Source organism: Excalfactoria chinensis, chromosome 9 (genome assembly GCF_039878825.1).
Source record: "Excalfactoria chinensis isolate bCotChi1 chromosome 9, bCotChi1.hap2, whole genome shotgun sequence".
Lineage (NCBI taxonomy): Eukaryota > Metazoa > Chordata > Aves > Galliformes > Phasianidae > Excalfactoria > Excalfactoria chinensis.
The window spans coordinates 4,099,442-4,243,620 of record NC_092833.1 but is presented as its reverse complement, the minus strand read 5'-3'; the positions used below and the strand labels follow the sequence as shown (position 1 = coordinate 4,243,620).

Here is a 144,179-nt window from a genome sequence, read left to right as displayed (position 1 = left end):
AGCAGGGAAACAGGAGCTGAGGAAGAGGGAGGGTGTGAAAGAGGAGAGGAGCTACGTGTGATTATAAGGCTGTCATAAAGAGAACTTTTTCTAAGGGAACTTGCTCAATTTTATGGTAGTCATAATGAAAAGTGAAGTCACATTAACAATATCCAGTCTGCTCTGATGAATTAAAAGCACACTCAGCTGTATTTGTTAATATATATTATATGTTCTGTCATGGCCTGAGCTGCTGATTGACCACCTGGTGAGGGGGTGGCTGGCCCAGGAAGCACAGGTGCAGCAATTTACCTATGCTCCCATGTGACAAAGAGGGCCCAGGATCCAGCCCTCCCTGGGCTCATTTAAGGGCTGGCCTCTGAAGGGAGAACATCTTCTGGACAAAGGCTGCTTCTTGAGGAGTGTTTTGTGGCCAGAGACCCTCATTGCCAGTTGGGTGAGTCGACTTTTTCCTATATACAATTTATGATATATATGATTAATTTCCCTAATGATGCATTTCCTGGTATCACGAAGAACTTATAAGAAACAGTTTTGCTGCTTCTGAGGACTAATGACTAATTATTGAAGCAAAAAATAAGCTAAGAATGTGCAGTCTGTTGTGTGTTAAAGAGTTCAGAACACGGACAAGGGCGCTGAGAAGTCCCTGGATGTGACCTGAGATGCAGGGCAGATGTTCATAATGCATTGCATATGTCCCTCCACATACATCTGATTTGGGGTTGGCAGTCTGTGTGCTATTTCATTGGATTTGTATATTTAAAAAGACCCAGCTCTTTCCTGACTGAAGATGAAGAGATTACATTTTATCTTTGTTTTAATTGGACACGAATAAAGCAGTTTTCTGACAAAGCCAACAATCCAAACATTTTTCTTTCTATTACCTCTCAGAGAACAAATATTTTTAAGGCTTCAGAGGGCTCTGCAAGCCAAGGGTCAGAACTGGGAAACCAGAAAAGGTGGGAGATAGAGGGGGAAATTGTGGTGAAGAAGAATGGCAGAGCACTGGCTGGGGAACACAATAATAGATTTTATTGCTTTCTGGGTAGGATGAAGGGGCTGTGCCCTTGGCTGGTGTTAATTGGCCTAACTTCACTAAACCTGGTAAAGCATTGATCCGCTGCAGCTGTAATCCTCAAGTTAAATCCCAGCCCCACTGGGAGTTGCCTTCAAAGTGGTGAGATTTCAACCTGCCTGTTTTGTTATCCAACTGCCTAGCGAAGCTCTTAGCAGCAAGGAGCTCAGCTCAGCACCACTCCCCTGCAGGAGGCATGGCTTCAGACTGCTTTATCAACCAGAGGTTTGGAGCTAGCTTTCTGGAAAATGGACACAAACCTTTTGGATAAGACTGTCCCATTTTGGTAATCTATATTTTTCTAAGGGTATTATCCCAACGTACAAAACTGCCAACTTTTCTAATCCCAGCCAGGTGGAAGCTTCAGGTTTTTACTTCATTCCTAATAACAGCTTTGAGACGATGAAGAGTCTTGTTCCATGCAGTCATGGCAGACCACTGAGCTACTGCTAAGCAAACACAGGAGCATGTGCATCAATCTCATTTTTACCACGTGGCATGTGTGGAAAGCAAGCATCGATCCTTACTTATCACAGGGTAGGTTCACAAAAAGCAAATGCTGCAAGTCATGAAATGTGCTGGCTGATTCTTTTGGGTCTGATGAGATCTACTGGTAGCAATGAGGACAAGAACAACCCCAAGCTGGAATAAATCTCCACCTGGTCGAGTCAATCTCATGGTGATTTCAGAACTGAAATCTCAGAGCCTCCATGGGGCAGGCCATGCAAATTCCTAAAGAACAGGGTCAGCTCCTATTTTTCCTTCCGTTACTTTTTAAGTTCAGAACTGTGGAACCATTGAAAGCTGTGTTTAGGTTTGTTTTAGTGGTTTCAAACACTGTCTCCTCTTTTATTTAACTATATGGAGGTGTAAATTATGTATACAGAATATTGACACACTCCTGATGATCTTATTTATGTGTGGTGAATTTAAGATACTGAATTCAACCTCCCTTAGGAGTAAACTGGGCTTCCTCGGGTTATAAATGAAATAGTGTAAGAAACATCAAAATCCCACTGTCAACACTGTGTGTACGCACAAAGCCAAGACAAGCTCCCCTCGCAGCACAGCAAACATCTGAGCACCAGGTTTGGGAAGTAGAAAAGGAGGGGCAGCGCATGAAGCTCAAAGATGAGGAGGTTCACAGTGAGGACCACTTTGATTGTTTTGAGGATTCTTCTGGGAACTTTTTTAATGTTTTGTTATTTAAAAGAGCTCATCTGGGGGAGAAAAAACTTTTTTTTAGTCTCTGTAAGTGCTGTTGTCAGAATAGGTTCCTTCTGGGGATGGCCTGTTCAGAAGTTGAGCAGTAGTAGTTGGGAAGGCTTGCTTTTCTTCTCAACAAGCCAGAAGAGTCTGACTGCTATGTCAGGATTGTGGTGTTTTAAAGACTTCCATAAGGCAATGTGGTTTTATTCTGCTTTCTTCAGTTTTCTCTCTCTGCTGGTGAGTCTCTTTTCCCTGAAATTCTTGCTTTCTGCAACCGTGGGCTGCTCAGTTTCACCTTTAGTTTCTGTTTTATTCCCCTTTATCTCCTGTAATGGCACTGTAACTGAATTTTTATTCCATGGTCAGGCTGCTGGCAGTGGTGATCTGAGAGCTGTAGTATTTCATTCCAGTTGTTTTCTGTAATTGTACACCAAATACAGCCTGTCTTTTTATTCTATGATAAATGTTCAGGAGTTCACAGCCATCGTTGTCTAACAGCTCGCTATAGACTTCATGATGTTGGCGGTGTTCCTGCAGCAGCGCTGCTCACAGAGCAGAGGGATGGCAGAGCTCGTCTCTCCATTTTCCAGCCCCAGCCATGCCAGGTGGGCAGGATATGGGCTGGAGCAGCTTCTGGCAGAAAAGTAGGGCAAATAGTTACTGTGGGGAAAGCTTGGCTGGGCTTGTGTTTTGGGGGTCTACTTTCCTTTTGGTCAGCTTGACGTGAGAGCGTGTTTACTCTGTCAAGCCACATCTTAAAGTTCTCAGATGAGTAATTGGTTGTGAGGGTTGCTTGGTGGTTGTTGTTTTATGTTTGGCTATTTAAAAACTTTTTTTTTTTTTAAGTAGCCAAAGTGATGTGTTTGGACTCAGTGTCTTTTAGCTTCACTTATGTTGTCGAAGTCACAGCAAACCTTAGGTTGTGGGTAGGTGGGCTGAGCGCATCCAGTTTCAGTTAGGAATTGCTAGCGAAGGGCACTGTGGGGAGGCTGGCTGTGTAACAGCAGTGTCTGTGCATCAGATGAACAGGAGGGCTGAAGAGGGAGATCCCTTCCTTGAGACACAATGTCAGTTCTCTCCCTTTTCTGTCATTCTGCTGATCTGCCTCTGTCCTTGGGGCTAGATGCAGTCTAGTAGCTGCTTAGGGTCTTCTTGCTGTAATTTAACATATGTTAACATCACAGCTCCTGACAGCGAATGTAGACAACTGTAGACATTACGAACAGCTACAAGGCACAGTTCAACTACAGATGCAAAGAGTGGAAGCCATCCAATATTGAATTGCTAAAGACTTTCAGAAGAATGAGCAAAGAGTTGAGAGGCTGTCACAGGAGAATAGCTGGGCACATTGATGCTTCCCACAGCTCTCCTATTAGTTGGATCTTGAGAAATAGATCATCAAATGCTGTGAAGGCTGTGGCAGCTATCAGTGCTAGTAAATAGCTGAATCCCTCTTAATTTGGGCCAGCTTAAGGGAGCTGGAGAATTCCATCACATCATGCCGTGGCTTTGTGCTGCACAGACACTCCATAAATCCACAGAAGTCTCTCCTTATCTGGATTGCAACATAGTTATTAAACAAATTTGTAAGTCCATTTCATATCCTTTTTAATACTTTGATAACTGCTCAATATAAGGCTTAATAAAATCTGAATGCTCCAAAATTGCTCTTAGAACTGAAAATATGACTACATCAAAAGACTTTACAAGGGCAGGATTTTAATGGCTGAATAATACGCTGAAACGGAGCAGTAATTTCTTCTCGAATGCTGGGATGAATTATTTATGCTTTGACAACATTATATGTCTCTAAAGCAGCTTTTAGTTATTTGCCTATTTGAGGACACAGCTGATCCTGCTGCCCGCTCTTGTAATTACATTAACCTCTTGACACTACATGACAAGCTTTTCCTGTGAACTGCGATCAATAGCCCATAACTGCTACCTATTTAATAGGGCCATGGTTACACTTCGGTTCAGATATAATTAGCTCTTTTCCCCCTTCCTCTTTTAACATGGCATGGAAAAAGCCCCATGTTGTTTAAATTAGAAAAATAATAATAATAAATGCACACAGCAAAATAAAGGCTGTTAGGGAAAAGAATAAAAGCATTCAGATCACTGAATGGGCGAGTAATGTGTTCCCTCAGCCTCTGTTCAGAAATGTACAGCCCTTCCATTAGTCCACATCTGCATTTCAATGGAGCTGGAAGCCTCATAGTGTATGAGGACTTGTAGGAATCAATTACAGAAGTGTTGGTACAGGTGGGCAAGGCTGTGACCTGATGCAGTTGAAGCTCACATTCCTAACGAGATAAACTAGGTTCATTTCCTCTCTGTTTTTGCCCAGCTTTACTATAAGCATAGCACTTTGTTGTGTGCCCCTTGAGCTACTTTTGTTTCAGAGATGTATTTAGATGAGTACGTGGAGCCCTGGAAATGAAAAGGTTTGACAAATTGCATTAATGCTTTTAAATGAGCAGTACTTTCTTGCAGCTGATCTTTTGCTGTTTGGCCTGTGCTGTAGACTACCTGAACACTCTGGCAAATGTCGTGTGAAAGATGAAGGTTGATCTTAGATGTGCTGCAACAGAAATTCCCCATCCAGTAGCACGTAAAACAGTTTTCAAACGCTGTATGTGTAGATGTGTAAGCTAAGTTATGTAATGGATGTGTTTATATTAGCTACTGCAAATACCTCTTTGCAATTTTGAGTGTTACATTGAAAAATGGAGATTTTGGAATTGAGCAGAGTTTGTTGGTTTTATTTATTTTGTTTTTTGCTTGGGGGGATTAAGTACTTGATGCTCATTTTAAAAGGAGAGGAGGAACACTGCTAATTAAGTTCTTAATATTTTCTAAATGGGCTGTTTGCAAGAGATGGGTTTTGAGTTTAAAAAAAAAAAAAGAAAGAGATCAAGTCAGTGATGCTCTTTCCGTCTCTGGGACTTCAAACCAGGTCTGCACCAAGTACAACTGATGCCTCGATAGCATTACAAAAGAACATGAACGATGGAAGAACCCAGATGGCTTCTCTCACTAGAAATGTGCCTTTATAAATCCTTGACTTCAGGTTGATTCCCTGCATGATTTCTGAATTCACTGTGTTAGATGCTTAAATTCACTCTCTAGTCATGCTCTCCCTTCACAGAAGTTATAAGAAAGTTTTCTGTTCCTTGTCTTCAGGGACAGAAAAGTCTTTTATGAGTGTATCTGTTATGACACTTCTCTGAAGTGCATAAATTGCAGATTCTACTTTCACCTTGTAAGTGGTGATTCTCTAAAGAAAATACATTCACTTTTAGTAAAAAATAGTAGGCTTTATGTGCGTTTTTATGCTTGTGTAGGTTGCTCTGAAAGTAATGCCTCCGAATTATTTCCATGGATACTGTGGTTCTATGCAAAGAGCACAATAACACTTTCTGAAAGAGCAAATTCTCTACAAAACACTGTTTTTCAACACTGTCACCATCATTAGCTGTGTATTTTCACCAGGGATGAACAGGAGTCTGCATGCTACGTGCATAAAATCCTGCAGCAGTGGAAATGACTGCAGTTGTTGTCATCACTGCTGAAACACTCGACCCACAGCCTTACTGTGTCCATTTCTGCTGTTGGGTCTCCAGAAACATTCAGTGAGAGATGATGAATGTCACTGAGTGATATTTTATGCATGGAGAAATTCAGTGACACACCATTGCTTCACATGCACGTCCATGTCAGACTGCCCCTCTGCTGCCATCTGTCACATGGCAACAAAATGCAATTGAGTTCTGGTGTGATGGTTCAGGCCATACTGCGATACCACCAACATCCACTTCTGATGTCATGGGACAGTTATAAAACAGGAGGCATTACTTTTGGAGCAGCCCTTGTATATGGTGTTAGGAACTGTAGTTGTTGCAGAGGTTGTAGAAGGACTCATAGACCTGACAATACTCACATTGAAACAGAAATTCAACTGCTTTGTGACACTGATTTTCCAGAGGTGGGGCGAGGCCTGAAGATAAACAACATGTATTTCCAGGAAGGTTTACCTTTGCTTAGTAAATATTTAATTTCCTATTTCAGGGCTATAACAAGCCACAGGTTTACTCTGCCCAAGAATATTCATAATGGAATGTTAGATATGCAAGCATATTTCTGCTATGAGCACTTCCTTATCAGTGTGGACAGTCAGTATCTGCATAGAGTTTTTTTTTTCTTTCCCCAGGATTGCTGGATTAACAGAATTTCTAATACCATTCTAAATTAGAGTAATAATGCTATTTGAGATGGTAACTGGGTGCTCCTGGGGATAAGCACTGAAATAATCAACCATTAGGGATGGGTTCCAAGTACTGAAATGCCTCCCATTTCTCTCAAGAGACAGGAGACAAGAAAGAAGAGCTGAATTAGCAGTTAATAATACAGTAATGAGTTGGAAGTTTGAAGTTTATAATGATTCATAATTATTCTAAGAAACCAGTTTGTCAAATCATGAGTTCAAGACTAACTTGTTTTCCTGCATGCTGACTATTGCCACTTGCTGTAGCTGTGAGGTGTTGCCCTGTCTTTCAGCAGGGCTTAATTTTTTGAGGTGTTTTCTTCCTTCCTGCAGTAAACAGTAAGTTTGGGCTTCCTGCTCTTCTTCCTCCTTGAATTAGAGGAGGCCAGTCAGGTATATTTGGTGACAGCACAGTCTTGTTGATCCCTGTGGCTGACAAGGGTTTGTTAAAACAAGTTCTTTTAAAACTACAGTCCTGAGTAAAATGAAAAATAATCTGCCTCCCTGCAGAAAGGAGGCACCTTTTGATGACGTCTAGGAATGTCAGAGTTGGTCCAAAGTGAGTCTCTTGTAGCCTTTACAGTCTTGAGAAGAGCTAATGAGCATGTAGGAAAGAGATGGAGGGGAAGATCCTGGGGGAAGGGCAGGGAAAGGTGGAGGAAAAGGGCTGGTTACCAGAGCAGCACCTGGGCATGGGGCAGGAGTGCACACTGCAGCTGCAGGATGGAGCTGTCTACGTGAGAGACTGACATTTGGGAGTGCACTGAGCAAAAGAAGTCATTTAGCAACTTACTTTCATTCGCAGTTAGCAACCCATTGCTCCCCAGGTAAAAACAATAGTTTTCTTCCTGTTCCTATAGGTTAGTTGTATTAGGATGTCAGGAGATCTCTGTCTTATTTCAGCATGTAGGTGACAGTTCTGCAAAATGTATACCCACCTGTAAATAGAAGGGGGAATGTTTTATAACTCCCAATTTACAAAGCAGGGGCTGAGGCACACTGGGAGGTGGATCTTTTAATAAAGGTCACCAGAACAATATGTGACAAAGCTGGGAACAGAAGTCAGATCGTTAGATTCATGAACCCCCGTTCCTTAAATACAAGGATATATTTCCTTCTTCGTTTTTACTGTTTGAAATAGGCTGAGAAACCCTTTTGAGTGTGGATTTGTTTAATGGTATTACAAGATTAACAGGAGTCATCTGGCAGGAGTTTTCACTAGGAAGTCATGTTACTATGTATTTATTTAATACAAGATAACCTTTCATTTTCCTGCCAGGGCATATTTTATTGCAGAGATACTAAGCTGACTGAATTTGCAACTTGCACAAGTGGTATGGTATCTGAAGTTAAAGAGCAGACCGCTTGCTATATTTATAACTTAATAGGAAAAGGAATTTCAGTTTGTAATTAAAAATGAAAAAAAAAAATCATCAGCTTGTTCTCATGGAAGTGAAAGAAGTCTGCATTAGAAAATGCATAGCATAGCTAAAGAATTTCTGCACCTGCTTGTTTTCTCGCACAGCCCTGTGATTAATCTATATGTTATCAGCTGGGCCCCCGAGCAAGCATTTCCTGCACTCTGTATTGCACAGTGCAAGACAAGTCCTAGAAGGGTTGAGAGCTGCTACGGATTTCCTGGGCTTTTCTTCTTGCTTCTGTTACTGGCAGGTTGTGGATTGTTATGAACAGGGTGTTCCTCATCCTGCCAGGCCTTTTCCTAAAAGCTGTGCCAATTTGACCTCGCAGTAGGGTATGTTGATCTCTTAAGGCTGAATGAGAGAAGAATTTGGTTTGGGAGTGAGAATGTGGCTTTGATTACCATCTTCAAGGAGATCTGGCACCTTCATCTGACATGGGGAAGGAGAAATGAAAATCAAACCTGGAATGACCTGAATGGCAATGCAAAGCACTCCCAGTAGGAGAGCAAGGCAGAAAATTGCAGGACATTTAGTGAACATATGCATAACCCCATTAAAGTTGATGTTACTCTAGCTCAGCTATTTTTTTCCAGAGGATGCTGGTTCATTCCTTTCTCAGTTGGAGTTTGGGCACTTTCTGAAAGCAACAAAGTCTTTTGAGTGTTTCACTGATGTAGCTCTGGAAGTCATAGGAAAAAAAATCTCCCCTTCTTGTATCGCAATGCATCCATTTGCCTATACATTATTTAACAATGGTCACCTAAGAAAGTCTTATCTCTTATCCCCTTTGAGGTAAAATGGGAATAGTATTATATTACAAATTATAGTATCTGTAATGGTTTGGGAGATGTTTGCCATATCCAGTGTCCATTTTAAACAGGGGAGGAGAACAAGAGTAATATGATCAATCTATCCATACGCCTGGACTCAGGATACATCCAGGCTGCTTCTATTGAAAGAAAAGTCTTGAAGTTATTCAGCAGTTTTCACCCAAATTTGTTTTTCTATTGCGTTGTTTCAAAAGGGATTTGTTACCTAAAAACAGAATTTCAACTGCAGCAAGCAAGCTGCGAAGTCTGCTGGCTTGATGAGGTACAAAGAGTGTAGGTGCCCCAAAGAGAAGGCGTTTGGAAGTCTAGGCCCTGTGTTTTCATTCACAGTGCAGATTTTTCCTTTATATCTAAGGCTGGAAAGGGTTGCTGTGCTTGGCTGGACATCTCCTGTGGTTAGAAAGCTCCTTGCAGGACTGCTTGTCCAGACTTCTAGTGAGCTTTTCCTCCCATCTGTTTCAACTTCCCCTCTTCATCCAAATAAAGTCAGTCAAATTATTTTTCTCCAACTTTATCCTCACGTAGTTTTTCTCCCTTGATTGTTGTCCAATGCCATGTAACCCAGCTTAACCTCACCCAAAAGATGGCAAGCGAATTTGCAGAAACCATATATTTCCAACATCTATTTTTCTCTTTTTCTCAGTATTTGGATGCAGTCTCCGATTACTTTAAAGCTCATTCATATTTTAAAATGATTTGACTAAATGTTTTATGAATTTTACTTGCACTTAACTATTTCCATATTCAGCAGGTCCCTATCAGGCTGTTTGTTCACTTTGCATTCAGTCCTGCAGTTAGGGGAATTGACTTCCACACAGCTCTGCATGGATCTACAGCACAGATTACCACAAAGAGGGCAGTCTTATATTTAATCTATAACTGGGTGAATGTTATCAGACTCCAGTCAGAATGATCATGTAGAGAAAGTTCAGAGCTCAATTATTCAAAGAAAATCTTATAAGACTTGATTTCAATGGTTTGTGTAGAAAGTGAAGGTACCACAGATGCAAATATGACCAGAGTATCTTTGTGTTTAAATTTGAATGAATTTTCCCATGGGACTTCTTTATTTCTTGGATGCTTTTTACATTACCCACCCTGCTCCAGCCTGGCCTACGGATGAATAGTGCCAGCTGTTTTTTCCCTACATTAGCTACCCTTAGTCTGTTATGATCACATCTTGGGTTCTTGGTATCTCTGAATGTGGCCTCTTTAACTTGTGTTTAGGGCAGAGAATTTACCATGAAGATCTTGGTGACCTGACAAATCCTAATAGCAGAGACTTAAAGTGGACTTGGAGGACTGCTGTATAGAGGTAAGTGTACAGTGTCTTTGTAAATATATGTGCTTAGTAAGATAGCAGCTAAGGAAGATATGAAAGCAAAATAATGTAACTGATAGCTATAGAAGGCAAACAAGGATTCAGTCACTTCACAGGACATATAATTTGAAGCAGAAAAATGAAAATAAAAAGGAAAACTGATTTGAATGTTAGGAAAGATCTTCTGGACTGGTTTTAAGCTTTCAAATGATATCCAAAGTGAGGTTCTAAGGGACTCTTAAAAATTGATTTGATAGATATTAATTAAAGAACCAATAAACCTACAATAGACTGCAATCTTTTATTTCCTGGAGGGATTGCCCTAATGATCTCAGCAGTATTTTTTTGGCTCTACCACCTCTGGCTTGTTCAGGCTGAAGAAGAAAAGCTTTAGCAATGTCTCCAGTGCAGCTTCCCATCAGTAAAAAATGCCAGGTCAAGCAGCTCTGTAGGGACTGACAGGAAAAGGAAGAGACAAGAGGCATCTGGAGGGGAGGAAAAAAAAGCTGATGTACAAATGTAGTGCTTCTCCATGATCTGCATTAAGGGACAAGAGCACAGCAGAGACAGCAGGGTCTGTGGGACTGCCCCCAGTCGCTGAGGCAGCATCCACTGGCAGCCCCTCCTGCCAGGGCAGGGCAGTGACCGGCAGGGATGAGCAGGAGAATCAGGAGAATTGAACTCTGCCTTTGGCAAAAATGAGAGAGTTTGTTCTACCCTGGAGAATGAAAGCTGAGGGAGGAGTTTCCTGTCAGGAAGGTGATGGTGGAGGTGAGGCTGCAGGCAGGCCACATCTGGAGGCCCATGCCTGAGATGTGGCACAGGCTGGGTGATGAGAAGCCCAGATGTTCCCACAGCAGCTTGTTCTCTCCCGCATACTGGGCTGTAATGGGCCATGGCTGAAGCTCTTTTGTTTTGGGGTTAACGAGCACAATATTCTTTTCTTTTTTTTTTTCTTTTTTTTTTTTTTTTAGTTTTAGGTTTTTTGGGGGGGTGGGAAGTGTTTCCCTCAAAAATCAAATGCCTTTTCAGAAGGCACTGACCAAGCTGCTGAGAGGATGTGAAATGCAAAGGAAGGGTAAGAGGCAATTTCACTTGCACAAAGCATCCACCTTCCTGCATCTGCCTCTTTATTTATTTGGAAATAATTTCATTTCACTCAATAATGGCCATTTGGGAGGTCAAGTTAATGCCACAAAACTGTTTTGACTCATAGGGAGATCACAGCAGCCCAACAGCAAAACAAAGAGTTGTACATGAGAGCGAGAGGGATTCAGCACATTGCTTGGGCGCTATCTCAGTCTAACAGGGTGCTTCTCTTCCCTGATTTGGGGTATTTTTGCTGAGTACAGGTTCATTTGTCCCTCACGCCCCTCTGGGCCTGTAGCACTCACAATGCACAGAAAAATTGCAGCTTACTGTTTGATTAGCATTATAGTTATCCACTTAAATTTCCTCCATTCCTTATGCTTTATTTATTGCATCTCTACTAGTGTGCAGGTAACTTGAATGTCGTACTGTTGTACTAGACTTTCAGGTAAGTGGATGAATAATACAGAAATGTTTTTGTGAATGCAACACCTTTTTTTGCTATGCGATTATTTTCTGAGAGATTGATTCCCATTGATACCACTTTCCCTGCTAATCACATTGGCAAGTGTTAGGAGGTGTGATGAGAAAGCTTTTAAATGTGTGAGTTCCAATTGATGATGAAGAACTGTAGTGGAAATGCTTTTGAGATAATGCAGTGATAGATCAGCAGTACTACATGGTAACTTTCCTGACCAGGCAGCAACTAATTAATGTTACCTGTACAATGAGAAATGACTTTCCACAGCAAGTGATAACAATCAACCCATAACATTAAATGGAAGAATTCTGGGAAACTGCCAAACAAGAGAAGATCACACCCTCTACGGTTATTCTGCAACAGAAAAAATTAAATTTCTCAGACAAATGACCTTTGTGAGTTATTCATCTAATCTTCATCAGAGTAAATGCTGTAGTTTTCCTCTCTTGATATTCCCCTCAAGACATTTGCTTTGTTTTTCCCTGCCTGATTGCTATATTCCTTTAGAGGATATTTATTGTTGGGCTACAGCCTCTGTTATTTCCTTTGCTGCCTGAGCTTACTTGGAACTCTGTGCCTCAGACGTGCAATAAAGCCCAGTAGCAAAGGAAACAACGCTGCAGTTAACCTCCTTAATGCTGATAATAAATAAGCACTAATAAGATATGTACCAGGGTAGCAATTGTCCTGACAAAATCGTATGCACTGGTTTTAAGTAAGTGGTAGCTGGTGGCATCGTGCTTTCGGTAAGGAGCCCAAGTAGGCACTGTATTTCCTGGGTAATTCATGTCAGATTTGCGAGGAAGCTCAGTTGCTGTGAAGACATTTAGTCCAAATGTCCCAGTTTTCATAAATTCTTGACACCAAGGAGAACCCTTTGTTTTCACAGGTGCTTATCTGAGATCCAGGCTGTTTCTTTAAAAATATTACCCCCTAGCCAGGGGTGCTGAGAATTCTTGGAAATCTGGCCTCTTTCTGCTCCCCCTGAGTTAGAACTGCTTTTCACTGGATAAAAGCCAGCTCAACCGAGAATTTTGCTTTCCAGTAGCCACTGAGACTCTTGATTGAACATGGTAACTGCTATCAATTTATGCCCCTGCAGACAGAATAGCTCTCTTCGTCTCAGTCATACTGACAAGCTATCATGACCAACTCCATGGCAAATATACATACTCTGGAACTGAAGGGGAGGTTTTCTTCCTTGCAAAGCAATTTTTCAGGGTAGCTAGTAACATGCTTTTTCCTGATGTAGATCTGCTTCCTATATCTTCTAAACAAACTGTATGCCCCTCATGCACCCAAATGCATTAAACTATTTCATAGCTTAGGAACAGCTTATAGCAACTCATGTTGTAACTAAATATCAATACCTACCCCCAAAAAGAAATGACGCTACTGAATAACCAGGAGATGCTTTAAAGTCTAAATAGTAATTAGAGAATAATAGTTTATTGAAAGGCAACAACAATAAACAAACACCCAAGAGGGTATGATTTGTGAATTGTAACTAAGTCCAAGTGTGCCAATTTATTATGGTTTGGAAGCAGAAACACAGACTAGTAAGCCTTGTTTCATGATCACAATCCTTGTGTTTTTTACTCCATGGTTCACCTGACTCATGCTGTGTTACTAAAGACAGAAACAGACAAGAATAGCGATACCAGAAAATGGTTATGTTTTATCTCTGTTATGCTGCTGGTGAATTGAGATAGCATGGTTTTAAATTGTAGAGGAAGTTTGCTGTGAAGTGCACAAGTCTTTGGTTTGTGGAGCTTGTCATATTTTCATCATTATGTGGCCGCAAAAAAAAGAAAAAAAAAAAAATATCTGTTCCTGTTTTGTGAGAAATATATGTAGCAATTTTACATGAGGATTTAATTACTGCCAGTGAATAGTGGTCGGGTGCTATGCAGTACCAATGGATTTTTATCTATATCTGTTTATGTCTATGAAGTGTAAATGACAAATAGGATCACTGTTTAACTGTGACTTTAGTAACAGAGGCTGTTTGCGGAAGAACTATGTGGTGAGAGAGTTCAAATGTTGGGCAATGCTCAAAGGATTTGATTTCAGAGTTGCTCTCAGAGCGATGTCGTTTGTTTCTTCTGGAGCTCCACATCAGAATGCAGCTCACTAAGAAATCTGCGTAAGCCATGAGAGAATCTCTGATATGAACCTCGAGTGTATCTGAGATGCTGGGAAACTTCTGAGTAGTTGCAGTTACTGTTGCTCTGCTTTTTTTTAAAGCGCTGATCACCGGGAGCTCTCAGTATTCTGGCTGAGATGTAGTTTTGTTGCAAGGCATGATTTTTAAGTTTTAATCATCATCTGTTATTTGTGAAACATCTTCTTAGACATCTATATTACTGCGAAGACGCGACCTGTTTTTTATGCTGCCCAAGAGGTAGGCTACCTCACTCATCTAGGAATATCAATGCATAAATATGACTGATGGCATTTAATAGGATGAATTTCTCTGGTAATTAGAGTGAAGGGCAACACCTGAGGCTGCAGTAAGGCCAGCTTTGGCTCCCTCTGTTTTCTCCTAAAGCTTATGCTGTTCTGATTTTTTTGAATGCCTGGTTTCTTTGTTCTATGTGAAAAATGAGCCTTTGCCCACATCTGATGACTTTCCTCATTTGCACAGTCCATGAATTCTGTAAACTCTTCATCCTTGTCAATTGTGTCAGCCCTGGAGAAATAACCCAGAGCAGGCTTGAATTCTTACACGAGGTGCATCTTTGAGCAGCAGTGTGGGGATTGTTACAGGCATACAGGTAGGGGTTGTTATAGATGTCAGTGAAGTTCCAGTTTGTCCTGGGGAAGCTTTTTATTGTGGGTCTCTTGCTCTATTCACACCCTTTTTGTAGAGTATTTGCATGAGCAGGAAAGAGCTCAGCTGGTAGTGGCAGGCCTGGGAATTTGTGGGGAAACTCTTCAGAGCTTACATATGGGACATTATATATGGAAATCATAATATTATTATAGCTTATAAAAACACTTATATTAGGGTGGCACCCACTTGTTCTGCTCTACATTTATGTATGCAAATCAGTGACAGAGCATTTGCAGTTTGCAACTGAGAAACATTATTTTCTCTTTTAATCTGAGTTTGTTTTCATTTCCTGCAATGACCAACCTGTGGCAAAAGTTCAGACTGTGGTATTTGAATGTAGTTTTAAGCACCTTCAGTATTTTTTAGCAATACTGACATGCCTGCACTGGCAAACAGACGTAGTCTGGACTCCCTTTATACCGACAGAATAGAGCGTTTGCCAGTTTCTTTTGTATGGTTCTGGGTTAGAAACAGCCCATAGCCCTAGGGATATCTTACCTTGCATTTGTACAGCTTTTCTCAGCACAGAAAACTAGAACTCCAGCAGATGCTTTTATGCTGGCAAAAGCTTAATGCGCCAGCCTCTATTTTCTTTAAAAATTCTTGGATTTCAGCAAACATTCGTCCAGCCCTCTCCCTTGCTTTTGGCTGCTAATGCATAGCAGAAGGTCTGGTGATGGATTGGTTTGTCTAGGTGCTTGTTACACTCTGACATGCAGTAGGGTATGCAAGGCTAATGCCATGAGTTTCAGAGAGACTGGGAAATCCTCCTTCAGCTTTCTCCTGAGCCCTAGGAACTCATTTCACATCTCATTCATTAGACAAACTAGCTGATCTGAAGGCAGAATACAGAACACTCCAGATTACTCTGATGCAAAAGTTGAGTCAACTGTTCCCCCAAGGAGTGCTGATAACTCAACCTTTAAACCTCAAAGAAAAACCTGATTCTGAGGGTCCAGTTTATGATGGCTTGAAAACGAATGTCAGGTAGTGTTTGTGAAGAAGTGTAAGCTAAAGAAAGCAAGCATTTTCTTAGTGTGAGATGGCAGGCCTGCCTCTCACCTGTAATCTCTGAAGATTACCGGCTCCTACCACACTCTCAGAACTGACAATGCGCTGTTCATAGTGTACTGGCCTGAGGGAGATTCATGAAAACTCACATTTCTACTCGAGGTATATAATTTCATTGCTTTGACACAAGCAGTTTTTCCAATAGCAACTAATGATTTGTTGCCGTGTCTCAAATAAGTGACAATTTGTTTTCTCTCTCACTCTGTTGGGCCTGTTACTATCAATTCTAATATAAGTTTCGAGTCACATACATGTACGCTGTAAGGAAGAAAGGGATGGGCTCTTTAGCAGGCTCTTGTGATAGGACAAGGAGAAATGTTTTCAAACTGAAACGGGGTGATTTAGACTGGATGTAAGAAAAAAGTTTGTTATGTTAATAGTAGTGAAGTACTGGTACAGGCTGCACAGAGAGGTGGTGGATGCTCCCTCCCTGGAGACATTTAAGGCCAGGCTGCACCAGGCTCTGAGCACCTGATGGAGCTGTAGGCGTCCCTGTTTGTTGCAGGGCAGTTAGACTAGATGGCCTTTAAGTGCCCCTTCCAACTCAAATGATTTTGTTGTTTGAAATTAACTAGGTATTTCCTTGCATGAGGATGTTTGCTGAAGTGATGTTCAGTATAAACACCCTCAATTCTGATCGTTAGACAAAATGTGAAGCAGTGTTCAATTCAAATTTGACTGGAAATTTTTCAGTTGCATGCTTTCCTGCTTGATCTCCAGAACATGGCTTGAGGATTAATTAAGGTTTTTAGTTTCTGAAGTAAGAGAAGATCTTTGTGAATATCTATTTGACATCACATTGATATTGCCCCACAAAGTGGCAATCTTGCCATTAAAACTACCATTCCTGTTTCAGTGATACTGCATCTGGAAGGGTTGCTACATAAGGGGATATATTGGAATATGTATAAGGGAATATATATGCAAATGTAAAGAATTCAAAGACTTAAGTGACCAAGAAACTAAACCATTCTTTGCTAATCTCTTCTAATGACTTAATTAGCTTTCCTATTTAAAAATACACATTTTAGTTCTAGTCTAAATTAAATGAATTACTAGTTTCTAGCTCTTGCATTTCACCATTTTGGTTTTTTTCTGCTGTTATTACCAATGACTTCTTTCCCCCCCCTGTGAATACTAGAGTGGGTATTTCTATGCATGCTTCAAACTTCTACCTGTTGATCTATTCTGCAAACACTGTTTTGACTGAAGAAGTACCATTCCCAGGGAGCAAAGTCGCTGTAAGGCAGGTGGGGATCCAGGTGCAGAGAGTTTAGTGACACTGAAGATAAGTCTGAAACAGCCTGGAGCCAAAGCAGACCTTGCTTTCGCCCAAATCATTTTGGTCTTTTTCCAGCATAGCAATTTTTTTTACAGATGAGCTTATGGCCTATGAGAGTTCTTTCAGTATCCGTAACAATACAGGTTTAGGGAAATGCCAGCAGTAATAAATTTTAGTGTGTTCTCTAAACGGGCCAAGCTATCCCATTGATTTTAATAGCTCTTTTGCCTGAGTAATTGTTGTGTGAGCAGGTCATGATTGAAATGGCCTAATCCCCATTTACAGGAAATGTGTATGAAATAGAATAGAAATATCCAGAAAATGCAGCCAAGTGATCATTGTGTGTGAGGTAAAAAAGGTTCAAGTATGGTAGAAAGCAATTTCAGATTTAAGGACAAAGCTATTGACTGAATTCTTTGCCTGTCCTGTTTGTTGTCTTTCACCATGGTACCTGCTTCTCATTACAGATCTTTATTTTCTTGTCACATTCTTTCAGGGATGTGGAAGCCAAATGTTGATTCTTGCCTATTTTTATTATTGAGTTGGTAAAAAATAGTTACACAAATTGCTAATTACACTAACAAAAACAATAAAAACATGAAATCAGAGCCAAAAACCAGCCAAGCGTAGTAGTCCCTTTAATACCACCCGCAGTCCTTCTTCTCTCCAACAGACTAAACAAGTGAGGCTTAAAAAGTGTGATAGGGCAATTTTTTTCCACTTTGCTCCCTTGTGTTGCTCGGAACCTCCTTAAAGCCTTATGTTCTGTGTGGGTTTTTCTTTTGTTTGCATTTGAACCATTGTTTGCATAGAACAGTCTAAAGCTCTTCAACACAGTGTCAAAACATCATGGGCAACACCAATGTATGTGCCTAGTATTCAGCAGCTTCATCTTGCGCTTGCAGTATGTAGAAATGCTGGTAAAAATTCTAGGCTGCTGATATGCATAAACAGAGGTGTAATGTGGATACTTTGGTGTGTAACCTATGTGTGCACTTGAAGGAGGGAGGAGGGATAGAAGTGCAATAGAGGGAGATGGGCAGGTGCTTCAGAAAGGGTGGAGATGATCCTGTAAATGGAGTAACCTTGCCTGATCATCCAGAGAGAACAAATTCTCCAGAGGCCAAAGGATCGCTGTGTCTACAAAGGTCCAATAAAGGGGAAGGCTGGCCTACTCACAGTGTCACCACAGCTGTAATTTTCAAGCCATAATAAAACCTTGTTATGTTATTAATTCAGCTGCTCTGGTTGCTGTAGAGTACTGCCATTAATTCATCTTTTTACTCACTAATATATTATTTTCTACAGGGATTCATTGTTTTAACCCTCAAAGTGAATTAGCCTGTGGCATATTTCAAAGGTTTCTGCCCAATTAAATCAGTCCAAGGACACTCACATTGCATCAGAGCCACTAGCATTACATTAGCAAAGATAAAAACCCCAGTCAAGAGGGTAGGATATCTTTAATGGGACTTTATCACTGAGACTGAAGTTATATATGCAAGAAGCAAAATGTGCTTGGCTATTTCTACAGAGATCATGCTCTCTAAAATTGCCTTAAAATGCGCAATCACTAACAGCAGTATTTGTCACACTCATTGCTCATTAGCTTAGGCCAGAAAACTATTTCAGAATAGATGCTGGTCTGCCACAGAAAATATATGAAGCAGTAATATGTGACTAAAAATGATCATTGAACTGTGTTGTAGGGATTTGTTTTTTACAATTCTGGTTTATAAAAGTTTTCTAGCTAAAATGAAAAGAGCAGTGCTGGCAGAATGGGGAAAAAGCAATGTGGGGTGGATGTGACAGGAAGAGTAGCTGAGCTGAGCAGCTTTGTTGGACCTGAGCTTGCCTGGCATCGTAATACTGCGTTCTGCAGAAATAGCACCTGTATAGTTCATACTTTTCCATTATCTACCTTATCCAGGCTTCTTCTTACCTTGGATTACGGAGAGCTCCCTATGTACAGTCCTGCCATTAAATTTGTCTGTTCCCTGAGCAGCAGGCTGGAAAGATAGCAAATAGATGTAGCCATCCTAGAACAGATGCTCTTCTTTTCTCTTGGTGGAGAAAGCACATCTGCATGTTTTTGCTTATTATTTGAAGAAACTGGGATGGGGGAAGATGTCAGTTCTGTACACCTATGCTGCTTCAATATCTGCCCCAAAATTCATAGCATGCTGGTCTCTCGGTCTCCTCCAGCTCAAGTACTGGTGGTGGTTTGTGCAGAATCCCACCTACTCTTACTGGCACACTGTTTTACAATTAAGAATAACATTTGTTTTCTTGACATCAGTACCTGTTTTTATGTTGCTGCTGTTTATAAGGATCAGATGCTGCTTGGCTGCAGAGTTCAGTGGTAACAGAAAACAACAATGCAGAACATAAAGACAAGACAGATTTTTACTAGGTCTTATACCACACTAGGGAAGGCATTTAAAACACAAATAGACAATGCGTAGCACACGCCCTATTAAGCTTTTACAGGGCATTATTCCACTCGAGGGAGGCTTGTGGTGTGAAAGGAGGGAAAAACAGCATAGGACACAGAGAGCAAGACAGATCTTTATAGGGAATTATCCCACACCAGGGAGGCTGCTATTGTGAACAGAGGAAAGAAAAACAAGGCAGGAGATAAAGATGAATGATTTTTACTGGCTTTAATGTTTGTCCCTGTGTGATCTAAAGCAAAACTGATAGCACTGGGTGAAGAATGCGCACTGAAAAGCTCATCCTAAGATCTCATTCTGTTTTCCTGTTTGCTAATGGTGAGGGTTGAACTTGGCAATTTTTTTTTACCCACAGAAGTTGTTCCATGAGTATTTTTGCCTCTATCTATAGAATAAAATAACCAGGAAGGTACTAGTAAATGTACTGAGAACAGTTCTTTTCTCAATGGAGTTTTTTCAAATCCTGTGATGTAGCCCTGTACAGAAAAAAATGAAGACCTGTGGGATTTTGCTTTATTATGTATTTATTTTTAATAAAAGGAATTAAAGGAGAATAAAATAGTAACTAAGTTAGGATCAAAATAGGGAAATAGTTTCAGGCAAAAGGAAGCTCTGTTTCAAAATGCTGCTTTTGGTGTCCTCTCAAAATGAAAAGGTTTATTTTCATGACACAAACTATTTTATTTTAATCTTGAATGTTTGTTTTTATTAGTGAAAATCCTTCAAGCTGCAGTTTTTATTTCGAGTCATTCTGAGTTAATTTCATTTTAAAATTTCCTTCTTCAGAAACCAATTGCAAGTATGTAATTCTTGGAGTGCCGACACAAGCAAGGGCTCGCTTCTTACAGAGTGTGATCCTACGATTTACCACTATAAGTACTTTGTATGGATTTTAGTCTGATATCTGGCATGAATTCTTTAAATATCTGGGCATTAATAAAGCTTCTGTGCCCTCTGTATGTTCAGTAGTGTCTAATATGGAGGTACAGTGATGTGGCCCATCTCAGAATGAGGTCTCAATCATCCCTCTTTTCTTAATTTGATGGAAATCTGTAGATGCTTTTGTGAGCTACCTTTCTGCTATGACTAAATTAGTTGAAAGAACATGACTGTTCTTCAAGAGACAGCAGAGAAGAGAGCATATTCTTGTAGTACTTTTCTCCTGCTGCAAACCAGATTAAGGTTGAGTCAACTTTGCTTGGTAGCACACCTGTGCTCTGCTCTCCAGTGGTCCATAATGTGATCTGAGGAGAGATGCAGGTGTCTCAGGAGACTTGAAAGGAAACAAAACCTAATCCTGGCAACTGGGGTCACTGATCCACTGCCAAGATACCTAGCCTGTGTGCCTTTCTAGCAGCTGCTGCATCCTCTTTTATGCATATAGATCTTATACCTATGAAGCAGGAGTCTTTGCTTGCTGTGTGCCATGCAGTGGTGTGCAACCATATCACTGATTAGAAGGTGCAATGATTCTGTCAGAAAGAAGGTGACATAAGCTGCTTGTATGATATTGTAGGGAAGAAGGCAGGTGTTTTATTTTATTTATTTATAAACATGGTCTGCTGGTGATAGGACAAGGGGGAGTGATTTTAAACTAAAAGAGAGGAGACTTAGGTAAGATTTGGAGCAAATTTTTAAGGCATGGGCACAGGTTGCCCAAAGAAGCTGTGGATGCCACATGCCTGGATGCACTCAGGTCCAGGTGGGATGGGGCTCTGGGCAGCTGATCTGGTGTCTGGCCAGCCTTGACACAGTAGTGGGGTTGGAACTAGATTGTCTGTAAGTTCCCTTCCATACCAAGCCGTTCTGTTATATCGTAGATAATGTGAATGTTTTAATAGACTGTAGCATTTAATAGGCTACTACATTCCCATGAGTCAACAGTTTAGAACACAACAGCAGAACCACATCATCCCTAAATCCAGCCATGTAAAATTCATTGTTAAATTTTTGCTATTAAGTCTAACAAATATGTGCAATGTCATGGCTGATAAACTAGAAGGCTTTTTCTATAGGAAGGGCAATTGCAAACCAAAAGGAAACCCAGAAAACATTCAGTGGCTAGGGAAAGAACAGTTGCTAAGATCCAGGTGCTTTGGCTGGAACAGAATCTTCACATGTGGTTGCTGTTTTCTAAGACTTGTGTGATTCTCTGATTATTTTATTTATTATTTTTTTCTTGAGTTCTGAAGGACAAAATCCTCAAACCACAATAAGAGTACCTTGAACAGTCTGATTATAGGGGCAAGCTGGAATACACTGCAAGTAGAAATGAGCAAAGAACTACGTTTCACTACTTATTTCTGTTAACATAGCATACCTCTGCCCAAGTGTTTGTATGCTACCGATCAGTGCTAATGCACATATTTCACTTGTTCTGCTCAAAATGTATCTTGTTTGCCTTGTTGTATTTCTTTCCCTCCTGTGTTCCGTTCAAGGATTCCAGGAAGATGGTGCATAATCTGCTTTCTGTTTTACTGGTCCTTACAACTTTCTAAAGTGGGCTAATCCTAAGCAGGTCATCGAAAAAGAGAAGATGCCATTGTCCTAGCTACGAAAATTAGGGGAAACTGGGAACTTCATCTTGCATTATACCTTTTAAGTGGTGCAATTTAAGCTTTGTCAGGAGTTTTTCTGGGGTTAAATCCTAGAGACTGTTGCTGACAAAGAGCAGCTTTCCTTAGCCATGCCTGGCACTGCTCAGCGCCTGGTGAGGACAATTAGAGCATTCCCACCTGGCTCAGAGGTGCTGTAGGGCAGAGCCTGCCTCTGACACACCTGAACTTAAGAGTTGTTTTGCAAATTCTAGAATGGTACGCAGTGAATTGATTGTACTGCTTTCTCCTAACTGCCCTGTTAGTGACTTCCAAATGTTAATAGATATTTGCCAGATCTTGAAACTGAGTAAGTTGCAGAATCATAGGGGTTGGGAGGGATTCTTAGAGATACTGTAGTCTGACCCAGCCCCTCTGCTAAAGAGGGTTCCCTAGAGTAAGCTACACAGGGAAGGTGTCCAAAAGGGTTTTGAGTATCTCCAGAGAAGGAGGCTCCACAGCCTCTTTGGGCGGCCTCTTCTAGTGCTCTATAATTCTCAAAGTAACGTTTCCTCACCTATGAACTTCCTATATTCCACTTTGTGACCGTTGTTCCATCACTAAGCACTGCTGAAAAGAGCCTGCCCTGTCCTCTTGACACCTGTCCTTTGGACCTCCAGAGATCATTGAGTGCAAGCCCCCTGCCAAAGCGGGCTTCCCACACCAGGTCACACAGCTTGGTGTCCAGGCAGGTCTTGAATATCTCCAGAGAAGGAGACTCCACAACCCCCTGGGCAGCCTGTTCCAGTGCTCTGTTACCCTCACCGTAAAGTTGTTCATGTGCACATTTGTGCAGAACTTCCTATACTCTGGTTTCTGGTCGTTTCCCCTTGTTCTGTCTCCACATGCTGCTGAAAAGAGTCTGGCCTCACCACTTTGCCCCCCACAGCTTAGATATTAATAGACCTGGATCAGATCGGGTCCCCTCTCAGTCTTCAGAGTCCCAGATCTATCAGCCTTTCCTCATAAGGGAGGTTATTTAGGCCTCTCATCCTCTGTTTGTCCTTCTGCTGGACTCTGTATATTCCCCATCTTTCTTGAACTGCAGAGCCCAGAACTGCACACACTGCTCTAGATGTGACCTCCCCAAGGTCAGGGTTTTTCTGAGAGCATCAGACTTGATGCTTGATTACACTGTGATGGTGGGCGAATGCAGTAATTATTCAGCTTGGTAAAATGGAGCTAAAAGCTGTTCCCTGTACTTCTTAACAGGTGTTATTCATGACCACAGCAGATTCTGTATGTGCCTGTGGTTTTAATTAGCAAATTCTAGATTGAGACTTCTGTGTTCTCATTGTGGAGATTTGAGAGAAAGGAAAGAAGTCATTTTAACAATGGGATAATCCACTTCTACTTTGCAGTTTGTAGCCTACTTAGTGTTTACACATTTTTCCTAGTAGTGACTACAGTCTTTTTCTGCTCTGCATTTATTCTCACAATTTTACTTTTCCAGACTTGCAAGTAAAAATCTCTAAATAGTAAATGAACACCTGAAGATAACCTACAGGCAAAGAGGAACATGACAAGGCTGTGTGCACCCTCCCTTCATTCAATCCTCCCCTGGATTTTATAGAGATCCGCATCCTCTGTATAGCACCATCAGTGCATTTGCTTTAGCAAAAGGTCTGCGAGCTGAAGGCAGGAGGCTATCTGATATTTCTTTTCACTTCCAGAATTCTGTGCTTACTGCTATCAATTACAAGGTTTTTGTAAATGATAGGGATGATGAACTCGGAGGAGCTGCAGTATATTTTAAACATTTATATAGGGACAATAAGGAGTTTGTGAAAATCTACTCTAGGAAGTCTCAGAGACGTTTCCAGATAATTAAAGCAATGTGTGGAAACATGAAGTCAGCACTGTTAGGGTTTTTTAAAACAAACTAGTAATTTAGGAACAAATTATAGGAGCACATTAAATTAACTGTTATTAGATGAGGAAATGTTAAGATTATTAAGATAATAAAAAACGATTAGTGCAGGTTTTTTTGTCTATAATGGAGTCTTTCATAGAAAACCTATTATATTGGACAGGCTGCAAATATTTGGGGTAATTTCAGGTATGAGCCAAAGCTTAAGGGTCTTGAGCTTTTTTGCTGCAGGAGCAGCATGCTTTATGAACAATGTACTCTTTGAAACACATTGTCAAACTAGGATTGAAGAAGTGGTTGCCCCAAGAGGATTTCAGGCAGTGGATAAAAAGTGTGTCTACCAGGTTTATATCCTCTGGGAATAAATTGTGGCAGCTTGAAACAAAGAAAAGTTATATATATATATATAAAATTCTTTTATCTGCTCACACTAAGTTGAAAACAACTTGTCTTGTGTGGCCATGTTATAAATGTGATGAATTTTCTGAAGAAGGTTATTGCCCCTGATTTTCTTTTCTATAAGCAGTAAATTAGAAGTATTTCCATTGGCACTTTCCAGTCAATGCCTCAGCAAAGGAGAACATGTAATGTTTACAGTGACTGATGGAATCGATCTCTAATATCAAGGTAGTACCTTTTCATAGCTGTACCAGGCTTCACAGATAGCTTGTATTCTCGTATCATTTTAATTTTCCTCCTGCAACTGTGATTAAATAATTAGAAGTTTATCACCACTTTAGGCAGAAATTACACAAGCTCAATAATGTATTGGTTATAAGTTTAGGATATCAGGCACCCTCGTGATCCTTGAATCAGATCTATTTGGGTTCTTCCCGGGCCCTTATCTGAGTCAGTCACCACTATTGATTCTTTTTGGTTAGTATGCTGCTGTGACCAAACTTCTTCTTTTTTTTTTTAGATTAGCATCAAGCTGGAGCCAATTAAGTTGACCTTCATAGCAATTGTTTCCCATCTGGTAGTCTATTCAAATGATCTCTCTTCATTTATTAATACCAGTTCTTCACATGACAAATTTTTGTCCTTCAGAATGACTTCCAGCCCACAAAGCATTGCCCTAAATTTGACTGGGCTTTTCCGTGTGATAGATTATCGAGCTTATCAAATTGTCTGCCAGTTGTTATGTCAGGTGCATTTCTATACCATATCTCACCTACCTGTTCTTAAAAGTAAGCCCCTTTTTCAAAGAGGAAAATTTCAATTCCCACACAGTATCTTTCTGCTGTTTTTATTGTTGTTATTGTATTCCCTGGACTAGAGATTGTCATTTTGAAATACTATCTTTGAAAAGAGTATAAACAATATCTGTTTTTTTCCAGACTCTCATGTGTTTTGTATATATTAGGAAAGTCAGGGCTCCAAGTGCACCAATGGGCTTTAAGTGTTCTGAATGGCCTCACCTGGGAGCTCCACCTGTTCTGCTGCTTATATAAGCAGGAGCCTCATTAAAGTTCACACCTGGGCCTGAACTGAAAGGGCAAAGTATAGAGGTGATAGCAGTAGTGCTGCTTTCTTTGGGGGAAAGAAGGGGAGCAAGTCTGGTCCTTGGTAAGTCTGGGGGAACCTAAGCACTAGCTTGGGAGCAGGTACAGCTTGTAATGGAGCATGGGCCCAACTGCAGAGCTGGGATATATATGAACCTCCTTGATGTATGGGCTGAAGATGTGGTGGATGTTAGGTCCTGGGTGGGACTGGCTGGGGTAGGTAGTGCCTGTTGCTGTACTGAGGGTGCTGTAACTGTATGCAAATAAAATGCATACAGCTCTGTGGGGCTTTGTTTGCTGAAAGTGGTATCTCAACATGAGCCTTAAGTGTAATCCAAGTAGGGATGCTTCTGGTTTCTGTGGTACCCAGCTTTCAGTTGTGTTGTGTTTATTAATTTACTTAAACTTTCTTTTCAGCCCAATTGCTTTCAGTAATGAATATGATAGTTAAGGTAGACCTTATTTCATCAAGCTTTATCTTGAATCTGGGAAAAATTGGTGCAAAATCATTAATGAATCTTTTGTTTTACTTAGAAAGTGAGCTAAGTTCTCCTGTATGCACTAGTCAGATGTCCACCTTTGAGAAAACCAGTTCTGAGCTTTGTTCTTGTAACAAAGCCTGAAATGAGGCCAAGGCTCTTGGAGTTTGTTTCACTGCTGACATCTTGCAGCGCCCCATTACATATCTGTGGATAGAATATCTATAGTAGTCATTAACACGTGCTCGTTACAGTCTGCCATCTGTAGTGGTGACAAAATGAGCTACATTATTGCCTTGAAATGCTGTGATCTCAAAACAATTTTGTCCTGTGTTTTCCTCAATGCGTGTGTGAAGCAGTCAGGAAAATAAGCTCTGCGAGGAACTTTTCTTTGCATGCTTTGTCTCATTCTTATTGTTTGTTCCAGATCTTTCTGTGGCTTTTAAGTTCCCCTCCAGATTAATTTAAGGAGGTGTGCTTATCCTCCTATCATTTAATTTAATTAATTTATTTATTTATTTTAACTTGACCACCGATTACAGTTTTTATTGCCATGCTTCTTTAAAGCGGTTGCCTAGACCTTGAGTGAAGGGTGTACGGTGCCCCTTTGGGCCAGCAGCGCTCAGAAGAGAAAATACACTGAAAGCCTCTGCTCAGACACAAAACAATGTGTTTCTTCAGGAAGGGAAAAGATATGAAAGGAGGCTAGGATAAGGACACAGACAGCTTCTGAGCATGAAAAGGTAACCTGATCTTGTAAGATTATGGAAGGTTAGTGTTCTGTCAAGGAACAGAGAATTCCTTTTGGGAGAGTAAAAGCAATGGATTAAGTTCAGTGGTACCTGTCTCTGGTTGTGCATGGTGATGTTTTTCATGCTCTGATTAATAGGAAAACTATACTAAGACAACAATCAGAAAACTTCATTCTGAAGTTTAATGTGTTTCCTAGCAATGCAAGCCTCATAACATCTCAGATAGCTCAGGAAAGTTTACATCCCTGCTAGGCTGGGAGAGTTTATTATTTTTCTGTAGTTTTATGAAGGAGTTTTAAATACAAAATTCTTCCAAAACCAGAAATCTTCACCAGATGTATTGATGTCTCGGCCTCTAATGCTTCTCCTGTTTTTCCTTTCTTTCCTGGGGGGGAAAAAAAGAAAAAGACAGAAAAAAAAAGTTGCTCCTATTTGTTACTTTAGGATTGAAATACTCATTTGCATCCTTCTGCTGTGCTGTCTGACTTCCCTTTTCTCCAAGGTGTCTCCCAGTGCTGGCACTGCTGCTGCTTTTCCTGAAAATCCTTTTGGGTTTGGCTGCCTTGCTACAATTTTTGCTTTAGGGCTGACAGTCTGACCCCTAGCAATAAGTTCAAAACATGAACTCATTGATGGTGCTGTGATAGATTGTATAAATTATCTTGCTGGAGTTACATAGGAATGGGCTAAACTTTGTATTGCCACAACCAGAAATTGGTCCTTTCTAATATCTTTGCTAAGGCATATCAAATTATACCATGTTATTGTCATCGCAAGTGACCCTGTTCACTCCTGCTGCTACTTTTTCACGTATAAATTTTAAGAGCTCATATGTTAGTTCTTCAAACTTTTTCTCAGTGAAAATTAAAGCATTTTCTATTGCTATCCTTTGGATGCTCTAAACTCTGCACTGTGTTGTCCTCCTTGGCTTAACAGTCATGAGCTACAGGGAACAGATTCTACATATACACTTTATAACTCCATTACTTCTTATGTCCCCCTCCCTTAAGTTCTGGTAAACCTTGTTGAGAGATGTGTTTGGAAGGTATGTCGATGAAGGAAGGATGCAAAGTCAATGGGTAGGAAGATTAAATGGTACCTACTTTTTACTATAATTGTATCATATATTAATACTATAATTGTATTGTATGTTAATTAATATAACCTAGGCCTCACTGGAGAATATGTCAAGATCTTAATGTAGTGGATGCACCATCACCACAGAGATGTTAACTTGATAAGGTTGACTTTTATTCATTACTATATTTATTATATATCTGAAATTTAAGGAACACTTTCACTGGTTCATAGAACAACAAGAGGTACCTTTCTTGGTGAGCTTGCTTCTCTCTGTTGAACACAAGCAGTGTTTTCAGAAATGAGAGACATTAGAAGGGATATGCAAGATTCAAAGCTAGTTCTGATGCAGCTTTACGCAGTAGAGAGACAAGAGTATGTCTTACCTGGTTGTGGGGAAAGCACTGCAAACTCATTAAAATGGCAGAGCCAAGACAGTCTTCTAAGCTTCAAGCTAAGCTGAATATGGAGCTTCTGTTAGAAGCACAAAGAGCCAGCACCATACAGAAGTGTGGGGTACCCCCAGGCAAGCTGGTAACTGGATCCACTAGCTTGTACTTAAGTCTGGATAATCTGTGATCAATCACACACTTTAAAACTTGTCTCTTGATTGAATTGGAATGCCATTAAACCTGTCTCATCTTGAATCTAAAGACAACTAATGGTTGAACTGTTACAGGAGGAGCTAATAGTTGCATGTATTTGTCTTAAAAATCTATGCTGTTAATCCATCAGTCTGTCTCAGTAACTTTGAAATTTCACATTCTCAGCCAGGTTGGACAGACTGATATTAGTTTCAAAGGTGTTGTGCATATTGGTGGCTCAGCAGAGGCCAGGTGCACATCCCCCCTTAAAGGAGAACAATTGTAATTTGGCATCTTACCCTTTCCAGAAAACAATGGTAAGCTGGGAAGTCATCACAAATGTAACTTGGGTTTGACAGCAGCAATTGTTGATCTCTTGGTTTAAAAAGTTCTCCGTAATTCCTTTGGTTTATAGGGCTTACATGGCTCTGGGGACTGAGAGGGCAGGAATGGCATGGAGAGGGCATGGGGGAGAGAAAGAGTTGCTAAAGGTTGTAGGATGCAGCTGAGTAGAGAAGTCACTTTATTATGTCTATAAGATAATGTTCTTTGTTTCTTTTTAATGAGAGTTTAAAAAAAACAAACACAAAAAACTACCTAAAAAATTCTTATAACCTTGAAATGGTCTGATGCAATCTAAGAAGAAAATAATACACTGCGAATGTACTGAACAGTAACATCTTTAGCAGCTAAGTCTGAGCTTGAATAGAATAAGTTGCAGTAAAACCTGAAAGGAAGGATTAAATTGAGGATTACAGTATATAATTGAGATGAGATTGACATTCCTTCCTAAATTGGATATTACAAGTGTGAAAACTGCTTATGGGAGCTATTGATGGGAGCTCTTAGCCTGCTATAAATACAAGTGTACAACAGAATACTTTTCAGTACAATGGTGAATGGTCCTAGCTGTGACAGGGCACTTTAAGTTACCATAACTACTTAGCATGCCTGGAAAGCAAAGCTCTGGGGTTGTCTTTTCTTGTAAGATTGTATTGTGGCTGGTACCTTTTATGCCTTTTATGTAAAACCAGATTTTTGCCTGTTTGATTCATTTCTTTGTTATAAGAAGTTATAAAATGATGGTAAAGAAAATGGGTATCTAGAGAGGCTAAGATGGTATCTGCCATTGTTCACAGACTTTTTGCAGCTGGGAGAACCTTTGGCTGGGTTCAGGGATGCACAATGCAGGAAACTGCTGTATTCATGAACCTGTTGAACTGTAATTTCTCCTTTAGTGACAGAGCCATTTTTAACTCCTGCCCACAGAATAAAGGGTTTCTAGACCTGCACCCCATATGTAACTCTCCTATCTGTCAAAAAGCAGGAGGATGATGGTAAAGGAGCAGGTAAGCTCCTCCTGGGTGTTTCTTGAGGAGACATGAGTCCTGACATGCAAAGGGACACTGAACTCTTGCCTCTTACATGGACCCGGTAAATGCTTTGGATGAGTTACGCAGTCTCTGTATCCTAGGTGGTACACTAGGGGCTGTGCCACTGCTTTACTTCAGTGGTGTGGTGGAGGTAACTGTATTAAGGGTTGCTGGATGCTCAGATGCTCTGATGCTGTTTATTAATAGCCTAGATAATCAGTACATCTTAGCTGCTTCTTGGGAAAGTTGGTGCAAAAGTTAAGAAGCAGCTTTTAGACATCTAATGATTTCATATAGGAGAGTTTTCTTTGTATGACAGCATGGATAACATCATCTAAAAGAAAGGGTAGGGAACTGGACTGCCATCATAGCGTATAGACTGGGTTAACTATGTGTTCTGTTGTGATCACTCATGTAGCAAATCAAAACCGGGTGCACTGGATAAAACTATACAGAGGAATAAAGAAAACATCAATGAAGCTGAAACATTGTTTCTGACTAACAGAATAGAATGTTTGTGCAGAGGTAAATTGTATAAAACAGAGAAAGCTAGAAACATCTTTGTTTAAGCTACAACACTATTATCATACTTTAAAGAAATATTTGAAGCAGGTTTTTTTTGTTTGCTAGTTCTAGCCCAGTGGATATTTAAAAGAGTGATAGATGAAGAAACCCACTTGTTGCAAGTCCCCAGGCTAACAGAAGAGAGTAGGGAATATAGTTCAGACAAAGACTCTACATGCCAGTTCTGTCATTTAGATTATTAATGTGCTGTGTTTGGTCCCTGTGGAGAGCTTAAGCTGAGCCAGAGACAGGATGTGCATCCAGTGAACATTTCCTACGATACTGGATTCATAAAGTTTTTTAAATAGTCTTGAAAGTTAACTCCCCTCCTCCCTTTATCTGTCTTCCTTCCAGAGGTGCCCCCAAATGTTTGATTTGCCTTGAATTTGTTCCAACACCAGTCACTGAATGTTTTACTTGTGCTGAAAGAAGAAAGGTCTTTCTGAAGAGGAAAAGGTAGAGGCAAACATGAATTATCAGAGCCATTTCTGGTTAGAGATTTGTGGATTGTTTAGGAGTTTGTTTTAAAGAAAGAAAGGGAAAATGTACATTTAAATGGGGTAAACCCAGGAGTGATTTATCCTATTAAATTCACTCTTTGGTGTTTTATTTTCTAATCTTCTTTCCTTGCAATCAACCATCTGAATTCAACCTTCTTTTGCTAGGACAAGCTTTTAATATCTCCAGACTTCAACTTATGCTTAAATGAACTTGTATAATGCTAACAAATCCAGTTTACCCTCTGGTTTGGAGTAATAAAACTGTGGTTGCTGTGACCTTTTGGAAAACCTGAGTGGATGTCACCTGATGAGTTTAAAGTGTAACTTGAATTTGCTATGGAGCTTGGTGAGGTCTGAGCAAGCCATAGCCAGAGGATGGAGGGAAGTAAGATGTGGTAGGGACATAAGACTGATGGGACCTTTCAGAATCATAGAATATCTGGAGATGGAAGGGATACACAAGGGTTGTCACACAGGACCACTCATAAGCCAAACCATGTTTCTGAGAGTGTTCTCCAAACATTTTTAGGATTATCAGCTTGGCTGTGATCACTGTGCTGGGGAGGCTGCTCAGAGCCCAGCAACCCTCTACTGAAGAACCTTTTCCTAATACCCAGCCTGACTCTTCCCTGATGTAGGTTCGTACAGTTTCTTCATCCTATTGCTGTTGCAAGACAGATCAGTGTCTTTATCTTCCTTGCAGCCACAACCTGAAATTAAACTATGTCCAATGAAAATATTGCTCCAAAACCATGAGCAAAGTCTGTGTTTTTTTGGTGTGGCGGTGAACTCTCCTTCCAGTTTGGAACATTCTACTTACTGAAGTTGGTTGTTTCAAATTGGCACCTCCCTGCTTTGGCTCACCTGGGGAGGTAGGGCTTATTCTGCAGCCCTCCTCAGAGAGAAACATGGTAGTCATTCTTTATCATCAGCACTAAGTAATGTTTTATAACTGGGGAAATAAGTAATTTATTAAAATGAAAATAGAGAGTGGGGAGAAATAGAGGGTGCTTAAGGTACAGAGGATATAGTTATCCAAGCTGGAACGTGGCCAGGATACTTAGATTAATTTCCACATTCTTTCACAATATTGCTTGGGATCAGTAATGAGAACAAATGACCATTTATGTCTAGGTTTGTCTCTCTCAGCCTATATAGGAGGTGAACAAAGAATCCATATTGTGCATGGGCTCCAGAGTTTTTACTGTATTTGGAACATTTCAGTTCAGGTCTCTAAACAAAGACCTGGCTATTCAAAAGTGTTTGCAGCGCTGATAAAACTATTACTACTAACTGGTAAAAGTTAGTAATGGGGCTGCTCATTAGTCAACACTGCCTCTTTCTGTATATTAAATGAAGAATGTTTTTCAAGTAACAGGAAAGACCTAACAGTGTCTAATTACAGAGAGTAGTTGGTAACTATGTCACTTTTATTTTAATGGCACAATCAATTTTATAGATGAAAGTTTGAATTAAAACTTAAGGAAACTGTAGTTTTAGGCAGACAGCCAAAGCTTGAATTACTGTACTTAGTAACCTGAGAAAAAAATAATTTATAGAGGTTTACACATGTCTGTATTTTTTAAAAGGAGCTCTTGATTGCTTTTGTTTCTATGTCTCTTTTGAAATATTGACTAGAAATCAGATGACAAATAATAATAAACTAGATGGCTCGAACTCAAGTGGCCCACACTGGGAACACGTGTGAATCGTCCTAACAAAATTATCTTAATCAGGCCTGTGGCTGGATTTTGGAATGCACCTATCATGGCTTCATGTGGTAGAAACAATTCAGAAGTGTCTCTTAAGAATGATGTTTAGATTTTTCTTGTGTTTATTCTGAAGCTATTTACATTTTTTTTCATATTTATTCTAAAGATATACTTTTTCCCCTGCTAATGAGTTCATTTAGACAGAACAGTGTTTTGAAAAGTTCCTGCTCTCTCACTGAAACTGTAGATGGGAAAAACTCTGAACTGACCCCAATCTCTGAACTCTGAACATTGTACTTGGGGAAAAAAAAAAAAAGTATTTTACCAGATTTTTGTGTCAAGAGCGGTGAAGGAGCATCTGAGGGGAATATCAAATAATACTGGAGCTGGTCATGTCTCGTAACTCAGGATCAGCTTATCTTGTTGAACTAAAAGTTGTTTGTTTGGTTTTGGTGGGGATTGGTGGTTGTTAAGGAAACTCGTCTTCAAAAACCTAAATACCTTAGTTCTCTATAAAGATTAGTTTATTTTTGATGTTGTGCAGTTAAAATTCTTTTTACTCAAAATCTGTTGAGGAGTAGCTCTTATGTGGATACTGCAAGAAACGAATTAAATGTTTTGAACTCAAGTTTTTCTAGAAAGTATGTATTGATAGAGCACATGCAGGACTGAATGGAGATGGTTATTTCCTTTCTGTGCCCTGATTCATCTGGCTTCCTACCTAAACAAAGGGTCACTCTGTCTTCCAGGTTCCACAAAATGTTCAATTTAACCAGCCAAAAAAACTGAGGATTTCTAGCTTCTCCCTCTGGTCAAACCAGTTGGTGGTACTCAAGTTTGACCACTCTTAATGTTGCAGGGACACAAAGGTCTTCCTACATATTTTATAGTACTCATACAGTATAATTGTAGTGGCTGAAGGGCTAATACATCTTTAATACACATGCTATTGTGTCCCTGGTAGTCTAGTATTATTTTAGATCTACTAGTAAATGATTTTTAAATATATTCCAAGTTTGCAAGTTGAATTGCGAAAGGGAAGACTTTCTGGTAACAGCTGGAAATCCCTAATTATAGTTCATGGGTTACACAGTCAGCTGGTAAAAAATTAAATCTGTAAATAGGCCCTGAAAGGCAAGAACTCCACATCTGTAGTTGAATTCTGAATGCTACAAAACCTAGAAGGGAATGGGTGAATATCTCTGATGTTATCTTTCAGTATACCAAGGGATGAAAACATCCATCCCTTGCAGGATAAGGAAGGGATGGATTAGGTTAGTATTTATTAAATCATGGGAGGTCATTAGTTGTCTGAAAAGTGAAAGTATTCTAAGTTCTTATGTAAAACTACATAGTTATCTGCTGATTTCTTGCCATGGATAAATTAAGACAAGCTTCCATTTAAGATGAGGTCTTTCAATAAACCCACCTGTCTTTTTTGCACTTATTTTATGTGGGCTGAAATATTGTTGTGCCAAAAGATGGGCCAGAATCCAGAGTGATTGCTGGTGGGAGTGAAGATATCTCTGTTCTCTGATTCCCACAGTACTTTGGATGTCATACACTTAATTTGAACTTAAAGGTGGTCTGGGAGCTGATTTCTCAGTCAGGATTGCTGGAGGACTGGCACTGCAAGCACTTGGGTTGGGAAGTGTGAATAGGGAATCACGTTTTTAGTGTAAGGCAATAATTCAGCATCCCATTTGTTGAGTCCTTGACCCGGAGTAGAAGTAAACTGGTAGCTGATTAGTAATCTCTTGAGCTCTCTAGCTTCTCAAACCACACTTAATTAAAGTAATGAGAATGGTTAAAATTTTAAGAGTTATGAATAATTTCCCAAAGCAATTATATTTCTTCTCAGGGCTTTCAGTTTTATACAGTTTAAGGAGGCTTACTTAGATTTCTCAGCAGTTTTCATTGGTAGATAGATATATAAATATATAGAGCCAAGTGATATAATTGTACCCCTCAGTGACAATTAAAATGGCTTAACTTAACAAGCTGCCATGGAGATACACCCACCAGTTTGAGCTCCATGGCTGAAAGTCTTTTTGCTTTTGTATGAGAACTCTGGTTGGATAGAAAAAATTCAGCTATTCACTTATACAGTTAACACAATTTAAACCAAATAGACCAATCAGAAGAGATTTAATTCAGCTGTGCTTTTTGCACACCAGCCTTACTAATGTTAGCCAGTCTGAGTGTCCTGAGGCATTAGTAGATGCAATGTCTGATAGAGGATTGTTTTTCTGATTTTTTTTCTCTCCCAGAACATATAAGTCTTATTTCTGTGTAACCATTTTAGTTAGCATCTTCACATTATCTTTATATCTGGCACTTAGACTGAGATTAAACCACGTTCTTATTTTCTTTGCAATTTTGGGGAAGGCTGTTCATTCTTGTCTGAAGAATCTGACCTTGTTTAATGAGGCTGAGATATCATGTGCTCCATCCGGACTCCTGATCTTTCCTATGTCGTTGTAAAAGCCCACTGATTACAGGGGAGCCTAATGTGCTTAAAACTTCTCAAACTGAAGCAGTACGTATGCCTCTAAAATAATGCATCCAACAAAAGAAACACCCCCAAATTAAAACTACATATGGAAATAGTTTCCTTTTCTGGGTGAAGTTGCTTCTACGCAGAGGACACATACAAGGTCTGTTCACTGCTGTTGTCTGTAATGTGCTTGTGTGCAGTGTGTCTTTGCTACTCTGTCCCCAAAAATAATTGCAATACTTCTATCTCTTTCCATTATTGGGTCTGTGTCTTTGAAGACATCATACTTTTCCTTTGTTTTGCGTGTGCCCTTAATGATTGCTGATTGTTGTAGGAAATGTGGCAGCTGGTTTGGCTAAATGGGATCAATAATAAGGCAAAAATCCCCATGTTCCTTGATCCTGATATGGGGAAGAACTTAGCTGGCTTGGGGACAGCTTCGGAGATGTCTTCACCAATTGGGGTGTGCTGACAGAAGTTTCTGGTGTGTATAGTGACTCAAGAGCCCTGTTGACAGCTAGACTGTTCAAAGAATAATTTCCTCCTCATTGCATGGAGGGTTTTGCTTCATATGCACCTCTCTGTTGTGCATGCTTGTCACAGCATTCTAGCTGGACTAAAGTGACAAAGAACGAGCTCAGGGAACATGGCAGGAGAAAAGTATAATCACAGTACCTAATCTTGTTAGTGCCAATGATTGTTAACCTCTCTACACTCCTCATAGGGTGAATGGGAATGTGATGCACATCTAGTGTAGGTAATATGAATATCTGAATTTAATAGGTGTGTACCATTTTGTCTGTCTCCTTATTCTTTGGGATGTCTTGTGCTTGTATAGACTTCACATGGGTCCAGTGGGCCAAGCCTCTGGTTACCATTCTCATTTTCCCAGTCATTTTCCCAGTTAAACCTGTACTAGTGGAAGATTATAATCATCCTGAATGACAGTTTCCGAAAGGGGAGAAAGAGCTTACTGCTGTCTTGAACTGTGCATAAAAGAAATGCATCAATAGAGAATGAGGTGCTATTGTTTAGGGGAGGGAGAGCAACAAAAATTAAAACAAAACCCAACATTCCTTCCCCTCCTCCTAAGAAATAAACTGTACAGACCAACAGTACTAAGTGTTTATCTTGTTCTGTCAGTCAGCTTCATGTTTGCCCTTTTACTTATACAAATCCTGCTTTATGAAACTGGACAAAAGTCAGTGTTTTCAACTCATGGAAGTTTTCATTGTTTATTGTTTCCAAGTCTTGTGGCCAAGTTACAAACCAGGTGTATAACCATTCCAATCAGGATATACTAAGTTACCTGACACTCATGGTAATCAGTGCTTCAGTTCTACGTGTTTTTAGCTGTTCTTAATGCAAATTATCTATACATATATTATATATATACACAACTTATTTCTTCTCTAGATATGGAACTTCCTATACGTACTTGTACTAGAATGGAAATTCATTATGTTTGTTGTGGTCAGATATGGTTCTCAATACTGAAGTATGCCTTACTGCATGCAGTCCCTTTGCTGAAACTGATTTCGTTGCTACTAGGGATTTAGAGAGTGATCAAGAGGAATGAGAGAGAAATGACAATTATTGTACCATGAAGTAGTGCCTTATTATAGGACAAATGTACATAACCACATAGCAAGAACAGGTATGTCAGGTGAAAGCACACAGGAAATTTTTGTAAGGGAGAGCGGAAACACTTTTGTGAATGGAATTTATTAGCCTCTGCATAACTGGCTTTAAATCCCTCTAATTTACAGCTGTAAAACAAGTTTACAAGTGGAGGTACTGAAGACTTACAGTTCCAGTGCAGCCTCTTGCAGGACACCGCTCATGACTGGCCTCCACCTATATGTAGTCATTGACAACAGCCCCCTGCATACAATCAGTCCACCTATTACTTATTTGCCTACTAGTCCAGCTTTCAAATGCATATCTCTCCAACTTAAATAGGAGAATGTGATGTGGAGTCATGTCAGAGGCCTTGCAGAAGTCCAGGTAGATCAGTTGTCCTTCCTTTATCTACCAGTGTCATTGCTCCATTACAGAATGGATCACATCCTCATCTTGTGTGGTTTCTTCCTGGAGGATCTGCTCCATTATCTTCCCAGGCACAGATATGAGAGTTACTGCCCTGTACTTACCCAGGTCTTCCTTTCTTCCATTCTTGAATATGGGAGTGATGTTTCCCTTTTTTCTAGTCACCAGGGACTTTGCCTGACAGCTGTGATTTTTAAATATGATGGAGGAGAAAAACAATGTCAATATCTATTTCCTCTTTTATTTTTAATGTGTAAGATTGGAGGTCAGAAGACTTGATGAACAGATTAGCTCCGAGACCATCCCATTCTGTGGTCAGAAATACTGGGTGCTTCATGGAGAAAGATGGCCCCTTGTGGGGGTGTGATTCAGCCTACTGCAATCTGAGTTGCCATCTGTAGTTGACACCTCAAAGTGCTGAAGGTGCTGAAGATTATTAGGTCTTTACTTTGTTAGATTCAGATTAATCCCTCTTTGTTTCAGGCACCTATGTGCTAGCATAATGCTTGCTGCCAGAGTCTTGCTCTTGTTTATATAGTTTATTAAGTTCTTCTACATTGCAAACAATGAATTTGTACTGTATAACTCTTAGGACATAGAACAGAGTTTCTCCTAATCTACTGTACTGTGTTTGAGTTCAAAATCAGCCACCTGGCATTTGGGTTAAGCGTGCTGACAAGCTACACGTTGTGCTAACAGCTGTGGTTATGTAAACGCCTGTGTTTCTGAGGAAGTGATAGGAAATGCATTTTTATATTGGCTAGCAAGCACCTTTCAAATGGAGATTACTTTTAGCCAAACTGGTCCTGCCAGGTTTTGATATGGCTTTTGGTGTGGGTTTGATTTAACCTGGTAATTCAAGGACCTGTATCTCCTTTCCAAACACCTGAGCTATGCAAAAAGCTGGTTTCAATTTAGACTTGAATCAGTTTGCAGAGCTCTGTAGTAGTATCCACACATCAGAAATGATGTAACCCAATGGATGTGAAGTGAAATTAAAGTGAAATACGTGTACTAATAAAACAATATCTAATGTAATGAATGAGAAAAGCAAAATAGATGGAACTATGTCCATGGTCATGCATCAGAAAGTTTTCAGACTCTTTAAATACAGTGTAATTTAATAAAGGGGAAGACTCTCCACTATTCAAAATGTAATAAAGTGAAGAATGTGATTCTGTAATCACGTTGGAATTTAGTATCAATAACCGCAAAATAAGGAGTGCATTGATGAAATGGCATTAGAGATTAGGACAAATGTGCACATTGATTTGTGAATGATTGAATTGATATATTCTTCAATTGCAGTGACACCAGTATGCTGACAAAATGGGTTTCTATTAGCACACTCTGTTAAAAGGAAGATTGTATTTCTTAGTGAATAAAGTTGTGGTTAAAAGGAAAGGAAATGTCCCAAGGAGCTTGAGCAGCCTGCTAGCCCCATCTGCAAAACTGCTCAGTGCTCAGAAATGGTTCCAAGCATGCAGTTCTTCACACACACTTTATCCTCTAACACCATGAAAGATGGAGCAGTTTGGTGTAATAATTTTACTAGAGTTGGAGCCACAGCAAAGTCAGCAGTCTTCATGTTTGGAATGCAGAAGCTTGAGGTCACTGGGTAAGCTTTCTCCTGTGAGGAGCAAGGAGAGGTGCTTGTGTCTAATAGTAGTTGGCAACTGGGTATGGAGAATGTAAACAAGAACTTATGTGAGATACAGATTAAATGAGGGAAATTCATACGCTTCCATTTATCTGTAACAAACGATGCTGAGTTTCAGATAGTGCCTCTTTATTGATGGTAAAATCTCTGAAACAATAATCTCTCAAATTATCTCATTGCTGTCCTCTGAAGATCTGTATAGGCTGTTTGGTTCCATTACTTTGAGTAGTGAATGCCTATGCTGTGTGTGCTATGAGTAACGAAGTAATACATAGGGAGGACAAAGGTCCTTGTGCCTCAAGTACAGTTTGCAAAGTCACTTCAGTTTGGCAGTACTATACAATATTTAACATACAAATGTTTTTGTGCTCTGTTCCTCTTACAGTATAGAAATACAAGTAATGATAATCTTTTTGTGTAATAGGCAATTTAATCATAGTAACGTGGTCAGGATCCAGGTTGTGAGTCTCAAGTATCAGAAGTCCTTGGGGGGCTTGAGTTACTCAAAATGGGATCTTTGCCAGAATCTGTAAACCATCTTCAAAGAAAAAACAGGATAAATGGACTCTCGGTATAGAATTGTGCCAGACTTTTAATTTTCAGGAATACGTTTTTTTCTTCAAACTAGAAGAGAGTAGACTTAATTTGTTAATCAGTTGAAAAAGGAAGAAGGGGGAAGGGTAAGGCAGTTGACATTTTAAGCTATAGAAGCCTGCGTAGAAAACAGATTTATCTTGGCAATCAAGATAACTTAACAACCATAAACAGTGTCAGAAGGAAAAATTACATTTTGCTGTAGCACAGTTCATATACAGATGACTGATTTCTCTTTCAAGTTTGAGCACAAAAGGACTGTTTATATGTATTCAGCATCTGACCTAGCTCTTGAAAAGCTGAGGAAGGATGGCTAAAGGGCTCTCAAAATGCTTCTTGGCAAGGAGTACAGGATAATAATCAGTGTAAGTGTAAATAGTTCAGAATGTTGATAAGTTGTTGCTTCAGATAAATTGCAGTGCTTGCTTGCTTACACAGATGCAATCAAAGTTGTTGTTACAGGACATAATATATCAGTTGTGAAGCTAGTTTGGATACAAGCTGGTTTCTTTGTGCTTGGGGTGTGCTGGAATTACCCGTGCATCTGTAAGGGCAGTGTGTGTGCATAATTAAGGAACGTCCTGCAGCATATGTGCAGTTTCTTTATGCATCAGATCCTTGTGCAGATAAGTCCCCTGTAGACAAACTGGATGATATGCTGATGTAAATACAAGTTAGAGTTTGACTTATTAGATAACCTCTTCTGAATGTACAGACCATAAAGCAGAAAGCATCTCCTATCACTTCTATTAATTAGTATAGATGAGACCAGTGGGACTCTTCCAGCATACTCAGTTTCAGTGGTCTAGTGCTTAGCTGTGACAGCTTTCTTTGCTCTTGCAATACTCAGGCTTGTATCCTGTCTGCATCCACCTATAGCTCCTCCACTTCTGAGACTGTGCAAGATCTGCTTGCTTTCAACTTACTACAGTATATAATAAGAGGAAGGTAACAGTGTGGCAAGAAATGTATGAGATCCTGATACTGCTAGTTTCCCCCAGATTTTTCACTTCTTGAGGTGATAAACTAGACAGATATTTCCCTCACTTTGATTTTCCTTTGGAGGCTCCTTTTAGTGGTGTAATTCAGTAAGCTGACCTGTTGTGGTTTAACCTGGCAAGGTAGATAAGCCCTGCACAGCTTGCAGCCCTTCACTGCTTTCAGTAAGATGGGGGAGAGAATTGGAGGAAGTTGGGGGTGAGGAGGAAAGAAGTAAAACTTGTTGGTTGAAATAAAAGGTATTTATTAAGACAGAAAAGGAAGAAAGAAATAGTAGTAATTACAGTAATGTATTTAGATATACATATTTACAAAACAAGTGATGGACAAGCAATTGCCCATCACCAGTTCTCAACCAGTCTTGAGCAACAGCTGCTCCACTAGCTGACTACCTTCAGTTTTACAGGGTTTTTTTCACATGACACTGTATGGTATGGATTGTCCCTCTGGGCAGTTGAGGTTACCTGCCCTGAATCTGTCCCTCCCCAACTCCTTGTGCCCCCCAGCCTCATTGCTGGTGGGACAGAATGAGAGTCTGAGAAACTGAAACATCCTTGGCTCTGTGCAGCACTGTTCAATGACAACTAAAACATCGGTGTGTTATCAAGCTTGTTTTTCTCCTAATGCCAAAACAATAGCATCGTAGCAGATACTAGGGAGGAACAATTGTCTCTGTCCCGGATGAAACCAGGGCAGCTGCCTTAAACGGACATTTCCACTTAATTTTCATGTGAGTAGGAAAGAGAATTGTCCTTGTTCTTGTCCTGTTGCTTCTCACAAACTTTGGTTTACAGGACAGTGGTTCCTTGAATATTAAATGTAGGTGAATCTCCAAAGAGCACAGGAAACTGTGGCTGTGTAAATCCCACCTGCCTGTCCTGCAGAAGGATCTAACTGTGATAGATGTTTCAGTGTCAGATACTTAATGCAATGCAGTGGTTTAGTATTTTAACTGGGAAAACCAAATCCTTCTGCTTTTACTGTTTTGCTTTTAAATAGCATCCTTCAGTGACTGCAGTGTTACTGCTTACTGCTTGCTTCATTGCTATTAGAGCTAACGAGTGGGGTGACAGACTAAAGCTGAAGAATGTTGTGTGGCCTGGAAACTTGGTCTGATTTCTAAGTGGGTTGAACAGACATGCACCAAGTAGGGAACTTCTAGCATAAGGTTCTGTAAATATCTTAAAAAGAGACCTTATTTCAAGGGGATTGTTTATTTAACTTTTTTGTATGTGCTTAATATTAGTGTGATTAAGGAGCCCAGATCCTACTTGGTTAACACCAAGACTTTCAAAACAAACATGTGATTTTTTTGGTGCCTTGAACAAATTACGTGGCTTAGTGCATTGCTGCCTCACAGCTACACTGCAGTAATAACGTGTGTGCCCTTTTTTTCTTTAAAGCACAAGTAATTTACAAATGCCTAACTAGAGACATCTTGAAAAATGCAGTTTTCCAGAACGTTGTAGAATATTCTCTGCAGGTTGTCGTTCAGGCTCAGTACTGGAAAATGCAGGTTTTTCCAGCAGAACAACTGGGGCGTATATGGCAAGAGTATATTGGTGTCCTTTTAGGAAATACCACTTTAGCTGGAAAATGTAATGGTCATGTTTCTGAAGAAAGGTCTCAAATAGGAAGTATTTTGAGATCCCTGGGGTTAGTCATAAGGGACTTTTGTTTTCAACGTAGTATTTAACAGAGCTTAAGGTACACACTGCTGGACTTTCTTCTTTGGACTAGCTGCCTATATACATTCCTATGCTTTCCTTTAAAAATGCATACACTTCAGTTTTATCATGCTAGATAAGAAGAATATTCTCTCTTGAAGCACTTAATAGTTGATGCTGATTTTCCCCTAAACTGGTTTGACTGTTTAGTACCATGAAATGATTTAAGAACAGAGAAGGAAGATTGAATGTCACCTGAAAAACTGGAAAAGTTTGCCACAGCTTATCAGGGCTCTTAAGTAAACTGGAAAAAAAAAAAAAAAAAAAGTCTTACTAGGCATCACGTTAAAAATAAAAGTAATTGTGTGGTTTCAGTGATCTAATTCAAGGGGAAAAAGTCTCGGGCATGTAGCATGAGGAATGTTACGTAGGCATTAGAAATATTAATAACATGTTGAACTGTTTTATCTGTTCTTTCTGCCAGTGCAGCATTTCTTCGTTTATGAATTGGCCTATGTATTGTTAGATGAGTCAGTTGCAGTGATTAAGTAAAGGAATGCTCTTTGGTAAGAAAAAAAAGAGATCTACGAACAATAGAAGCTAAGAGAATTTTAAAGCAAGCGTAAGGAACGTGTAGGGTAGTCCTACTGATGAGACAGAAAACCAAGGGCCCGATTGCCTATGCTTGTTAACAGTCCAATGGCCCTTTTTGTAGAAAAAAGGCATAAGACCTCCAGTGTCCTGGCCGAATTCCAAATCTGGATTCATTCTCCTTCGAATCTCCTTGAAGGATCAATTAGATATGGTATTCTCTTCTATATATCCTCTCATACAACAGAGTGTGCTGTCAGGGTCTTTCTGATGTAATTATAAGGGAATTGCCTATGTTACTGAAGGCAACCTAGAGAAACTGTAAGATTGCTCTATGTAGGCTTTGACTCACTATACTCCTCAGCTGTTATGTTAAACACATTAAGTCTAAACTTGACATTTGCTTGGGTTGAGAATGTCTCTATTAAATTTGGCCTAAGAGAAACTTAAATGCCATGTTTTCTGCTAAAGTGATGAAATTTCTTCTTGCACTGAGTATTAAATCAACCTTCTTGAAATGAATGACCGCTAAGTAAACACAAGTTTACATCTCGTTAAACGTCCAGGGATCACTGTATCATATAAAGGTTTCTTTCTATAGCCTGTTTTTAAAAAACTGATTTTTAAATTAAGGCTTATGCTATAAGCATTATTTCTAGCTCCTTGGGGAAAAAAAACTACCTTGTTTTTGAGTTCATTCAAGCAGATATGAGCTTGTCTTAAGATTGGTATGGATCCAGCTTTTTAGCAGTGTTCGGTTTCAAATGCCATCACTTCAGATAACAAGCATTAATTGATTCTGAGAGGCAGTTTCAGTGTTCTTCCTAAACTGAGCTTACTCCCTGATAATGTGATTGTTTCCTTGATTAAAAACTTCAATACAGCTGTCATTTCTGGGTCAAATTGAGAATTAGATTGTCTGATTTCTGAACGTGCAGAGAATTCATAACTTTCATTGAAATGTCAGAAATGTAAGTATTCAATTTTCTTAAAAGTTGAACCATCATGTTACAAGCTAACAATGGTGTAAGACTTCATAAGGTTTTTTGTTCATTAATTCCTTAGAAAAAAATGCTATTTTCAGGAATGCCCAAAGCTACCAGCTTCCTGCAATCTGATTCTTCAAGAAAAGTTACCTTGAAAAATGCTTTGGAAAAGAGAATTGTACAATTTTCATCTGTATAGTGTGGAATGTAGTATGGGGTATTTGTGAGTCTTGGCAGCACAACTGGATGGAAAGTGTGATTCTTTGAAACGTACGTCTTTATCTCTCTATATTTATATCTATGTATATATATATAACATCTCCTTGTATTAATGTATTTATACAGTACTATAGGAATACCATAAGATCTGTTAGGCTGGGGAGATCAGCAGTAAATCATGTATAACTATATCTAAGGCTTTGTGAACCTGAGATAGCCCAAGATGCCTCCCTTTGGGCCAGTTCAGTGACCTGTGTGAGGTACTCTACTCACCCAAGCATTCCTTATAAGAGTGGCAGGTATGGAAACAGGACTGTTGTGAAACTTGAGTGCTGTCAGGTTGAGTCCCAGGACATCTCACATGGCATTCTGGAAACCTACATTTAGGGAATGGATTGGTTCTCCGTCACTCGTGTCAGAGGCAAAATTTTTACTGACTTTCTTGGGACCTTGGTTTTGCATTAAAATGAGTATGAAGTATTTCCACATTATTATTGTTGTTTTTCCTCACCACAGCAACATCTGAAAACTCATTAGCTTGGGATTATTCGTGGGTTCTGTAGACCAGAGTTGAATTATAAGTGGCATAAGAAATCTCCCAAGCCTTCTGGTATTTTTGCTTCTTTTTTTGCTTCTTTTTTTTTTTTTTTAATTTAATGTTGAAAAACCGAACTTCAACTTTCTGTTTAAAAAAAAAAAAAAAAAAGTCTCTGAGGAATAAAAATGATACAGCACTCCTGTGGCTGTTGTTTCTAAAGGATGGAAAAATGTATTACTGGACTTAGTGAATTGCTACACTCAGTAAGCAGCAAACACAATTAAAGCCAGAATATACTGTGTTCACAACATACACTAAATTATTTTATCTTGGCAAGTTTCATTTAGTTTAAATAATTCATAATGTTCTTTTATTAAAATCTGAAAGGAAAAGTAATGAATTCTTGGTTGCATAATGTCTTGCTGTAAAAAAAACTCTTACATTATTAAAATTATAAATGTAATCACTTGAAACTTTTTTGGCAAAAAACAAACAAACAACACTACTGTTGGAGGTGACTTTGTGTAGAGAACGATGGTATGTGGAAAGCTGGAATTAGCAGGATGTGCTTTAATGTGGTATTGCTGGTTGTTTGCTCACCATACTTTTCTTCATAGATCTCCGTATAATTTGCAAGGGCAGGTAGTATTGTTTCCACTGTGCTCAAACCAGGGAATAGAGAAATGGGGAGAGGTGAAAGAACTTGTACGCAGCTACCCAGAAAACAGTGTTGCAGCTAGAAATGAGAGTTTCAGATTCTGATCAATTCTCAGTTTTTCCCCTTGTAATTCAGCACAGCAATTTCATCAATACATTATGTTTTTCCATTATGATCTGTTCATAGCATTGTCTCCAGTTGCTGTTTTGGACACACTTCTTCATGTCTGTGGTGAATGTCTTAATCCTGCTTTTCAATCTAGTCCTAGTTTGAGTCCTAGCTCAAGAAAAAGATATTTTCTGTGAGAAGTGATTCAAACTTTTGCTGCATGGGAATGTATAGAAGAGGGGTGAACAGTCTCCTGAGCATAATGATGTGAACAGAAGAACCTAATAGCACGGGTGATAAAAAGCAGCTGAGGTAGACAATCCCTAAAAAAGATATTTTTATGTGAAAATAATGAGTGATACAATCTAAATGGAAAAAAAATGTTATAGCAACAAGAGGAGTAAATTTGACAGCAGTCCGTGAGCTTGGATTTTCTGAAAAGACACTCTTTCTTCTTAGAAATTCTCCATCATTTTGTCAAGTTTTTTGTTATACAATTCTTAAGTAGCCAAGTGAAAATTGCCCTTGACTGCAGCCTAGCTCAGTTGCTGAGAAATGATGTACGCAGTACATCAGGTGCCACCTAAAGCTCTGCTGAGGCTACTTTTTGCCAGCTGAAGGTCTAGCCCTGATTCTTCAAGGCAAGTACGTACACAGTGTTATATGCTGAACTTGTTCTTATTGATGCTCAGGGGAGCAGTCATATAAGACAGCATGGACATGGTCTATCACAAAATGTTTTGAATAATAGAGGATACATAACTGAGGTTGTACAGTGTACTGAGAAAGCAGTGCTCAGCGACTGAAACTCCAGCTTCTAATAATGTGCAATAGAATAAAACTCCATGTGTTTGTATTCTTCCCCAGATCAGGACGTCAGACATGCTGAAGCATTTCTAAACCAAGAGTGCTTTGTGCTGCTTTTGATTTATGCAAGCTGCATATCAGGACAGTGACATCAGACCACTTTTCTTCTAGCTGGCTGTTGAGTTCTCACAGAATTAGAGTATGCACCTGACACAGCACTGACAGACGGTAAGGGAGAAGGTGGAAAAAAAATCCTTTTTCCCTCTCTTTGTACCATATAATTCTTCCTTCTGTCTCCTTTTCCCTCATCTCTTTCCATTTTTCACCTTCTAAATGTCTTTGCCCTTGCTGTATTTTCTCTCATTATATCCCAGCTCCCTTTCTTTGTCTTCTTCCCATGTAGTGTAGAGGTGTTGATCTTTAGACTCATTACAAAACCATTACATGATCCACTGTCGCTGGCAGAAATTCAAGGTTTAGCAGTGCAACAGGTGGCTATTTGCTGAGGACTTTCATAAAGTGGAATCTAGCCTTTTTAATAGTCTGCTCTTTTTCACAAACACTAACTTCACATACAATTATGTAGTGTTAAAATAATTATGCACATGCAAAGCATTTCTAAAAGGTCTGTACATTGTAAAACAATGCAGGCAACATTTAACAACACGCGTGAGTTGTGCTGTAGCTGTCCACTAAAAATGTGGAATATAGCTTAAGTTTTTTTTACCTTAATGGAGAACATTTCTAGGCATTGTCTGTGTATATGTGAGAGATTTTTCTTTCCCTCAGGTTTGCCCCCTGGGATGTTGCTATTCACTGAACCCCTGAAAATCAGCTGATAGCAATGTGAGTACATTCTGAAGTGCCACAACCTCACTAAAATCGTCACAGTCACACCTGGAAGAACTGCCAAGCAAACCCTGAACAATTCAAGTAAGTGGAAAAAACTCTTTGGCTTTTGCTTTATATATGAGGAAAAAAAAAAGAAAAGATAAAAAAAAAAAAATATCCCCAATCCCTTGATTGTCCTTAAGCACTTTCTTTCATTCGCACTTTTGTTATTTAAGTGTTACTTCAAGAATCAATAAAACAAAGAGAATTACCTTTTATCTTCCAAGTGTTTCACCACTAGCACAGACTTCAGGAGAGATGAGCTGATCTTACTGTTCAAGTTCTGTAGATATAGCACTGTAGCAGCTGATAGGTTGATGAGTCTTTTTGAGCCTGTCTTCATGACATCTCCACATTGGAAGTTCCTGTTTGACTTGTGATGCTGGGTAGTCATTGACCAGCAATCTGAATCTCATCAACTTGCTTATGCATTTCTTTGGATGTTTGGATACGGAGCACTTCCTTCCAAGCCTCTTTTTCCTTTTAACACTCCACTTATGTTCTTATGATCTGAGCATTTCTACAACTTAGAGTTGTATATATACCTTGCTTATGGTTTTGAATGAGTTATAGCTCCTCCTTGAGACACATTTACTGTTTCTACTCTGAGCAAGTGCAGGTGGCCTCTGAAATGCCAATATGGTTTGCAACACATAGAATAGATAATAACATTACCCTGAAAGACATACCATCATTCTTTGGTGTCCCCAGTTCTTAAATTTGCCAACAAGTATCCTCATTCTCTTTTTATCTGTGCAGAGGAGCGAGAGAATGAAGAGGTTGGAAGTGTTTTTGCACAATTACCATGCAGCAAAAGATAAATTTCCCCTTGCCCTGAGATAATCCCATTATTCACTGTGGACAGTGCAGTTAAAAGTATACCCATATCCCTTTCTTGGTTGGACTGAGAACTATCTAAATCCACTTTTTATCTGTCAGAAAGCTGCATTTGACCTTAAGAACTTCACACACTGAAAACTGCTGAATCAGTGAACAATTTGAGTCAATCTTATATCAGAGTTGCAACAAGGTTTTCCATTGGAAAGTCATTATTCCTTGATCAAGTTAATTAGAACTGAATTACAACTGATTTAGTCATTCAGTTGGTAATCCCATGTGTCAAAGATCTGGATGAGGTATCGGATTGTTTTGGATAGTCTATTCCCAATCACACTGACCTGTCAGTTGAACTACTGAAGTTCATTTTTTTGAATAGTGTGCTCTTACTAACCTGAGTTTGCTGCAAGTTGACTTTTTAATGTGTGAAATATTCTTTTCAATGTGTGAAATATTGCATAATTGTTTATTTATGAAATTTATTTTTTATTTTAACCGAGTTGCAAAAGTGTATCAGCAATACACAGGGAATTTAATTTTTGCTTTTGTGACATTTGTTCTCATCTGCAAACAGAAGTACCTTTTATGAATGTTTCTTCCATTCACCCTTCTCTAATTCTGCTTAATTTCTTCACACATTTTTACAGCAACAATTGTTAGAAATTAAATAATGCACTTTCACAAACGGTTAAAAGATTTTGAAGCAGAGTGCTGTCCAATGCACTTATTAAAGGGTACCTGTCCAAAGTATTCATTATTTCTGCAATAGCAGCTCTTGACCTCTTGATAAACATACATTAGAAAAATCAATCTGAAACTTAATCCATTGGAATTTAATGTGGATTGCATAGATAATATCAATTTCCTCTCTGAACCCTCATTCAGAATTAAAATGCCTTTAATTTAAGCATGGAATCAAACTATCCTATATTTAGTTCAGTTTTTGTTAATTCTAAAGGAAAGTGTCAACATAGTTAAAAAGTTAGATTTCTTCTTTTAAAAAGCATCTGAATTTTGTTGCTGATGATGTAAACAGAAGATAAATTTGACAGCCTTCTTCGCAGATAAAGCCAGAAAGGTAATGCTATGAAACAGAATTATGGCAACATCTGCTACTGCAGAACTTAAGAGAGTGAGCTGAGAACCAACCATGGCCTGAGCTATATCATTTCCCATAGTAAATGACATCAGTGTGTAGGTATGTAGAGAGCTGTTGAGGAGATGGAAAATAATCTACTTTGTAACATATGGACAGCTGGTATAATTGCATTGGTATGTGTTATTCATATATGCTATCCTTGATTAATATTCTTTTCTCACAGTAAATAATTATTTCCTTGATTAGAAGTGAATCGTAGTCTCTCTGGTAAAGGTTATTACTGTACCTGTGTTATTTAGTACCCACTCACATGCAAGAGTCAGAAACATATCCTTGACGCTATATCAGTATGTATCCTGCAATTCAGTATTTAAGTAATGCACATTTTAGCTGTTCTAAGAAACAAAGTACAGGACAAGCATTGGTTTTTTTTTTTGTTTTGTTTTGTTTTGTTTCCATGAGGTCAATTAGATTTAGATACACAGCCTATTTGTAGTTAAATTGAGATAGAATCTTGAAATAGAGACCTTTGATGAAGGCTTAGCTGTGTCAGCTAGACCAATAACCTGTCTCTGACAGAAGCCTTCAACAGATCTATTTAGGCTTTAAAAGAACAACACCACCACCACAAAACTAAAAACCCAGACAAGTGAAGCTTGACACATCCCCCTCTTTGCTCTGGTAGCTTCCATCTTTCTGTGGTTTTCAGATTTTTGGAGCTGTTGATTGTTTGCTCTTTTATATAATAGGGTTTGGTGAAACTTTCTAGCTCAAATTGGATGAATCATGATTTTTATTCTTTAACCAATGACTTTGGTATACCAAATAGCCTCTGGCAATAAAATAAATCAGGAATAATGTGGAAAAAGTACCCCCCCCCAGTTTGTTTTAAACCTGCTTCCCAATAATTAATTTGGTGGCTATTTGATTTTATGAAAATATGAGAGAATTAGTGAATGAGAAGCCTCAAACTTCCAGCAAAGAGATGCTAAAGATAACCTAACCGATACAGTCTGTGAATTGTCTGCCTTCCAAATTCAAAAGTCATTGACTTTTTCTTGCAAAAAATTAAAAAGGTATATTATTCTCATTTTTGCTTGATTCTGTCCAGTTTAATAAGGCAGTATCTGTCTTCAAGATCAGCAGCATGGACTACTTTTTATATGTTTTTTCAGTTCTTATTTAGGATATTTTGAATCACGTACTCACTCTCTTGCATCTTAAGAGAAACAACAGATTTGTGTTTTCTACACAATGAGTATAAAGCATCCATTTGTAGATTCAGGAGAGTATTAATGGCAAACTTCAAAACAACTTCTATGAAATTTTTAAGACTGTAGGAGTTTATTTGCATTCCTAGTTACCAGGTTTCAGGAACTCTGCTTTTATAGTAAGGTCTTGCAGCAGTTTCAAGACTTCCATCCTTCTCTGATTACTATTACATAGACGCGTGCAAAATGTGTGTGGATATATTTGAATGAGTGAAGCAGGTTACTTTTGAATCCTGTGCTGTCTGTAGATTTTATTTGCTGGTGTTATGTCAAGATGGTGCCTAGTTGTAGCATGTTTGTGGTTATGGACAATTTGATGCAGCAGAGTAAGCTTCTGAACTTACTGTTTTACCCTGAAAGATGCAGACCTCAAAACATTCAACCAGGCATCAACTGCAGGCTTTCTCCATAATGTTTTGTTTCTGTAAGAAATCACTTCAAATATCTTCAAATGTATTTCATTTAGAGCTTTCAGACAAAAATCACCGTCACCTCTCCTCAAGCTAAGGCCTAAGTATAGTTCTGCACCTGGTGCAACAGGCAGAGTGGCAAGAAGCTTGATCTTGACACATCTTCAAGATAAAGTACACTGGAAAGATGCCTGTGCTGAGACTACATGGGCTAGGCCTCAGCTGCAAACCTTTTGGGGTTCAACAAAGTAGCACTTATAATATTTGTCTCTGTCTGTATATGAGGGTTTTTTTTTTTTTTTTTTTTTTTTTTTTTTTTTTTCTTTTTATAACAAAAGCACCAGAGCTGAGTTTGACATGAACAGATTATGACACTTCAACCAATGTAATGCTCAGTTTGGTTAATTAGTCAAAGCAGCTTAACAGTGAATAGTGTCTGAATGTAAACTGGAACTGACTGCATAGCCAAAGGTACTGAGATGAAGAAAGCACTGTACTTAAAAGACTCACAGCAAGCTTTCACTTAGTATTGCATGCAGTGTTAATATTATCTTAATTCCAAGAATTAGGAGATGCATGCAATTTCCATTAGCTTTAATTTGTCATGGGAGCCCTGCCTACAATATTTAGACATACAAATATGTATTTGTGGAAGCTAACATATGACAGGCTTTGGTTTAACAGTACTGCTCCTAATGTTATTTTGTCATGAGTTGCTCAGCACTTGGAGGTATGGTAAATAGGGCCCATTATTATTTGGTTGGTTAAATATTTAATAAAACAGTGACAATTGCCAAGTTTGCAAATACACTTCCTAAGATGCAAAACCTGTCCCATGATGGTTTAAGGTGCAAAAAGTAGTACTTAAAAGCAAAAGTATGGGGTCTGTACTTTGGGCTTTTATTGTGTTGTCGTGTATTTATTGGAAACAGAACAGTGGCTTGGCAGGCAGAGAGACTAGTAGTAACACATAATTTAGCCTGGAATTTTTGTGTTCATAAAACATGAGACGTACGTTCCCTGCCATTATAGATCCAGCTGAAGGTTTGGGTTTTTTCCTCCCTCCCTCTTTAGTGAAGAAATGCGAGCAGTGGTGCTTGAGTAGAACTGGAAATCATGTCAGTGGCTCATGGCTAGCACAGCAGGCTTGTCTTAAGGGAGGCATGTACTAATGTTTCTTTGCATGCAGCCAGATGGTGTTGATATGTACACCTCTGCCAAAGAACTAGAAAACTTGTAAAAGGAAGTGCAGTAAGGTTCAAGGGGAGAGAAGATCAAAGAAATAAATAATAATGAGTAAAAGGCCTGCTGGTTCCCTATAAGCAGGGTGGAAATAAGAGCGATAGTTATTTTAGTGGCATGGATTGCTCAGATAGGAAGTGCTTTGCTGCTGTGCAGCTTAACTCTTCATTGCCTGGTGCTTTCTCAGGAAAGTATGCAAGGTGGACTTTGTCTTCTTATTTTGGGAGTGGTTGTGTACCAACTTATAACAGTACTTGCAAACCATGAATTAGAGATAGGACTGAACTTTGCAGGAAACTTGTGTATTTCTAGTTATTTTTAGTTTCTCAGTTCAAGATTAGAGATGAAGACTACTGTCATGGGACCACTACGTATGATTTTATTGCAGGAACTAGTCATGTGATATTAATGAAGGCAAAAGCAGGAAGAATTAGAGTTAGAATACCCAGGAAAGACTAGCCAAATCACGCTTTGATGTTTAAGCATGGGTGTTAAATTTGAAATAACAAAAAATCCACTGTGAATTTCCATACCAGAATGCAGGATGTATATTTTTACTGATAAAGACTTATGGGGAAGTGGTGGGTATCCTTAAACTACTTAACTGGGAAAGTTGCTGCAGCCTGTGCACCCATGTCAGTTGATAGGCCCTGGATTTTCAGGTCCTTCTCACACAGTTTGCTTTAACCATGGTTGCCATCCTGTTTTAGGGACAATTTTTGCATTAAGAAAATGGTGGATTTTTCAGTAGAATGGTATTTTCAGCCTGTTATTTATACTCAAAAGACTTATTCTCCTTTACTTTCTGTTTCTGTAAGGGTAGATATATAGCAGGTAGAATTCCAGATGCTGATGTCTGATTATGGTACCAGTGCATTTGTAGTTGTGCCCCTTTGCTCAACTAGATCCGGCAATGTCAAGATCTGTCTTTTAATTATTTTAACATACTGAGTTCATTCAGAAATATCCTCTTGTGTAAATGCAGCAAAAACTTGGTAGGTACAATCAAATTTATAAGGTGTGTTCCCAAGATGTGCCATGTTAATGCTGGAACTGAGTGGGAATTAATGACTCTGGTCTTTCATGGATCTCAGCATTACCTTGATAAAACAGGTGGAGTATTCAGCAGACACAAATTCTTATGAATTTGTGACTGAATGGAATTCTCAGACAGGTGGTAATCCTCGAGCATGAGCAGCTTTTTGTAATCATTTATAGAGGGTTCTTCGATGTTTTATTCTTCACAGAAAATGCCTGCAGAGTTGAACAGGGAATTGTAACCAGTCTCTAAGGTTTCTAAGTCATCTCAGGGAATTGTGGCTTCAATTTCAATAGTAGGAGCTTTGTTATCAGCTTTAATGGGCCTGCTTGCCTCCTATGGAAGTGTTCCTTAAATTTAACAATACTATAATAAAATGAAATAAATCATTCTTAAATGAATTCCTCTATTTGGATGGTAATTTCTATAGATCCCTATTAAATTCTCAGCAGTGTTTCAGTGATGGAGCTTTATCTTTCAATAAAATTTAGACAGAAGATTTCAGATGGTGTTTCTAATGAATAATGCTGACTCCTTGCTACATAAGCTGGAGGAGTATAGCAGAAAAGCATGTAATTCATTTGGGTACAGCACAATACTCTTGCTGCCATACCGCTTCTGGCAATGGAATTAGTGTCCTTTTTTTGGTGTTTCACTGAACTGTATAGACAATCCAGTTCATACAGAACTAGGTAAAGCATTTACAGGATGACACTGGACTCTGCATTGTAGGAGTGTCCTAAGGTCTTAGCAGTAGCTCATTTTATGGAATCCCACTAGACAGGAGGGAGGATGCTGTAGTAAGAAAGCCAGATCTCAAATTCTGTTGCTTTAATAGGATTACTACTGAATCACCAGCCTATTTAATTAGCCTTATAAAAGTTATTTAGCAAGGTGTGGATTGGGGCTTGGGGAAGAAATATCAGGAGCACAGCATGTCTGGAAAAGTGTCTATAAAAATCCATCTATAAAAGTCTCTTACTATGTGGTCTAATTAAGGTTTGCATACAGCACATGCATTTCTTACAAAACAAACAGGTCGGTTTCTGTTTGCTGCTCTTTATTTTTATAACCTGATTACAAACTGAGGGAGTTTGTTAATTTAGCCTTAGTTTAGTTACACAACAGAAAGCAGTGCTTGTCACTGGTTTAGATCAGCCCTACTCAAGTCACTATCTGGAAATAAACATGACTGGATTGAGTTGTATCAAATGACTACTTTTTCAAATTGTTAATTTGTTTTTTTCTTGTTAGTTGAAGGTTTGATTATAAAAACATCAGTGATATCATGTTTTGGAGAACTGATTACATTTATGGAGAACTGAAAAGTAGAGGCCTTATGGTAAAACCATCATAAGAATATTTTGAGTTACATCTACATGTAAAAAAAATAAAAGCATGGTTGAATTCTAATGATAGTCCTTTTGAGAGCGAGGGAATGGTGACACCATGTTTGTGCTGTACTGGTGTATGTTTTCTGCATGAGTTTGCCCTAACTACTCTGTATGTTCAGAGGTAAAGTAACCCTGAATTCATTCTACCTGCCATCACTAGCAAGAAGAGTCTTTACTGTGTATCACGAAGATACTCAAACATCACACAGTTAGTTACTTTGTTTTATATCTTATTGCTGCAGCATCTTTTAAGAGTGGCTGTAAAAAATAGTCGTTGTTGGTTTTTATTATTATTATTATTTTATTTTATTTTTATTTTTGAGGTTTCTCCCTCCCTCCCCCCCCATAATGTGGTCAAGCACTGGAGCAGGGCCCTGAGAGGCAATCGCTATCATTGAAAACATACAGAACCCACCAGAAAAGACCATAAGCAATTTGATCTAACTTTGAGTTCAGTTCTGCTTTGAGCAAGATGCTGCTCTTCAGGGCGCCTTCCAGTTTAAATTGTTCTATCTTATAAAGCCAATGTATGTGGCCAGTGTATCGGGGGTGGTTTGTTCTGCTTTGTATGTCTGATAAGAAAATGTAGTTCAGGTGGTAATTGCAGTCAAACCCAAATAGCACAGGCAGTCTCAGGAGCTCTTTTAATATTGTGATGCTAGTTCAGTAGTCTTTAAGGGTCGTAAGCTGATCACACCATCCCATCCTGGCTTCACAAATGAGTAACCAGCAGCTTGTATTAAAAGTAAACTGTCTGATGTATGTCTAGTGTACAGAGTGTAAATAGCATCTCAAATATCATGCAATGTCAATATTAATGTCTGATGGAATTACAGACATTCATTTTAAGTCAAGCAAGTCTGAATCTAATGCTCTGATTTGTTTATGTTTTCCTGCACTGAGAAATATGCAACACCTCAGACCTTCTCTAGACTTGAGACCTTTACTTTATGTCCTCTACATACTTCTGTGCTTCTTCTGCACTGTTCTTACCTGCTACAGTAAAGTCTAATATAAACATCTCTGTAGCATACGAAGTGTCGTACTGCCTTCTCAGAATGCATGTACAATGCTTTGTGCAGGTAGCAGATAGTGCTTCTGCTTCACAGAACAGAGAAAAACCATTGTAACTAAGCCTATCTGTAACAAGCTTCGGAAATAACTGGGATCAACAGGTGGTAGGTTACTGGGTGAGAACAAATTTATAGTCGAGGAAAAAATAATCCTGGTGGGCTTTAGTAGGATTAGTGAAAATGACAAGATAGAGTTGTGCTGGATATTTTTTCACTATGGTAAACACTGGCTCTGGTTAAAAAGAGGGTCTCTCTGGCTCTGAGTCAAAAACATGAGACTTGCTGACTAAAGTTATAATTCAAAAGGGACAAATAAAGAGAAATCACGTCTGCTTTTCTACCTGTCTTTCCCACCCTTCCATCTTCCTCCACAAACTTTTTCCTTTTTTTTCCAGTGGTCTGTTTTTAAGAACAGAAGAACATTTTTATGCAGGTCAACTTTTTAAAATGCAAATAAATGAAAATGTCCTCAGTCTTTTCCAGCAGTCATTATGCCTCTTTCCCCTTTGCACTAGGGAAATAGCTGAGAAGCTTAGTAAGAATGAATTCCATAGCCACCTGATGTCCTGAAAAGACCAAGTGGGCTATGAAAAGTAAGTGTAACTTACATTCCAGCCGCCATTGGCGTTGGCATTTGGAATTACTCAAGAGGAATTTAATGGAGCCATGCTGTTTTATATATCTGTAGTTCAGGGCCTTTCATATGTCTTGTTTCTACTGTTTTAATAGCTACTTTTTATTTGCTACTTTTTATTTTACTGCTGACCAGCAACCAAAGAGTTGGTTTTCTTTCATCTTTTCTTGCCAAAGCTGGAGCCCAGCTCACAGGAGATGAATGTGCATACCTTCACATAGTCAACAAAGTCTTGAAGACTGTGGCAGGGGTCAGGCTTGTGAAGATGCGTGTTGAGGACATGATGGGATGTCACATTACAAACTCTCTGGGCAAGCACTCTAGTTGCCAAATAGCAGAACAGGCTGAGCAGCTGTGTGTGGCACCAGGGTTGGCACTGTGGGAGAGGCAGCAATGCTGGCTGTTAGCAAGTGTTACCTGGACAGTAACACTCATGCCTGACTTTCACAGCTGCTGTGGGAGGTGTGCTGATCCTCTTTCACTCTGGTTTTAAACTGTCTTAACTCTCTTGGCTGCCACACAGCAACTCCTGTCTCTGACTGGAGATCTGGCACCCCTTTGGTTCCAGCATTTTCAGTCCTATTTTCCCTTGTTATTTTTCCAGCCTTCTGCTTAACCTTGCTTGCCAAAAGCACTCTTTGGTGACTAGCAAACTAATTGGCCAGAGGAGGTGTCATCAAAAATTCATCTCGAGTAATTAGATGTTGAGCTATCATTATCCTTGAGGTTCTGATCATTTTTGTTTTCATTATCTTTCTAGTTCCCTATGGTAGATATTTCTGATAATTTCTTGACACTGAGGGGACTGTGAGTGCCAGCATTCTCTCAGACGTGCTTCTCTTACGTGTCCTTGCTCAGTTAGCAGGAGTGGGGGAAGGCGTATTAGTCATGCTGTGTGTTCATGGTTTTTCTTGTTAAATAGGGCACCTTGTGTAAGGAACTGTGGTCTCACTGTGCTTTGCTGGATAGATGGCAAATTCAGTGCTTATGTAGTTTGTAAGGGGAGCATTTTGGTTTTTCACGTCTTCAGATAAACAGCATTTCAGACTGCTGTTGATGACTCTGAGAAATCTCATTTGTATTTTATGTAATTCTAATTATACAGTAATTCTGATACAGTGGCAGATTAGAATTAGGTGCTCAAAATTCTGTTGCTTTATGTGAGCCAGCAGTTTTTGTTACGAGTCCCTGTGCGTGAAAAAAGTAGCCTGGATTTCTGTCAGCAGAGCCTTAGTAATGTTAAGATTTTAACTTGAGAAATTTGGGGGAAAAAGGAATGATTTCATTGTGAGAATTAATCTGCCTTTGCCTATGATGTGAAGAAAAGTTCTAGTGGTTTTTTTTTTGCAGCTGCTGCTGTATATGTTACTGTATGTAATGCAGAGCATTGAAGCCAGTCGAAACAGGGGATTTCTATTTTTTGAAAATACAAAATTTGCAGTTCTTCAATTCTTTATGAAAACCCAGAAATTATAAACTACTTTCCAAATTACGTGCCTAAACATTTTCTTGGATCAACTGGAATAGGTCCACTTATTTTCTACTAGACTTATTTCTATCTTGACTTATTTTCTGCTGGATTATGTTTTCTTTAAAGAAAAGCAATCTAGGAAGAAAGTCTAAAAATACTTGATATTTTGAAAGAAAATGAATTCAGAATCAATAGGATCTTGCAGAAAATACAGATGCTGAAATGAATATTTTAATGGAATGGTTTTTCGTTTGGTATTGTACATATTGTGTCCTGGGAGTGTACCGTAGTATTATTTTAAACTTAAGAATATTTTGAATGCATGTTAAAAATTTATTCTTATTTGCTAAAAATCTGTACGCTCAGCTCTATGTAAGGCACGGAATATCACCTGCCTTTAGAAACTCAGAATAAGCAGTCAAGAATAATTGTTAATCCTGATGCTAATGATTAAATACTTCTTGGCTTTTTTCTCTGGCTAGAAGAGGAACTGTGGATGCCATTCATGACTTAGAGAAGCAGAAATTGCTTCCCAAGGACAGTATACTTAGAGCTGTTGTGTGTTCTGTATTTTTACCTCTTATAAATTTAAGGTTACGTTCAGTACACAGTGGTATGCAAGTCAGTGCTGCTGCTCAGATTTCATACCTGTTGTGAAAAGCGGAGTTTGAACGAACTTCATCTGTTTGATAGCTTGTAACGAAGTATGGACGGAAGCACAGTTAAGTAGAAGAAGCTTTGTCACAGCTCTGGAATTCATGCAGTTAATTGTTTTTAATTAAACATGTTTTTTTCTTCAGTAGTAATTGTAAACCAGCTTTACACAAACAATTCCATGAGCAGACAACTCAACTGGTAGGAAATAAGGGCGGTATCACGAAAAACAAACCCAGCTCAGTGTTAGACATCTCACGTTATCCCATCTTTAGCTAATCTATGTTGATATTAATACTAGGTTCTGCTCTGGCACCACTGGTGCTTTAGACTTCATCAGAGCTCTGCTGAATGTGTACCAGCTGAAAACATGACTGAGGAAGCCAGTGGCCTTCTAAAGTCATCTTTATTAAGTTTTCTTATCTTCCTGTCATCTCTGGCTTTTACTTCTGTTATGAAAAATGAAAACATAGCCTGTATAGGCACTGAGACTTTCCAGTGGTTTTATTTGATAATTTTCAAGGATATTTCTTTTGTTTCCTTGAACCTATGTATTCATTTCTCCATAACGTGCTGCTTGGTTGTATTTCCTACAGAGGCCAGCTATGCGTTTCTGTGTACCAGTGATGAAGGGGGAAGTGCAGGGATCACTTTATTTCTCCCTTTGGCTAAGGAAGTAGGGCTATTCCTCTTACTGAAAAGTAGCTGGAGTTTCATTCTAGAGTATTAGCAGATTGGCTGACAATTTAAAGTTTATCCATCAGAATGTATGTTTGAAAGGAAACTGAAATCAGCTAATGAAGTATTTTAAAGAGCTACAAAGAATATGAGGGAACCAGAGTGAAGGTTGTATATTTTCATTCTCATTTTGAAACCGGGGTAAAATTAATGAAAATAAACAGCGAGTAACTAACATCCCTATTTTTAAATGTAGTATCGCTGTTGTATCTCATTGGTGAGAACTTCAGTCATCAGATTAAAACAATGTTGAAGAATTCATGAGCATGTTTGATGTTAAATAACATGGTAGAAGGATATGAAGACCTTCATCTTTCTCTGATAAAGTATTTTTGAAATGAACATCTTATCAGATCAGGAAAGCTGGTAATATTAGCAGATCAGCATAACTCAGTCATGTCAATCTGACATTTGATCATAAGCAATATACTTTTGGTAAGATAGAAAGTCAAAGCAAAGGACAACACAACTTTCTTAAGCAGTGTTCCAAACCAAGAAAGATGGTATTTTAAATTACCTACTACTCCTATTTCAAGTACCAACCTTCTGTTGAATCCTCTGAAAGGAATTTTACACTTGTTTCAATCTATTTCCCAGAAACTGATATTTGGCTGTGTATCTGTTAGCTCAGGAATATGAAGCACAGGAAGAGAGGTCCTGGTTTGTTCAGGAAATCAATGTAAGCAATTCATTATCTTGGGGAACTGCTATTTAATTCTTTTGAAGGAATACTGGCCTGCAAATGTCTCATCATTGCTAGTCAAATTTTCATGTCTGATACAGACACATGGTGATTCATTTGTGAGCCAACACTTTTCTAGGTTGTCATTTCAGTATCATTTTCTTACATTAGTATCAGATTTCCTAACTTAGTACTACTGCATCATGCTAGACAATTATCCTTGTAAGAGTATTATCTATTTAAAATATGCAGCTATCACTTTTTCTGTCCTTTCTTAAATCCTGGGGGGTGTGAGTCAACTTTAGGCCAACTAGGTCGATAGTGGAATAGATTAAAATACCAGTTAATATATTGGTTAAAGCAGGTAAATGAGCCTAATTTGTGGTTAATGTATGACTTACAGATCTTGGTTGGCTTTGCAGTATATGTGAGGAAAAACTTGTACTTGCCAACAGTATGCACTGTAGTCCTACATTCATTAACATGCATTACTTTAGGAAAATTGAATATCATTTCATATTTCAAGAGATTTCTACTGAGAAGGTGGTATTTGGCCAGAAAACATGAACCTTTATCCTTAAACTTTTTCTTTTAGATGTGCTGCACTAATTTGCACTTGTAGACAGTGTCTCTCAAGATGAGAATAATAAGAAGGAACAAAAAACTGTGTAAATTCTGGTGTTTCTTTAGTCAACAACCTCAACATCTCAAAATCACTTAAAGCATTTCCACATCTTTAGGCAATCATCTGTTTTCAAAGTGGGTCTTTCCTTTGGTCATTTTTCAAACTCTCTAGTGTCTACGCATATGAGAGCTGCTCTAAAAGTAATGCCTCCTGTTTTATTATGCTGGCACACAATGTCAGAGGTAGATGGGAGGTATGGAGGCAGTGGTTGAACCTTCCCACCAGTATTCCATTACGTTCTGATGCTGTGTGACAGATGGCAGCAGAGGGGTTGTCTGGCAGCTTTTTAGTATCTAAGTCAGGAGCTAGCATTACATTTAGGGTAATTGGAAGTTTGTTCCACCAAATGCAGATGGAAATCAGAGCTATGATTGTTTTGTATATATATTTACCATATTTGTTACACCAACCATTTTTAGTTTCAGAATAGAATTAAACATGGATAAAAAATTGTGAAAATTGGAAACCTTCCCCTGAGAAAAGTTTCATATTGTGGTCCTAGCATATCCTTTTTAATTGAGAACAGGAGAATGTTATGTATGAAACAAATTATCTTGTGGCCGTAATTATAATACTATTAACTTCAACTTTTGGCTCTGTATCGTTTAGTGAATTTAAAGTCTCCTTATTGCTTTTCTTTCAAGACAGATGCTTGTCCTGAGCTATATCACACTACTCTGACAGACCTTGGTCCATGGCTGCTTTAGTTTGCATTCTGACATTCCTGAAGTCTGTTTCTTCTAAGAGTGTCTTGGCACAAGAACACGTCCTCAAAAATGAAATTCCTTAAAATGTTGTATTCTACAGATTCATTATTCTTTAAATGCCTTTCACGTATTTTTAAGGAGAAATGGGTTTGGCAAGAAATTCCTTTTCTTTTTTTCTACTTCTTACTTTTTAAAGATAACATGTAGAATGCAGAGGACTGAGAGAGGAGATCAGTTCTAAAACTGTGTGTAATCTTTCTCCCCACCCCTACCCCCTCTTCTTATGATAGATTGACCTGGATGTGAAATGAGTCAGGATAGAAATTAATAAAAGGGAAAGTTGAAATTTGGATCATATGCGATTTGTGAGATAAGCAATCTGAGCGTTAATTTTTAACACAGCATCTCTCAAATAGCAACTGGATTATGATTGTTGTTGATATTCAGGAAAAAAGAGTGAATCCACTCTTAAATGGTTGGCTTTTTTTTTTTTTTAACTGCTAAAAATGTTTATGAAAACAGAGTTATGATCTGTTTGTTGGGAATGATACTGTTATCATCATACTGGATTAAAAAGAAGTTAAATACAAATACAGTTCTTGAAGAAGGCTGCGGCGGTTCCTGTTCAGCAATGGTTTCAATTTTGTATTTTCCCTCAGCTTACAGTTTGCTTTTTACAAAGCACAGTTACAAGCAATGTTGTTTCCATTCTTCCTATGGAACGTTAAACCTGACTATTACAAGAGACTCCTGCTAGTATAAACAGAATTCAGAGATGATAGCTGCAGCCCAGAAATCCCATCCTCCAAATAAACTTGTGTCTCCTTGGCAGCCCAGAGCAATAACAAAATGCACAGACTGTCCTGTGAAGAGCTTTTGCAGGTCTCCACAGAAAGTGTAGTTGCTCAGCATCAGTGTGGTGCTGAGATCTCTGTTGTTACAGTTTCCAGCACATGTAGCTGTAAACTCTGCTGGTGCCTTGGATGTACTTATTCCATTGTTTGCAGTACAGCAGAGTTGTTTCTTTTGGATTACTGCAAGTATTTTGTTTGGCCCTGTAAGTCTTAACACATTGCTTTGTTGGGTCTCAAGTTATTATGAGGGGGGGAACATACCCTGTGGAGCAGGCAGTGAGAGAGGGATATCTTAGAGTAATCCTTAGGCCTACAGGCATGGCAATGATTTTGATTGAAGTCATCAAAAATATTGTGTGCTGAGCATTTTTTAGCTAGTTAAATTCTAATGGGATATATGAATACAAAGTATTATTTGTCAGATGCATCAGTAATTAATAATCACAGCCTGAGCTGTCTTCAAATAGCTAGCTTTAAATAAACTGGGCTGAAATTATGTCAACCTGAAAAATCAGCTAGGTTTGAAATGGATATCAAAGATACTTTCAGAAAGTCTGCTGCACTAGAAGCTGGGTAAGATAGAGCGAGGTGGACACACTAGTATTTGAGCTGTCAGATTTACTCTACAATTTGCATGTCAAGTGTCAACCTGATGGGTTATCTTGACAAATGTTTGCAAAACTGCACTCAGTGAAAAAACTTCCTTGTTCAACAGTTTGAGTTTAGAGACTTCTAGCTAACTCTTTTTCTGTATAAACTAATTACCTGATAATAATTTGGTTGCAAAAATGTTCTCCTTTCACTAACAGAGTAGACTGTGGTGTAGTCAGCTGCTGAATTGATAGAATACTGCACCGGTGAAGGATCTGGGCTAAGGGAAGAAGTGCTAAAGCACTGAGTATCATTCTGTGTGAACCCTTTGCTCTTGTAAGGAACTCTTGTGCTTTTGCATAGAAGCAAAATTGCCATCATCATGCTGAATATGGCAAATCCTAAGGGGCAACCACGTATATCTCTCCATTGGTTAAAAATCTAGGTGCACTAGCAATATTTCTCTATTACTTAGTTCATGTTACCAGCTAGATGAAGGATAACATTATCCTAGATCAAAAGGCTATAAATATATGGATTTTATATTTATGTCATCAGGTATAGCTCTGTCACACCGCAAATCTGAAATACTGCATTAACAAAGTGTTTCTGTATTTAATCTTAAGGTCCCTGTCAAGTATTATATAGTACCTCTGCTTCACATGTCAATAAGTAGATGCATACAAAGTCTTAGATCTGTTGATGTTAACATGTCTTGTGAATTTATAGTTGCATTTTTCATGCATCCACTTGAAACCCACATACGCTTTCTAAACTGAAGAGATTAATTATTACTCCCAAACATAATTAGCAGAGATAAATGGGGGGGTGGCAAGTTCAGTCCTCTGCTTCGTCTGAGAATTCCTAATAAACTAAACGGAAAGAAGAATGGAAGGTGCAGAAAAAGGAAAAATATTCTGGCCACCAGAAGTGGACCTTGACATCTAAATCTTATGCCCACAGGTTAGCTTAACTCCCTGTATTCTCCATGCATGCTTCCAGCTGTTAGAGTGGTTTCAGTTCACTGAAGTGTTGCATACTCACACAGTTCCTGCTTTGGCACATGACTGGCTGCCTTGCTCTTGCCAGAGTTCAGCATCTTGGAAATCTGCACTTCAGGCAGTTCAGGATCTTTGTTTTCCTTCTGTCTGCTGGTGTCCTCTAGGGAGCTTGAAGTATTTGCAACATGTAACAAATACTTCAGGACTGGGGAGAACACAAAAGATGATGACAGCGATCTCCTCTGACAGAGCATGGGTTAGTTGTAACTTAGATGTTTCACCTGGTGAATGTGAGGCAGAAACTGTTTTCAGGCTAAGAATGAAAACCCAGGTGTTTCAGTACCAGGTGGTCGCCCTTATACACTCAGCTATAGAAGCAATGCTCACTGCCCTCAGCTTTTTCATGCTTTTGTAATTGCAAAGTCGTGTGACTTCAGAGGAGTGTGGAGGTTGTAGTGCACAGGTTGTAGTGCGTTGTTCTGGTTTACTTATCTTCAGAGGAAATGGAAGTATGGATTGGAGCTCTTCTGGGAGGACAGATCTGAACTGGAGTCTGCAGTGTTCAGGGAAGTGCTGTAACCCCTACAGTTCTGTTGTGACCTCTTGGTGCTATTCTAATACTGATAATAATAGACTACATGATAAATGATTGTGTGATAGGAATTCTGCCTATAGTTACTTTTAAAGCAAATATATGCCCACAAGCAGAGAAAAGTGAGACTGTGGAACTATTTTGGCTTTAGTTTCTACTAGACCAATTTGGGCCCAGACTGTTCCTCTACATGGGAAAGGTCAGAGCATCAGCCATGGTATTATTTTGGTGCCTCTGTCTGCCAGCTGATGTTACGACCTATGAGAGATGATGGCATATCCTTAATATTCTTTGATAGTACAATATTTTTACTTAGACTGTCTTTTCCAGAATGATGCTTCACTGATAGAATGGCCAGTCAATCTCACAGCATGATAGAAAACAGATGTAAGATTAGGATGCAAAGTAGTTTTCCAGATACTTGGTCTCAGCATGTTGTATAACCCAGCCCTAGAGTTAACCAGCCAAGTGCTGACACATGTCTTATAGCAAAATATCACTCACAGCCACAGTTCAAAGGCCTTGCTACCCTCCAGGGCAATTAATACAGCATCACGTTCAATGGTGCTTGAACCAAATCCATTGAATTCTCAGGGGAGGAATAACGAAGCAATCTCAAAGCTCAGACATGAGCAGCATGCTGCTGCAGCTGAAGTTTCAGTTCTGAAGAACACAGTCCTCCTTTAAGAATGCTTGTGTTACAATGCACTGTAACAACAAGAGTTGATTATTCTGCCATTAAAATTTGTGACAATACTCTCATTAACGTTACTAAATAATAGTTCAGACTCCAGATGTGGGTTTCCACTTTTCAAACTGTTTATCCCAAAGGCAGCACCAAATGAGTTTTCCTGAGTCTTTGGAGGTGAGCTTTGAATCAGAATTTTAAAGACAAGCACAAATAGTTGAAACAAAACAATTAAAAGAACAAATGGAGAGATAAAAGATTCATTCTGCACATATCATTTTTTACAAGAAGTTATCTGTATACATTCAGTGATATTAACAGCTAACCATAATATCGTTTCCTTCAAGTAAGTGCCTGAAGTTAAAGCAAATTTGAATAGCAATGCTTGTGTTATACGGCCTTTATTCAACTAATACTGATTTTGAAAGTATTGAGGCATCTCAGTGTAGTTTAAGTCTTTGGTGTGAAGATGACTTGATAGCCACCTTGTGCCTGGGACCTCTGAAGTTAACTATGCCTGTTATGTAATTGTGCCATTCTACAGAGTGCAGGAAATAACAAGTGACTCTTAATTCCTGAGTTCATTTCATCAGTTCCCACTTCAATTTCTATTTATTCATGTATGAATGATGTGTTCCCACTGACCATTCTGTTGTGGTGTTACATTAGTTCAGAAAGAAAAGCTATGTGTGGATGTGCTTCATGCTTTGCTGAACATAATGTGAGTACTGAACTGAACTTTTGTTTAGGCAGGTCTCGGATATGACCAGTTTGGGAATTCCCAACAGAAAACAATATGAAACTCTAGTTCTACTGTCATTAAAAGTAGTGCATTAAAATGAACAAACATAGTTCTAGTACTTGTCTAGTGAGCATAGGGGCTGTTGGGGAGGCATCCTTCCAAATAAACTATGTTTCCTTTTATTTTCACTGAAGCATACTTGCTGATTTCTAATGGGATATTTTCTGATATTTTCCATTTTTAAAGACACCAGGTTGTCAGAAAGATATTGATGCCTGACAGAATATCTGTCCTGATAGAGAAGTTATATAAAAATGTATGAAGATGCCATCAAAATAATGTAAACTTACTTGGTTTCATTATTTAAATGGTCTTCAATCGTTTTTCCACTTCAAACTTTAGAAATAATGTGAAGTGAGGAAAAAAAATCAAAGCAAATGAAATTACTGAGGACACTGTTGGAACAGATGGCTTGAATATTTTGAAACTTTGATATAAATTCCAAAAACGATTTTTTTAATTTCAAAAATGAAAAGTATTTGAAATAAACAAATCACCTTTGTCACAAGGAACCAGAATATTCCTGAGCACTTTTAATTCTTCCTTTTTTGGGCTGTTGCTTCCTCAGCTGACTATTGACAGAAATAGCATTGCTCTTGTGTGACAGGAGGTGAGCTTTGTACGTTCTGTGCCTCTGTCATCAAAAAGCCCATGCTTTGTGTTATTTAACATGTTTATTGCAAGTATAGAGATCATACAGTACCAGTTAGGCAGTGCCTTTACAATTGTTTTGTGTGTCACATAAAGTACTTCCTCCAGATCAAAGTGGGAGCCTGGTGGAGAAACAATTTAGGGGAGATAAAGTACTGGTTGCCATCTGTAGAACATCATTTCTATAAATGACCCTTTTTGGTATTTGTGTTTTTAGTTAAGCAAGTTTATCCCTGCCTGACCACTCTAAAACAATACTTGGGAGATCTATAGAAATATGTGAAATACTAATTAAGCTTTTACTCTCAGAATCTATACACAAAACAGTGTAAAAGGAATTTTTTCTAATGTCTAATATAAAATAAATATTTGATGGACCATAGAAGATGCATGCTAAATTGTGCACTGTTTAAAGCATATTGAGGTAGAATGTATACCTCTGTATACAAGTGGCCAGCAAGATCTTAGGGAACTCTTATTTCTTCTTCAGTGACTGACTGCAATTCTTCAAAGAATAGAATAAAGGCATGATTCAGAATCTAAAATGGTACTTTTTGTTTGGTTTTTGCTCATGTATTCCTCTGAAATCCTTCCAACTGATTGTGTTTAATGGGCCTCTGTTGCTTCATATTTGTATTTCCCTTTTATAGCTCTTATGTCTGCTGTTGCCTCTTTTTTAGATCAAAGGCATAGGAAGAAAAGAAAAATGGTGACTGTCTGCAGACATCACCATTTCCTTATACATTTTAGCATTATTTTTCTACGTGTTTCTACCTTATTTGATGCAGCTTTTCCCCATTATAATTCTGTGAGTCACTGTAGAGAATTCTTCACTACCCCAGGAATTCCAACCTTTCATGCATTTATAAACTTCACGATAAAGATTGAAGACAAACATCATTTAGATTGTAAACATACTTTTGTTGCTTCTTTGAAGTTTTATTTACTATTTGTATCTATAAGCTAGTAAAGTTTATACTGGAATTTTCTTTTGAAACTATAAAAAAAAATCTTCTGAATTTCATTCATTATCTTTGGGAAAAGGTTATTGCATATGGTACAGGTAGAAGTATTTAATATACATAAACTTGCAGCAAGAGATGTTTTAGATTGTACAGTTCTTTTTGTCAGTGTATATTAACTTCAGGGGAATCTGAGAGATCTGCCTTCTGCATGAATTTACACAGGCTGCTGGTAGCTGTGGCTGCAGTTTTTGTAAAGAGTCACCTTATTTTGCTGTAGGAGTTCTAATGAACTTCTCCATTGTGCCATGATGTCTTTCCTCTCATGCTAAGACACTCCCTCATCCACATGTTTGGTGACAGATTACAGCAATATCTTTTTCTATTGCAGCAATATCTTAAAGCAATGTAGGGCTTTTGATAGTATAATTATTTCTGACAACTGCACAGCTGAATATCATCTTTAATCTGCCACTAATTATCCTTGTGGAGTTTAGATAGTAAAAGAATATTTGGAAGTTGGTTGTGTCTAGAAGATGTAATTTAAATAAAATTATTTATCACCTAAATTCTATTTGAAGGGGCAAACTTCATAGGAAAAATAATGATTGCAACTTAGATTTTGGAAGATCTTTTAAAATGGTTGTTTTCCTCTGATTTTCAGCATCCACATTGTAACAAATATTAAGAGAGGAAATAGGTTGAATAAATTGATACAATTCCAGAGCACTGCACCTTTTTCAAGACATCTGAAAACCACCTGAAGTGCTTTCAGTAGAGCAGTTCATTTTGCAGGAAGTTGCAACTAGTTGGTCAGACTTATGAGAAGTGACGGGTTTTGACATCTGTTAAAGTACAAGTCTTAAGTTCTAGCTAAATGAAGCAGAGTGTTTTAGGTCTGACCTTGTTTTCATTTTTACATTAGGAAAACCACTGATTATCAACACAGATGGTCTGACACATTGTGTCATGCTATTGACCTTGTGTTGGAACTGGGCTAAATATTGTGTTGTGAATGAGGGTTTTTATGTTAAATAAAGCACTTAATTAAGAACAGATTTCAATATTTAATGACTGCATAGCAGTTTATTAAAATGTTTGCACTAGTGTTAATGATGTTAGACATATTAAATACCAATATATTTGTTAACCGTACACTATTGCATTGAATCCAAGCTTTACCTTTGTGGTATTATGGAAGATTCCCAGTCTAGCTAAACTCTTTCATTCTTTGAGCACTGGGGATGATGTTTGGAGAACTTAACATGATTTAGGGAGAAGAACACAAGTAGAAGGTACAAGAGGAAGCTGAATGAAGGTATGATCCACTGATATTTCTTGTGGGATTAATATGTCCTTAAGGAGGAAAAAACTAGGTACAAATTCTGCTTCCAGCCTGACAGTACATCATCACTGATATTTAACACCTTGAGTGTTGAAGGCATCTGTAGAGATTTCTGCATGTCTTAAAATGTGTACACGTTTAAAATTGATCCCATTTTCTCCATGAAACTACAGAGAGTAGTTATTTTTTCTGAGTTTAGCATGCCAAACTTATACAGCTCACTAGGTTTCAAAGCAGAAGTGCACAGATGCAATTTAATAGATGGTCTTTTAACTTGGAATTGGTGTGTACTTCAAGGGTCTTTCTCTTTAAGTTGTGGACCATAAAAATTAACCACATTTTCTTCCCCCACAACATATATCTTGTCTTAGTGCATGGTGATATTTCTTTATTATTTTTATGCTGTTGGCTTGGCTTGTTATGTGCTAAAGCCAAAGACCACATCTTTTCTTCTCCTAGGATAAAAATGTTTCAACATTTCTCTTCTTTCCTAACGGTTCATATAAGAATGATAAACAAACATCTCACCACTCTTTTCCTTTGGGGCCTTTTCCTCCAGTTGAAAGAAAAAAAACACCATTCTTTTTCTTTTTTTTTTTCTAAGCTATTCTTCTTCTGAGGAAGTCATTGTGGTTTCAAAGTCTTGCATATAGTATTTTACATACATACTAAATGTTTCAGTCCTGTGAGAGATCTTAGCAATTTATACCTCCATCTGCTAAAAGTTATGACCACCTGCGTCAGCTCAGTTTGTGCTATTGATGAGAGCTGTCCTCCATTCCTGCTGTCTTCCCAGATTATCATCTATGGAGAGACTCTAGATAGTGCCTTTAGAAATGAAACTTCTGACCTTCCAGTAGAAATTGTTAATCCAGTTGTTAATCGATGGTACTATCCTAGAAGACTGAATGAGTAAAACATGAAGGAAAAAAAAAAAAAAGTGATCTGTTGGGAATCAGTTTGAGAGAAAGAAGCATCAGTGTTTGTAGTCTGAATGACCTTCCTACATGCTACTCAGGTTGATCTGCTCTCGATTGTGGTTCCTCTCATACTTAAAATTTTCGCGTGCCCTGTTGGCAGAACTGCTGCGTGAGGCCTTTGTCAACAAACTCAATGAGAGCTTCTCATTCAGATTTGTAGTTAAATCTAAATCAAATGTATATCTGAAGCTACTTAAAATGAGATTGAAGCTTTTTCCAGCAAAAGTTAACGTATTATAAAAAATATAGCATTTAAATCCCTAAGGCAAGAAGTAAGAAATTCGGTGGATTTTTTTTTTTTTTCTGAATAGTAGTAAAATTTCATCAATGAATTAATGAATGATTATTAAATTCAGCAATACTAGAATTCTCTTTAGAATGGTAGGCAGCATAAATGAATCTTGGAATCTCACTATTCTACTCTTGTGCTATTATGTAAAAGTAGGACAGCAGAGTTTTCTGGCTTAGTCCTTTGCAGCTTTCGTATTTGAAATAATTCTTTAGGTCTGAATAGGTTGGCTGTGAAATACCCTTAATGATATAGTTAGCTTAAGCTCTAGAAAGCTAGACTGAGGTGTTTAAACTCTATCAAGCAGAGGAGAAAAAGAAGAAATTCTATCATAGGGAAAAATGAGCTTAGTTTTGTTAACGCTGTTTTCAGTTTATTTGCTTAAATAAATTATTTACATTAGTTTAATTCCTGAACTTTAATCATCAGCTTTTTCCTATGTGTAAAGATTGGTTTCTCTTACTGCTTTACCTCATTGCAATATCCTTAAGAGCATATGCTGAGGTGCTCTGAGTTGTTTTTTGTTATTACTTCTATAAAAACAGCAATGAAATATTTGACTCATGTCACCTCGTTGGGACAGGTTAATTTGCAGAAGTATAAATCACTATTGTCTCCAGGTACATCTGGAAGGATGAAGTCTTACACTTTACCTGCAGCTGTGCTAATATTTCTTCACCTCCTTTTTCAAAAACATAATTGTGGGTAATGCTTAGTGGATAACTTAAGCCAAGACATTTGGAAAATTGTTTTAACTCTGTTAAAAGGAATGAGAGAATGACACAGTTGTTTCATTATCCTATGGACATTGGGTATATTATATAAATTGTCACACAACTTGAAGCAAATTCATATTTTCACTGTCCATTTACTCCTAATGGTATGGCTAATCATTAAAGTCATTAAATATTTTCCCTATTTATACCAGTCCTGTCGTGAGATCTCAACTTGATTTCCAGACCTTGCAGATTAGTGGAAGGTTACTGAGGTATGTATGAATTACTTTGGAAGCCTAATTAATTTTTTCCTGCTGGAACAGTGGAGCATACTGCAGTGCTGAAACTGAGAAGCACTTCACAGCAGATAACAGCATATTTTAACTCCCTTCTACGTGCAAATACTTCAGACGTTTCTTCCTACAATTTACTTGCCCGCTTTTTCATAATACTTAGTCACTTTTGTGTGAACGAGTTCAGACCAGCAGATTTTTAACAATCTGCTCTGAATTTGATCACTTTGATAATGCGTTTAGTTTTTCTTTTTTTTTGTCTACTTTTTTCCACATTAATACTGACTGGCAGTCTGCTCTTTTCTAATTCCAATTCAATGCTGCAGATGCTTTTGTACGCGGGGGGGTTTGTTCTCTCAGGCGAAGGGTGGAAGAATGGCAAAAAGAAGTAGGATATGTTCATCCTGGAAGCTTGACATTAAGATTTCTTCTTGGCCTTGCCATACATAGAAGCACTAGGCATATGAACCCAGCACTCAGAATGTACAGATCCTTTTCTTCCAACCAAGCAAAATCTATCTTTGGTTTACTGTCTTTCAGGGAACTTTATATCCCTTTCTCTGTTGTCATGTTTATGCTGTTTGATTGTATGTGCAGTTGTTCACATGAACCTGTTTGGAAGATTTGTCTGGTCTTTATCTAGTTCACTTATTTCCCCTGAGTGCTTGAACTATGAATACAGGCACAGTTTTTTAAATCTCTATAGTCCCAGATCAGCAGCACAAACTGTTTGACATAAATGCTTTTTTGAATGCTGCTTTACTGAGAATAGCCCGTATATTTTTAAGTGTCTTTTTCTCCTATCTCAAACTGAATAAAATGGACTTCTTGGGACTATGGGCAACCTGAAATGAATTCACTTAACTTCTTCTTTACAGGCTGTGTTGCAGTGCTTTTATTTGACATAGTAGTTCCTTCTCCACTGCTAATGAGAACTTTCCAATTTTTATGCAGACATTTCTCTGGAAGTTAAAAATGATTGACACTAATGGGAGGTAGTGGCAATAAAAATACAAGGTTCAGAGTGAGTAATACTTTGGCCCAGTAAATTTTGAGAGAATCATGGCTTGGGTTGGAATGGACCTTAGAAACCATCCAGTTCCAAACCTCTTACTATAGGTAGGGATGCTCCCATTGAATCAGGTTGCCCAAAGCCCCATCCAGTCTGGCCTTGAGCACATCTAGGGATAGAAGAGCATCCACAGCTTCCCTGGCAACCTGTTTACACTACTCTCTCTGTGAAGAATTGTCATTCTGTATTTAGTCTAAACCTTCTCGTTATTTGCTTGTTTTAAATTTAAAAGGGTCATTATACTCCCAGACAAAGAGACATTCCCTATCTTTCTTGCAGGTTCCCACAGGAGCCTCTTCTTCTCTAGGCTAAATAACCCCAACTTTCTCATACTTTATTTATAGGGGTGGTGCTTCAGCTCTCTGATTGTCTTTGTGGTCCTCCTTGGGACTAACTTGTGCCAGGAGAGGGTGGATCCATATCTTATGCTGGGGTCCATGCTGAATGCATTACTCCAGGTGGGATCTTACAAGAGTAGAGAGGGAAAATCATTTCCCTTGGACCTGTCAGCTGTGATGCTTTTGATGCAGCCCCAGGCATAGTTGTCTTTCTGTGTTGTGACTGTACAATGCCAGCTCATAACTTTTCATCCACCATCAAGTTCTTCTCTACAACACCGCTCTCTATACGTTTGCTACCCATCCTGTATTCATGTTTGGGATTGCCCTGATCCAGGTGCAGCAACTTGCATTTAACCTTGTTGAATCATGTGGTGTTTATGTGAGCTCACCTTGAGTGTGTCAGGGTTCCTCGGGATGGCATTCCTTCCCCTCAGAATGCCAATCAAACCACTCTGAATTTTAGATTATGCCTGAGGGCTTCAGCTCTTGCTGAAATCTTGGAGCTAGAAAGAAAGCAAGTATTCAGGCAAGTATCTTGAAGTAAGCTGAGGGGTACCAACAGAGGAAGGAAGTAATTAAGTTGTGAAAGGTCTTGGAGGGACGTTGGATGTTAGGTGGGACAGTAGAGGACAGTGGGTATGGAGATTTTACAGGCATCACAGGGCTGTATCTTTTGAGTGGGAGCTTAATGTGTTCTACAGAATGACTGTGTGTTAGTAACGGCTTGAGGTGCTACCTGACAAGGAAACACTGGAACAACAGAAATGTTACCATTTCCATAGTTTGATTCTGCAGCCTTTTCCAGTTCGGAGTTCAGTGGTTTGGCATAAATCTTGGGGAAAGTGCTGTGGTCAGTTCTGTTGGAATTCACTTTGATGTGGATAGAATCGTAGCGTGAAAACTGGAATATTTGGACTACCCTGCAGAGATCACATCATTAGTTAGAGGAAAATATGGATAAATGCTGTGTTTAGAGATTTTTGATTACAATGACCATCTCATCTCAAATAGCTTTCAATTTAAATGCTGCCCAGAAAAGTTCTGTTTCCATTTTATAGAGCAGAAGTAGGTGTGCAGAATGGGGAGATTTGCATTAGAAGTTCATGCAGAAAAATGGTGGCACAGCTGGGAATTGAGCTCCACCTTCTTAGGCTGGAGTTTTAACTGCCAGACAGCGCCCAGTGTCTGCAGATCCTTCACTGATGTGAATTAACACTATGATGTGAAATACAATTCAGCTGATTTACATCAATTGGAAATGACCTTTAATAAGAAGATGACAAAACTTCAGAGTTTGATTATCTATTTCAAATATGTGTTGATTTCTCAGTGCTTCTTAATCCAAAAGAGAGCGTGTCTGTTGTGGATAAAAACTCATCTTGCTTCATTCTCTATTTGCTCTATTGAGTAATAAGGTTATGTGGAGAGAATACTAGTTTTATTTACTTATTTTATGTCCTGATGCTCTGGGAGGTACTTGGATTCTACTCCTGTGCTGTGTATTGCTGGCATCTGTTTAACCCTGTTAAGCTTGCATCTTGCAGAAAGGCACCCAGTATGCTATTAAGGGCTGGGGAAAAAAATGAATCAAAACATTGCAAACTTAATCGCGTAACTTTGAGAACTGAATAGATTTGATAACAAAAGATATGATGTAAAAAGCTATTGAAGAAAAAGATTTCTGAGGAGGTGACACTTGGATTTTATCTGTATCATTAAGAGACAATTGCTGTTACTTTTTACAATTTAGTAATGCTGAGGCTCAACTATATTATGTAAGTTCATAGCTTTGAAAGTGCTGTAAGTAATCTTGAACTGAAAGGACTGTCATATATATGTAGTTCCTCTGAAAGTAATGCCTCCTACTAGTTTCCATGGGAAATGAAATAGATACAAAGAGCATGATAACACTTTGACAGCGTTTGGTAGCTGACAATCTCTCTTTTTCAACATAGTCACCACCACCATTAGCTGTGCATCTTCACCAGTGTTGAACAAGAAGCTGAATGCTGTGCTTGGAAAAATCTGTACCAGCAGATGTGACCCACAGTTGCCACTGCCAAAATACAGCACATTCAGTGTTTAGTCTCCAGAAACATTCAACAAACACTGAATGTCAATGGGTGCAACATTTTTGGATGGAGGAAATCAATGATACACATATGCTTCATCTGCACTTCTACATCAAATGCTGTTTTGTCTGACTGCCCCTCTGCTGCTATCTGCCTCACAACAAAATGTAACTACTGGTGGGAAGACTCAGCCTCTGCTGCCATTTCACAAGCATGAGCCTCTGATGTCATGGGCCAACATAATAAAATAGGAGGCATTAGTTTTGGAGCAACCCATGTATTTTGAAGTCATTGTTGATTTATAGAATAATTTTAGCGTGGTAGTCAGGAAAGGAGCAGACTAAATTCCAACTGAACTGTGGGAGAGTGAGAAGGCTTTTTCTAATGTTAATAATGATCACCAGCCATATGCCATTTCTGGTGAACTCTTGAATCTTTCTCTTCTGGGAGAGATATTTTTGTGGCATTTTGACATGTTAAGCTGATTCTTCACCCGACATTTCATTAACTCATTGGCCTTGATTTTTTCCTTACAGGGATGAAAATTGAGAGCAGCACGCTGGTGTGCAGCTAGTGTGAGTGAAGCTGGGTTTGAATTCAGTGACAGGATCTTCCCCTCATTTCTACTGCTCAAAACATGCTAATGTGTCTTTTGGGAGTTAGACTGCAGTCAGGGGGTGGCTAATAATACGATCCGGGTAGTCTTCACCCTTGTGTTAACAACTGTGCTATTCCAGCTTAAGCTCTTGCACAAGAAAGTGGTGAACTTGAAAATTGATTTGGCTTGAAAAAAGGCTGGCAAACTCCCCTTCTTTATTTTCAGCTAAATCATTTTCAGTGCTGGCTTGCTGGATGGCTGTCAGACGCTTATAGTGGTCTGGTACAATGGGTAAAAGCTGGCAGCGGGGATGTGAGATTGTCATTATTTTATACTAGTGCTGCTGTGAGAAAGTTATTGTGAAAAAGGAGGAGGTGTCCTGTGATGCTTTCCCTGTATTGTTACTGCTAGGTGCCAGGACAAGCCTGTAGTATGCTTTTAAGCTTAGTGGAAAATGCTTCTCTGGTCTGGAAACCTCAGAAATCTTTCTCCGTTTTGTTTTTAGAATTGTTTTTAACAGATACAGATTTTTTTCCCCCTCTAATCTCAACCACTTGTATAATTACTTCCTAAGTGTAATTTTTCTCCATGTTTCTGTGCTTATCCTCTGTGATATTTTGCAGATGCTCATAATACATTCAGAGAACACGAAGGGATTCTTTGTTGTGGAGGAAAACAATGCACGTAGCAGTTGTGTTACATACTTCAGGGATTACCTAAGTAGGTCAGTCCTGGATGGAGTTGGGAGAATAAATTCAGTTTCTGGTGAGGAAAAAAATGTTTCTTTCTGGGAGCTGAAACGAATGGAAATAAGAATCTTTTTGCTTTCCCAGATATGTGTTGGCATCAGACTGGAAAATGTAGTTAAACCTTTCTTTATAAGTTTCTGGAGGCTTGAACATGTGTGATCCTCTTTTACTTAAGTGTTAGGTCAGTGTAGTTGAACCACAGATGGATGACGCTGCACTTACATAAAAATGGAATAACTTAGAGGAGAAGAAGAATTCTGGGATTTTTTTATTTATTCTTTTCTTTATTAGAGACTCTCTGTCACAGTGCATGGCTGACCAGCAGCAAGGTCGATTGAGTCCATCTAAAACTTAAGCTATGGGTGGTTTCCAGTTGCATACTCAGTTTCCGTTCTAAAGAACAGAATTCCCATTCTGACTTACATTGGTGATAGAATAGCTCTTTCATAGTCATAGGAATTCCCATAAATATATATTTTTAATCCTTCCTTGAAGAATACTGTCTTTGCTCTTGATTCTTGCATTGTCTTAAAAGGGAAATTACATAGGAAGGGGGCTACAGAGTTTGGCAATACCACAAAATGGGAAGCATTCAAAAAACCCAAACATTATCAAGATTTCTGTCTCCATTCAGAATAAGGCAGAATTTTCTTCCCTGCAAATTGCTTCTCACTCAGATACTCTGCCAGCAGACAAAATTGGATTTTTTTTTTTTTTTACAGCAGCCAAAGTATTGTATTTACATTATCTGAGTGTGTAATTAAGCCATTAAGCTGAAAGTTTCCAGATTTGAGCATGCAAGGAGAATGTCTGAAAAGAGTTAGGAGGTTCATACAGTATTAAGACACTGTAGGCGGGTGGTGCCCTCAGAATGGGCTGAGCTCTGCCAAAAGGCTTTGACAAGGTGATGCAGGAATATCAGATGCTGCTGTTTCTGCTGTCTTACTCTGACCTGCAGGAGACAGCATAGATCATGATTACAGGTGGAGCTTGCTTTTTGCATTGGACCATTGGAACATGTAAATAATTCACTTTTTAAAACTATTAGGAAATGGCAAATAAGTTGCAACTCTGCGTATGTAGTTGTGCTTTTGAATTGCAGTTATTTCTCTATTCTTGCTGCTGCTTGTGGCCTTTACCCCCACCTGGAGTGACTGAAAGCCTCTTTCTTCTCTCTGTCTTTGACAGCTCTCTGGAAATGCCCTAAGGAGGGAGGAAAGGAATTAAAGTGAGGAGAATGGAGGCTAGGAGAAAAGTTCAGGAAATAGCAGCTTCCTTCTACTTACAAAACTCTGTTAAGTTGGTCGGTGTTGTCATTAATGGCTCAGGAGGCAAAAGAGAAGGATTGCTGGACTTATGGAGGGCTTGCAAGTATATTTGACAGAAATTAGAAATCAAGATTTTGTGGAGAGCTGAAGGTATAACTTGGAAAAGTCAGGGTATTGTTCAGAAAGGAAAGTTGGAAGTTCAGTGCTTAGGCAGAATTAATCAACTGCTTCAGTACTAGATATTGGAATGTGGGTCAATAACGGTTCTGAGGTGCCTGTGAGTGCCCCTTTCTTCCATCAGATGCCCACCTGGTGAATATTTCTCATCTTCCCTGCCCCACTGCAGTTGAACCCTCTGCCTCCTAGATTTCCTAATCTGTCCTTTGAACACAAATGAAACTTTCATGAGCACTTGTTCAGGATAGCCATACAGTCAATGTGTGCCATGAATCTGAGCTGAGAGTCTGTGCTTACGAAGACCTAGTACTGTCTCCATAGAGACACTGTCCTTCTTGACTTAGAAATGACATTTTGAAAGGAAATCAGTACAGCTTGGCCCCATAAACCTCTGTTATAATTTAGAAAAGCCCATGCCCATATGGATAAAATATTTTCTAAGATGGATGCTTTTCTTTACAGCTGCTTTTTGTGGATGTTTTAGGAGGCAGTAGATTGAAAATAATGGTTGCGTTATGTGAAACAGCTAAGAGACCAAACTAGAGAGAAGCAAGATAAACAGTTATCTAGGGAACCAGTGATAAGTTCAAGAAATAAATGTGAATTAGGACATCTTGAGTGATTTTTTTTTTATCAAAGGGAGAATTACGTATGTTTAAAAGCAGTATTTTTATTTTCTTAACTGTGGTGCTTATTTTTGTTTTGCTCTCCAGTTTCTTATGTTAGAACAATTAGAAAAAAAAAAAAAGTATTGTTATGAGCAGATGCACTTGCTAGTAAGTGGCTTAATCTAGCTTCCACTGGAGAAAAGGAGAGATTTCTATTGATTTCAGTGGGAAATGAATTAAGTCCATTTTCTCTGAACTTGGCACCAGTTTTCACCACTTACAGCCATTGTTAAAGAGATGGTAAGCAATAGAAAAGATGTGAACTAATCTCTGATCGAGTTGCCCAAAACGTGCTCTGAGCCAGATCCAAATTAGATTCAAGTTTGTATGAACTATTCAACATATCAAATCATTCCACTACAGACATTTTATTATTATTATTATTATTTTTTTTTTTCATGCTAGTATTTTGAACCATTTTATCTACTTTACCTTTCCATCTGGACCTTCAGGCTCTGTTGGCTCCCAGTCTGCTTGTGGCATCAATTGCTTGTACCATTCAGATTGGGGATGTAACTCACATTGTGCCCAGCAATGGGCTTAATAAGTGCCGTATGTCCTGATGATGTTTCCCTGTCCAGGCCAGCCCTATTCTTTCATTCGGATGATATAGTTTTCTTCTTTAACAGACTGCCGACTTGAAAATATCCATGAAAATAGTCTCATTCTAGTGAGCACCAGCAATGGAGCACCAGCAGTTTCTTCTAACAGCTGGCCATATGTCATTGTAAGATTGTAAATGCTCAAAACTTTTGCTCCCATTCCCAGGGGTTCCCCCATTAAAATAATTTTGCATTCACTACCTGCCAAAAAGACCTGTAAGTGAGCCAGAAAACCAGCAGATTAGGCATAACTATGAATTCTGAGTGGGACTGAGGGGCAGAGATTGAATTTTTAGAGGAAAAAAAATGGGCCTTTCATGGGAAACAAAAAAACTGAGTACTGAGTGCTCTGTGGGACCCTTGTATTGAACTGCAGCTCACAATTAACACCTCTACTTTTCTCTCACCATGGGAATAGAAATCCTTCAAAAAGTTGATTATTCTAAGATTTGCCATCCACAGTTTGCCGATCTTCCTCCAGCCAGATCCTCTTATTTTCTGGGTGCAGAATAAGTCATTGTGACTTTCACTTTAAAAAGGTGCCGGGTATTAAATGCACTGTTCCAGTCTTTTCCCTAAGTTTGTACCCAATGGCTCTAAAGTTTAAATCCTTTCAGTTTTACAGATCTGCAGAAATGAGTAATGAGAGTGAAGCATCTTGCATATTTTCACCTTTTAAGTGCCCAACTTTTCAATGTCATGAACAGACCAGTTGTGTAGTGCCGCAGATGCTGTGGTCTTTCATCCATCATAACAAGGATGGAAAAAAATTCAATTACATATTTGCAATTTTGTCTTCTAAATTTGCATATTTCTGTAAGAACTGAAACTATTCTTCTGTAATGAATATTTATTAAAGGATTTTTTTCAGTTTTTAATTATCATTAAGTGCATATCTTCCATTTTCCTTCTATGACTTACGCTGGTGAACATGGCAACCAAATATTTTCCTTCTTATATGATTCAGTGATTCAGTGGCATATATTAGCTTGTATTTCCAGTAACAGACCATTTCTTTTAAAGTTTATCTGTTTTCATTTCTCAGATGATAACTTGACCTATACCTTAATTATTTTCTGCTGATGTTGAGATGTAGTGTCAGTGTGTTTTTTTAATTGGAATAATTATACTTTACCGTTAAAGGATTTCATGTAATAGACGGTTACATTTTTGTTTGGCAGGTGGAGAGAGGGTTCTTGCTATCTTTTTATGACTGAAATTCAATAAATGTACTGTGTTGTTTTTTGAAGTATACATGCTTAGGCAATTGATAACAGGGAGTTGTGAAGCAAGATATAATCAGATCATACCTCAGTGTTCTGTCATTTTATTAGAACTGACACCTACATATAAATACAGAATATTTTGATGATTGGCATAATGGAAGTATTAAAGTATTTCAGAGCGAAGCTCAAGGCCACCAGTAGCCTGTCAGTTTAAGCTTAACAGATGCGCTTTGCAGACGTGTTTTCAGTGGGACTCTGTAGAGAACTTGAAAGGAAAGTGACCCAATCTAAGGAAAGACAGGGCAATCCTTTTTCTTATTTCTGCTGGATTTGTTCTACTTTCATTTCTGAAGAGACAGAAAACCAGTAAAGAAAGTAACTCCTATTCCCCTCCTGATAATCAGCCTATAAAACCAGTAGCTAGAACCATAAATAGCAGTTGTATAACTGCTGAGAGGTCTGGAAACTGAAATGTATGGTGATGTATGATGGAACATTAAGTGATGGCTTTATTGGTGATATATTTTTCCTTCCTCAACATAACTCAGGAAGAAAATTTGAAGGCCAAAAATAATTAAATATAGTCTTTAGATGTACTTTTTTTTTTTTTTTTTCCTTGAAGTAGAATCATACAAAGAACTAAATATATGTATATATGTGCTTCAAGATTTTTGACAGCATAAGCTGTTTGAGCTTAATATTATTCATTAAGTGAATGAAGGAAATCATGCCAATGTGATTGGTCAAAAATTTGAATAAAGCTGCATATTTCAACTAGATACAGATAGCGGTGTAGATTAATGTATATTAGGCTTTGTTGCTGACAAATTGTTGTTGACTTTTTGTTCTAATTCACCATACTTGAGTTGTGTTCTGAACTCTGACATAGCCTGTGGTTGAAGTCTGGAGAACCTGGTACAGTTCCTCTCATATTATAGAAACAGAAGAAAGATATTAGTAACACTTCTGCAGAGTAATTCTTGGACTAGAGAAACACTGAAGGTTGAGGAGTGTGCTCAGGTATCTTGAATGCTTGCAGTACCACTGCCCCAAAACAAGAGGAAATAAATTAAAGATTCCTGGATGGTTAATTTAAGAAATACAAAAAAGCTTGAAAGTAAAATCAGTATTTGTTCAGAAACATTATTAGAAATTGTCCGTTCACAACCGAACAGGTAAAAGCTAAGATCCAGTCTTTGTCCTCTGTGGCTGTTACTGAAAATTTTGTGGCAGGCATTCATAATTAATGCTGTGTTTTAGGATAAGTGACTGTTCAATGACCCTTGAATAGTTCCTGACACTCACGGTGATAGTGCTCTCAGCTCTTGAGCTGCATGTGAATTAATTAATGAATTTTAACTCCTGAAGGTTTACCTTTCCTCTCAAGAGGGGCAAAGGATGATTGATCTTAAGCAGTATTACTGCTTCTCCAGGTATGTGATCATCCCCTGGGGGAAGTCAGAATTCTGGCAAGTGTGACCTTCCTCACGTCATCATGGTGCTATTGGTGACATCTCTGTTTCCTTTAGTGATCGTGAGACTGCCTTTGCCTTCAAGAGAATTTTTTTAAATGAAATTGTTTTCACAGCGTTGTATTTGGTGATTTCTGTGCCTTTAGTGAGGTTCAGTCGCTTTGCCCTTAAAAGCAGAGGTAAGAAGTTATTTTGAAATTGGACCTTCAGATAGTCACACGGCCCTGGCAGCTGGGATTTTTAAGGAAAACACACAAAACAGTGAAAATGTTGTTTAAATGGTGGGTGCTGGCAATGTTATACTGTCTGTACAGCTTCTTAATGCACCAGCAGGTAATACTGAAGTCCTTATTACAATAGTGATGCTTAGAAATATGGTATGAACCACCATTTCTGAAGGGAACTGAGCCTGTCTAGTTGTTCCATATCAGATTACAAAGCTTAGGTCATACCAGTTGGCTTTAGCTGCTTTTTAAACAGTACATTGCAGATGAACTGAATCACCTCTCGTGTGAGTTTTTATTCCATTTAGCAATACAGAGAGTGCTGTATATACACATATACCTTTATATATATTTGTATTTGTAAGCTATTCCATTGAGTAAGGAGCAGAATTTTCTGCAAAAATTGCCAGAGGATGATGCGATTTCTTTTTTTCTTTTTTTTTTCCTGAATGTAATACTTGAGATCTTTCATATTTTTATAACCTACAAGTATTTTGTAACTTTTAGAAAATCAGAGGTAATTCAAGAAAATACAGATTGATGTACTTTCCTTCTCATGGATCATTTCATAATCGGTAGCTGTCACATGGTACCTGGATGAAGGCTTTCCCTTGTTATACAGAAGAACTCTCCACACGTCCATGTGGTGGTCATTTATGTAGCTTCCCCAGGAATAAATAAAGCAGCTGAGAAAAAGAATAACATCCTTATAGCTGTAAGTATGATAGTACAGTGTAGTAAGTATACCTGAGGTCTGAACCTACTGAATTTGTCACCAAGGGGATGGAAAAAGAAATGCCAAAAGCTCAGAAAAAGTGGATAAGGTGGTATGGATACAAGGGCTGGCTTCTGAGCTATCACTCAAATTGCTTTGTTTCCACAAGTTCTGCTTTTCCAGTGGTGACAAGCATTAATTTCATTTTTTTATGCTCAGTCAAAAACCACAAACAAACCCAAAAGTTCTCCTGTGGCTCTGCCTGATGCCTCATTCTCTCAGAGGTACTGTGTTGCTTCATACTGATGGGCACTGAAGGGTGCCCAGAATTCAGCATGACAGTACGGTTGTTTTAGTTCACCTCAGAAGCCCTGTTTTTTTCAAAAGATGGAAGGATGTTATTGATTTCCTCCTAGGCAGACAGTGAAAGACTGAATAGATTTTGCCCTTTGGCACTGGTGTCCTTAAAGACCTCGAGCAAAATTTATAGAGCACATTAGCAGTTTTGTTTACTTTGTTGCCCTGAAAGAGATTTAGTTTATATGATAACACTATTATGTGAATGGGACCTATACTGAAGACCTTAGTATTCTGTGAAGGCAGGCAAAAATGAGCAGAGCATCTGTGGAACAGTAAGCGATGTTTAAAAGCACTTCCCTTCAAAGAGTCACAGTGTTTCTTTGTTCTTTTTCTTACATATTTCCTGTATTTTCTCTTCCTTTAATTAGACTGTGGTCTTTTCTGTTTTCTACAGTAATGATAATAATACTTCAAAAGGACTTTTCACTTAGGAATCACTGAACATTTAGCCAAATACTAATTAAATCTCATAACATTGCTTGTCAGATTGGGGCAAATATTTATGACACCTGCATATTAAAAGCAGCATTTTATACATAGCATCAGTAATTACATTATTTCATCCTTGTTTTCATTCATGTTGTTCAGAGTGGACAAAGCTACTGAGGATAAGAATTTCTTCAGTTTTATTTGTGATTAGTTTTTAAGCTGAGGAAAAACCTCAATTTCAGTCAGCTGCTGCTCTGGCTTCCAGAGGCTCAGGATGAAATCAGATGAAGGTATTTTCTATGAGAAATTCCACATTGTTGAAAGCATCCTGGAGCAAGCTGCCTTAAGATTTTAATTCTGCAGAATTTTTCTGCTTTAACTGTATGGATGAGAGATGTGAAGAGTTTTCATGGTGTTAAAATCTGGTGTCCAGCCGCATCACTTTTCTTTCCCTTGTGGAGGATTTCAGTGCAATTGTGAGAATCATCAGAAATGAATCCCATACAACTTTCCTCTGTGGATTGCAACACTCCTCAAGTTGGGAGGCACAATATGAGTCAGCCACTGGCATAGTTGTATTTTCAGGGGAGTGTGTATCTGCTGCTGTTGGTGGAAAGACTTATGAGTGGTTGACAATCTAGCTGATATGAGGTAGAACAGGGCAGCTTTTTCCTGGCCAGCTTAGTTGTTATAACCTTTCTCCTCTGCAAGTATATTTCAAGGAAACATGAGAGAGAGCTCGGTTGACCAGATCATGGCATCTGGAGATGTGATGGTTGTCAGGTTATCTTAGTGGTATTTTCAAAAAACTTGAAATTCATTCATGACTTACTCTTAAATCATCTCTGTCCCAGTAGGCATCAGCCAGATGATGTTCAAAATGGAGTAAGAGGTTCACGTGTGCACTATGTGTAAGACAGTTTGTGAGCACTTGTGGATAGAATTTTTTCTGTCATAGAACTAATTCAATCAGAACACTACAAGCTCCTAAGCAGCCTCAAACAATAATAGCTGTATGCAAAGCAGGACATTAATCAGATGTATTTCTAAGACATGCAAGCACTGATACTTTTTCCTTTTCAGCCTTGAGCTCATATTTTGTCTGTATGTTTTGCTGAGTGCTTTATAAGAACTCTATAAATAAAAAGTTATAACTGTTTGCATTTTCCTTGATTAAAATGCCATGTAAATGTATTTAAAATGATATGCAAATTATAGGAATCCTGCAGGTATATTTTTTTCAGCAAGGCCCTATGTGTTACAGAGCAAGGAATAAAAAAATAAATGTCAAGTCATTACTGAAAGCAAGGGATCCTCTTACAGCTACAAAATGGGTTTAGAAAGAGGAGGGAAGGTATAGTAGTCAGATTTCACTATTTTGTGGTGACTACACTGAGGAATTAGCAATATTCTTGTGACATTTACCTTTTACTAAGGCTTGCTTCAGAACAGCATGCTATAACTCCCTACTAGTTAAGGCTTACCTGTTAAAATCCCAGGTATTTCTTGGGTAGAACTAACAGCAATATATTTTTCTTTTGAGACACCAGAGTCAGCAACTTCCATTGAAAGAATTTATAGCTTCAGTGGTTTCTTGTCTGGATTTTGACGTGTCAATTTGGTGGGACATTAAGTTGTGATAGGAGCATTTATGTTGCAATTATAACACCCGCTTGTAAAATAAGAGCTAAGAAGGTCACTTCAGGATGCTGTACGCTGTTTGTAGAACTGTATTCACAGAGACAAGGCTACAAATTCTCTGTTAGCATAGGGTCTTAACATTTCAAGTCTCTGCATTTTCTGCTTTCTTAGGTTCTCTTTGGCTCCATGTTTTCTTGTTTTCTCTCAAGCATGTCCATTCACAAATGAAAAGGTGTGTATATAAATGTATGTCACTGTGAACATAAGAGGTGGTGATTCTACCCTTCTTGAATTTTTAAATAATGGAAAAAAAAAAACAAACATTGCTGAATCACACTATATAGACGATAACCTAGATTGCCGTAATATATTTCCATATAAGAACATAGGAGGAGGAGATTCTCTGGTTCATTCTGCATATTCTATTCCTGTTCTTTTAGCTCAACTGGATTTAGAGCTACTTTTGGTCACTGATTTGGCATCTTACTACTCAGCCAATTTCACACTCGTTTGCTGGAGATGGGATCAGGGACTTGGACTGAAGTTGTCTAGAGGCACTTCCTTGTTAATTAAGAAATCAAAACTTGTTTAAGCATTCTGAACTAGTACAGAAAATTCTCATCAGTGTAAAACTTGCTGAAGGAAGCTGTATTAGAGGAGGTCTGGATAACTATGCAAAACCTTCCCACTGAGAGGTTGGTTAGGCACTGGAACAGGCTCCCCAGGGCAGTGTGGTCAAAGCACGAAGCTGATGGCATTGAAGGAGAATGGGGACAATGCTCACAGAAACATGGTTTTGTTTTTGGCTGACTCTGAGTGGACTTGAGGATCCTTGTGTGACCTATCCAACAATGTTTTATAGTTCTGTAAGTCTAAGTCTCTTATGGATAAGGCAGCTGAGCAGCAGAATAAAATACTTCATCAAGTATCTTTATTTAATCAGAACTGCAATCCTGATTTTATCTTTTGCATATTCATTCTTTTATCCCACCGCAGTGGTAAATGTCTGTCATTGCAGTGCTAAGAGAAAGGAATATATTTATTTTCTAGGTTTGGAAGATTTAGAAAGGGTAGGTGTGCTATTTACTTTATCTATACCTATATATAAGATATGTATAGTATAAAATATGACATAAAAATATATGTACTAAATATATATATGTACATATATAGGTATATATGTATAAATGTATATGTTTTTTGTTTAGAGAAAAAGTGTCAGCAATTCTGAGTTGCAACAGGACAAGTCAGATAGAATGTGCACTGGAGTCAATCAAATTCTGTGGCAATGGGATGCATGAGTTACGAGCTGACTTGGCACGATCTGTTCCCAGGGCAGCTAATTGTTTCTCAGCAGCTTTTCTTTTATTTTCTCTCCTTTAAGAACACTTTTCCTGGGTGACGCAGAAGCCAATGCAAATATGCATAATGAGTATTGCTTTAGGTTTCAGGCAGGACACAGGGCTTCCCTCACAGTATGTGAAAACTTGAGACACTTCCCACAGCTCAGACTGAAGTGCAATCAGAGCTGTGGTAAGATTTGGCTTTAGATAAGAATAAATGAACCCCCATGAGAAAAAGTCAGGTTATATAGCAGGTAACTCCTTAGGTCAGCCACAACTAATATGAGAGAGATTAGGAGAAATTCCTTTTATGATTTAGTTAGCTAGTCTTTTTTCTTTTTTTTTTTTTTTCTTTCTTCTTTTTTTCCTGAATGCTACCTCAGTTCAATTAACCACAGAAAAAACTGCCGAGGTCCTTAAGACATATAAAGTAAGGTACGCCAATAAAGTCAAAAGGTATGTTAGTAAAGTTCAACATGTTTGTACTAATAAAGTCAGTGATTCAAGAAACTCACACTTCTGTAGGTCTTTGAATGAGAGAACTTGTTCGCTAGGTGTGAGTGAGTCACACTGCATGCATGTCCAGACATTTCAGTGTTTTATGTGCAAGAGGCTAATGTTGTTAAGAGTGCCACTGAGCTCATAAGGAATACAGAGACAAAAAAAATTTCCCCCTCTCAAGCTTCATGTATTTGGGAGGGAATCTGCAGAGGAATTTATCAAATATGACTAGTACATTTAAATTGCTGGTGGCGATAACAAAATGAGACATTAATAACAGATAAAGGAGTTCTTAGTTACACACTCAAAAGCTTATTTAAAGAGCCTAGAGATTAGATCATAGATCAACACAGCCTCGCTGGAAAGAGCAGTCTTGTCTTACACATAGGGCACCACACTGCAGCACTTAACTGAGACTTTGGTGAGATAAAGCTGTTTGGCTTTTAAGTCAACCTTGAGATGACTTTCCCTTTCAAAAAAAAAAAGAAAGAAAAAAAAAAAAAAGCCACTTTGATTATGTATTTGGTTTGCATGTTAAATAAGCTCCTCAGCTAAAAATATACCCCTGCAAGGAGCTTATGTCATCTCCCCATAAATGAGTGACACATGGTGAAAGACAGGGAACGCTGAAGAGGCGAAATAAGAGCCTGAGTTTTAATTACAGATGGGATGAACTGGAAAGTTCGTATTAAATTCTCTAACACCTAGAAGACAAAGGCATTTGCTCCCAGAAGGTAGCTAGAAAATCCATGGCAGTTAGCAGCTGGATCTGCAGTTAGCATAATCACACACAGCTCTGTGGACTTTGTTAATCCTGGGCTATTTTACAATAGTTTTCGGCGCTCCTGTACGCTGTGAGGTACTTCTGTTCCCCATTAGCCTACTACTTATTCTAACGCAGACTGAGAAATCACTAGAAAATCTACTGCAACTGGGGCTGACTTCTTCACCTCACTCCCACTGTGCGTATTCAAAACCTGGTGCAGAGTTGGCTGTCCTGGGTAAAGAGCAGGATCTTCAAAGATCTGATGTGCAGTGTAGTTGTTATCTGCCCCTGTGCTTACAGACAGCACGCGTTATGGAGTGACAGGTACAATAGACATATATTTCCTCCTGCCATTTTTAAAAAGGATATGCCCTCCAGATAAATTCAAGCACTGTCAGAGCTGGCAACTTTCTCAGGAATTAACAGGAGGCAAAGCTCCTAGTAAATTCTCTCAGCATTTCATTATATCTCTGGTTGTCAATACTTGCTCCAGGAGACCCTAAAGGGCCTTTTTATTGTTCTAAGGAACTCGCTGGAGTAATTTAAATAGATAGGAACAGCGTGTCCTCTGGATGGGAGGTGGAAGCCTGAATAGGCTATTATTTTATGACAAGGTAAATGAGGAAAAATAGGGTGTGTTTAAATCTAACATTCTCCACCTCTGAGCAAAACTCTGCCCAAAGGCCTGCAGAGAGGAGGGTACTTCTCAAAATTTCCAAAAGCCTATTCTTCTTGGTGTTCTACATTGTGACTTTTTTTTTGTTTGTAATCTCCTCAACAAAACAGGGATCAGAAATGGAAGAGGAAACCTCAACAATGCAGACTGGCCCCTAGGGAAGCAAGGCTAGTTAATGGACAATTTTATGGCTCATTTGTAAAAAGGGGGGGAACTCTAACAGAGTGCTCTGTTTACTTTGTCCATACAATTTATATCAGCATTTCAGGAGGGAAAAAAAAAAAAAAAAAGGATGTTTGGATGTGTACTGGGAAACTAAACAAATACTTATGAACATCTGCAGTGAAAAGTCCAGACTTCTGAAGGTTTTATTATAAAGACTACATGTACTAGAATGGTTAGAATCCAGTAGAATTTTCTTTATACTCACACTCCTCCTGTCAATTTAATTGTAGCGATACTTTGGAGATTAAGGATGTGTTTCCCTTCCCCAACAGTAGCAATACTTACAGAACTGCAAGATCTGCAACTGGTTGGGGAGTTTAATGAATTTCTGAGGCTAACCTGTATCTCTTTGCATGCTTGAGGTACCATGAGTTGATCTGCAGTTCTGTTGAATAAGTCTGGAATTAGAACAGCAATAGCCAATGCATTTTTGGATTTCAGTAAATTAGTCTAAGAGCTTGCGATGACTTTTCTCCTAAGTTTTTATTCATCCTTACCCATTTTAAATCTCCCCCATTTCTCCTCTTCTACACCCTCTACCTTCCCTCGCCCCCCATCTCTCCCCCCAGAAAAAAATAGACTTATGCCTAGGTCTATGCATAGAGTGGATATCTTTGGATCTGAATGCCTGTGACTTTTGGATTTTCATGTGTTGTAGCTGTCATGAGATAACATCAGGCTATAAATTACGCATTGTGAAGACTAATAGATCATACAGAAAAATCAGAAACAAAAAAGTGGTATTACGAAAGAAGTAGTAAGTTGGAAGGAGAATGCTAGGAACGTATAGAAGTCTCAATTGCTTCCTAGATTTTTCCATTTTTCCACTAATAGAAGGCAATCTAAAACACAGAGATCATGTAGTCCAATTTCACTGCTCAGAGCAGGATCAGCTATAGTAGGTTGCCCATACTCAGTCACATTTTTTATTATCTGCAAGAGTAGAGGCTCCATTTGTACGCATCATTTATGGAAATGTTTAACAGCATGGGCCCTAGCCATTGATCTCAATCACAGTGCTGTGCCATCAGTTACTGACGTCCAGCTGGTCTTTATGTCACCAGTCACAACTCTGAACCTGGCAGTACAGCTTGTTTTCAGTCCATCTCCTTAGCCCATATTTCAGCAGTCTATCCATCTATAGGGATATTGTAGGAGACAATGTCAAAAGACTTTCTGAAATAAACGCAACAGACGCTGCCTTCCCTTCTCTCTCTGAGCTAGTCCAGTCATTGTCAAGTTAGTCAAGCATGATTTCTCTTTTGTAAATCACTTGAACAGACTCTCCAGGGACATAGTAGAATTCTTATCATTGGATTGCAATTGGACAGGATGCTTGATAATCTCATCTAGGCTCACTATTCTCACAAAAGATTGTACCTGAAGTTCTTTCAGGGTCCCTTCCAATCTGCTGTTCTATGTGTCTAAGATTCTAAACTCATGTTGGCTACATCTTCACCTTTGTATTCTTCATATACTCAAAAATGACTTCCAGACTTACCTGCCTCATACCCTTCACAGGGACTGAGTTCCACAGTTCCTCCTTGTTCAGCCTGTTTCTCCCTTACTGTGGTAGAGCACCCTCTACTTGGATTAAATCTTCCCTGCTCTAGACATTCCCCCTGGTTTCAAAGCTCTGGGTTTCCTGAAGAGTGAATCCTACCAGTAATGCGTAGGGTGAAGAAGGCATTAATTGAATGCTTTGGCCTTCTCAGTGTTTTTTGTCACAGGGTGCTCTGGCTCTTTCAGTAGGTCTAAGTTTTCCTTAGTTTTCTTTTTGCTGCTGAATGTACCTGTAGAACTCCTTGTTGTGTAGACCTATCATAGTAAGTATAGTGTTGCCCTCACTAAAACAAGCTGTATGGCTGCTCTGACTTAGTATGGCTGGATTCAATTAGGATCTATTGATGTGTCCCTCCTGAGGAAATGTCCCTGTGCATGAGCTAGTTCTGTGTTGATACTTGATTCAGAACAGAAGTCAGTTTTTGGCACAGAGGATCCCAGTGACTTTCTATATCCACAGTAATGTGTAAAGTAGACTGGCATATTTGGCCTAAAATCTATTGCATATGCAAAATTGTTTCTCTGATGAGATTTAAGTAAATCTGTTTTAACATCTTACATACCTGAACAGTCCTACACCTACTGTAATAGGGCTATGTTTAATACAACTTCAAAAAAATATACCTTTTAAAAACTGGGACCACAACCAAAGAGAAATTTTGAACAGGGTAGTTTGTAGTCAAAGACTGATACCTTCATTAAAGTGCTGTTTTGTTCAGCCAGGATTTGTAATGAAACATAACTCTCAGTGCATCTGTAGATAAAGAAAATAAATCTCAAATTCTGTAGTTTTCCTGAGAACTTATTGCAACTTGATTTCAGTTGTTACCGTATTACAAGCAAAACTAGAGGAATATAGGAAGTGGGGTTAAATGGGAAAGCTCACATCTAATTTTAAATTCTCTCTATCTGTTACTTAGGTTAGTGGTGTCACACAAAGGACCACCTGCCGCAACATCCAGATAGGAGACTGATCTAGGATATGTGTATCTTTGACTTCACCATACCCAGTGCCACTGAGAATCCACATCTGACTGGTAAGTTTCTGTATTGTGTTTTATTTCAGGGGGTTAATTGAACATTAACATTACGATATTCTAAAGATTTGTGTCTCCAGCTCCAGCTTTCTGAGTTATGATCTCTTTTGTACCCTGGGTTTTGGGACTGTCTTGCCAACCGATACCTGTGGAATTTGCTTTTTTGTTAGGTCATTCTGACCTCTACGCTTCTATTTATCCTAATTTTATGTGTGTTTGAACAGTTGATTTTCCTAGTCTCTTGGCAGACAATTTAATTGGTTAGTTGAGCTTTGTTACTCTTTTATGCAACAACCATGGTTGCCTTTGAGGGGTTGTCTATTTCTGTTTTATGGTCTTGTAAATTACAGGGATTTTGGCATTGGTAGTCTAGCTTTTGGCTAGTCTGCCTATAGGGTATTTATGCCTATTTCTTCAGAGATAATTTTTCAGAGATTGACTGTAACATCAAACAGAAATAACCAAACCTACAAATGATTCTGATCAGCTTGTAGCTGTCTGACAATGCTGAGTTTAGTGGTACATGCATGTTATTGGGCATAAGCCATTGATCTCCAGAGGGGATTTAGAGACAGAAGAGTCAGTAGTCTAAATGGATTGGCCAGAAAACAGGAACTGAGCATTCTGAATCTCCATTCAACAGTGTGTGCCACAAGTTCCTGTGAAAATCTGTCGTTTTATGTTTTCATGGGCATTTTAATGCCTTGGGGTGCCATTTCTCAGAACTAAATAAGAGGAAGTCTGGGCTTCTCATCATATTTCTGTTGCTAGATATCGGAAGTATCCTAAGATCTCCTGTTGTTTTTACCCCATGAGGGAATTTTTGAGGCAAATGCTGTCTTGGAAAAACATGGAGTGATACACAAATGTAGGCATTGATATACTTTGCTTTAAGTTTCTTATGGGATGCTGTACATAAGGCTTGTCAAATGAGATCCCTTCTGGGTGGCCTTTGTCCATCTTCCAGTGTTTTCATGACACATCTTTTACCACAAAGAGGAATTAAAGGCCTTCACCTCAGAGTGGAAGGGGGTCTTGTCTGAACGATGATATGCCCTGCACTTTTGTTCCTATCTCTTTTCTGATAAGCTGAAGCTGTTAAACTTCAGCTAACCAATCAGTAGAACAATTTACTACCCCTGTGTCATTTTAAGTAGGCTGTCTGGCTGGAGCAGGATGTATTCAAATGAAAGTTAACAAAGTATGTTTTCTTTTGAGGATTTGTCTGCTATAAAGAGCTTGAAGGGAACCTTTGAACAGTCATTCTCATCCTGTTGCAGCTGAAATATCCATTGTACCTCCCACAGCTCCAATAACTGCAGTTATTTTCATTTCTAGCACATTTGGAAACAAACGATATTGAATCTGTTTTATTTGATGAGAGAAGTTCATAAAGAAATGGCAAAGGGCTTGCATTTTTAAAATATTTGGCCTTCAGATATCCCGTCCTTTGCAGATCCTTTAAGCCATGCTCAGGTGACCCTTACAGGCTGAGCAGCAAAACCCTGCTGCGAGAAAGGGGCCCAGAGCCGCCACAGCCTCCCTTGTGGTCCCTGCCTATCAATGTCTGCTCTTATTCCACAATGAGGCTGGACTGTCTTGGCAAGGAAAGCTTCATGGGATCAGGTATAATCCCCCGAGGAAAACAATTGTATACAATAAGAACTTGAAAGCGTGAAAGGAAAAGACTTTCAACTCCTCTGAGCAGTGCTTTATTGATAAAAACTGCATCTGCTAGTTTTCCATAGTTAGCTCTCTATTATGCCAAAAACTTTAGGAAAGCAAAGCTCATGTTATTCCATAAGCTTGCCTGGTAATTGAAAAATAAAATAAAGCTATTTGGCTACAAATCCTGATGTAAGTTTGATGTCTGAGTGCAGGGTATTCTTTTCTTTTCTTGCGCAGATGTCTCACATTTTCTATTCCCCTTGCCCAAATCCATCTGCAGAAATGTTTATTCTCTTTCTACCTCAAAGCCTGAATATTATGGGTTCTGGGTGAAATGCTTAATTCAAATCCTTTTCTCTCTTTCTTCTGTGGCAATTCAAGACTTGTTGGTTCAGAGTACACAAGTTCTTCTTGTCTTTCCTTTTGTTTTCCTTTCAGTATGGTCATGCTGTTGAATTTCAAACCTCAGTGCTAGCTAACAGAGAGATGACAGTGAAATATCTGTTTACCTTGCATGTGACTGGAGCAGTACATTTTCCTTTAATACAGAATGTAGAAGCCAAGCTAACTACAAGGATATTTTTTCTCTCTGCTACTGAGAGAACCCTTGAGAATATTCTTAAATGCCACTTTCTGGGATAGCTGAACCCTGCGGGTAAATGTTACCCATAAAAAGGGAACATCACACTCGTGCCATATGTACCTGAAGTGCCTTTCTATGTGACTGGGATGTCAATAGGAATTTCATAGGCACTGCGCAGAACTGCAGCTAAGAACAAAGGCACTAAACAGATCTTTTGTCTGCTCCGATTGCCTTGAAAGCAACTTTACAGACTCTCATTTTCTTTCCCTTGCAGCCCCTGGCCTGCTGCACACAAGCAGCCAGTGCTTCTTTCCCTGATGTGGGATGATGGACAGAACCAAATGGTTGGGAAGTTTTTTGCCTCTGTTCAGTGTGAGAACTTGTATATGGCCTTAAAAAGTGCATGCTTTATACAGCACCTGAGCTTGGAGTGCATTTACTTTTGGTCATGCTTCTGCTTGATATTTATTCAAGCCCTCCTTTTTTTCCCCAGTCTGCTAGTCATGTCTGCTAGTAAAATTAACATTTTTTTAATCTCCCCAGAAATAAGATAGAAAATGAAGCTGCATTTCATCTCTGTCTGACTACCAAAGCTCAAACGTAAGACTACAAGAATGTAGAATAGGTGTTGAAATCATACCTTTCTCCTTCCAAAGAGACTAAGTGAGGACAAGGTGCAACTAGGCTATATTATTTAATCCCAGTTGCGACAAGAATGTAGTAAGAATGATATTCAACATCTGTCACTTGCACAGCCACTTTCTAGTGCGATCAGAACAAACCTGTTGTCCTTCCTGATTAAAGAGGGTTTTTAGCTAAGCGGAGTTATGGGCTGATACCAGCTACAGTGACAGATATATGTCCTGGAATGCTTTCCTAATCCTACTGTGTTTATAAAAGGGATGCATTCAAGACAATGTGAAACTTTTTATGGTCACACTTCTTGTGAGGAAAAAAACCAATAAGTAAACCGATTGTTCATCCCACAAGTAATGTGATATGCATGCTGAAATTGTTTTGAATGCACACCTGACAACTGTGATGGGTACACATTTGTTTCATAACAAGAAAACACTACAGAATGTAAGCATTCAAATAGTGCTAGGAAATGCCATTTCATCAATGTATGATTTATCCTGCTTTGATGTTATTTATTTTGCTTTGATGTTTGTGTTCTCACCTTAAGTTCTTTTGTGCCTGCAGTGAGTATGGATGTACAGTTGATGTGCGCTTACGAATGCAATGTTGTGACATAACTCTGTTTGTATCTTTGTCTTAACATCATGTAGTACCTGCATATTTCTGCATGTGTAGGAGAAAGGTGTTTGGAATGTGGGTGAAACTAAAAGGACTTGGCATGGAGTACTGAGACCAGTTCTGGGGCACAGTAATGACATGGAGCTGCTGAAGAGGGTCCAGAGGAGGGCACGAAGATGATCAGAGGGCTGGAGCATCTCCCCTACAGGGACAGGCTGAGAAAGCAAGGGCTCTTCAGCCTGGAGAAGAGAAGGCTGCGGGGAAACCTTATAGCAGCCGTCTAGTACCTGAAGGGACCTACAGGAAAGCTAGGGAGCAACCTCATATAAGGGTATGAGATGGAAGAGGCAGGGCAGGGAAAGGTTTATGAATCAGAAAGTTTATTCTGAAGGTTTTTAAAAAGTGGTTTTAAATCTGTGACAGCTTTCTAGCATGGCTAAGTGATGCTGAGAATGTCGGTAGATTAATCTGGTGTGCTAATGAGTTGTGTGAAGCAGGTATTCCTTTATTGTGGCGCTGGACAAATAAGGGATAGCTCTGAGCAACGTGGCTTACGTGCAGATTACGTTTATTGGTTGTGCTTGTACATATTCTTGTTTTTCCCAGAATTTCATTCATATGGTAAATACTTCCTAGAACTGATTTCAATAATATCTTTGCACTTGGAGCATGTACAGTCTACCCTCAGTCTCCCAGTCTTCTCTGTGGCCATCTGGGGATCGAGAGGGGAAGGTTGATAGTCTTCATTGCTCCTAAACTTTTGACCCCAGCCTCAGAAGCATACTCAGTTATGGTGCTTGCCTTTCTCTTCTGGATATGGTTTCTCTGGTATTTCTTAATTGGGCCTATCCATTCTTTTTTAGCTTCTCTTTCCATCTGTATGGCTCCTCAAGATGCTGATGCATGCAATATTCAAGGTCCTCACTCCATCATAAGGTGAATGGAGAGCAGCTGCCTGTACCTGTGGGGGATGTCCATCTGTGTGTAGGTTTGTGGTGGGGACTGTAGATGAGGGGTGCTGGGGAACTTCCTCTGTCCATGCTATGCAAATCCTGAGGCTGCCTGTAGGAGCATGGTGTGGTACAGAGCGAGGCATGCTCTGGGTTGGTGCTGTGTCCAGGTGCAGACATGGGCTGGTTGACTGAGACTGTGGTGGTCTGATTCTGTGTGTGTCCAGATGTCCATCTGCAAGGCAGAGAAGCAACAAAGAAGAAGCTGTTTGTGCTGTCCTCCCCTGCAGGACCCTGCTGCTGAGTTGCAAATCTGCCAGCCATTTCCTTAGCTAATTTGTTGAAAGGACTGCTGCAATCAGTAGGTCTGGTGCAAGCACCTGCAGTGAGATGAGATCTCAGCAAATTGGTATAAAATGTTGGTGTAGGGGCTGGGGGATCTTGGGGAGCTTCCAGGGTTCTGTAGGTCAGAGGGTGCCATTTGTGACTGACTTATATGTCCTGTATGTCATGGAGACCAGTTTGAGAGCTGAGTACAGGCTGGTTCTGTCTTTGTCCAGATGTCCATCTGCAAGGTAGAGGGGAAAGAAGAAAGGAACAGCCACCTGCCCTGCTTCCCTGTGCTGCTCTCCCCTGCATGGTGCTGCTCACCAGGCTGCTTGTCTGCCAGCCATTTCCTTGGCCTTTTGGGGTGCGTTGTGCCAGCAATGCCACATTGACATGGCTGCTGCCATCAGTAGGCCTTGTGCCAGCACATTCTGTGAGGCCAGGACTCTGCAAACTGGAGTAAAAGGTTTGGGGTATCTGCATCTGATAGGAAAGGGGAAGAGACACCTGTAATGTTGGTCTTGCTTAATTGTAGTTTTCGTATTCTTTTCATGTGCTCATTCTTTGTTTTCATGCAGTTTATCGCATATCTGTAAAGACAGCTGCAGTCATGCAAATAGTAGCAGGGAAATCAGAGAAATTAGTCCCCCGAACCAGTAAATATGGATTAGGGAGGAGCAGAATCGGAGAAGGCTGGAAGTGCTGTTTATGCTAAAAAGACCATTTGCAGCTGTAATTTGTGTTTCTTATTGTTAGGTGGCAGGGAGCCCAATGGCTCACTGGCTCTGGCTCAAATAAAAGCAGTGCTGTACAGAAGGCAGATCTGTTGAATTGAGAGCATACTATCTGCTGTACACAGTCAGTATGGAAATGCCACAAGCCTCCAGTGACTGCATTTGATGGGTGACTTCAGCATTTATCTGAACCATTTTTCCTACTCAGAGGTTGAGTTTGGACTCTGCCCTGGCACTACTTAAAATAGACTTTCTATATTCAACAAGGTGAATCTCACTTTCACCCTCTTTGTTAGTAGTACACACGGTATTAAACCCACAATAAGGAGATTTCCTGTTCACATGGTAAAACCTGGGCTGTGAGCACTGCCCTGCCAATTAATTCTTGTGGTACCTGGGGATCAACAAAGTCTGAGAAACCACATGATGTTTTTCTTTCCTCAATTACGTTCATTGTGGTAGGGAGGATGAGGTGGGGATCATAAAATAATTTCATCCAAATTTTTTTTGGCAGGATTGACCTGTGGTGGACTCCACTGTGTTTACTGTCAACTTGGGATGATGCATTGCTGTAAAGTGCTACCAATAAATGGGAAGTTTGGGCTAACAGGAAAAGAACAGGTGAGTCAGGCTTCCATTCTGTGTCATAAGGACAAAGAGGGGCAGTTTCATACTGAGCACACTTTGAAAAGAATCAGCCTCCCAGAACTCTTGTTGTGAAAAAGCACTGCCAAGTGAGGTATCATTTGAAACAGCTGGACAAGGCAGGAGGCAGACTATGCCAGACAGTCAGCAGGTGCAGAGGACAGCAGGAGGGCTGCAAAATTTATTATAAAGTCTGCCATTAATGATCATTTTTACTAGTAATTTTATTAGAGGAAAGGTTTTTTATTATTATTGCTTTTTGTTGTTAGAAAGAATAGTGCTTGTGTGTGAGGCACATTTATATATTGTACTCAAGGAGTAGATTTGCTCACAGAGTCTAAAAGAGCATATTGTGCACTACAGAGCACGTTTAAGGCTTTAAGTTGCATTTTGTTCCCATCTCAGTGTGGCATTTCTCTGTTGGAAAAGCTGAGTAACCAGTGTGATTTGCATACATGGTAAATGCTTGGCCTTTTATAGGTTGAGGGCTGGGTTTTGGAGGGGAAAGAAAGAAGTTCTGTGTGGCTTTTCTTGTTTTTTTTTCCCTTTTTTTTTTTTTTTTTTTTTTTTTTTTTTGGGTTCAAATACTGCTACTGGTGTCAGTTTGGCAGAATGGAACCTGCTAAGTTAAGAGGAAGGTGACATTCTCTATGCTAAAGTCCTCTATAGGATTTTATTCCTAATGGATTAAAAGAGGGAAGAGTTTCCTTCCTCCTTTAACACGCGTGCCTATGAGCACACACACACACTTTGCTCTCTGCTAGCATTTACCAGATATTCAACAGATTTCCTCAGCTAGAATTTTTCAAATGGCTGCTTTGATATGACTGTTCTGAATAAGTCTCTGTCATTGAGGATTGCACCAGCTGGACGGTTAAGTGCAATTCCTTTGCTGCAGCAGACACTCTTTTTTTATGTTACATTAGAGAAGTCAAGGAGTCAATTAATACACCGGCCAAGACAAAATAATTCTTACATCTATTGTCCCTCATGAGAAGATTATTAATAAGTATATTATAGGACTCATTTTATCCCACCAGGAGATGCTTAATCCTGCAAGTTGGATCAAGGCAGTCATTTGCTTTTAATCAGATGAGCTGTAGCTTTGTGTATGAGAAAACACTACTTAAGCTTTCTGCATTCTGATGGGAAGCCTGGGAGTCAGATAACCACTGTAATTTGAGGACTCATTCAGTGCTGGGAAAAGTGAATAAATTCTCTATTTCAGGGTTTTAGAATGACTCCTGTGGTTTTCTTTGCCTGTCCTTTTAGCAAGCGTTTCACTTAGATGCTCAGAAACAATTTGAGTGAGGGGAGCAGTATGAGGGTGAGTCTTAATGGGTCACAAGCCAGCTGCTATTCAAATTACTGGGTTGTTTTATGTTACAGACAGCAGTACACTGCAGGTGCAGTTTAAGGTGTAAAGGCCATAGAACATGCAGCATCTGATGCATGACCATCCTAGACGCACCTGTGCCACTGTGTTCCTAAGGCCAGATCCTGAGCTGCAGTCAGGTGGTGTCTCAGTTGCCTTCCACTGCCAGGACTACACCAGTGGAGGATAGCTCTAGGGCATCAGAGTGGATAGGTGAGGTTCAAAGCACGGGAGGCTTCAAGTTCAGGCACATGACTCTGCTATTGATTTCCCTGAGCTCAGTCTTTTCCAGAATTTGTCTACACACCTCAGCAGCTGGGTCTACTAAAAGCCAAGGTGAACTGAATTTCAGTGTGTTCTTCCCTGTGAAGATGAAAATGCCTGGGTATAATCTTGCACTAGATGCAGTAGGAGCAAAGTGGTAAAGGTTCCATTCTCTAATGTCTTGGTGTAAAGTAAGAACAGCTTGAACTCTGTTACTTGGTACTTAAGTCAGGAGGAGAGCAGGATCCGGCCCTTTAGACTTGATTTGCAGAGTGAGTGAGTGCTATTAAAATTTTACTTGAAAAAAGATGAACTACAATCTGTCATTTAATCTGAAGAGTCCCTGCAGCACTGAGATTCAGATAAGAACCAATTAATGATAATGGTATTAATGAACATTTCCAAATGCATGTTTCGTTCAGCTATAACAAGATATTTATGATATACTGAATATCAAATCAGCTACCAACCTGTAGAAGAGAGACTAGTAGATCAGAAAAAAACAACGAAATACATAAATCTTTAGCCTTAATTTGAGTCATATATCAGTTGGCCCAATGCATCTTAAACAAACACTGGCTGTAGAATTAGGTTAAATACCAATCCAGGTTTTGAAAATCACCTCGGAATCACTAAACAATCATATCTATTGACTTCTGCAGGGGATATACGTAAGAGTAGACTGAAGTATAACCTCACCTTTACCTCCTCTGACATCAGCTGAGCGTGCTTTCAAGAGAGAGTTTTTTATCAAGATACATGCACTGTATTGTAAATGTCCCAGCAATATAAGTGAGATTACACTGGATTGCTAAAGAAAAGATAGCTCATAGCTCAATTTGGTGGTAATGAATACTTTACTTCCTGTCAAGTTATTTTTAAAGAGCTTTGTATCATTTTTTCTCCATATACAGCTCTTTGTTCCTAACCCTGGACAGTGGATTAGATAATCTTTTTTTCTTTGAATTTTACCAGGCACATTTTATTTTCTAGTTTCTTAAGGGCATATTTACATTAATCACAAGACCAGATAAAGAACCTGACTGACATGGCAGGGCAAGCTAACTACAGGCTCAAAGTGTCTTTCGTGTGGCTAGGACCACCCATCCACATAAGCTATGTCAGGACATGGCATGCTACTTGGGAAAGATTGGTGACTGACATCTGTTGTGCCAGCAAGAGAGGAGAATCATTTCCACATATAGCTTCGGAAAGGGCAGGACTGAAAGTAAACAGTTGAAATAGGGCCCTGTAGCTCCAGAAAGGTACTGACTATTGCAAAGAAAATAAAGGGAGTATTGTGAAGAGCACATTTCATGTATCTTGCATGGCTTTCACACATCCCTGCCTCTCTGCTGAGCTGTCCTTTAATCATCACTGGATGCCTCAGCAGTGCCCAAGAAATATGTTCTCATGCTGATGGATTGAGGCCAGGGAAAGCTTTCTGCTGCAGCAGTGATAGTCAAAGCCACAGTGCAAGCTGAGGGGATTTGTACCTGCCTTTCTCATTTTGCAGTCAACTCCCAGCAACTCAGGGCTCAGAAACCTTTAAAATTTCTCCCCTGTCAAATAACTTTTCCCTCTCACAAGTAGCAGTGCTCCTTACTGCTTCCTATGGCCAGTAGGCATTTATGTATTGCTTCTGACATCTCAAAGTATTTAGTTCTGCTCCACCCCCTATCCAGGCCATGTCTTGGGATACCAATAGCCAGATAGATTTTAAATTTACAGAAGAAGAGACCTTGGAAACCTGCAAATAATAATAATAATAAAAAAAGGTCAAAAACAAAACAAAAGCTCAACTTAGTGTTATCTGCAAGCTTGCACCCACTTGATCCCACTGTTGATGTCACTGATGAAGATGTTGAAGAGTACTGGTCTCAATACCAACCCTCTGATGGATGCTGCTTTTTCACTGATCTCTATCTGGACATTAAGCCATTGACCACCACACTTTGGCTATGATATTGCATCCAGTTCCTCATCCATGGAACAGTCCATCATCAAATACGTATCTTTCCAGTTTGGAGAGAAGGATACTATGGGGGACCATGTTGAAGGCCTCACTACATTCCAGATAGATGGCATTGGTGGCATTAAAATAGATCGGCGTGAAGTTCTTTACTATGAGAATGGTGAGTTGCTGGCACAGGCTGCCCAGAGAGGCTGTGGATTCTTAGTCCCTGGAGGTGTTCAAAGACAGGTTGGATGGGGCCCTGGGCAGCCTGGTCTGGTATTAAATGAGGAGGTTGGTGGTCCTGCCTGTGGTGGGGTCAGTTGGAGATTTATGATCTTTGAAGTCCCTTCCAACCTGAGCCATTCTGTGATTCTGTGATACAGTGTGGGAGCAGAAGAAAGCCTTCCAAGTGTTTTGTAAAGCTAGTAGATAAACATGGAATGCAGGACCATGGTACTCTGTGACTCGCTCTAAGGCTGCCAAGCCTTTTTCCACATTTTTCCTCTTTCCTTTACCTGTTTCCTTCTGTGCTGTAAAATGAACTAACTGAAAATCTCATAACAACATGTAAATAAAATGGAACCACTGGCAATGGATAGAGATTTACTACACTGGTTTTCATATTCAGAGAAGTGTTGTGAGGAAGAAGCATTTAGTGCTTCAATACTGCAGTAAGTAGAATAGAATAGTCAGTAGGGAGATTTGCCTAATGTAAGTCATAATCATAAAGGACTTACCAACTAGTTTCATTTTAGAAAAGCAGCGGAACAAATTGAGATTTAACAGATAAGAGCTAACAGAATAATACTCAATTCTCTCTTTCCTACCTTTTCCACACTAAATCCACAGTTGACTGTTTTCTATCACAGGCTCAGCAGGTACAATTCAGAGAAATTCCAGTGACTCGTATGTAAGAAAATATAAAATATGATAGTTGAGAATTCGATTGGTCTTTCCATATAGATTCTATATGGCTTATATGGCCTACATGGAGGAGGCATGATAGATAAATAGATCAAAATCAGTTATCTATCATATTCACTTTGAAATATATAAGTTAATATAAAGTTAATTTATGACATTAATCTAGCCTTTTCAGTGGTCCTTTTGATAAGCTTTACTTGGGTCTAGTGGAGGCAGTTGTGAAGGCTCTGTAGGAGAAACAGTCTACAGGAACAAAAGGAGGATTGTTTTTAGACATTCCTTTGTGTGACTTAAGGGAAAAAACTTGATACTCGGTCTTAAGTTGTTGTTTGAAATGGCCCCATCTCTCTGGAAGAGATCCCTGCTTGCACTTTGTGAAGTGCACAGGAAAAGAAAGGGAAGGAAAATGGGGTTTAGTGTGGCTTCTAAGAAATAATGAAAATTTTCAGGAATAAAGAAGGCGTTAATATTGAGGGGACTTGGATAGACTGAAGCAAGATTGTGCTGGGGACAGCAATTCAAGAATTGTCTCTGAGTATAGGGATTTTTATTCCAAGTCTGTTGGAGATTGACTGACTTATCATGCAGTGTAAGAAAACTAAAGCAAAGGAGAGAAAGAACTGTTTTGCAGGAGCAAAATGTCCAGAGAAAGAGATGCCACCACCTCTTGGGGCAGCTTATTCCAGGGCTCTGTCACCCTCACAGTAGACTTTATAGTGATAAACGTTTTGTTTTTCTGACCTCAGGTGTTCTCTCTTGATTATGATCTACCAATTCATTTCCCTTCTCTTCTAGTAGAAAATTTTTCTCCCTAAAATGTTTGTGGCAGTCAACAATGCTACTTCTTAGGCCATAGATGAGCTTTCTATTCTGTATCAATACAGAGTCAGCAGGGGTCAGTGCCTTAAAACAAGGAACCCCTTGAAATGTACCTCCAATAGCAAAATACCATCCCGTTGTTGTCAGCTAAAATGCCGTAATTGCTCTGGTTGCAATTTTAAGACTGTTTTCCATGGATGGAGATAATTAAAATTCAGTGGTTGTTATGAACACTGCTATGCTTTAGTGAGTTTCCTCTGAGCAAAGTACCTGGGAACAAATAAAGAACACCTGAAGGGGAAGATGGTTAATGATGGGTTTCTGGTACTGAAGGATGCCTCTCACATACAGGAACAATGTCTTGTAATCAGTGTCACTGGAGGTGGGGACCAAGCGAAGCAAAGGAATGGTTCAGTGGAGCGATTGCTACTAACTCTATGCTTTTATGTTTTATCTACCTTGGGTAATGAATTCTGTCTAAAATTTTAGGCCCTAGGCACCTGATTTGGAAAACAAATGTAGCCTTTTTGGGGCAAGCAGCTGGTAGGTAAAGAGACAAATTTCAGTGGAACATCCTTGAACTAAACTGAATTAAATGGCATGCTACTGTGCCAGTGATCTTTCACATAATGCAAATAGGCCTGTCTAACAGAGAGAAAATCCACATTCCTCATTTCAGACTTTAATTAGGTTTTATTTTAATAAGAAAAACTGGTACCAAAGCAGACCTTGGAGAAAGATTCTGATATTAAAACCTTCAAAGCTTTTTCAGTGAACTCTAAATGTTTTGTGTAGTAGTAAATCAACTTGCAAAATGTTGACTACACAGTGCGCAGATCTTAGAACTAAAATGGTTGAAGCAAGGTCTATTATGAAACTTAAAACAGAGAGCAAATGGAATGTAGTCCTTTAATGAAAGAAAATATTGAGTCATGCTGTGATCCTGTCTTTATCTCAGGGAGATGATTTCTTTTGAGCACTGCCTTTTAAGATAATAGCAAACTGAATTATCAAGGACGGTGTGCAATTAAAGATACTTTACGTTTAGGTGCTAGGGTATATGGTATAGAGTCACTGGTAAAGATGAATTACAAAGAAAAGGGACCAAGTAAGGAATTAATAATAAATCTCTCAGATGATTCTTCAGAGCTTTCATTATTATTGTCCTGTTGGTGCAGCCAGATTCAGATAGTCCATACTGGCTGGACATTAGAAGAGAAACATATTTCTGGCTTAAGGAGTCTATGGTATAAAGTCCAAAATGATTTTCATCCCTGTGCAGCATCCTGCCTTACTCCCTAGGCACTCTGGTCCTGGGAGGCAGGCTATATTGGAGCACAATTTATCTGGACAATCACAGTTTCTTTGAAGGACAGTCATTACCTGTGGATCTGTTTTCTGTGTTTACTGTAGGAAAGAGGTGGCTGGGCTTGAGAGGAATGACAAATAGGAAAAAAAAAATATTGTCCTTGATATATTTTTTAATATTAAATCAGATTACTTGTCAAGGATTTGTGTGCTTTACCATCACCAGCCTCAGCTGGGAGCTTTATCCACACCTGCAGAAGCTCAGTGTTCCAGGAGGCCCATTTAAGCACAGGCCTGGGCTTTCAGTGTTCTTCCTTGCAGTTCCTGAATTGTTTGGATTTCCTTGTTTGATCCCAGTCCTGCCTTGTTACCTTGCCTTTGCTTGATGACTGCTGGCGTGCTGATGAGATCTGTTACTGCCATGCTGTGCTTGCCCAGCTTGGAGTTGCTGGGGCTCTGTCCTTCTGGGAAGGGTGGAATCCTGCTGCTGCCATGGTCTCCCACACCTCCTGGTTCCTTTTCCCCCCTGGAATAGTCCTGCTGTTACAACCTCCTAACATTACAAAAACTCATACTATCTACATTTTTCATGTGTGCACGCTGTTCTGGTGCATTTTGAGTAGTTTTTACAGCTTTGTGGGAATTTAATGTATCTTCTAGATGTCCTTAAAGTTTCTGAAAATTAACTAATACACATCAGAGTTTTGTGTTTGTTTTTTTTTTTCTTCCTCAGAATACTCAGACTGGAGTGCTTACCAGTGTGTTTGCCAGACAGAAGGAGGTTTATTTCCTTCTCCTAAGAGCTGCTATCTGCACTGCAGTGGTGGAAATGACTGTGAACTTCGGAATTTGAGAAGGCTGTTCTAAAAAATACTGGGAAAAGAGTGAAAATGCTCTAGAAGTACAGCTGGTCATCCTAAGTACAAGTGAGAGGTCTGCAAGGTGTTGTACCACTAGAGAAGATCCTGTATTCTGCAGTCCCACTATGGACCCGACTGTGGCAAAAGGGGAGCAGACTGTCTACTTACAGATCAATTCTGCAAGGTAAGCATGGGAATGGAAATGGGGGTGGAAATGGAAAGAAAATCCTTCTGAACCTTAAGAAAATCAGAATCATTTTTTGTGCATTTGAGCTACGCTTATGCTTTGGTCTTGATCTTACATAGATTGTCATGTTTGCAATGCTACTCCTAGAACTGGAAATACCTCAGTGGCTTTTGTGTTGTTTAGAAATTCAAGTTAGACTATGATTTTGATCAGTGTGATGTGTTTCTAGGGGATGTTTGTTGAGGGTTTTACCAGAGCCTTAACTGGAAAAAGCATTTTGCTCCCCAGAGAATTTGAACATGGCACTTCTGGGAAATGTTTGAATGTCTTGGTTTGCTTTGGCTAAGATCAAAAAGTCTTGTTTCGGATTGTTATATGGCTGAACTTTGGTCTCTCTGAACTGATGCAAAGTCTCTCAGGTGGCATCTTTTTATTGCCTCGTACTTTTAAACCACGGACTTCCTGGCCACGTTGTGTCTCCAATCTCTATTAGAAGGTGTTATGTAAAGAACTTAGTGTTTGCTCATAGATGATTCACAGTGAAGCACAGGGATTTGGTTGTGAGCTCATCAAAATAAATAAGAAAATGTGAAATTGCTGCATTGGATCTTCCAACAGGTTGTGAGATAGAAGAAACTGTATGTTTAGAATGTGAGGAATGTCAATATTTTCACTTCATACTTAACTTTCAATTTAATGTCCGAACCATAACCCATCCTTACTCACCTGTATTATTTGATTTTGCAGTTAGTTTTAGTACTGCATGTACTCAGTCGTGCATCTTCCTTAAATAGTTGAAACCTGCTTTTAATACCTTGTTTCTTTGTTTTATGGTGGGCTAGTAAAGCATTCATTTTTTTAAGACTGAGCTTTAAGAAAGAAGAGTTTATTAGAAAAAGCTTGCAGTGGCTACATGCTGTGCAGAAAACTAGCATGTTTTGATTTGGAGAACAGTTGTTTTTGTTTATCTTGATTCCAGATAGTATTTTAACACCATCTTCCTTAATATCCTCATGGAAAAGTGGTAAATCATAGGCTAGGCAAATGGACAGCAAGGTTGCCCTGTCAGTCTCAGGGATGTGATTGGTATCATGAAGCCCAGCTGGAGACCAGTCATCAGTGGTTTAACACCATGGTTGGGGTCAGTGCAGACACCCATGCAGTTCAATGTCTTCATAAATGACCTGTGCAGTGGGGCAGAATGCACCCTCAGCAAATGTGCGGACAGTACGCAACTAGGAAGAGAAACTGACACACTAGTTGCACTGCCATAGACGGGAATCTCATGAATTTAAGCAAATAAAAGTGCAAATCGCTGCCCATAGGGAGCTATAACCACCTGCACTTTGACTGGGATATATTCTAGGTTTGTGTGATGCTTTACTCATTTAGCTTTAGAATACATAATACAGTAAACAGAAATATTGCGATCCTGTGCTTCATACAAGTCTCTTTCAAAGAACATTCTTTTTTCTGTAGCATATTAGAATCTGTCTAACCTGCCATAAGAAGTCCTAATATCATGGACAGTTTTGCCTCCCTGGCAGCTATTCCCATCTCTTATTTTTTTGGAATGGTTAAAAAGTTCTGAACTGAAGCAGGAAGTTTCAGCACTGGTTTTTGTAACTAGATGATGAATAAGCACTGCAGCAAATGAGGTCTGTTGTAAGACCTCAGCATTGTGTCTGGACTTTAGTTTATGAATTGATTCTGTGCTTGCAGTGTCTGCTGCGTTCAAAGGAAGGCTTTATAACTTGTTAGGAACGTAGACTGAAATAAATATAAGTTTATAGCAGAGTGGATCTCTAAGTAAGAAAACACAAACTTGAAATAGTAAAGCAGTACTGTTACTTTGCATCACTGTGACAAAAGCTTGTTAGCCGCCTGTAGACTTCGCAGCTGCTTCTCCTGTGCTAACTTGTGACTAAGCAGTTTTTTCTGTAAGAGGTGTCAATTTAGCATCATCTAGGCTTTTGTGCTTACTTAAATTCCTTCCTTGTAATTAGGAAATTACTCATTAGTTTGCCAGTGTCCCAGAAGAAATGTTATAAGCTCAGTTTGATGGACGTTATTATGAGTTGCTTTCCTGTCTTGTATTGTTTTCTCCAAATTGCTTCTTAGGAAGATGTTGGCTTTTACTGCAATCACAGAGAAAGTAAACAAATTAAGACAAACAAAGGTCAGCTGTTAGGAAGAGAACCAGTCAGGCAAGAAATGCCAAGCGAAACAACATTCTTTGGGCACCTGATATAAATATGATTTTTTAAGCAGCTTGTTGGGTCCTGCTGTATGGGGCTTCCCTGCACTCAATGCAGAAATGCAGACTTGCTGATTCTGGCTGAGATGTAGAAAATCTCGTTTACTGTGGCATAAAGTTTCAAATGTTAAGCTTAATTAAGTTTATCTATGTACACAAACTCTGGCATGCTCTAAAGAGTGAGGGTCTCGAGGCTTACTCTCTGCAGTTAGGCTCTTTATACATAGGCTGGACCCGTTGTCCTCATTTTGTGTCCCTGCAGTATGGAAACTTCTTTCATGAAAGCACATACATGTTTGATCACCACTTGCTGTGGAACGGTATGCTGGAGCCTGATGGTTCTTCAATTGAACCCAGATCATTTACTGCATTCAAAAAGTTGATAATCTTTTTAAACTTAAAGCTATTTACCAGTCTGTTGGTTTTCTACTTTCTTCCACCTTAAAAAGTACAATGAAAATGTGATGGTGTTCAGTTGTGGGATTTTGGTTTTTTTTTTTGTTCTCTGGATTTTAAGATCTCTGATTTTATACAGCCACACTGCTCACATACACACTGCAGGAGTATTTTCTGAAGGATAAGCTTGGGTTCTCTGCACAGCATTCTCTAAGGAAATGTTGGCATTGCCAGACAAATAGTATACCGGCAAAATATATACTCATACAGTTTTTGTAGCTTGCCTTTCCCTAAGAAATGGAATTGTTACAAGTTAAAATGCCCTGAGCAAAGCGTGGGTCTTCATTACCACATTTTTCTGCTCTGGGCGAATTTTGCTGTTTTAGAAATGGGAATGCCAGCAACTAGAATGTGAGCTGGGAACTGTTTCCATTTGTAAAACTGTGATGTGCACTTTTCAGTGTAGACTTCAGTACATTCTGAAAAGTTTGATCTACTATACTTTTAGCGCTACGGCAGTTTTACATGGGAGATAAAAAGAGTTTTGAACTACTCAGCTGCATTCTGGTGCATCAGAAAAAAATTTAAATATGTGCTTTATTTGAAATACATTCCTACTGAAATCGATCAACACAGAGGTGAGGCAAGAGTGCTACTAATTTTTATGAAATGATAGATTTGTATAGAGTCAGAGCCATCGCTTTCATTGGTATTACACTTCTGTATATTTCTTACTGGCGGACATAATGCTTCATTGAAAGGGCCATTAAAACAGCTGACATTTAGTTTACTGCATATGTAGTAGAAAGTGTTTTGCAAAGTTTGTTTGATGTCAGATTAATGACATTTCTTGCTAGTGTGATTAAAATTACTTCCCCCTTCTGATCATCATCTTAGTGATGGTGATGTCTCCTTAAATTAGATGGGGAGTATAATAAACAGAATGTGAATACAAATTCCCCATTCAATGGAAGCATGACCTTTACCTTAACACTAATGCTTCACCTATAAAGAGCCTATCTCAGAACCTTTCTATACCCACGTAACCTTGAGGCTACAGAAGTAAGATCCAAGTCTTCTCTTGGGATCTGGCCTCACTAAGGTTATGTTTATGTTTGAAAGCCAAATTTACTTAAGTAAATAGGACCAGAATATCTACAGGTGGGCAGAAACTACATTTGGCATCTCTTGGGAAGTTTGTCATTTAGTTTTTAATTTCAGATAAAAGAACTCCCTCGTAATTGCTTTTAAAAACACAACCCTGCAATAAAACCTTCACGTGTCCATCAAAACCACGATGTAGTTTTAAGCTGAATTTTTTGGTTTATTGCTACAAGTTGGAAACTTACATTACGCTAGTGGTCTGGGTAGCAAAGGGCCACCTATCAAATGTGTCACTATGAACCTGCACATACAATGAGAAATAACCTTCATTTCTGAAAGACTGAGCTCCACCTCTTCAGATGATTAGGCTAAACTGAATTCAGAAAATTCCTGACCTGGGTAGTGTAGGATTGTAGAGGGCACTCCTGTTCCAGACCTTCCAGTTCCTTACCCTTGCCTTCCCTTACCCCTTTGTCCTGGCCAAATGCTTATGCATATATAGTGGAAGGTCTCAAACTTCACTCAAATTCCCAGAGGTTAACTAGAAATCTTATTTGTTCACCTTCCTTATATTTTAAACACATTTTAATTCCTGAAACCTTAGGTCAGCATGTTGTTTGTTTTTTTTTCTTTAACAGACATCTAAGTTTGCAGCCTTTAATCTTTTTTTGTTTGTTTGGTTGTTTTTGTTGTTGTTTAAAACCACAAAGAAACGTACAGCCTTTTATGAATTCAAATTAAAAATGAAGTGCAGTGGAAATGATTTACAGGCACTGTAGCTTAGCAGGGAAAATATACAACTTCTTTGCAGTACATCATATTCTGTGCCTTTAATTTATAAGCAAGCTGTAATGTAACATATTAATCATACAAAGAAAATGTTGCTTTGGTTTGAAAGATTTGTTGTAGCTGAACCCCACATACCTGCAAATTATTTATTTCTAGAAGAGAAAACACATGCAGCACACACGATTGCATCCACCAGGAAAATGAATACATACTGAAAGAAAGAAATGCCTTTTTTTCTCATTTTTCTTCTTCAACCACTTCTCTCTCTCTTGAGCTCGACTTCCCATGCTTTCAGTCATCTGTTCTGTTTCCTGTGGAAGTTAAAGTTGCTGGGATCCAATGGAGAGAGCTGAATTTGCTGCTTCAAACCTTGTGTCACATTCTCCTGGTAGAAGGGCAAGAAGCTGCCTGTTACCCCACAGAGGGAAGAATAAGGTCTGAAATAGTCAAATATTTTTCAGATTGATATAGAGGACTTTCTATATTCAAAACCTATTTTCCTCAACCATTAAGGTAGAAAAGAGATTGGTAGAAGGAAAAGCAAAATAAATGCTTTAAATAAATGACTAGGCAAATATAATCAGGTTTATTGAGTACATTTAATATCTGACTGATGCTAATAGAAAGGGGAGTTCTTTTTAGAACAAAATGTTTATAAATGTCTGCTACTGAGCTCACCCTTACTGTATAAAAGCTTCTGCTTAAACCCTGCAGACAAGTGTAGAAGGTGTGCAGGTATAGGATCTTTGGAGCCGGATTCACTTAAACTGCAGGTAGATTCACTGGGAAGGATGGACTTGGGCAGGTTGCAGCCAGTGTTTCAGTCTGAGGATGGTGTGGATATCCCTGTGCTGTTAGGTTGGCCTGTGGGTTTCTTTCTGCTTTCTAAATAAATCCTACCTGGCTCATCTTCACCTTATGCTGGTGTTTCTCTCGTTAGCAGCTAAATGATTCTGCAAAGAGATTGTGGAGGAGGGGGAAAGCATGATAAAAACATTGCCTTTTACCTCCTTCCCCAACCTGGGAGAGGTAGTTAGAAGATGATAAACAAAAAAGGGAGGAGCAGGGAGTGAGAGGGCAGCGGCGAAACTCCCAGAGGGAATGGTGAGTCTTGTTCTCACAAGTTAAAGGCCTGCAATAATGAACCACTAAGGGTAGGTAAAAAGGTAAAACATGAGGTACAGGAAGCCAAATGCAGTGCCTCTGGGTGTGTAAGTGTGTAGAATGTATACTAGGGAACTTCTTTTAACTCTTTCTACTTGCACTGTTGCAAGGGTGAAGTTTGCCTCATGCATTCCCCTGTGCATTCACCACTGTTTCATTGATGTCCTGGAAATTTGGCCTATACTTGAGTACACCATCTGGTAGGAGGTACAGCAGAAGCAGTTGCTCTCACAGATTTCCATCAGGATTAGGTGTTACCCTTTCTGTGGGTGCAGCTCAATGCATTGGTTTTTCTCTGTGGCAAATTCTGGTTGTCTTAAAGGAAAGAGCAACTGATAGCATGTAATGGAGTGAATGAAAAATAGAACACTTTTGCTTGAATGAATTGAATGCAGATCTGCTATTTGTCCCTGTCAAATCTGAAAATTCCTTTTTTGTACAAGTAATATCCCTGTGGGAGCAGATTTAACTCTGGAGCCCTGAGGATTAACACTATCAGCTGGAGACCCAGAGAAGCTGAATGGCCTCCTCTGTTCCAAGCTGCTGTCTGGTTCCCTCAGACCTCAGTACAAGGTTAATGTATTATATAGGAGAAAGAACCAAGGAACTAATCTGAATGAAGGCTGGCTGAGGTTTGTGAATTAACTGAAAGTAACACTGGCTCAAATTCAGTGGAAAAGCCTGATTCGGTGTGTTTTAGAAAAATGGGATGTGCTAATTTTGGCATGACCATGCTGATATCTGATCTGGTTTGGTTGGAGGTAGCTCCCTTGTATCATTGGTGCACACAGCGAGGCTCCCACATGCTGCAGCACCTGCATGGTGTGCTCTCCCAGGGCCTCAGTGCTTTGGCTCAGGTTTGTGCTTTGTGATTCCACCCCACCCTGCTTGAGGTCTATGCCTTGAAAGCTCAACCTGGGTCTGAAGCAGGAGCTGGCTGGAGTACAACAGCTCTTGCCAAGTCTGAGAGGCTTCACTCTGAGGCGGGGGAAGCAGGAAGGGAGAATGAAAGGGGAAGAGGGAAGGAGCAGAGTATAAAAGCACTGGGTGCATTTGCACAAGCCTAATTGAGAGGTTCAGAGACCTGAAGTCTGAATGTTTGATCTAAGAGACTGTATTTGTTAAAACAAAGAAGAAAACCCAAACCACTGCTGCCGCCAGAAAACCCACATCCCCTCAGTACTTTGGAGTGAGCAGTGTGTCTGGATATGAATAGCTGACAGTGCTGTTACCTCTTTTGCCCTGTTGTGAACTTGTAAAACGCCCCCCACCAAGTCCATCAACTCTGAAACATTTTAATCTGGAGCAATGCTTTCAATATCTGGAGAAGTTTTCCAGCTCAGAGCTTGTTCCCCAGAAAAGCAAACTGAAGTTGTGAAATCCTCCACGAAAGGAACTTACATCCTCCACATAAAAGGAGGATAAAAAGCCTAAGATATAGCTGATAACTTTGTTCTAGTGCAAGACCCAAAACTCTATTATTAAAACAGTTTATTTATTAGCAAGCTCTTCTAATGAACCAGACATAACAGATGTGGGCAAAACTCAAGCAGGTACTAACTGAAATAATAATGATGGGAGAAAAATAGCTTGACAGTCAAATTACTGGCTAGACCTGCTTTTAGTGTTGCTTTGGCTCCATCTTTAAATAGGACAAAATAGGTTTAAGCCTTTTCCTCCTCAAGGAAAGTGGGAAATATGTAACTGAAATGGCTGACAAAACTGGTGATGATTCAATTTTAATTCCTTGGTGCTGAAACTCCATTCTTGGGACAATGCTGCTATATTTACCTTTTTTTTTTCTTTTTTTTTTTTTTTTTTTTTTTCCTCATTTCATTTTTATTCTATCCATTTTTTCCCCATCTTAATTTAAAATGTCATTCACGTGTAGAAATACATCCTTTTGGACCTTTCCTCCTCTTCCAGTCTGTCCATACTCTTTTCTTTACAAGTGCATGTGTGGGTCACAGATGCCCACTGGCAGACTGATGCTGCTGTGCTGCAATTGAATAGTGTGCTATGCAGTATCTCTGCTGATTGCAGTTTGCAGCTACAGTTTCATTTCAGATTCATGCCATCGCTCTTGTTAGGTTACAGAGGGTTTTTGTCAATTCATTCTGTTGCTGTCTCCTTTATAATGCTTGTCTTAATAAAGAATATTGCTTGTTGAGTTCATCTAATTTATTGAGGGGTGGTGTTAGCTGGCATACAAAACACCACAATTTAGCATATGTTTGTAATTTCTTCTGTTAGTGCTCTTCCCACATAGCAATTTGGATTCTTCCTAAAAACCTCTAGAAAATGATGACAGAACAGCTCATTTATTTTTTTTATTTTTTTTCTTCTTTTTTTGTGCTAAAAGCGAATTGGGTACAGCTCTGTCTTATTTTTCATTTGTCATTTTAGACTTTCTTTTTATCCTACTAACATTTACCTAACTTTGGAAATAGATGTGAACACCAGTTTTTGTAAGGGGTGAATAGTTGTACTTCATTAACATGGAGACTGTGGAGAAAAAGGTATTTTCCTTCTCTCCTTCCTCCACCCAAGTCATTGAGCATCAGGTTCTTCATCATAGCATTGCAGTTTTGAGTTGGCACTGCGCTGGCTGACTATGCAAGTCAAAAGGTATTTGTTATTGCTCCCTGACAAAACTGTGTGGACATGTATGCATTTGAAAAACAAGGAGTAAGAATACCTCAGAGCAGCAACTATGAATAAGGTCAGATTCTGACTCATTTTCTGATGTTGAAAAGTCTTTACTCTTTGTATTTCAATAGGACTTCTTCCTTGAGTAAGCATTACTCATTGTGATTAAAAGCGCGATTTTCCCGCCCCAAGTTATGTAATTAAGTTATGCAAATAATTCAGCTATCCAAGACATTGACTGGAATAGTCAGTGGTACACTTCACAACTTGAATATCTTCAGAACACGTATCTTATTTGTTGAATAAATAAATGGAACAATTTGAAGTAATGAATGTGTTTTAAAACTAACAATTTCTTTGTGAGCAATAATGAACAACTGCTTCTGAATAAGTTATTTGCCCATTTTCAGAGTGGCTGTTCATTTCTCTTGCAGTCATGTTCCATCTTTCTTGCTTATGGGATTTTGCAAAGTGAGGTTATCAGCAATCTGCTGCTGAGTCCTTCCCACTTAGGAAATCAAAGCCTTGCGCTTCTCTAGTTTGTTACCATGGACAGACAATGATTCAAACTTCCTTCATTCCCAGCAGGAAAGGTTAGTTAAATACTCGTCTGTAGCTCTTTGCAACATTTATGAGAGTTATTTACATAATTCTGGAGGATCTGCCTTCTTTGCGCAGTGATGGTGAGGCGTGCCTGCTGAGAACTGGTGTCCTGTCCATTAATTGTCTGCTTGCAGAATCTCACTAATGAGCCAGGGCTTTAGGAGAAATATAACTCCACTGAAACAGTTCCTCTTGCAATATTTTCCACAGAGAACTGAATATCAGATATATCGGATCAGTAAACGGGATGATGCAGTTCTTGTTGTCCATCTCATATTACTATTAGGGTTGGGAAATGGAAAGTGTAAAGATACAACCCCCCTTCACTCCCCTCCTCTTTTAATGCTGCTTTGAGAAAAGTTGTGCAGTCAGAGGAGTTATGAAATGATTCAAAAAGGACGTGCAAGTTAATAGAAAGATTCCTATAGACTGGAATTCAGATTGGGCTTGTCAATATGGATCAGGGATTTATGGGAGCCCAAGCAGCAGTGTGTAGGAATTTAGTGCTACTTGTAGATCATCTTCAGATCCCCAGGTTAATTAACTGCACAGAGCACTGTCTTGAATAACGCTGCAGTGTAGAAGAGAAATAAGTTTCTGTGAACTTCAAAAGGGAAAAATACGATCTGTTGAATTAACCAACCATACCAAGGAAACTCATCTCACATATAAAATATATTGATTAAAATTTCAAGTAATGCATAGTGCTTCTCGCACTTCCTCCCCTCTCAGTTGCTCTTTATCAGATCTGCGCTTCCTGGGGCACCAGTAGCCCTGCTGGTGGGCTGAGCCTGAACTGGAAATGGCCAGAGCCTTTTGGATGTGTTCCACTGGGACAGAGCCCCACTCTCCCCCCAGAAAGATCCCACAGTCCCCACTGCTCACAAGCCCAGTGTGAGTGGGGAGTATGAGAAGAGATAGTGAGTACTGGCGTGATGGTTTTTTACTGTGCTTTTAAAGGTTACCTTGCTGCTTTGCTATGTACTACTTTGGCTTGTAGGACTTAATCTCAAACCAATATTGTCTTCCTTTCCCAGGAGAAGGAGGGGCTCATTTTGCAATGGCATTAAGAATTCATTCCCTTAAATGAGAGATGTCACCTTGCCATTTTAACTTGGTTCATTAAAATAGTGGCTCATTAGTTATTCCCTTTTGAGGTATAGGATTTGCACATTAAAGGCATACGCATTTCAAGTGCTCACTGCATTCAGGGATAGATTTCTGGCCATCCTATTTAAAAGGAAAAAATGTGGGTTTTGAAAGAAAAAAATATAGCAGAAGTCATAGTCCAAGATTAATAGAATGGCTCAGGTTGGAAGGGGACACCAAGGAGCCTTCTCTTCTCCAAGCAGAACAAGCCTAACTCCCTCAGCCTTTCCTCATTGGAGAGGTGCTCCAGACCTGTGATCATCCTTGTGCCCCTCCTCTGGACCAGTTCCAAGAGCTCCGTATGTCTCCTGTTTTGGGGACCCCGGGCCTGGACACTGTTCCAGATGGGGCTTTGCACAGGCAGAGCAGAAGGGGACAATCCCCTCCCTCTCTCTGCTGGCCATTTCTCTGTTGATGCTGCCCTGGATACTGTTGGCTCAGCTTGTTGTCCAGCTTTTTGTCTGTCAGGACCCCAAACTCTTTCTCCGCAGGGCAGTTCTCCATGAATTCTACTCACAGTCAGATGCTCTTCCTTCAGCCCATGAGACTTTCTAATCTATTCATACCTCTCGTATTTCATTAAGAAGTCCAGGCTGTAGAAACAAAGGACCTTCTGAGGTAGTACTCGGCTTTTTCAAGCCCTGTGTTTGGTTTGTAGTCCCTTAATTGTCTTGTGGGGTGTGATGCAGTTTTACCTTTTCTTTCCTTAGTCTTGCTATGAAAATGATCATGATTGCTGTATGAAGCAGAAGGGGGCAATACTGTGTAGCTTCCTTGCTTCCTGTCATCCTCACCTTTGGGCAGACACAGTTCTGTAGGATTTCAGTGAAGTTCAATGGCAGGAAAGACCAGAAATCCTGGAGGTCTCAGGGCGCTGAGTTAGATTGGTTCTTGAACCTCAATAGGTGAACATAAAATTCAGCCCTGGGGGAAAAAAAATCACTAAGGACAGTGGAAAAGAAAATGAATATAATAAATTTGAAGAACTGAAGGGAGCACACTGGAAAAAAAAATATTTATGTAACATTTATAGGCATATTCCAGACACTGGCTGATGAACTGCTTCCATCTTAGAATTTGAGGGCAGAGCTGTTCATTTAGCAGTGAATGTTTGGGCTGGATGGAAGGAATGTCACCCTTAACTAAAGCTGAAGTCTAATCCTTCGGTTTCGCTAGTGACTCGGGTTGCAATTATGCCCTATGTATTCCCCTCTCCTTTCTTACTGTGTTACAAGTAACTAGTAAAGTAAATGTAGCAAGAATCTGGTCCCGCTGAAAATGTAGTTAAATACATCCATATTGCATCTGCTGTCTTGCCTGTGATTTTCTTTTCTCTTTATCTTCTCAGGCTCTGGTCATGATTATCATTTGTGCTTTCAAGATGCTTGCACTGTAAGTCATTTTATAAAATCCTGAACAAGGAAATCCTTGCCATGCAATAAAGTTCCATACAAATATAGCTAATGTCAATAACGTTAAAAAGATATGTCAGCAAAGACCCAAACAGTCAATTTATTACAGTTAAACATCCTGCACAGACATCTTATTTATACTCAAAGCTTGTTATATAAAGCAATCCCTCTTCTCTTGATATCTTTTTTTATTGTTATTATTCCACAGTTTACAAATTACTGTCTTTCTCTTTTTATCCCATATGAAATACTGAATTCATCTGTGCATGTTGACTAAAACCCTTTTGTTTCTTTTTGAAACCATCTTTAGATGGTCACTTGAAAGTAGATATATATAGTAAAAAAACATAATCTATGAGTTCAGCCCTTTTAGCCAAAAAGAAGCAGTATTGCAATTAATTCGAACAACTGAAAGATATTACCGAACACTGTATCTTGTTAACCGAAAGCCCCAGATGATTTAGAAAGGTGGTTTACATTTTTCCCTCATTATCTTACATTTCATTATACCCTCTTCTCCCTTGTAAATATACACAGGAGGAAATGTACATAGCTCTTCGTATGGTTTTTCAGAATATAGCTTTTCAGAGATAGAGGAAATGTACAGGCTGTTCTGACAGAAAGAAACCCAGCCTGTTAAATATTGAGATACAAACCCAGCAAGTCATTCATGTATTTGTGACAAAAAGTCTGCTTTTGTCTTGTGAAGCAGACAAATCAACCCTTTTTAAGGCTCCCCAAAACAGCTTTTATGCGTCTTTCCAACAGTATACTGCATAGCTTCTAAATTAGCCCTCAGTGTTATGAGAATGCTAGGGTGGAGACCTCTGTTAAGTGACACTTTAAATCTTTAAATCAATCCTCTACAGATGCTTATGTTTGTTAGGGAAAACCTGGGGCAGTTCTGCAGCTTCTCTCTGATGGAGTCCACATATGTGAGTGAGTTCCAAGACACTTTATCTGGCACAGGAGAACAGTAAAGGCTTCCCTTCTCCAGACTTGCTCCAGAGATACTAAATTCCTCTGTGATAATGAGGTGTCCAGAAGAGTAACAAGAGGCTAGAAGCGTACTATAGGTTTAACTGTGCTGGTATTTCTCTGCTGATTTTACTGGGGGCAAGTACAAATTCACACCATTGTACCTGAATGAACTTGGGCCAGAATGAATGATGAAACCTTATCAGGTGCTGGATCTTGTGGGCTGTGTGTGAGGGGGATAAGGTTACTGTATGTCTAGTGCAGCTGTGACAGGCAGAGTGAGAGGAGATTGTGTGTCAAGTAGGTGAAGGTATTTGTCTTCACAGGGCTGTAGTTCCTGCTCAGTTTTTTCTTGGCCTTTAATGCTAGTGGTAAGAAATAGTGCTCACTGCTCCATTACCATATTTTGCATACAAAATGCATACAAAACAACATACCTTTCTAGGTGCAGTTAATATTGATCCTAAGGAGTACAGAGAATTACCTGCCTGGCAATGGACGTGGAGAAATACTTCCCATTTGAGTCTGATAAGTAGAAAATGGAGCTATGGAAATTCACTGAACTGTGTCATTTAAGTTCTGCAGATGTTCTCCCTATGGCTTTTCTTTCTCCCATCTCCGGTATAGGCACAGTATGAAAATGTTTTGACCAACATTGCAGACTCAGGAGAGGTCATACATGTACCTTCTTGTGACATGTTTTTCTAACCTCTACTTGCCGTGGGTAGTCTGCAACCTCCTGTGATGACAAGTCCCGTGATGGCTAGGCTGTGATTAATGGGATTTCATTAACACTTGTGCAGCTATCCCCGGGAACCCTCAGTGGTGCTTTGGCCTCTTCCTCAGACTATGAATATAGTGGCAGTAAGTGCAGGTAGATATGTTTCACATTCTTTATCCAAGCATTTTCCCCAAAGGTATGGTTAAATGATGATTTCTATTGGAAAATTCAATATATAATGATTACAACTACATTGTCATAGCAGGAAAGAAGAATAAAACATCCTTTTGTTCTCACCTTTGCTTCATGCATGGCTGTATTGTGGGGTTAGCTGGGACTGCTCCCTGCTCTAAGTGTTGGATGGAAAGGAAGAGAGGGAGAAATAAGCAGGCTGACTGCACCATGGGTATTTCTTTCTCACTGTGATAAAATAGCACTATCTTTTCTGTGAAGGAAATGGAAGGATCAAGTGTAAATCTGAAGGTAGAAATGCACTGTTGGTTGTAAACACGTGTCTTTGCTATGTCCCTGTTCTGAGCTGGCTGATGGAAGTGGTCCAGTTGTATTAGCTGTACCCAAAGGAACAGTACTCTCCCCGTGGTTCTTTTCCAGTTTGGCCTTGTGCAGATCTTACATTGCTTCATCTGGAAAAGGTCTGGTCTTGAATTTTACTTGAAATAAATAGGGCTAAACTGCCATCACTGTATTTGCCTGTTGCAGTACCTCTCATTGTAGAACAGCGTTGTATTTAAAAGGATCACTACTGCTAGAATCACCAGCATCTACAGCATGTTGGGTGTATTGAGGCAGGATTAATTAGTGCCTTATGTTCTAGTTCTCCTTTTTCAAGCATCCAGTACTGAACTAGTCTGTCACAGTCTTGTCCTGTGCTCTGGTCTGATGTTATCTGCACACAATGCTGCTGACTCTGCCTTTATGTTTGTATGGAATTACTGTTTTCTGCTTTAACTCTGGACTTGGATACTCTTGTAATGTGGAAATATGTGAATACGCCTTAATTTCTTGTGCCGTGTTGCCTCATAGCAGATGCACTGAGAGAGCAAAGTGTGAAAGACAGTGATAGAAACAAAAGGCTGATTAACAAAGGGTATTAATCTCAAACTGCCTCAAATGGAAGGAGAGTTCCCATAAACTGCCATAGCTTCCAGAGGACAGCATGCATTTCCATTATTAAGTAGTATTCATGCACATGAAGGATGAAAGATAGCGAGGGTAAAATAAACTGCCATTGCATTTCTTGTTCTCCATGATTTTAGAAAAGACAGGAAAATGAGATCTGTTTTTGGGTGGAAAAATAGACAGAAGAATCAAAAATTGTTCATAGATATTACAGCACTAGTGCTTATAGCAGTCAGATTGCTAAGAGCTCAAGGATTCAGGCAGCTTCCCTGGGCAGAAGCTACAAAATGCAGCTTTGTGCCTTTCCAGTTGGAGGGGAGAAAGAAAAGGATAAAGGAGGCTGCAGACCTAAGATTGATGAGGCTGCTGCGCTCCAGGTAGGTATAAATTGAACAGATACTGTTTGATGTAAGAGGAAATTGTGTAGTTGGCTTAAAACACAAATTCCAATTTCATGTGTATCCAGGTTAGGGGAAGAAGCAGAAATCCAAATACTCTTCAGGTAAAACAGTTTATTTAGAAGGTACCAGAATCTATGCCAGAATAAACAGTCAGCAGGTAGAAGAGGCCTTTCTCAGAGGGGGAGCTACAGGCATCTCACAATGTTCCTAAGTTATGTTCTCAAATTCTTGAATTAGTGAAATAAGTTTTTCAAGCCCTTTACCCTTATCCCAACAAGTTCCACTCACAAATCAACTAAGCTCTAATAAATTGTTATCATTGTTATCACTTTGCATCTAATATATGTATAGTCCTGAGCTACATAAAAGTAATATTTACCTGAAAAAAAAAAGGAAAAAGAAAAGAAAAAGAAGTTAGTTTTAGGAGTCTGTATGAGCCTTATCTGTTCCTGTCAATACTCTGTTTACACACATTTAAAATGATTTCTTCTCCAGGATTTGTGATGCTTTCAGAAAAAAGTGTAGTTTATTTTTCCGTGGCTTTCATGGGTCTTGCCTGAAACCATCGGGATTTTTCTGAGGTTGTTTTTATGAAATCCCATTTGGCAAAATACAGCATTAATCCTTGGCACCAGCTTATGTCAGGCTTCTTTTTCTCGTATGTTTCTTTCTCTTTAAAAGACAAAAAAACAAAGTATCCTAACAATGAGGGGAACTGATACACTTTCTACGACCATAGTCTGCTGCAGCCTAATATTCATAGGGTAAGGCTAAAAGCTTGAAAATGAGAACATGAAGGGCAAGTTAAACCATTGATTCTTCCAGCTTTTTGTCTCAGGGTTTAAAACGTTATCACTTTAAAAATTTCCTAGAAAAGCTTGTTGTGGTGATAAAAGTAAATTCAACCTTAATCACCTTTTTCTGACACCAATTAATAATGCAATGACATTCTACTAGGGGTAAGGCAGTATTTTCACATCAAGCACTTCCAGCCCCATCAAGCGATGCCTCAGTGACAGAGGATGGCACATTGAGGTCTCACAGCCTCACTGTGCGTATTAAAGCGTTGCAGAAAAGCGATCAGTTCCTCCCTACCTGAATTTTCCTATAGTCACTGATGATCTTGACATTTTTTATAGCAGGAAAGGCACACAAGAAAAAAGCTTCAAGCCAGCAGATTCAAACACTGCTCTCTTTCTTTGGGCATCAGACTTTCAGTAGACGTATTTTCACTCAGCAGCTCTGACACCTGAGCTTTCAAGTTGCTAGAAAGCCATTCAATGGAAACTGCTTGTAGAGTTTCACTTATGCACTCCGTTTGAACTCTAGTTTAAAAACTAGAACTGGTTGAACAATCCTCAAGGACAATATGAAAAAGCAGAAAATGGCATTTGAGGGTTGGTTGAGTGACTTTTTTGATCATGAAACATGTATTTCTTGACAAAAACTATCATGCAAACATTTTCTTGAAAACTTGTGCTTTTTCAGAAGGTGACTTCTGAGTGTGGTCGTACTGTTCCTCTTTAATTCCCAGAGTGAAATGCTTGTCCTAGTTTTAAGATGTCTACATTTAAATCCCACTTCTGCCAGAATCAAATCGGTGTCTTTGTAACACCTTACAGCTGAATGGCTAATTTTCATTTCTGGGTTTAATACTCAATTATTCTCAATTATTTGATCGATGTATTATTTACTGTCATAATTTATTATCGTTATGGGTTTATGTTGATGGAAAAAGGAAATTGTCCTAGCCTTTGCCTGGTTTGTTTTATTTGTTGGAGTGGTTCAGCAAAATGGTTTTCATTTCCTTCTTCCCTCAGAGTAGTTTCTCTTTTTCAAACTTCAGAATAGCTTGTCTTGTTTAGGGTGTTCTCATTTGTCTTATGATGGCCATATTAAGAAAGTGGTTCTCACGCAGAATTATTAGCTAGTAGTCTTTCCAATGTCCACTTGTTTTCTCAGATGCATCACAAGTTTGCATAGCATTTTTGTGTTTCTTCTGTACATCCTTCCAGACAGCAAATAATAACTTTCATATAGGTAATTGGATCATAGTGATGTCTGAGACCTGCCATTAAAACTTAGACTTCTTTAGAAATGCTTGTATATCCTGTCCTGGAGAGTTTTCATCTCATATGAAGTGAGTACATACAAATAGAGAGCAAGCGCAGTGGTTCCTCTGGTCAGATTCAAAAGACATGATACATGCCAAGACCCACTGTATAAAGTTGATCCCACACCTATAGATGAATCCCATAGGATGAAGCTAGGAGACACATAAACTTTAAATGTTTAGGAGTTTTTCTAAAATATGGTGGCATTCAGAGCCTCCCAAAGTAGTTTGGAATCCGTTCTCCTTTGTGGTTGTATTGGTGAGTCCAGGATTATTGTATTACGATCTTATACTAAAATTGTAGGTTGGTCTGGGGATTCAAAGTCTAGAGGTTTGCAAGTTAAAAATGGTGGGTGTGCAGCTTGCTTATTGAGACTACATAATGCTCTGTTCATGCTTTCGTTGCAAACTTCACAGATTTCAATTCAGCTTGACTATTTTGTGTGTGCATTCATTATTATAAAAAGAAACAAAGGAAGAAAAAGGCTCCTAACTGTGTGTGTATGAATGCAAGTGGGAATGAATGTGAAAAGTTGTTCTAGTTCACATTGCTTGGCAGTCACTTCATTAACCTGCATTTTGACTTGGCCCTACAAATACTTCTGAGCAGTGGAATAAATGGAACAAAGTCTATAACCAAGACTAGAAAATTGCAGTCCTCAGTAACGTTGAATCAGTACAACTGCAGAAACCAACTGGGCTGCGCTAAGTTACGCAAACTAATTACATAGGTCACTCCAAAAGTAATGCCTCCTGTTTATTTTTGCAGAAGCTGTAATGGATACAAAAAGAACAATAACACTGTTTGATAGAGAAAATTCTCAGCTACAAAACTCTATTTTTCACCATTAGCTGATCCATACAAGTGACTTGATTGAGATGTTCTTTATCTTGAGGCGTGACAGTTCTGCACAGCCATCTGGAATGTGACTTCGCTTTCATGTCAATGCTGCCACTCCTGAAACACCACCCACAGCCTCACTGTGCTACATTCAGTGTTGGGTCTCCGTAAACATTCAGCAAATATCTATGAATATCAGTGGGTACTTTTTTTCCCCATGGAGGAATTCACTGACACCCCTTTGCTTCATATGCCTTTCCAGTCAGGCGCCATTTTGTCTGACTGCCCCTCTGCTGCCATTTGTCATACAGGAACAAAATGTAATGGGATACTGATGAGTAGGTTCAACTTTACTGCCATACCACCAGCATCCACCTCTGATGGCCAACATAATGAAATAGGAGGCATTTCTTTCAGAGCAGCCCTCAGAAATGACCTTTAGTATTCATTAATGTCATTAAAATTTCCTAAATGGTGGCAAATGGAATTTGAGAATGGTACCAGAAATAAGGCAAAAATATCCTTGCACCTTTCCTTCACCAAGAAACGCAAAATAATGTGACAGGTAATTAAAATTGCCTTAAAAATTATGACTGTATAGTATATTCTCTGTGCAGAATTAGAATAAAATGTACTGATATCAAACAACAACTGCCAGCATATGCCGAAAGGACTCCTTGTTAGAGGGAAAAAAAAATAAAACAGGTTTCCTCAACTGTGTCATAAAAAAAATCATATGGCACGTCTCTTTTTATTTTCCTCGCCTTTAGACTGCATTCAGACGCAAACAATTTGTGAGTCAGAAGAGCTTAATACCTGAGGAATTCTGATCTGCATATTCCCACTTTGAGCAAGGTACTGTTTTCTACTTATTATAAGAAACTTCAAAGCACTCCTTGGTTTCCCTCCGGCCAAAAGTTTGAAGAGGGGGGCTGCATACCGTTGAGTTATCTGTCTTCTTAAGCCAAGTCTCCAGGCTTGATATATGAACATACACTTTCAATTAAACCTATACAAACCTGTGTGAATGTGCAGCAAGCCAATACTATTGTGGTTAAATTTGGGTTACTTTATTTTGGGGTTCTTTTGATTCAGGTTTCAGAAAACGATGAGGTAATGAAAGCAGCAGGCTGTTCACCAAGCCTACAGCAGTGAACTCCAATTGGCAAACTGCGAGGGGAACTGTAACATCTTTTGAATCAATTCCACTTTCCCTGAAGTCTGCCTATGTAAGAGAAGGTTTCTAGTAATAAATTGCAGTGCTGGCTGCCAATAGCCTTCTGAATCACAGTGAAATGGGTATTAAATACTTTTTTATCTGAGTAAATTTTCTTATTAAAAAAAAACATCCTTATAGTTTTTTTGTTTGTTTGTTTGTTTGTTTTTGTTTTTTTTCTGGAGATTTTTTTGTTTGCGTATTTTGTTTTTCATTTGTTTGTTTGCTCAGAAAGATGTAAACATTTTTCAGAGCTTTGGGCATGTGTTATCTCTTCTGTACAGCATCTGTCAGGCAAGTGGACCTTAGGTTAATCAAACCTATCTCATTTGAACCAGTGAGCTTTCCTGTAGTTTTCAAGAACAGTTTCTTAGATATTGGTTGGAAAAGGTTGGAAAACTTCTTTGGAAAAAGATTTTGGCAAATGTAAAGTATTAAAAATGTGCAGTGCCAGCTGTCTTCACCGGTCAGATGGCTTTGCTATCACTATCTTTACTGTAGAGTTGTGTTTCTGAGGTGAACAATCCAGGCCTAAACCAAATATTTCTGGTTGTTTTGGCAGAATGATCACGGTTTGCCATATCACCAGTGAAAATAACCACAGTTTATTCATTTTAAAAACTAACTTGCTAGTTATGGCAGTAGGTCTGCAGCCCAAGCACAGCTCCGTATTTACAGAATTTGCAATATTTTATGAATCCTTTGAGCTGAAAAGCAATTATTGTTATTATTATTATTATTTTGACAGTGATGCTGTGCTCAATTAACTTAGCAACAGTTTTATTAATCAGTCTTCCTGGCTCTTATTCATCCCTTTCCATTTAATGATTTTATTTTTCTAAGTAGTGGAGTATAATGGCATCATTTCAAGAAAATAGTAATAATAATTATATTATGGGGTAATCAGATGTATTTCCTGTCTAGTCCACACAAATAAATTGGGTTTTGAGTGTGTGGGATTCCCTTCTTGCCCATGTCATAGCGCATTTTGTTAAGGAATCCCCTTGACATGGCTGGCGTTATGTAGGGCGTGGACCGCTTTCTATTGTGATTAAGTAGGGAAGAACTTGACCCATAAATTATAGCTATCACGTACTTATTCTGTTTCCAACCTGGACATTTTTTGAAACTGAAGGCTTGTTTTTCTTGCTACTGAAATGATGTAGGAAGATCTTAAAAGCTGAAATTCTCATTTTTTTAGTAGCTCTAGGGAGTGATGTCAGCCCTAGGATGTGAAATGCACCTTCTAAACAGAGAGCGTGGGATATATATTTTTTTTGTATTCCCTGGTTCATTCTGTGAACATGTTACTGAGAATGAAAACAGTTAGAAATCACAGGCACAAATGGAGTGTCAGTCTCAGTGGTTGCTTGTCCTGTTGTATAATAAGGCTATGAGGATGCTACAGAGATTGAGCTGCAGTGCACAACAGCTGTTCCAGCTCCTTCATGTGCTTTTGCAGCAGATTGAGGTGTAGGGCACTTGACCGTTAGGGTGACTGTGTTTATGATGCCCTGGCAGTTTGTACTCAAAATCTGGCTTGTCGTCTGGTGTTGTTCTCATATTCTGTGACCAGTGTGACGGGGTAGGTACATACGGAGGATGTGGCCCAGAAGCTGCACGAGTTGTGGGGTTCAGAGGTACCAGATGGGGCAGGAGATGGAGGCATGTGCATAGCACCTGTGACCTGCTTCCTGTGCATCTGGTTGGTCCTGTTAAGCAAGGAATCCATTTGTCACAGGACAACTTGTACATACTGAGTCAGTCCCTGTCCTCTGTGTCCTTGGGTCAGAATATGTACCGCCTACATTGTGCAAGGGTCTGGAAACTTTTTCAACCCAGTCTCATCAAAGAAAAACAATCTCTTGAACTGCAGTGCCTCAGAAATGATCCCTTCTAACCCTTATCTGTAACAGAAACACCCCCCTTGCCTCTTTGTGCTCCTTTATGTCCACTTAATCCTTCTACAACCTTTTGTCTGTTCTTACTCAAATCCTCCCTGCCCTGCTATAAAAGCAATCTTCCTACCTAGCACCTACTTGGGATGCACAGCTCTAAGGAGCCTTGAGCTTTCTATAGTTTAACATTATTTCTCTGTTCATTCTTTGGTGGTAAAGAGACTGATGTTTGTCCTGGTAGAAGATGAGGAGCAAGTGACTCTAATTCTGGAGAGGGAGTAAGGCTGTATAAATCAGCTTTCCCCTGTCACTTGTCTGTGTTTCACACCCTGCTCCAGGGATCCCATCTATCGCAGAGACATCTCATCTGGCACTTTGTTGACATGCAGCAGGTCAGCAGGGACTTGGCCTAGAGGTAGTGGCTGGTTGGTGTCTGAACTCCCTCTTGTCGAAGAGTCACAAGGACAGCTCTGGTGAATATAGAATGTCAGTTATGGTGTGCTGGACTCTGCATGCTGACCTCTCTCAATCACTTGCTTCTTTTGAACATGCCCTGAAAGGCTGAATCTCAGGCTGCCTCACTTAACACCTTCAAGATGCCTTTGCTGCGTATTGCATATGTATCAATGCTTCCCTGTGAGTTCATTAATTTTGATTGCTGGAAAATCTCTGTTCTATATCCAGAAAGAGAAGCTAAACTTCAGCAGCTTTGTGATCAGGAGAAGCAAAGCAAATGAAAATTTAATGCTGATGCTTTTGTGTGGGGTACCTTGGGAAATGTTCCCATACTACCTGTAGTTGGATTTTGCCATGTATATCTTGTTAGTAGGTCTGCAAATCAGATTTAGGCCTCCCTTCATATGCTGAAATATCATGTCATGCTTTTTTTTCCCCTTCTGTTTTGATCCACAGTGCAATCCAATACAAGGTGTGCCAAAGATTTAGTCAACAGTCCAAACCAAATACTAAGGTTATCTGGTCAGACTCTATCATCAGTTGAGTCAGATTTGTACAACCTGATTAAATCGGGACATATACAACACATTTAAATAGCACAAGACCTGGCAGAGTGAGACATACCACGAGGTCACAATTCATTTCCAATAAATGAAAGCACTTATGACTTATGAATAAAAGATAGACCTCATTAATACAGGGATTTAGCTAGTCAGTCCACAGCTGCATCAAAAGAAATTCCTGGGAATGAGTTTGCTTGGTGTAACACCTGAATCTCTCCTGTTGCCTATTAATTATTTTTCTATTCATATCGAACTATAGTATGGCAGAGTACTGTGTGAAGAATGTGCAATGGAAGGCACAGATCCTGCAAACCATAATGCAAGCATTCAGCTTTGCTTTTATGAGGAAATTACATATATATAAGTTTGTGGGATCAAGACCAAAAATTACAATGTTAAAATGAAGGAAAAAATGAAACTCAAAGTTATTCTTTTTGAACTAAATCTGAAATAAAGTGAGAAGATATTCAAGTTTGTATTTACTTTGCATATTAGCACTTGTGACTTAAGTTATGCTTTGGCAAGGTGATGTAAACTGTGCCAAAAATATTTCTCTGTTGGAATTCTGCTGTGGCTCACACACTTGAATCTGGGGACTGGTTAAATATAGTGTATACTTTTTCGCTGTGGAAACTCAGCAAATTTATGTCCTTCAGATAGTCCCTCTCCATCTTGCACGCATCATTCTGTAAACCTTTATTTTAACTTAAGCTTTCATACTTACTCTGGCTAATTCACTCTGTCTCTAAGGACAGTGTCCCCCGGCTCCTTTGTTGCTGGAAACAGATTTAGTACTGACAGGCAGAGTCTTGTGTAGGTGTGGGAAGAAAGACACACCTCATATAGATAAAAAGCAGAGGTTTTTTGTTGGTAAGGTTATGAGGTAGTAGGAGACAAGCTTAGGGGAGGGTCTTTTACTTGTTTTGAAAAAATGCAGAGAATGTCGCAATGGTTTAAAGTGAGATAATATTTTCATAACTCATCTGCCTAAGTATTTCACTGACCTTGCATGTGAGAAGTGCATACTTTCCACAGCAAGCGTCTACCGTGACCATCATCAGCTTTTATTTGAAGACAGTCCATTGAAATGCACACTTCAAACTGTCACATTGAGAAATTCTTCACTGCAGTTTCAACAATGGAGAAATGTTCCATTGATATTGATGAATTTTGACAGAAAAAGCATCCAAGTAAATGGTTAATGGTTTTATATATATATATATATATATATATATAAAGCTATATATATATATATAAAGCTATATATATATATAGCTTTATTTTAGTAAGAAAAGATGATACGAACCCTCATTTGTGCTTATTGGCTTCATATTTACCTTACTGAAACCAATCATTAGAGTTCTTACCCTCTACAAAACTGGGTTCATTCTGAATGGGACCAAAAGTGAATTCCCATATTTTGACTTTGAAGAGACATATAAGCTCATTTCTGTTGGAAAGTAGAGGCTGGGCTTGGAAAAATGGATTTGGGATTGCATTCAGTAGCTAAAACTTGTGAGTACATTTTCGCCCCCCTGAAATTAAGAGACATCTATGGCTTTTTAAATTCTATCCCAGTAACCATAGTAACCATATGCCTAATTTATACATGCCATTACCACAGAGACGTGGAAGGTCATGCAGTTGCCTAACTTGTGTAGAAAATAACTGTTTTCCTGAGTTTCTTTGTATGCCATCTATGATGGATAAATTAATCCCATAGTCTTGCTCTAGGATCACAGACTTACAGAGTTAGGTGGGAAAAAAAAAAAAAAAAAAAAAAAAAAAAAAAAGTGGAGGACCACTTAACAACTTGGTTTTGTGGGAATACAGGGCAATTTAATGGATTTGTATCTGACTGACAAGAAGATAATGGAGAACAGAGTGAGATATTGCAACCTTAAAAGGCTTTTCCACCTAATTGTTCTCAAACTGATTACGGGCAGTAGGTTTTATTTTAAGCTTCTTGTGTTGTAATTTATCCTGAAACCACAAAACCGGCAGGTATCAGCTAAGCAAATAAAGCTGGACTGCTGCATCACTATTTTATGTGTTTTTTCATCTGATCCCTAAGCAGTTTGTACTTCGAGAGACACCTAGAAGTGGCAAGAGAAGTTAATGCTTTCTTTTCACGCTCTTTACTCCACAGTATTTGTGAGAGACAGTAGTTTTCTTCTGTAGACCAGTCACGGCATTCTTCTTCAGTTCATCCATCTGCAGTCTACTCCTTCTGCTTCGCATTGGTGATGAATTATGCTCTGCTTCCTCCATCTAATCCTTTTCATTTATTTATATTTTATGGAGGGAACATGAAAGACTCCTCATAAAAATCCAACTGTTTTTGATAAACCTTGTCATGTGCAAATAATGGAGCCTTGTCAAGCACAAGCCTTGCTGGAAATTTATGTCTTCTAATAATAATAAAGGGAAAGAATCAGGAACAAATAAGGAATATATTGAATTGGATTCAAAGTATGTTTATGGTTTTAAATTGGTGGCAATAAAGTGCTTTTTTATCCAGAAATGTTTTTACATGTTAGTGTAATTCAAATACTGTGTTGTGCTTGAACTCTGCAGTGTTCAGCCTAGTAGAGCTATGAAAGGCATCTTGTACTGGAGTGGAGCAGAGCAGACTGACTTCTCTTTCCAAGATCTGGTGGTAGGGAGAGGAAAAGACGTGTCTGGGACAAAGATGCAAACTGGTGATCAGCTGAAGGCCCGTCTGTGAATTAGCAACGAATGGTAGGAACACACAGGTTAGAGAAACTTAATAAAATATAGATTTTAATTAGAATATTGAATTATCTGTAGCAGCAAACTTTGTTGGCTGGAGATGACTTGTCATGAACAGAAATAGTGGTTGTTTCTGGCTGATAATGTTGTGGATATCTGGAAGAACGTAAGGACAAGGAGTTATACAGAGATAGGTTTACCATCTAAAGGGAAACAGTACTTACCTCTTGTTAAGGCCTTCATCTATTTCTTTGCTGTATAAAGTTTTATTTCCCATTATAATTTTTGCTTAGAGGGTAAGACTAAACAGAATGTTAATGATTTGCCAATGATACTGATTAGCATTTTATAGCATTTTACAACTGTCAGCGAATCAAGGAGATATCTCAGGAAAAAGTCTTTGCATTCAATGGGCAAAATCTAATCCAAGCAAACAAATCCCCCAAATGAAGAGGTTTCATAGTAGCACGGTTAGATCTCTGAATATACTGTCTGTTCCTCATAGAACTGATAACAGCATGCTCCCGTGAGTGTTTCTCTTTACATGAAATAGTTGTTTTATATCTTTTCAGGAGTAAGAATCCCTGTAATTCCCTTTCAGGCAGCACGTCTAAACTGTCATGTTTCTCCACATTCTAATATTATTTCTCCAGCAGTTCAACAAAGACAAAAATGTTTTGCACTTTAGAAAACTGTTTTGTTTAAGGCTTGTGCGCAAAGTTGGGCTTTGCAATTATTGATGATTTCCCTCAATTATGAAGAGAAATTTTAACTTTCAGAGGATACAAATGTTTATGTTTAATTTAATTTGGTGTGGAACAAAAGCCCTTTCTGTCCCCTCTCCCACCTTCTTATTCAGAACTCCCCTGACAGACTGGGTTGGAGCTCAGCCCTTGGTGTTCAGCTTTTCAAGATAACACAGTCATTGCCAAACTGGAAAGTTGTCAGTCAGCCAGGGAAGTAAGTTAACAAGAAATCAGACAGATCTGAAGGAACTGATTATTTCGAGCTTCATCAGTTAACAGTCTCTATGAAACAGTGGGTCTTAATGATCTCTGGCAAGGATATTCTGTCACTGTTTTTGTCTTGTTCCATGTGGCATCATTTGGTAACACATTGTATGAAACCAGATGTCATTTATGAACTGATTTTTTGGTCTTATCACAAAATGGTAACCTTTGCAACGATGCAAAAAAGGCCACCTTAAAAAACCTCTTAGTTGACTCTGTTAAGGAAGGTTCAAGTTCTGCAGGTATTACCTTCTGTAATAAGGTTGATGACAAACTTCCAAGAGGATGTAACTTATATCTGTTGTTTTTTTCAATGGCTCAATGTAGATGTAGGTATTATACTGTTGCCAAGCCTTTCTCTATTATATTTGTAAATACAACATCATTACCTTCAGGACTGACGATGCTGTTCCCATCATTTTCTTCCTTACCATGAATCCATGAAATATCACAGCAATTTTTAAATAGAAATTGATGTAGTTAGATGCTTTACATTAGTATCATTTTCATACTGCATAGGATTGATTTGTATTTCTCTTCACCTGAATTACACTGGTGTAAATGAAATTGGAGAGGAGCGAGTAGAGTTGTTTTCTGAAGAATTTTTCTCCAGGTGCTTGAGGTCTGACCCTTAAAGTTATAAAGTGAATTGCCAATTGGATGTTTAACAAACGCCATTTATCAATTGTGCATGAAGGTACACAAGGCGTTCCCTAAGAAAAAGAATTGTCGTTCTGAATGACCTGTGGAACTTGGTCAGTGTATACAAGTTGTAAATTACTTGCTGCAAAGGGAGATTTATTGAAAACAGTTATTTAGACATGATCTTGTGTTCTGTAGGAAATAGATTCTGTAATTATAAGCTGGATACAGAGCATGGCAGCCTTTCTGGAAGATAGGATGAGGAAACCAGTAGGGTCATCGGCTTTATTACTGATTTATTTTTACATTAATTTTTGAAGGATTGCTATTAAGGCTCTTATTTCTAAGGCTGATATTTCTTTACTATGAATTCACCAGTTTTTTCCAGTGTCTGAGACACAGAATGCACATCACCCTGAGAACTGCATGAATACTAAGCCTAAAACTAAGAATTTCTGATTCAGAAACTATATTTTTTTTTTCCTTTTCTCGGTTAGGATGGGAATGTGAATATACATATCTTTCATTTATGTGTGCATATGTATGCATTCTGAGACTTGGAAATCGTGTGATTCTGAAGTCTGATAATGTTTTATTGCCACACACATAGAGAATACTTGTAAAGATAAGATTCATCGAACAGCAAGCAGCAGCACCTGCATGAGTTTGTTTTTGTTTTTGAAATGATTTATAAAACTTTTAACATAGAACATCCTAACAACTTGATTTCAGTAGTATGATATGCTTTGTTACACAGGAGTGCTACTCACAAGTGGGAAGAGCCTGTAGAATTGTAACAGTTAAAATTCCACATGGGTAGGAAAAAAAAAAAAAGTGAAATATATAAATCCTGAATCTGTGGGAACTGAGAATATGTTACCAAAATTGGAATTTTGTTGCACTTTCCTTTACAACACCAGCTTTCCCTATCTTTCATAGAGCAAGTCATGTTTGGTAAGAAGAGGTTCTCCATAGTCTCAGCTCTGTCCCCCCCAGGCATCCCAAGTTAGGCAGCACTGACTGTGCAGTGGGGTTTTAAGCCCACATGTCTATTTCAGGTGTTTGTGATCAACAATGGGAAGGCAACTGTGAGCTCTCTTGGCTGAAGGGGAGTCCAGATGTTTCAAATAATCCTTTAAATGCTAAAGTTTATTCTTATAGTGTATACAGATTTAGGACATTAAATATATTTATAATCTTGTTCCAAAAACTCCCTTAGCTCATGTGTAGGGATTTGACCAATCTGTCAGACACCTGGTATGGAATTAGAAACTTCTATTTTTTTTGTTCTACATCTATTGTGTATTTTTATACATTCTCCAGAATAATGGTTGACTAAGGTCAGAATCTCTCAACCTTGGCTCTACTTTTCTTTTCCTTCTGTATTTCTTGGTTCTCATGTAGTTTATTCTGTCAGCATTTTAAATAGTATGTGTATCACCTTCTATCATTCATAACGTGAAATGATGAAAAGCACTGTTAGTAATTTTATGCAACATAATGAAATTAAAAGCTTTTGGTATTACTGTACTGCAAGTATAAATCTTAACTAAATGTGGTGTTGGAAAGATACGGGCTTTGAAGGTAAGTGTTGGGATAATTTAGTGTTATTCAGCATTTACTATGGATGTCCCTTCTTGTTTCTTCACAAATACTGTAAGTAATTGCATGGTTACTATATTCCTTAAGTGACTGAGCTTGCAGTTTTCTACTATCTTTATTCGTTGGCAATGAAAAAGTAAAGCTAATGGAAAACAATCCATTGCAGTGACACTGTAGATTTACTTATGCATCGGAGCCAAATGTATATAATACATAATTATATATTTTATATATATATATATTTATATATATATAGAGAGAGAGAGTGACCTCTATTATATGTAGGCCACTCTGAAAATAATGCCTCCTATTTATTTCCAGGGAAACTATAACAGATACAAAGAGCACAATAGCACTGTTTGATAGAGCAAATTCTCAGCTACAAAAGACTGTTTTGTAGCATAGTCACTAGCATTAGCTATGCATTTTTGCCAGTGATGGACAAGAGCCTGCATGATGTGCTTGTAAAAATCAGCATCAGTGCAGATGACCCACTGTTGATGCTACTACTGCTGAAATGCACCATCCACTGCCTCACTGTGTTCACATCCACTGCTTGGTCTCCATAAGTATTTAGCAAGCATGCATAAATGTCAGTGGGTGCCATTTTTTTCCACCAAATGAGTTTCGTTCCACACCTTTGCTTCATATGCACTTCCATGTCAGACATTATGTTGCCAGGCTTCCCCTCTGCTACCACATGGCAAGAAAATGTGACCTCTGTCACATGGCAAGAAAATGTGGTGGAATATTGGTATATTCAACCTCTAATACCATTCCACCAACATAGCAGGCAGATGTAATAAAATAGAAGGCATTACTATTGGAATAACCCTTGTATTTTAGTGAGAAATTAAATGTCAGATGGAATATTTCCACATAGATGCACATAAATTTCAGAGGACTGAACACAATCTTATATTTTCTTTCAGTTTTATCCATCAAATATGTTGTGTATGTTTCTATATGTTTTCCATAAGCTGGATATTAAAAAGAATATTGCTTGAGATCTTTGCTTTATTCTTATATAGAAATATTTAAATGCATGAGAAAACAGATTTTTTTCTCCATCTCTCTTATGCATTGTCTTATGCATTTACATACTTCAGTAGTTGCTTCTGTCCATTATGTACCACACCTCTTAAAAGCTTTACAGTTTTTATTTATGATGTATAATCATCTTTTGATGTTTAGTGTTTTGTAATAGAGGAGTATGTTGATTTTCTTTTTGCCATATTACATTGTATTTTTTATCTTGGAACTGTAGCGTGCGTGCTGCAGGATCAGTGTATGCTCATAGTCTGTCCAAGTTGGCCAGAACTATATTGTTCTTGTTTTGCATTTACAACTGTATTATCTCCACTTATCCAGCATTTGGTGTGATCATCAGTTATTTAACTGGTGTTATGTTTCTTCAAGTTTATTTTGCATTTAAAGGAAATCTTTAATAAGCTCTGATTTTCCCTTCCCAGCCTTCTACCCAGACTTGTTGTCTGCATTTAATATCTGTAAGGTAGGAAGCATAAGGTCATCTTCCAGCACCTGTTTTTGTTTGCTTTCTCTCTGCGTTGGATATCTTTGATTACACCTGGACCAGCACTACATACAGCTGGGCCTTCTGGAGATGTGTGGATGGTCTGCACACAGCATCAGCCCAAATACCATCTGCAATAGCCCTGAAATCTTTTCCTGCCTATTCTGTCAAGGAGATTCTTTCCAGTTTCTTTGCAGTGCTCCCAGAATTTAGTTGAGAATCAAGTTATATTTCCTTTTAAGCCCAAGATGGTCTTTTCTCTATGGTTTGAATGCTAAATAATTTTGAATCAAGGTTGATAGTCTGCTTAAGCCAGCAAAGAGGCACAGTGCAGTCTTCCTGTGAGCTGCCTCTCACAAATGGCTTAGATGTGCTAGTGCCATATTGCTAGTATTGGCTGTGCAGCCCGGTGTGCAGTAAGAAGATCTTTGTAGAGCTCATTTATCTTTCGGTGCTTTCTCTTTTCCTATTTGTGTCCCTTTCCCTCTGTGGCTTTCTCTCTTTCAATTTCACCCAACATTTCCCTCTTTCTTCTTGCTGACAAGTAATTCATATAGTTATGCATCTTTACAATGATTGAGTTTTCCCAGCAATCCCTTCTCTGCAAGGGAAAACTTAAAAAAATTCCCTGATACTAAATGCTCAGTTGAGTGCACAGTTCTCTCTTTTGAGCTGTACAAATAAAAAATAACAGGGAGTAGAGAGTGCAGAGAAGATTCTTTTTAGTTTATCGGTTGTTTCGGGACAGGATGGGTGCAGGATGCAAGAAATCTCATTTAACAAAGAGAACAAGTTTTAATTTCAATTGTGTTTTTAAACTCAGTGTTCAGAAAATGGCAGCTTTTCAAGGCACGCAACCACTGAGTGAGAATTCCAGGAAAAGCAGCGTAAAACATCTTGATGGAAAAGTTGCAGGAAATCCTTTATGCTGCTCTTCAGCCTTCATTTTGAGTCCTGATTTTATTTTTATGAATCTGATATACATTGCTGAGGGTTTTTTTTTTTCAGTTATGAAGTAAAACTGCAAGTGTTGCTAACAGTTGGTTTCTCCCTAACTATTCTGAGATGGTCTTCTCAAGTCTACTTTCAGAAAAAAACTCTAGACCAGCCTTATCTCATTTCTGAAATTCTCAGCCTGATCTGAAAAATCAAGGCAGTTCTTAGTATTAAATCACAATCAGGTCAAGGGCTTCATAGGACAGTATCAGGATGACTGAGCTGCATTAACGTACGTGCTTTATCTTTCATTGTTTGCACTGTCCCACCTGTTTTCCTGAGAGGAGCAGTGCTGTTTCCATACCAGTACTGACACTCCAGTTCTGAACAAATGACAGGCACAAGGTGAATTTTTACAGCTCTTTGAAAAGGCTACATCTGGCATTTCCTGAAGTGCAGTCTAGAATGAATCTAACATGTCAGATTAGATAGCTGAGAATTAACTAACCTGTTCCTCAAGCCAATATAATTTCACTGTTTGCTCTATTTCACCTGAATGTGCTTTTTATAACACAGCCTATTCTAAGATTGCTGGCAGGATATATTGCCTAGAAAGGAAGAACAAAATCTATTCTTAAAATATTGTTTGGATAAGCCAGAGCTACCTGACAGTATTTTCATTCCCTTGTGCTTATACAAGGAAGAGACAGAACCTGTGACTGAGTAGGACAATAGGACAGTGTGCTGTGTTTATATGGGTCCAACTGGAAAGCAATAAATGGATCCAGCATGGTCCTCTGCCTTCTAGGTCTGTTATAAGCAGGTTGGACATTCAGTACCCCCAAATGACAAACGTTAAAAATTTTGATGCAGCAGATTCAGCATTATCTTTAGCTCCATAACCATGTGTTTATTGGTAAGTGCCAATTATGTTATTTTGGGGCCACGACCTGGCCAAAAGTGCACGTCTGCACTGCTGGAATGCCTGGCTGCCAATTGTGCTCAGTTCAATGCTGAATAACAGTATTGTTCAAAAAGAGCTATTTCCTTAGTTATAAAACCAAATGGTACATGGTATTTCTCTATTAACATTTTTATAGTGAATAATTTAATTAAATCTTAAGCATTTTATCGCTGCAGCTGACTTTTCCTTCTGCACTTCAGTGTAGAAAGAGTCAGGAGGAGAATGAAGCAACTAAAATTTACAACAAACATATGTAAAAAATAATTATCTACATAAGTACTGTCCCATTCATCAGTGATTTGTTTTGTATAGAGCAGAGCAAAGTATGACCCCCCCCCCCCCCCCCCTCTAAATATGTTTTCAACAATCAGTTTGAAGTACTTTACAACATTTCCATTTTATCTGGTGCTTTATTCCTGCATCTAGTTAATGGGCTGACTATGGTAGGGATATTTCTCCTCTCTTTGTCTGTACAGGATAGTAAGATCCTTGTCCAAGACCTAAGCAACAGAATATTTCCAAATGATCTTAATGAGTAATTATCACAGTGCATCCAAAGCAATACTACTGGAGTCCTCATGCCATTTTGAGCATCAAAGGAAGATGCTCAAAAGACATTTCTGAGCTATATTAGGCAGAGAGTTGTGGTATCAAAATTCTGCGGTGAAAAGTGTTAGGATTTGGACACATCATGTAAACGATTTAGCTTGATGTGTGGTACTTACACAGTATTTTGAGGCGTAAGTCCTCCCAGGATACAGTCACTCTGAAGTCAGTTACCAGCACCTCAGTGTCTCGTTGTCTTTCCCTTATCTGAGATAGATCCCAGCTCCTTTGGCTGTCAGGCTGAACATAAATCCCCAGGATTGGCTAAGGTCTGGAGTTCAGAGTTTATGCTGTAGAACAAGAATGCCGTGTTGCTTCTCCTTTAGCTCGCTAATTATATTTTGATTGAAATAAATAATATGAGATCCATTTTTTTTTTGTAATATGTAGATTTTCCAAAAGGCATATTATGAGGCCATGAGGGGACTTTGTGGTTTTACACAGTTTGTAAATTCTAAAATAAACAAACCCCTAGCCTGTTAATCAGTGGAATTAATGCACAATGATTGAGATCACAATTACATTGATTAATATTTCAATTTATATTGTGAAGTATTTCAACATTCATGGAGAATCACAGTATATACATGGAAGCATTTCTGTTTGGTAAGCTTGGAGGGGTCTGAGATTATTTTGTTTCATGTGAAAATGAAAGTTGGCTAAAGTAGATGGCTGGTATTGCTGTTAACATACTAGGCTGGGCAGTGAGGAGGGTGTTTTGCACCTTGAGAATATCAATTACATACTCCAGAGGTATTTGATTGGCAAACAGGGATAGGACTGAAGCCTAAGCTTTTTTTCCTGTCTTTTCTGGAGTATCTGAAATTTAGAGCAGGAGCAGAATATCTTGTTTGCAGCTCAGTTAATATTAGTTTACTTTCACAGCACTTTCTCCTGATCAGACCTTGAGACTTGCTTGAATAATCCAATGTGATTAATGAGTTTGTGCTGCCCCTTCCAGTCCTGGTTGAATGAAGGTCACAAGATCAGAAAGAATGCCCTTTTTAACCAAATGATATTACTGAAATTTGAGTGATGCAATCAAGCACTAATGAGGAACTTTTAATTTTTTTTCCCCATTATAAAACATGGCTTTGCTTCAGAAGAAGTGACTTTAATTGAATGCCTCAAGATTGCAGATTTCCAGAGACATTAAGCTCAAAAAAACCCAAATCTTGTTTCATAGTACAAGGAAACAAATGGTTCTCATTTTATCCTCATCTATAAAATGTTGTACAAACAAAAATTAGGCAGTTTGTTGATGTGCTGTAGCTTGCCTATAACAATACCTGTGATTTTATATATTTATTTTTTGTGCACATTTGATTTAAATGAGGAAAGACCTTTGTCTTCATGTTCTCTACAAGACTCTGGGATGCACCTCATCGGGACGCATAGACCTGTAGATGTTCAGGTTCCTCAGGTGGTCACAAACCTGATCTTTGCTTACAGTGCAAGGGGCATTGCTTCTCCAGTCCTCTCCCAGCAAACCAAATGTTTGACAACTTACAGCATCACGTAACTGTGAGTAATAAAGATTATCTATCCATCTATCTGTATATATATATATATATACATATATATATATATATTTAGGTGATCTGAAGCTATTTCATGACTAGAATACTCACTGAGGTTCTCCTTTTGCTATTTATTTATTTATTTATTTATTTATTTATTAGTGCTTCTGTACGTTACTGTAGATACACATATATTGTCAATGTCTACAAGGACTGCCTTTATCTGAGGCCTAATACTAATTCTAGAGTCAGTGAATTCACCCCAAGTTTGATATATCTTTAATTTTCCTCCTTAAAACCAACCTGGGAGCAACATATAACTACAGCCGCTTCAATAACTTCATAAGTATCAGATTGAAAAGAGAGGGGAAACTGATCTAAGAACACTGAACTAACATTTGACACCTCCTTTATATGTGTATAAAATCTAAAGAATGTACAGTAAAAGACCACTATCAGGCTAAAGCAGAGACATAAAAATATACAAGTATATCTGAGTTGCGTTGATAACTGAGCTTTGAGGAATGTGCATTATGTCATGACCACTGACAGCTTTAACTAGACAGGAAAATGCAAGCACCTTTTCAGTGATAACAGCTCATGCCCAGATAATCTTTACTGACCCTATCTGAAGAATAATAAATGCTTCAGTTCCTCAGTTTGTCCTTCTTAATTTTTTGGTTGCTTTTTTTTTTTTTTTTTTCCTTTGCCTTTTTAATGACTCATCCCCTTGATGACTGAGAAAGAAATATCCAACCTTTTAAGTGGCACCAAAAGGTTGGTTCAGATAGCTGTCACCAGGACACCTTTTAAGTGTTCTTGGTTTAAAGTGTGGATTAAGAATGGGCAGACATTTTTTAAGGCAGGGAAGGATCTGTGAGCAGTGATGCCAAAGGGCTGCAAAAGCTGCAAAAGCAGTAACCCTATATGGAAACATCATGGAGTGAATGATACCTAAGAAGCCATATACAGCCTATGTGCTTCCTACATGAAACACTTTATTTTGTCCCATCGTGAGCAGCAAAAGGGAGATATAGGAAACAAGGCTATTGGTCAGGAAGAAATTGTCACCCAAAATGTCACAGAAAAGCCTTTTACTTTCCCTAGTCCCCAAGTGAGCTTCTGAGGTCAAATTTCAAAGGACTCTATGACATCTATGCAGTCTTCAGCATTGCCAGATATTTACTGGTGATTTCAATACCTTTATTGCATATAAAATTGGTAGGGGCCGGATGTTCTCTGTGTTTTTGTTTTCATTTTTAAGGAGACATAAATACTTTGATGTAATTTTAAAAATGTTATTTATTATTTAACATGTTCCAATCAATTGTATAAAAGGCCACAACATGAAACAAATGCAGATATTAAAACACATCACAGGCTTTGTCTGTTAGCTAAATTCAGTTCCTTTATTTACAAAATAAACATCAATATAAATATTTAATACAATAGCTCCAGTATGAAAAAAGGACAAACTATTATTACTGTGAGAATGCTGAGCACAGTGGAAACTATCTCTTAAATTATAAGTTTCTCTTAGCTTGGGCTAGAGCACTTTTTCATAAAGGCAGAAGTCATAGTGCATTAATGGCAAATATCCATCAGGAAATAAGTCTAAAAGCAACTCAGAGAAGTACATTGCCTCTGAGAAAGATGGCTTTGCATTTATGCCATGTTTATAATAGGCTCAGTACCAATATCTTGAAAATAACAGTAAATATTTAGCTTAAGGAATATTTCATATGATTGCAATAAATGTTTAATACAGTGTAACTTTACAGTACTTCAAAAACTTATTGCTGCAAATATTTATCTAGAATTTTAATTAAATGTATGTATAATCCATGAAATAAACTACCTTGTAGCCTTGATTCAGCAAGCAGCCCTGCAGAAATGCAGAGGTATATTGTCACCCAGCTGTTTAAGACTGTGCTGGAACTCCCAGCCCTTGCCGTGCTGCAGATCCATCGGTGTCAGGACTGTCCCTCTTCTATAATGTCTCATATGTATATTCACTTGCTAACAAAAGTCAGGGTCCAAGATACACAGACTAAGGACTTGTAACCATTGCCTGACTCTTCTTTCAGTTAGGTTATATATTCTGCTTGTACAACCAACAAAAACTGAACTGTAATTGCATTAGCCTCAGGAGACCTCCTCCTCCTGGATTACTTGAAGCACGCTGAATATCTACCCCTTCTCCCCAAGACCTTATGACATAGCAAAGAAAATAAACATACTTTGTTTTGCTGGTGCAGCAGTAAATTTAATATAGTTCATTGTGCTGGAGAGAAGAGAGAGTATGACGAAACCACAAAAGGGTGACTGCAAACATTTATAGGCCAATGCTGGGGAGGTGTTTTTGGCTGGTGGTCACTGTGTGGTTTTGCATGTAGCCTGTAGAAAAAGCACGTAGCCTCTTTAGCTCTGCAGCAATGTAGTATTGCAGATTATCCTAACCTCTGCACCTCTACCGTACGTCCTTGCATCCCAAGCTTACCTGTTTTCTCTGGGTAGGTTAAATTCCTAGGAGTCTTAAGTCAGGCTTATATTTATCATTTGTTCAGAAATGTCACTGTTTTTTAAAACCACATGTGAGGGATTTATTCTACATTTTGATTTCTTGTGATTCTAAAACACAAAAGTTTCTGAAATACTTTCTGATAGTGCACTAATGCAGGAGATCTGCAGTGAGATGCTTATGGAACACAGCTCTGTGTCACATGGATCAGTGAAGCTTTCTTCCAAAGGAATCACTTTGTTTGTCGGGTAGCAGCTCTCTGTTTATTGTTGTTTATTTGCGCTTTAATGCTATTGTAGAAATGGATCCTGCATTTCTGGAAGCAGCATGTTAGCAAGGCAATGAACATCTTTACTTAACTAGAAGTGCAGCCGTCTGTGATCTCTGACCATTTTTTTGGAATGATTTTTGTGTAGAAAGCAGGGCTGCTCTTGTAGAGGGGGAATGAGGAAAAATTAAGCAGAGAAGAGAATATCCATTAGTTCTGTCATTGAATTCTGTTTTCTACTTTATCTCAAAGGAAATCTGTGTCTTCCTTTCCTGTTTCTGTGGATCTGGGTATGAAAATAAGCACAGAAGGCAAATGTAATTGACAGTAAAATAATGATTCTTTATGATTTCAGAAACAGTAACCAAACCCATTTTCTTTAATGTCCCTTTCTCGATTTCATTAGCATTTGAGAAAATTTATTCTTTTCCTCTTCTTAGTGGTGAAAAGACACAGTGATTGCAAAGTTAAGAATATAGGACTAATTCTCTTCATTTGACACTTCTGTTAGTGCTATGACTGTTTTCTTCTTCAAAATTGGTGCTAGTGATTGTAGAAGTAGACCCTCGGATGAAATAGGATTGATGCGTTATAGTAGTAAAAGCTTTTTGATGCCACACAGCTACTGCAGATCAGTAAACATTTCAATGAAATAATAATGGTCGATAAAGCATTTTATTTTCCTGGATTCCTATTACAATGTAGTTAATGATTGTTATCTAACCAGATATAGACATGACTGACTACTGAGTCAAGGAATTACAGCATGTGAGTGTCTGCATAAGTTCACAAGTTAAGTAAACGTGCTCAGTCAGCCCCAGAAGCTGGCTGCCAGTGCTCCTCCTTGCACCACACAAATAACATACCAGGGACCATTAGTAACAACAGTGCTCCAGATCCTGAAAACAGTAATCAGGGTGAAGAATGTTCTAGTGAGCTCACATAACTATAGCAAGGAGAGAAGGGGTACTTTCATGGTTTTATTAAGCTGCAGCTTTGCCCTGATTTCAGTGGGGTTTTGGAAAACACTTCAGAATTCCACATGTGAAAAGTAAATGATGCGGTGCGAAAAAGAATGCACACTTCGTGTTGCATGTTAGTAGAGATGGTCATTGCTTATTTCTTTTACAGCCATAAATGTATCTGAGAATGTTGTCAGGCAGGTAATGTGGTGCCAGAGCCGAGTGTAAAGTTATTGTATTTGACCTAGAATTTATATGATCTGAAAATAAGCTTAGACACAAAATCAGGGAATAGTTTTCAATCTCTCAGGCTTTACATGACAGAACTACATTCAGTTCTCACCAAAATAAATCGGATTTTTAGAGCTGATTTCAGTGGGACAAACTCATATTTTAGGGACCCGCGTGGGCAGTGAACATTGCTTAGCCTCCTTCAGCATTTCCATGCATGAATAATCCTCTGTTTCTCAGGCTCCTGCCTGCTCTCCTTAATAATCTGGACTGAATGATACCTACCCTTCAAAGTTCCCTTTAAAATGATTATTTCAAGCGCCTCATCCTGAAAGGTCCATCCTCTGTAATTGCCTTTCAATCTGCACCATTTATTAGTTGCCCATTTGAGCGATCATCAAGAAGTGAATGCTGCAAGCAAAGCCATTTCTAAAGCAATATTTTTGGTGGTGCTGAATGGGGACCCCTTAAAAAACAATACCTCAGTGTTTGTATGCAGTGTGCTCAGTCAAGAACAACGACTGAGAGTAGCAGTGGGGCCATGTATGCATAGAAAATATTTGGTTATTGTAGGTTGAAAACTACAAGGAAAAAGAAAAGGAATGCTGTAGTTTGCAGCATTAATTATTCCATGCTGAGCTCCATACTCTTTCTGTGTGGATTACTTCGATAAAAACATTCCTTTCTTTTGAATTCTGCAATGTTCCTCATAACAGCATGGAGTTCTGAGAAACTTTAACTCTGTCAGATTAATCATTTTTAGAAAGTTCTTTGTAATCACTTTGAAGAAGGATAAGCTTTAAAAATGCAAAAAATGAAGGTAGGGAAGTGTTTTGTAGAAGACAAAATTGTTTTATCACGTGACCCTTTGATCATGTGTCTGTCCTTTGGCTTGGTGCTTCTGGCCCTCAGCACATTTTGTTGTCTGCTTGCCTGGCTCAGTTGTTGTAGAGGCACACTGCAGAAATCCTTGGTGCACATCCCCTCTCCTTTGGCCACTTCTTAGAGCAGGCTGGTGCTTTCTCTCTGGTGTTTATGTGGTAGCCCAGTGTTTTCCAAACTACAAGGCATTGAGAAAAGGTGCTGATAAAATCAGGATGCTTTTTTATCTGCACCATCCAATCTCTGCTTATTACAATTGGAAGGGAGTGACGTCTGTTCACTGATGTGAAGATTATATGAAACACATCACATTTGCAAGAAAATCATTGGTTCTCAACAATCAGGTGTGTGGTCTCTGCCTGTTCTACTTATGCAGAGTAGGGAATTTGTCTTTTCTTCCTTGCGTAGGTAGCAATTTCACTCCTAGCAAACATGGGGAAAATGTTTACAAAACAAGAATATTTTGTCCCATGTCTGCAGTTGCAGCTTTCATCTAAATGCATTTCTGGAGTAAGAAACCTGAAGGAACGCTTCTGTGCTCCATCCATAGTAGAAACTGGAGGAGAACTGGCACGGGGCATTCTAAAGGGAGGAATGAATGTTGGCAACTTGTTGTGAGTATCATCTCAAAGGTAGCACCCATTTTCAAAATGTCACAGGGTTTTCCTGTAATGAGCAAAGGTGCATCTGGGTCAGGACAGACAGTGTTGAGATGCTTCTGTCTCTCCCGTGTGCAGACTCACACACCCACTCAGAAATGATAGGACTGCAACTTATGCCTCATGTTGCCCTCGCTGAGATCTTTCTCACTCACTTTAGAGCAGAGGGCAGAGATGCCTGAGACCTCCCATCCCTAACAAGTCACAGTGAGAGAGCTGGTAGGACTGCTTTGCAGCTGAGCTGGCGCTGTGTTTGCTAGCAGAACCCCAGTGAGGCTGTAAGGTGCCCACCAGCTGGCTGGTATTGCGTGACCTCACATCCTTAAGATGTCCCTGACATTGTGATAGGTCATTGTGCTGACACATGCACTGGCAAGGGAGATGCTTAAAAGACCTGCGAGAAAGGCAGCAGCTGTGGATAAACGGAGAGGCATGCTTAATCTTGACAGGAACTGCTTATGGCCAAGCACTTCTGAAAATTCAGCAAGCTGCAGTTAGATGGCTGAATAGGTGCCAGACTCAGTGGAAAATTAGGACTCCATTGTGAGGGCTGAGCACTTCTGAAAATGCAACCCAGAGAATGGCTGCAGATGGCCTGGCCCTCTCTCAACAGGGACAGGCCACATCATGGAGGGCAGCAAGCGGGATCATGCTCATGTTGTTGGGGACAGGAGGCAGATGTGAGCTGACAAAAGGATGGCTGTCAGGTGCAGCAGCAATGGCATATCTGCCATGCTGGGATATTGCTCTTGAACTGATAGGGTTACTGAACTTCTCTTTCTCTAACTAATTATATTTACAACGCGTTGCTTTTCATGATCAGTTGTGTAATTTTGATTTGATGGTTGTATATTTCTGTTGTTCAAATGGTGCCAACTACTGGCTGAGGAGGAGAAGTAAAAATGTGGAATTAACCACAGCCACCTGGGATTATTCAGACTTGCTCGTTCCCTGGCAAAACAAAACAATCCACCTCTGCCCAAGGTTCTCCAGGCTAAAAAAACATTTTTCCTCTCCTTTTTTTTTTTCCCCTCCTGAAAAAAATGTATTGTTTGCCTTGGCCCTTTCTCACCCTACCTGAATTCTCAGAGAAATGCCATAGTATTCTAAACCTTAGAAGTGCAAACCTGAGTAGCCTTTAGGAAAAAAAATAAGTTTAAATTATAAGATGTTCAAAGTACAGAGTTGCTGTAATCCAAGTAAGTTTAATACTGAACCCAAATGGAAAACAGAAACAAAAATTGTGTCACTTCAGCTTCCTGCTTCCTCAAAATCTAAATCACTCCAGCAGGTAGGAGTTTGTAAATATGGACAAAGGTAAGCTAGTGGAAGGGTGCCATTGCAAAATACTTGTTTTTTGGAGAGTTAAA

General features: G+C 38.9%; 1 long non-coding RNA gene across 2 annotated transcripts; it reads left to right on the top strand.

Moving 5' to 3' along the window:
* Window positions 1-25,288: 25,288 nt before the first annotated feature.
* On the top strand, window positions 25,289-90,030 carry LOC140256433 (uncharacterized). Of its 2 annotated transcripts, none has more exons than XR_011904713.1 (4): window positions 25,289-25,365; window positions 45,776-45,943; window positions 46,505-46,648; window positions 89,915-90,030. It is a non-coding gene; the product is annotated as an uncharacterized lncRNA (long non-coding RNA). The 2 variants fall into 2 exon arrangements; XR_011904714.1 differs by lacking the exon at window positions 89,915-90,030 and adding an exon at window positions 74,328-74,547.
* The last annotated feature ends 54,149 nt before the right edge of the window (window positions 90,031-144,179 follow it).